The sequence below is a fragment of the Narcine bancroftii genome, chromosome 1, assembly GCF_036971445.1.
Source record: "Narcine bancroftii isolate sNarBan1 chromosome 1, sNarBan1.hap1, whole genome shotgun sequence".
In the NCBI taxonomy this organism is placed as follows: domain Eukaryota; kingdom Metazoa; phylum Chordata; class Chondrichthyes; order Torpediniformes; family Narcinidae; genus Narcine; species Narcine bancroftii.
The window spans coordinates 2,396,902-2,539,903 of record NC_091469.1 but is presented as its reverse complement, the minus strand read 5'-3'; the positions used below and the strand labels follow the sequence as shown (position 1 = coordinate 2,539,903).

The 143,002-nt window shown below is 41.2% G+C and overlaps 1 protein-coding gene and 1 non-coding gene across 11 annotated transcripts; both read left to right on the top strand.

Moving 5' to 3' along the window:
• The first annotated feature begins 40,268 nt into the window (after nucleotides 1-40,268).
• prrc2b (proline-rich coiled-coil 2B) lies at nucleotides 40,269-135,853 on the top strand. 10 transcript variants are annotated; one of them, XR_011351671.1, is made up of 35 exons: nucleotides 40,269-40,451; nucleotides 50,073-50,251; nucleotides 50,899-51,076; nucleotides 54,105-54,201; nucleotides 54,359-54,437; nucleotides 62,990-63,133; nucleotides 64,015-64,247; nucleotides 66,245-66,339; nucleotides 69,767-69,912; nucleotides 70,581-70,668; nucleotides 71,281-71,440; nucleotides 74,872-75,220; nucleotides 78,449-78,627; nucleotides 84,537-84,774; nucleotides 85,368-85,590; nucleotides 87,198-89,306; nucleotides 90,063-90,283; nucleotides 91,290-91,438; nucleotides 92,198-92,378; nucleotides 93,765-93,847; nucleotides 101,289-101,516; nucleotides 102,575-102,811; nucleotides 110,078-110,164; nucleotides 114,346-114,447; nucleotides 114,997-115,189; nucleotides 117,667-117,776; nucleotides 118,034-118,161; nucleotides 118,474-118,708; nucleotides 119,161-119,340; nucleotides 121,485-121,576; nucleotides 122,166-122,271; nucleotides 129,821-130,036; nucleotides 130,869-131,280; nucleotides 134,190-134,213; nucleotides 134,535-135,853. XR_011351671.1 is itself a non-coding variant. In XM_069918468.1 (33 exons), exons 2-33 carry the CDS (start codon nucleotides 50,134-50,136, stop codon nucleotides 131,064-131,066), a joined length of 7,158 nt encoding a protein of 2,385 aa, XP_069774569.1. In that variant the 5' UTR covers nucleotides 40,269-40,451; nucleotides 50,073-50,133; the 3' UTR covers nucleotides 131,067-135,853. The 10 variants fall into 10 exon arrangements, 7 of the variants coding, with proteins under 7 accessions (XP_069774569.1, XP_069774528.1, XP_069774579.1 ...); XR_011351667.1 differs by having other exon boundaries at nucleotides 134,190-135,853; XR_011351669.1 differs by having other exon boundaries at nucleotides 130,869-134,213.
• On the top strand, nucleotides 93,355-93,440 carry LOC138752166 (small nucleolar RNA SNORD62). Its single transcript, XR_011350421.1, has one exon. It is a non-coding gene; the product is annotated as a small nucleolar RNA SNORD62 (small nucleolar RNA).
• Nucleotides 135,854-143,002: the final 7,149 nt, after the last annotated feature.

The following is a 143,002-nucleotide window of genomic DNA, read 5'->3' as shown; positions in this document are numbered from 1 at the left end:
TCCACAAAGCAGATCCGTGGTCAGTTAAGTGCTTCTAAATATATCTTCACTACCACAAACATAAGCTGTTCTGAAACTCTACTGCCCTTAATCTGACCAAGCCTTGTGCTGCCACTCCTATTGTTGCACACCTATGTTCTCATTGGACCAGCAACATACTGTATTTGGATCTCATTCACCTACTCAAATCCCTCCAGCATTTGTTCTTCCCTGACCTCTAAACTTACTCAATCCTTTAAGATTTCTACATACCTTCAATTCTAGACCCACACCCCTGAACTTTCTATCTCCACCACTGGCTGCAAGTCTCAGCTGAGCTCTGGAATCAAGTTTTGGTGATCAAACATTAAAGATGCTATATAAAGGCAATGTCTTAAGCGAGAATATGTCAATATCGACAAATGAGGAGCAAGAAAATCCAGCTCCCATGCTGCAAAATTCTTCTTCAGATATGCCTTTCTGTGATCTGGGATGTGCAAGATGGGATGCTGTTCTCTTTATCAATCCTTCCTGGAGTGGCACAGTGTGTACAGTGCCTCACAGGAAAGATCTTGCTGGATTACAGATGTTTGCTGTGTTCTGAACAGCTCTGTGTTGTTACCTTGCCCACCTTCTGCCATTGCTTTAATCAGCAGAGCCTCCCCTCTATCCACTCCCGCTGTCTGAGCTCTTGGACCTTGGACTTCGGTTCAGTTCAGGTATTGGGTTCTTCCAGAGTGAGAGCATGCTTGTCTGTCACAACCCTCCAAGATCATAATGGAAGATGCAAGATTAAAAGACCGAGGTCTCTGTAGTTTCAGAATTTGAGAAAATGACAGCTATTCTTGTTATACGAACTTCATCAGACTGATAAATGACTTTTGGAAATATGTAGATGCAAAATTTTATTTCTGTTGGATTTGTGCCATGTTTACTTAACTTTACAAAGAGTAGAAATAGAAATCATTCATTGCTGAAGAAAGGGATCTGCAAAGGGGTGTCCTCTCCTCATCTGCAAATCTCTAGCTCTAATCTACTCCAGCTCACTCTCCTCAGATAATCAAAGAAAGGGTTTGTGTGCAGCACCGGGAGCTTCAACAAAGACTGGATGGGTGGCACTGTTGGTAAGGTTGGTAACTATCGGGATTGAAACACAAAAGTCTGAAGATGGTGAGATTTTAGTAAAAACAGAAAAATGCCAAAGGAACTCAGCAGGTCACGTAGCAATCATTGCAGGTAAAGATACATAATTAACATTTTGGGCCTGAGCCCTTCTTCAAGGTCTGTCCTTTTGCGCATGCCTTGAGGAAGGGCTCAGGCCTGAAACATTGGTCCTAGTGTAGATTTTAACTCCTACGGATGCTGCATGTTCCTCCAGCAATTTGGCATTTTTACAACTATCAGTGTTGGCCTGGACTTTCCTCCCAGAGTTAGAGAGACAGAGTAATAATTTAAAGGTAAAGATTCTATTATTGTCACATAATACTGCGTTTAGAATATAACATATATGAAATTCTGTAACTTTGTCTACCGTAAGGAAGACCGAGAGTCGCCACTTTGTTCAGTGCCCCTCACAGAAATGAGGACCCAGTTAGGAACAAACTTGTGAGCCCTGGTTTACAAGACTAGGGCTCTAACCACTGAACTATTGGAGCCTCTTTTAGACATCCATGCCAGCATGGTAACAAGCCCTTTCAGCTCACGATCCTGTGCTACCCAAATACCCAAATGAACCTACAGCCCCAGTATATTTTTTTAAGGGTGGGAGGAAACAGGGGCACCCATAGGAAATCCACACAGACATGGGGAGGATGTACAAACTCAGTACAGACAGCGTCAGATTCGAACCTGGTCGCTGGTGCTGCTAACCGCTACGCTAAACATGATCATTTCTGTTTGACTCAGGAATCATTTTTTTGGACACTTCTGATTGGCAACAAAAGATTGTTTTCTCTGTAAATGAGCATATCAGCTGACTAATGGCCGGAACATGAAGCCATATGACAAAATCTGTAACCAAAGTTGACGAATCATCTACATGGTAAGTGGTTGATTTCAATGCCTCAAAAAAGGCCCGGAGCAGGGTTAAGGCATTTTCCTATTGGGGTTGGCAATGTTTTCTCCAACACTGACAGAAGTTCAGGTAGGTGTGTTGGAAATGAGCTAGTAAAGTGAATACTTTTGTTCTCCTAAATCAATTTTACAAACAGCTCCAGCTTTTGTTTTCACCCTGGTTAATTCTGCCCTGAAGTTTAACCTTCACTAGTCTTCTTTCCTAAGTACCTATTTCCCAAAGTTTCTCCCTCCCTCAGACTTGGTTCATGTCTGAGTGTGGTGGTACACCACTGGCCTACTGCAGGGGACAACCTCTATACCTGCAGGAGTGTAGGGGAAAAGGACAACATCTGGCCGGCTGTCAATCAATCGGCCTGAATGGATCAAGCCCCACCCGGTCGGGTGTCACTCACCTGTGCCGGCCTCACTCAGAGTTGCTTCAGCCACAGCCAGCCTGGTTTTGTGGAAGTCTTCGTGGATTAAAGCCTGTTGTACAGCCTTTATCTTTGTGTGGGTCTGATTCTGGCTAAAAGTGTACCACAATTTAATCCACAAAATTTTCCCATGGCAGTTATGGAAAAACTCCTGTGCGCAGGGAGCCTCGAGGTCGACCCATGCCACCTGGAAGCACAGACACGCTTCGAGATCTGGCAGCACGCGGTCGAGGCTATCATCGAGGCACACGAGGGCAACATTCTGGACTTCGATCGGAAGAGGTTGGTCCTACTCTGGTCAAAGCTGGGTCCCCACGCATTCCAGGTAACCAAAGGCTGTTCCATGTACAATAGCACAATGGACACTCTCGAGAACCTGTACAAGCCCCCCATGAATGTGGTCTGTGCAAGGTACCTCCTCAACACGCAAGCCCAGCAACCCAGGGAGATGGCTGAGTCTTACCTGGGACACTTGCGAGAGTTGGCCCGACCATGTCTGGCTGAACCCGGGGTAGGTGTAGAGGAGGTCGAGAGGCTGATCCAGAATGCTTTCGTCCAAGGGCTACGCTCGAGGGCCATCCGGCAGAAGCTTCTGGAAGACAACATCTATGGCCTAACCAGGACTGTGGAAGTGGTCCAAACCCTGGAAGCCTTCGATTCCAGGTTCTCCCAGGCACCCTCGTGGCCCTCTCACACAGCAGCTGCAGCCTCAGGCTGAGCTGGTGAGGAGAACGTCGCTGCAGCAGGCGCCCAGCGCCCTTGTAAGTACTGTGGGTCCTGGTGTGGGTCAGATCGATGATCACGTCAAAACTGCCCAGCTAGGAGCCAGTATTGTTCCCGATGCAGCAAGAAAGGCCACTTTGCACCTCCCCACCTCCCCCGTGAAACCCCCCCAATGTGCGCATGCTAGGCGGCACCATTGTCCTCGCGATGACTTCCCCCTTCCCCGACTTCGACCGCGTCACATCCGGTCCTGCCAGCGACCGTCACAGCATGTGCCCCGAGCATCTGCACCAGCCCCCTCCCTCACCGGCGCCGCTCACTGAGAACTACAGCGACGTCACTTCCGGTTCATGGCGTGACGTCACTACTATCTGCGGCCGTGACCAGCAGGACCACGATGCTAACGTGGAAAAATTCCTCCAGACGGCCACGGAGCTGAACCTCACTTACAACAAGGAGAAGTGTGTGTTCAGCACCACCCGCCTCGCCATCCTGGGGTACATCGTGGCCCATGGAGTCGTCGGCCCAGATCCGGAAAGGATGCGCCCATTAATGGAGATACCCCTCCCCCCCCACGCTAATGGCCCTCCGCAGGTGCCTGGGCCTGTTCTCTTATTACTCGCAGTGGGTCCCTCGCTTCTTGGACAAGGTCCGCCCACTGGCCCAAGCCACAACATTTTCCCTCCAACCTGAGGTGCAGGCAGCCTTCACCCACATCAGGCAAGACATCATGGATGCCACGATGCAGGCTGTGGATGAGGACTCCCCCTTCCAGGTGAAGAGCGATGCTACCAAGGTGGACCTCGTTGCTACCCTCGACCGGGGGGGGGGGGGGGGGTGCCCCGCCACCTTCTTCTCTGGAACCATCCATGGCTCCGAGCTAGGACACTCCGCCATTGAAAAGGAGGTCCAGGCGTTTGTGGAAGTGGTCCACCACTGGCGCCACTACCTGGCCGGCAGGAGATTCACGCTCCTCACAGACCAGGGGGCTGTGGCGTTCATATTTAATACTACCCACAAGAGCAAGATCAAGAACGACAAGATCCTGCGCTGGAGAGAGTCAAGCTGGCAACCTACAGCTACGACATCAAGTACTGCCCCGGGAAGTTTAACGACTCCCCTGATGCCCTCTCTCGCACCTGCGCATCTATGCATGACGACAAGTTGCAGGCATTGCATGAGTCCCTCTGCCATCCAGGCATCACCGGTTGTACCATTTCGTTAAGTCCCGAAATCTGCCGTACACCATCAGGGATGTCAGGGACATGACCGAGGCCTGTCGGGTCTGTGCGGAATGTAAACCCCGCTTCTTCCACCACCCCCCCTTCCCCCCAGGCCCACGTTGTAAAGGCTACTCGGCCTTTTGAGCGTCTCGGCGTGGACTTCAAAGGGCTCCTGCCTTCCACGAACCGAAACATCTACTTCCTCACGGTAGTGGACGAGTACTCACACTTCCCTTTCGCCATTTCTTGTCCAGACACCTCCACGGCCACCGTCATCAGGGCCTTGGGGCAGATTTTCACCATGTTTGGCTACCTCATCTTCATCCACAGTGACTGGGGGTCTAGTTTCATGAGCAATGAGCTGCACCAGTACCTGACGGCGAGGGGCATTGCGACTAGTCAAATGACAAGCTATAACCCAAGAGGCAACGGGAAAGTGGAACGCAAGAATGGGATGGTCTGGAAGGCAGTCCTCCTGGATCTCAGGTCAAAAGGGTGGGCCGTTGAGTACTGGCAGGACGCCCTGCCCAAGGCGCTCCTTGCCATTCAGTCACTGCTGTGCATGGCTACCAACGAGACCCCTCACGAACGCCTGTTCTCATTCCCCAGGAGGTCGGTGACTGGAATGTCACTCCCAGCATGGCTCACGTCCCCAGGACCAGTGCTTCTGTGTAAGCATGTATGGGCACACAAGGCCAAAGCCCTGGTAGAGCAGGTTTTCCTCCTTCATGCAAACCATAATTACGCTTACATTAGGTTCGGCAGTGGCAGGGAGGATACCGTCTCAACCAGGGACCTGGCACCAGCAGGAGCACCCACCACCACGCCACCCTCCAACCCAGGATGATGCTGACCAGGCATACATCCCCATCCCCAGACAGCTATGGGACACACAGGGCCTCCTTGACCACCAGGGGCCCGCTTCAGCCTTAGGAGACGAATCCGCCCCCCCCACCCATCCAATATGACCTGCATACGTCGACCCCAGCCCCCCTGGCCACCCCTCCGTGCAGCACCACACCAGCTACACACACCCCTGCTGCCAGCCCACCACCCCCTCCCACACTTCCCCTCTGACCAGTGACCAGGAGCCAGTCACAGAGACCCTGATGGCCACCGAATCGTCTCAACCTGTAAATATTGTATGAACATAGTGGGTGCAATTCCTTGTTACTGTCCCCCCCCCCCCCCCCATCCTCCCCCCCGAGACAATTTTAAAGAAGGGGGTGAATATGGTGTTACACCACCAGCCTACTGCAGGGGGCAACCTCTGTATAGGACAGGACAACACCTGACCGGCTGTCAATCAGTCGGCCTGAATGGATCAAGCCCCAACTGGTCGGATGTCAATCACCCTCCGGGATATAAGCCTGCGTCGGCCTCCCGAGGCCTCACTCCGAGTTGCTGCAGCCACAGCCAGCCTGGCTCTGTGGAAGTCTTTGTGGATTAAAGCCTGTTGTACAGTCTTTATCTTTGTGTGTGTCTGATTCTGGCTAACAGTGCACCACACTGAGTCAGGTTCCACTCCAAACAATTGAACAGCTAGTTGACATCCCACTGGACCTGAGGGAATGAAGTGCTAACAGAGGAAGCACTTTTTGAATAAGAGTTTAAACCACAGCCCTGTTTATTTTCTCGGCTGTAAATAACCATTGTTTTGTAAAAGAGTGACTGGAGTCACTGAAGCACAATATCTGGTCCAACAGATTGCTGTCCTGATATTGGTCCCTGCTTCCTACACTTCAACAGTAGGCCATTTCATGTTGGGCCTCCATCTTGAGACCGGCTAAGGAACAGCAGCCCTAAAAGTCTGCTCCAATGTCCCATTTATATCCAGAGGTGCCTCGTAGCGCCCTCCGGTTCCGACGGAGGTGGGACGACTGGTGCCATAGTGCCACCCGTCATCAATACGTGGCAGAGCAATGGCCGTCTTCCCTACTCATAATCCCCTACGCAGCTGGAACCACTCTGTGCTTCCCAGAACAGTTCCAGCTGCGTGGGGGATTATGGGTAGGGAAGACGGCCATTGCTCTGTCGTGTTTTGAGCTGCAGAGAGCGGCCTCGAAGGCTAAAGAGGCCCGGTGCTGCCCCGATGATCTCCGCTGACATCTCCCACTGCCCAGACGGTCCCCGCGGACAGCTCCCACTACCACACCGGCCTTCACTGACAGTCCCCGCTGCCTCGATTTCCCCAAGGGCTCCCCGCCACCCCTGATTTGGAGGGAGGGGGTGAGTGGGGAGATAGGTCGCGGGCTGACAGCATCATCAACCCGCCCCAAACAGCCGCTTAGCGCGGCTGTACATTCAGATTGATCGGTGGAGGGCTGCGCTGCAGAGATTATCCCTCTTGGAGAGGGGTTGGAATATGCGGCTCGGAGATTGCCTCCTCACATTCAGAAAGGTAGGTGATTATGCATTTTGACAGAGTTTCTCTGCCTTTATATCTTAACTTTTGGGCTATCTGAAATGGCCTAGTGGCTCCACTTCAAATGTACTTTCATTTTTAAAATCACTGTGGGTGTCATTATGTTGTTAAGACAACAAAATATAAATTCTTCCTTTTTTTGAGATACCATGTTAGGCCTTGACTTCTCTCAGTGTAGAGGAAACAATAGATCGGAGATTTCTGACCCTCTTAGAAAATCAGAGGCCCCACAAAGACATTGAAACAAGATTAGATTTACTGGTGATGCCACCTCTTCCACCAGAACAAGGTTTTAATTCCAATGAATATTCCAATACCATTCTGCTAGATTGCCAAACCTTTGTTTTATCTGCACCAAGTCCTGTTTTGCCTGCTCCCTTGTACTTGTTGGCTTTGGCTCCTATTCTGACAAACAAAAAATTACATTCCAATTTCAAATCATTTCATGGCCTTGTGTTTCCTTTTTTCTAGAAACACCCATTGACGAACAACAATCCAAACTCATCCCTGATTCATTTTCAATTACTCCATCATTGGGTGTCTGTGCCTTTAACAAGCTTAAGCCTCAAATATCCTTCCTAAGCCTCTTGCCTCCAAAATTGTTCCTTGCAACCTGCAGCCTTGGCTAAGCTACTGCCTTAACTTTTCATAGCTAGCTCTCAACATTTGCTTAATAATGTTACATGAGGAAATTTTACTCGGTCAAATGTGATTGTAACTGTAAGCTGTTGTTCTTCCAGTAACTGATCTTCTTCCTTAAAATCTTTGGCTGAGAAAACCATAGAAAACCAAAATACTCTATAACTTTGAAGCAAATTTTAAGTGAAACTGGAATGTAAAGGGTCAAACTCTCATTTGGGAGTTTGCCGTAGAGACATGAAGTATGGCAGGACTGCAGTTTCCGGCCCAGTAGAATGCCAGCCGACTACTGTCTCAATAATGGCATATGGTATTTCTTTCCTACCCAACAGCTGTAGTTTCTACAGCTTTTGTTCAATTACGGATGGGTTTGTGGCAATCAGAAAAAACTCTAGAACTGTGATAAATAGGTCTCATGTACGTTCTGAATGATTCTGAAACAGAATTCAAACAGGGTGGCACGGTTAGTGTAGCGGTTAGCGCAATGCTACTACAGCGCCAGCGACCAAGGTTTGAATCCAGCGCTGTCTGTAAGGAATTTGTATGTTCTCCCTGAGTCCGCGTGGGTTTCCTCTGGGTGCTCTAGTTTCCTCCCACCTTTCAAAATGTATGAGGGTTGTAGGTTAACTGGGGGTCTTTGGGTTTGAGTTTGTGGGCTAGAAAGTCTTTTTACCATGCTGGATGTCTAAATTTAAAATTGAAATTTGACATTGTAGATGCAAGGAGAGGTGACTAAAGGCTGGTAGAGAGGTGGGTTTGATGGAGTGTATGAGAGGAAGGAAGAGAGCACTAAAGGAGCAGTGAGGTAAAGATGGAAGGATTCCACCTTTCATGGATGATATATGACTCAGGTTTGTGTCACATCCATTGAGGTTAAGATCAAGGCTATAATTGTTATTTCTTATCCATCACCATTGTTTGTGAAATGGGATACAGTTCATGCTCTGATTGTGAAGGGCTTCTTGGGCAGTAACTTTGCAACTGCACAATCTCCCATAGGTCTGCTTGTTAATCCAAATGAAGAAAATATTTCAAATATAACTGTAGAGGTAAAATCAATGGTGAGAAATTCCACTATTTAAATAGGCTACAATCTATTGGCAATAAAGTCTTTATTAATGCACACATTGACAAGTGGGAGGGAGGGAAACATTTAAAGTTTGGAGATAACAACATTAGAACATAAAAAAAACAGGAGAGCTAGAAGGCCACATCAATTCTATGCTGCCATTCATCAAAATCACATGGATTTTATGCCATTTTCCAGTACTATGCCCATATCGCCAATTTTCTTAATTCCCAAAAATCTCTCACTCTCTGATCTGAATGAAAGGAACTGAGCTTCCACATCATATGGGGTAGAGAATTCCATAGGTTTGCACTGTCTCAGTGAAGAAATTTCTCCTTAATTCGGTCTTAAATGATTCACTACTTATTTTCAAACAATGGCTTTGGAGTCCACAGTCAGACGAAACGTCCTCCCTGAAACCAGCCTATAAAGTTCTTTAAGAATTTTGTACATTCCACGTGCAGGTGAAAGATGGTGGGGAAAGGTTTACAAGTACCTTTCCAAAATATTGCAGCTTTAAGTTTTATAAAGTTACATTAATTGAAGAGCATGTGATTTGATCACTGTTACCTCACTGATTAACTTGCTCAGCTTCTGTCTGTGGTTCATTTTCTGGAATTGTTACCTCTGAGTCAAACATTTGTGAGTCAAATTTCCCACCTGGAGAGTTAATCACAAATCTAGACTGAAACTTCCAATGCTACACCAAGGCGAGTGCTACACAATCAAATGATGCTGCCTTTCCGATGTTACTTTAAGCTAAGGCCCTTTGTGCCTTCCCATAAAGAATGTTATTACAACCATTCCAACTAATAGCACAATAGAAACAGTTAATTTCACATTACCCTATGAATGGGAACTGACAGTGTACATTTTGGCTTTTATCTTTCTAATATTACAACAAAGACTAGATTTCTAGTTTGCTGACTGCAAAGGGTTCTGGGATATTCTGAGGTTGTGTAAAATGTGAGTCTTTTTAAGATGCGGATATTTATTTTCAGCACAAGATTTTTTTTTTCAAAACGCACATGCTGCCTTATAAATGTTTAATGGTGATGACTGCATGAATAGTTCGCAGCCAAAACCATCGTTCCCTTCTAACTGGTGAGAGATGTTGAGAAATCACTTTTTGCACGGACAGCTTTAGAGAGTGACTTGAATTGTAAACGTGATGAAAGGTCCACTTTAGCCATTTGTCTCCTTCCTACCAAGTTATTCATCAGAAAGGTTACTATTGTACATCTTTTTATTGAACAGAGCCAGCAAACTGAAACAATGCAACCTGTCTCTGGTGTCTCACTTTCATTGGGACTGATCTTCACATGAAGTGGAAAGGAAATGCAGATGCTGGAGATCTCCCATCATGATGACACCAGGACCTGGTTTGAAGAATTCCTGGCTGGTCTTCAGCTGCCAAAATACCTAGTGAGTGAGAATAGGGATATGGCAACTGGTAGGAATGTCTGTGGGAAGAAGGAAGGTTAGGGAGTTCTGGCTGTTGTGATCAGGTTCTGGATGACACATTAGAAGATGCTCTTACTCCTCTGGGCCCTTGAGCCATTCTGAGGTCCATTGTTATCTTTGCCAGCTGGTGATTCCTGCTGTGGATCTAGAAGTGTACAACTCATGTATTGTTCACTGTGGTAACTGCATTTATGTCCACACCAAACTGGTCAAGTGGAGGTCATCCAAGGCTAAATATATCACTGGAGCAGTTTTGAAGGGCTTTGTGGTCAATTTCAATGTAAACCAAGGTTTCTTTGACCACATCAAAGATTTCCTTAACCTAAAAAGTATAAAGGTGGCAAGTGCATGTCTGGTCTCTGACCAATGTACACATGGTTCCTGTTTGGATATCTTGTGACCAATCTTCCTTTGGCATTGGGTCCAAATTCTGGAAATCACTCCTGAACAGGATTTGTTTCTTCACCGTATGGATTGTGCTCCAGAAGAAGGTACAAGAGCATTCCACACTTGCAAGTAAAAAAGATTTGCAATTTATGTTCAGCACATCGTTAATTAATTCCGTGTCACTAAACAATAGATACAGAGAGCAGCATGGAGTTGCAACTCTTAGTAACCCTTTGATATCATGAAGGGGAAGCTTAAAGTGTCTATCAGTTTCAAGCCATGTGCCAAGTACTGAAGATGATTTGTGATGTCCTCATATAGTTATCATAACAAAAGACCCCAGAAATGAGGGAGCTCCTGCAAAACGCCAGATGCGGACTAATTTATCATTACAAATTAAAACCATTCATTAAGTTCACAGTGCTGCTTTCATCTCATGTCACAATTACTGACCATCTCAGCTCAGTGTGTAGCACTTTCAAAAGAAGCTAGCACCACGATGAGCCAAGTTTTTCCCTGACCATTCAAGTTCTGGCCATAGTGAAAAAAACCTCCTAATCTAGTATGTAACTTGGCTTTCTGTTTAAAGTTTGGGATCACCTTAAGAATGACAAGTATTAGCATTGCTAAGCCTATCAATTAATTTTTAACTACACTTCAGTTATCCAGAGGACCACTCCAACTGATAACCCTTACTTTACTTTGGCTTGGCTTCGCGGATGAAGATTTATGGAGGGGTAATGTCCACGTCAGCTGCAGGCTCGTTTATGGCTGACAAGTCCGATGTGGGACAGGCAGACACAGTTGCAGCGGTTGCAAGGGAAAATTGGTTGGTTGGAGTTGGGTGTTGGGTTTTTCCTCCTTTGTCTTTTGTCAGTGAGATGGGCTCTGTGGTCTTCTTCAAAGGAGGTTGCTGCCCGCCGAACTGTGAGGCGCCAAGATGCACGGTTGGAGGCGATATCAGCCCACTGGCGGTGGTCAATGTGGCAGGCACCAAGAGATTTCTTTAGGCAGTCCTTGTACCTCTTCTTTGGTGCACCTCTGTCTCGGTGGCCAGTGGAGAGCTCGCCATATAACACGATCTTGGGAAGGCGATGGTCCTCCATTCTGGAGACGTGACCTACCCAGCGCAGTTGGATCTTCAGCAGCGTGGATTCGATGCTGTCGGCCTCTGCCATCTCGAGTACTTTGATGTTGGAGATGAAGTTGCTCCAATGAATGTTGAGGATGGAGCGGAGACAACGCTGCTGGAAGTGTTCTAGGAGCCGTAGGTGATGCCGGAGAGGACCCATGATTCGGAGCCGAACAGGAGTGTGGGTATGACAACGGCTCTGTATACGCTAATCTTTGTGAGGTTTTTCAGTTGGTTGTTTTTCCAGACTCTTTTGTGTAGTCTTCCAAAGGCGCTATTTGCCTTGGCAAGTTTGTTGTCTATCTCGTTGTCGATCCTTGCCTCCGATGAAATGGTGCAGCCGAGATGGGTAAACTGGTTGACCGTTTTGAGTTTTGTGTGCCCGATGGAGATGTGGGGGGGCTGGTAGTCATGGTGGGGAGCTGGCTGATGGAAGACCTTTGTTTTCTTCAGGCTGACTTCCAGGCCAAACATTTTGGCAGTTTCCGCAAAACAGGACGTCAAGCGCTGAAGAGCTGGCTCTGAGTGGACAACTAAAGCGGCATCGTCTGCAAAGAGTAGTTCATGGACAAGTTGCTCTTGTGTCTTGGTGTGAGCTTGCAGGCGCCTCAGGTTGAAGAGACTGCCATCCGTGCGGTACCGGATGTAAACAACGTCTTCATTGTTGAGGTCTTTCCTGGCTTGTTTCAGCATCATGCTGAAGAAGATTGAAAAGAGGGTTGGTGCGAGAACGCAGCCTTGCTTCATGCCATTGTTAATGGAGAAGGGTTCAGAGAGCTCATTGCTGTATCTGACCCGACCTTGTTGGTTTTCGTGCAGTTGGATAACCATGTTGAGGAACTTTGGGGGGCATCCGAGGCGCTCTAGTATTTGCCAAAGCCCTTTCCTACTCACGGTTTTGAAGGCTTTGGTGAGGTCAACAAAGGTGATGTAGAGTCCTTTGTTTTGTTCTCTTCACTTTTCTTGGAGCTGTCTGAGGGCAAAGACCATGTCAGTAGTTCCTCTGTTTGCGCGAAAGCCGCACTGTGATTCTGGGAGAACATTTTCGGCGACACTAGGTATTATTCTATTTAGGATAATCCTAGCGAAGATTTTGTCTGCAATGGAGAGCAGCGTGATTCCCCTATAGTTTGAGCAGTCTGATTTCTCGCCTTTGTTTTTGTACAGGGTGATGATGATGGCATCACGAAGGTCCTGAGGCAGCTTTTCTTGGTCCCAGCAGAGCATGAAAAACTCCGATGTTCTCTGTTCTCACCTGCAGGCTTCATTGAAAAAGAAGGGGTGAATGTAGTGAACTGGGAATTCACTAACTCACTACTAGTGCAATGCTCCAAGGATGGGTTCCTCCCCAACTCCACCCCCTGCATATCCTGATATAAACCCTGGATCCCTGCCAAAACCCAGTCCAGTCCACAGACCATATGTGCCATTCTTATTGATTAAAAGCGTGTTGACTCTCTCTGGTCTTGAGTGCTCTCAGTTGTACTGCATGAGGTCACAGGGAGAATGTGTGAAATTCACACTGACAGCACTCAAGGTCAGAGTTGACCCCAACTCCCCGTAGCATCACGAACTGCTACGTTACAATGGAACCTATATTTATCAATGTCTCTATAAAGGTGTAACTTCACCAGCTGCAGGCATCCTTTTAGAGAGTTGTTCTCCAGATCATAAAATCTCAGTGGGTGGATTAAAAAAAAATCCTAATTTCTCTTAGGCTCTCTTTCCTGTAATTTGTGTCATCTTTTTTTAAATTTTTTTTATTTTTCACACTATAAACCATATTGACCAAGATACATACAGACATTTTTCTTCTTAAATATATAGTGTCATTTTCTCCCCCTTTTTCCCCCCTCTTTTCCCTCCCTCCCTCACCCCCTTCCCCATTTATTTGAAGTTTAATCTATAAGATACATTAAACCCGTTAAACAATGTTGTCACTTAATAAAAATAAACAAGAAATTTTACTGAGTCAGTTCTTTTCGTTATCTTCTCCTTCTGTCATTTTAGGTGGTGGAAGTCCATGGTAGGATTTCTCTATTCTATTTCATATATGGCTCCCATATTTATTCAAATATTGTAATGTTATTTCTTAAATTATATGTTATTTTTTCTAATGGAATACATTTATTCATTTCTATGTACCATTGTTGTATTCTCAAGTTGTCTTCTAATTTCCAGGTTGACATAATACATTTTTTTGCTACAGCTAGGGCTATCATAACAAATCTTTTTTGTGCTCCATCCAAATCGAGTACAAATTCTTTGTTTCTTATATTACTTAGGAGGAAGATCTCTGGGTTTTTTGGTATATTGCTTTTTGTGATTTTATTTAATATCTGGTTTAGATCTTCCCAAAATTTTTTCACTTTCTCACATGTCCAAATTGCATGAATTGTTGTTCCCGTTTCCTTTTTACAGCAAAAACATCTGTCTGATACTGTTGGGTCCCATTTATTTAACTTTTGAGATGTGATGAGCCTGTGTATCCAGTTATATTGTATCATGCGTAACCTCCTGTTTATTGTATTTCTCATAGTTCCAGAGCATAGCTTCTCCCATTCTTTATCTTTATGTTTAGATCTTGTTCCCATTTTTGTTTAGGTTTACCATTTGTTTCCTCGTTCTCCTTTTCTTGCAGATTGATGTACATGTTTGTTACAAATTTTTTAATTATCATTGTGTCAGTAATCACATTTTCAAAATATGATAAATGTTTTATAGAATTCTATTGGGAATCCATCCTCTCCTGGTGTTTTATTGTTCGATAGTTTTTTTAACATCTCCTGTAATTCTTCTATTTCAAATGGTTTTATTAATTTATTTTGCTCCTCTGTTTGTAATTTTGGTAGTTCAATTTTAGTTAGAAATTCATCTATTTTATCTTTTTTCTCTTCGTTTTCACTTTGATATAGTTGCTCGTAGAATTCCCTGAAGTTTTCATTGATCTCCGTTGGATTATATTTAATTTGTTTGTCCTTTTTCCTTAATGCCAATACCATTCTTTTAGTTTGTTCTGTCTTAAGCTGCCACGCTAGAATTTTGTGCGTTTTTTCTCCTAGCTCATAATATTTCTGTTTAGTCTTCATTATGTTCTTCTCTACCTTATATGTTTGTAGTGTTTCATATTTTATTTTTTATCTGCCAATTCTCTTCTTTTAGTTGTATCTTCCTTTATTGCTAATTCTTTTTCTATATTTGTTATTTCCCTTTCCAACTGTTCTGTTCCCCGATTGTAGTCCTTCTTCATCTTAGTTACATAACTTATTATTTGCCCTCTGATGAACGCTTTCATTGCATCCCATAGTATAAACTTATCTTTCACTGATTCTGTATTTATTTCAAAGTACATTTTAATTTGTCGTTCAATGAATTCTCTAAAATCCTGTCTTTTAAGTAACATGGAGTTTAATCTCCATCTATACATTCTTGGTGGGATGTCCTCTAGCTCTATTGCCAATAACAGGGGTGAGTGGTCCGATAATATGTTCCCTTGCATATCTGCTATCTTCAAAAAGATATCTTGCATAAATTTTTGATCTTCTTCATTAAGAGAATATACATTGAGTAAATTCCAAAATTCTGAATATATCTGACATTTTATCATTACATACCTCCCTGCTGGATCTATTATTTCCTCTTCTATTTTGATTGGTACATTTTTATTGATTAATATAGCTACTCCTCTGGCTTTTGAATTATATGATGCTGCTGTTACATGTCCTATCCAATCTCTCTTTAATTTCTTGTGTTCCACTTCAGTTAGATGTGTTTCTTGTATGAATGCTATATCAATTTTTTCTTTTTTCAGTGAATTTAACAGTTTCTTCCTTTTCATTTGGTTATGTATTGCATTAATATTTAAAGTCATATAGTTCAACATAGTCATTTCATACTTTGTTTATCTTTTCTTTCTGTTTCCTCACCACCACCTTCCCTTCTTATCCATTTCTGCTTTCTTTTTTTGAACACATTATAAGACAACATTTCTAAAACATAAAATATTTCCACTATTCTCATATCTAAAATTCTTTTAACCCCAATAGTCCCTCCCCTTTCTGAGTTGCCCTTTGTCCCTTGTCAGGCAACCTCTCCGTTTGGATTTGCGAATCCGCTCGCAAGCGTCAACTGATTTCGCAGTGACTGTTATTCTTCCCCACCCAGCCCCCCCCAGAAAAGATTTTAATCTTCATATATAACAAAGGTCACTCTCTTAATTCCCTCTTTACTTCCTTTCTTCCCTTTCTTTCCCTTCTTAGTTCTTACTTACTTTACTTACTTTGGCTTGGCTTCGCGGACGAAGATTTATGGAGGGGGTAAAAAGTCCACGTCAGCTGCAGGCTCGTTTGTGGCTGACCAGTCCGATGCGGGACAGGCAGACACGATTGCAGCGGTTGCAAGGGAAAATTGGTTGGTTGGGGTTGGGTGTTGGGTTTTTCCTCCTTTGCCTTTTGTCAGTGAGGTGGGCTCTGCGGTCTTCTTCAGCGGCTATGTCGATGTCAAGTCTGAGGAGTTCATGTGCAATGAGGGCAGACCGACGTTCAGGTCGATGGCTGTCAGTCTTGTCTAGCATGGTTCTGATGTTCCAGCATGCTAGCTTGAGTTTGTGAGCATCTTTTGAGGGGGAGGACGTGGAGGGGGAGGACGTGGAGGGGGAGGACGTGGAGGGGGAGGACGTGGAGGGGGAGGACGTGGAGGGGGAGGACGTGGAGGGGGAGGACGTGGAGGGGAGGACGTGGAGGGGGAGGACGTGGAGGGGGAGGACGTTGAGGGGGAGGACGTGGACCTGTCCTCGGGCCTGCGCAAAGGAGCTTTTAGGTGGAGTGCAGTGCGCGCAGTACTGGCCCCACCCTTTACACCCATGGTTCGTGTGCCGTGGCCAAGCAAGCTGGGACGTGGCAGCGAGGTCCTTGGGTCGTAGGTTTTATATCGGAGTGGCCTTCTCCTATGCAGGTTTCTTACCCAGGCTGGAGGGGTCTGCCTCCCCTCCTAGGTCGGTCCATACTGCCCGGACCGGGGCCGAGGCCGCCGCAGTTCACCCTGTGCCTGGACTGGGGCCGCCGCCTCCCACTCCCTGCCCGGACCGGGGCCTCCGTCTGCCTCACTCGACCGAGGCCGGGGCCGCCGTCTCCCCCTTGCTCCTGCCCGTATCGGGGCCGCCGCCGTCTACCCTTCGCCCGGACCGGGGCCGGGGCCGCTGCTGCTCTCCCTGTGCCCGGACTGGGGCCGCCGTCTCCCCCTTGCTCCTGCCCGTATCGGGGCCGCCGCCGTCTACCCTTCGCCCGGACCGGGGCCGGGGCCGCTGCTGTTCTCCCTGTGCCCGGACTGGGGCCGCCGTCTCCCCCTTGCTCCTGCCCGTATCGGGGCCGCCGCTGTTTACCCTTCGCCCGGACCGGGGCCGGGGCCGCCGCTGCTCTCCCTGAGCCCGGACTGGGGCCGCCGTCTCCCCCTTGCTCCTGCCCGTATCGGGGCCGCCGCCGTCTACCCTTCGCCCGGACCGGGGCCGGGGCCGCCGCTGCTCTCCCTGTGCCCGGACTGGGGCCGCCGTCTCCCCCTTGCTCCTGCCCGTATCGGGGCCGCCGCCGTCTCCTTATACTCGATTTTATTACATATAATATATATATATATATATAGTTTGTTGTCATTTTTGTTCTTGTTACATCTCTTTATCTCTCTGTCTGTTTTGTAGTTGTTCTGCAAATGTTCGTGTTTCTTCTGGATCCGAGAATAGTTTGCTTTGCTGCCCCGGAATAACTATTTTATGTACCGCTGGGTATTTTAACATAAATTTATAACCTTTTTTCCATAGGGTTGTTTTTGCTGCATTGATCTCCTTCCTCTTCTTCAGGAGTTCAAAACTTATATCTGGATAGAAAATATTTTCTGACCCTTGTATTCCAGTGGATTTTTGTCTTCTCTTATTTTTTTTCATTGCCTTCTCCAATATATTTTCTCTTGTTGTATATCTTAGGAATTTTACTAGAATGGATCTTGGTTTTTGTTGTGGTTGTGGTTTAGGGGCTAATGTTCAGTGTGCCCTTTCAATTTCCATTTCTTCCTGTAATTCTGGTCTTCCTAGGACCCTGGGGATCCATTCTTTTATAAATTCTTTCATATTTTTGCCTTCTTCATCTTCCTTAAGGCCCACTATCTTTATATTGTTTCTTCTATTATAAGTTTCCATTATATCTATCTTCTGAGCTAACAGCTCCTGTGTTTCTAACTTTTTTTATCAGATTCTTCTAATTTCTTTTTTAAGTCATCTACTTCCATTTCTATGGCTGTTTCTCGTTCTTCCACCTTGTCTACTCTTTTTCCTATATCTGTCATGATCATCTCTAATCTATTCACTTTTTCTTCAGTAGTTTTTATTCTTCTTTTTATTTCACTGAATTCTTGTGTCTGCCATTCTTTTACTGTTTCCATATATTCTTTAAAAAATATATATATCCATGTACTTGCCCTTCCCTTCATCTTCCATTTCTCTGTGTTCTCCCTCCTCTTCTTCTGAGTCCAGGATCTGTGTCCTTTACCTCTGTCTCTTCTGATTTTCTTGTTGGGTTGTTTATTTTAGTTAGTTGGGTATTTTTGTTCTTCTTATTTTTATTAAAAGTGTCTTGGTGTTGATCTTCTTCCTCTGGGTTGGTCATCTGTTGTTTCTTTGATTTCCTATTTTTATTCTCTTCCTTCTTGTTCTCATTATTTTCTATGTTTTCCTTTTGAGAGTCTTGCTGTTGTGTTGTAGTTGTCTGTTTCAGCTGTGGAGATTTACTCCTCAGCTGGTCCCCCCTCCCATCGGTGTTGTTTTTGTCTTGCGCGGTTGCGCACTTTTGTTTGGCTCCGTGAGCCATTTTTGTAGTCCTGAGTTCGGGGTTTCCACTGACTTCAGGGAGCAGGCTTCTCTCTCCATGGCGGGCCTCCTCGTGCCGGTAAGGTCATCACCTTCCTCCTCCGACTTCCTTCCTTCTTTTTTTCTTCCCGTTGTTTTTGGTTTTTCTTTCTTCACTGCCATTTTCTCCACACTTTCACCTTCACTTTGTTATGGTTTCTATGTTTGTGCCTTTGTTTTTTCTCTATCTTTTTTTACTTTTCTGGAGAGGGCTGGAGTTCCCCTACCGGCGACTACTCCATCACATGACTCCTCTAATTTGTGTCATCTTGATACTGACTTTTCTGCTGGTTCTAAATCCTACCTCTTTTCTGATGTTATCTCCATTATATTCTGCCTTAGTTTCTGTGTCTCAACACTTCTGACCTCTAGTATCCTTTCCATAAGTCTCCTCTGCAACCTCCCGGATGATACCAGGCTAGACAGACAGCACCAGGTAATGATTCATCATGACTTGCATAATTCACACACTTGTCCCTCTATGTATATATCATTTTGAGAGCAGTGTGCAGGACTAATTTTTTCCCTCTATTGGACCTGATCGGCAGTTTACTTACCAATTGGTCACCATTATCCCTATCCATGATAGGCCGAATTAATGCTATTAAGATGATGATCTTACCTAAATTTTTATATATATTCCAAGCTATACCTATTTTTGTTCCTAAATCTTTTTTTGATAAGGTCGATTCTAAATTGTCCTCGTATATCTGGCAAAACAAGAATCCTAGATTGGGGAAAAAATATTTACAGAAATCTAAACTAGAGGGAGGGTTGGCATTACCCAACTTTAGAAGTTATTACTGGGCAATTAATATTAGTTACTTAAGGTTTTGGTTGAATTATTCAGAATTATCTCTAAATCCCCATTGGGTAAATTTAGAAATTAAACCGATACAAAATTTTTCAATTAGCTCTATTTTGGGAGCTGCTCTCCCTTTTACTCTTACTAAATTATATAAACAAATTGATAATCCAATGGCTAAACATACACTACGTATATGGTTTCAATTCCGGAGATTTTTTGGCCTAAGTCATTTTATCTTGGAAACTCCTATTGTACTAAATTTCCTTTTTCATCCCTCTCTAATCGATCAAGCTTATTTACTCTGGAAAGTTAAAGGTATAACATGCTTTTCGGATTTATTCTTGGATAACTCTTTCATGTCATTTGAACAATTATCCATGAAATATGATTTACCTCGATCTCACTTCTTTCGATATTTGCAGATTAGGAGTTTCTTAGTTTCGACTTTACCCTCTTTTCCCAATTGGGAGACTACGACTGTTTTAGAGGATATACTATATTCAAAATTCCCTCCAAAAGGTGTGATATCTAAATTATATAATATAATTACAAAAATAAATTCTGGGACTTTTGAAAAGTTTAAAAATGATTGGGAAAGAGAACTCAACCTTCATATTTCTAATGAAAATTGGAATAAAATTCTGCGACTGGTAAACTCTTCTTCTCTATGTGCAAAACATTCACTAATACAGTTTAAAGTTGTGCATAGAGCTCATATGTCTAAAGATAAACTCCATCGCTTTTATTCTCATATCGATCCTATATGTGATAAATGTCAATTGGAAATAGCTTCCCTTACACATATGTTTTGGTCCTGTCCCTCTTTACAGAATTACTGGAAGGAAATTTTTTCCATTATATCTACTGTTTTGAATATTGATTTACAACCACATCCCATTACTGCAATTTTTGGATTACCTATGATAGATTTGACTTATTTATCTCTTCCTGCGGATCGTATGATTGCTTTTCTTACACTAATGGCTAGAAGATCTATACTATTAAATTGGAAAGAGGTAAATCCTCCCACTGTTTTCCAATGGTTTACCCAAACTATACTATGTTTAAATTTAGAGAAAATTAGAAACTCTGTCTATGAATCCCCTTCTAAGTTTGAGTTAACCTGGCGACCATTTATTCAATATTTTCATTTGTGGTGAGTTGATCTGGCTCTGTTTTCTTTCTATGATTATGTATGATAATTGGGCTGTAAGATGAGATCGGAGTGATCGGCGTGGTTTAGCTATATCTGTAGGTTTTTTTTTAAAGTTTTTTTTTAATTCAGATTTGTTTTTTCTTCTTTTTTGGGGTTTTTTTCTCTTTTTTCATATATTGTTATTAATTATATCCTTTTTTTTTAGAGATAGTTCACACCCTAAACTGATCAAAAAAAATTTTTTATGATATATTTTTATTCTGTAATATTATTGTTTAATATCTCTGTATTAATTCATTACTTACTATGTATTTTTTTATATCTCTTTGAACTGTATGTGTTTATAAATTATAATAATAATGAAAAGATTGAAAAAGAAAAGAAAGAGAGCGGTGTGCTAATTACTTATCTCGTCTCGAGAACTATCTCTCAGCAAAAGCAGAGAGCAATAACAAAGTTCCGTTGGCCTTCAGTGCACCAGCACAGCCATTGTTGTCTGAAGAAAGGCTGAAGGAAGATTTAAAAACACCCCAAAAAGCTGGAGGATCTCAGCTGGTCTTCCGGTGTCCATAAGAGACCTGAAGCCTTCTTCAAGGAATAAGCAGAATGAGCCAAAAGCAGGAAATCTGAGAATTCAAACAATGCTGGCTAGTTGGGGGGAGAGAGTCCAGAGCAACAAAAGGGGAGAGGTGAGAAGTTATCACGTCTGTATGAAAGGAGACAGGGAAAAAGGAGAGAGATAGAGCAGGGGGGAAGCCGGTGAGGGGGTGGGGGTGTGGTTTAATGAAAGCCAGAGAAGTCCATATTAATGTCATCCGGTTGGAAGATGCCCATTTGGAAGGTGAGGTGTTGTTCCTCCAATTTGCGGGTGGTCTCAGTCTGGCAGTGCATGAGACCATGGACAGACATGTCAGCAAGGGAATGGGTGGCCCCTGGGAGATCCACACTATTACAGAGGTCAGAGCCGAGCAGCTCATTTTGTCATTTTATTTCTTCCAACCCATTTTGCTTCCTCCCAGCTAACCTCCCTTGACTACATCCCACATGTTCTGATTTGCTCCTGCCCCAAAGGTAACCACGACACTCTTTCTGCTCCCTGTTCCGGCCTGTGCATGCGTGTTAACATTTCCCACCGATGCATCACCAGCAGTGACCAGCCCAATGCAAGACCCCCGCAACCACATGGATGCTAGAGCACCTCCCCACCCCCACATGTGTCTGTCCCACTCGTGGTGTTCTTTGGTACAGGTCATGGCATAGACAGCTGATTCTCTGACAGTGTCAGTCTTTTCGGCCATCATGAACTTTCTGGAGTGGACAGCGAACAGCATCATGTTGAATGAAGACGTGGGCAGCAGATCAGGTCAGCCGGCACATACACTGCTGTAGTTAGTTGACTTTCACGTTGGCATTTGTCTGATTAACTGCATGATCTGCCAAAGTCGATCAACATAATTGGCTGCGTCAAATGACCTAGTCACAGCAGCCAGTCCAAAAAATTCACCAGAGTGAAATGCAGAAGTCTACTGTGATTGTAGTAAAAACATACCAAAATGCTGGAGGAGCTCAGCTGGTCCTTCAGCATCCATGGAAACAAAGGTGCATTGCCTTCTTCAAGGAATATGCAGAAATTCACCAGGCAAAATCACGAGGCAGTGCCAGAGTGGTGCCATAGATTAATGGTTCTCAACCTTTTTCTCCTCTCACACACCACCTTAAGTAATCCCTTACAAACCAAAGAGCACCTATGGACAATGAATATTTTCCTCATAATAAAACATCTCATATTTGATGGCTCCATTCCTCATTTTATTGTCTGTTTGAAAATACATCCTTGGAATTTTTTCTAAATTAAAACCCATTTGACTGTGTCTGGTGGCTTGATTCTTGAATCTGTGTTGAGGTGGCTGAGAAGGTGTTTCCTGTTTCCTGAGTCTCACTCCTGCCCACTGGTGTTGCTTCCTCAATTTTCTGTACATTAACCAATCAACAGTCCACACCAGTATAGTACTATTAATAGAGACACATGTCAATAATGACCCCCTCCGAATGACTCTTTGTAGACAGTAATATACTTGCAGGTACATTTTGCCAATAATTACACTCATGCAGCATCCCCCTCCGAACATGAACTGTTCTGGGATCTCCTGAGCAGTATAGAGTACAGTCACTAAATGATGCATTCAAATCTTGAACACTTCTAAATTCAATAATATTTTAAGGGCCAAATCCCAATGTGCAGACTTTTCAACTTCTCTCAATCCATTAAATCTAAAAATTGTTCTCTCTTCTCAAGCAAAATGTATTAACTCAATGCACTCATTTTAATTTTACTTTGGATAACTAATTAACTAATCTGGATTAGTTAATTATATTGCAGCCCACAAATCAGCCAAACCCACTAAAGAGGGAACAGGGACAGTTGGTTACTAATGACATTGAAATGCCACCTACATAAAACTGAGTGAACTTGCTTTAACCACTTACACGATTACACTGGGCTGGGGTAAATTAAGAGTTAATGCTTCATAAATTGTAAATAGGTCTAATAAATTAAACTGATAGGGCTTTGCACTTAGAAATTAATTTATGGCAGCACAGTTAGTTGTAGGGGTTAGAGCAGTGCTGTTACAATGCCAGCAACCTGGGTTCAAATCTGGTGCTGTCTGTAAGGAAGTTCTCCCCACATCTGCGTGAGTTTCCACTGGGTGTTCTGGTTTCCTCCCACCCTTCAAAATGTACCAGGGTTGTAGGTTAATTGGGCGAATGGGCTCGTTGGCTAAAAGGGCCTGATACAATGCTGTATATTTAAATTTAAATTGGTACAATAGTGTAGTGTGGATTGTGGAAGGGGTCATGTGACCTCTGTCTAGAACCTGGTGGGAGAGTGGATTGTGAAGAGCAATATGGCCTTGCTGTTGAATCTGATAGGAATGTGGATTGAGGAGGGTTAAGTGATCTCTCTGGCTGGACCCTAATCAGAAGTCACATCACCTGCCAATCAAGAGTTAGATCTGCCTATCTGTAAGATTGATGCATAATTGCCACTGGCAGCAGATGTGTGATTGGTTCTTCAGGTGCCAATCAATGGTTAGATCTGCCCACAGATGAGGCTGACGGACAATTGGTCCTCACAGGTCATGTGGACAGGTCCTGCATTGAAAAAGCTGAGCATTCTGCCCTCTGTTTGTTTGCTGCTGCCTTCTGGCCATTGCTGAGCTGCAGGCAGCTCTAGAGGGCTCACTGTAATGAGCCTATTCTGGATCACGAGCCTTGGTCAATGCTAGAAACCAGTTTATATGTATATTCTTGTGAGCAATAATTAATTTACTGTTTATGAGTGTGCTGGGCCTGCTAGAGATGGAGAGAGTTGGTGGGTCCTGTGTGTTTAACCCACACATTCCCAATGGGAGTTGAGAATGTTTACCAGTGATTTCTTTGGCACCTGATGTGTAGTTATTTGTGTGTTGTTGCTGTGTACATGCTCATTATTTGTGACCATTGCTGAACTCCAGGCTGCGAGCTATAGGCAGCTCCAGAGGGCCAACTGCAATTGGCCTGATCCAGATCCCAAGCAGCAGTGACACTAGAGATTGGGTTCATGTGTATGTAGTTGTTTAATTATATAGCATACTATGCCTATGAGTGGTGGGTGCTGAAAAATTTAAACCCTCATTTTTCAGTATACCATGCCTGTGTGTTGTGTACATTAGTTTGTCAGTGTGTGCCTTTTTTGTGAATTCCTCTGTGTGTAAATAAAGACCACTGTTTGCTTATAACATGTGTCCAGCCTTGATTCTCTTTGAACCTGTTGAATCTATTCTGAACAAATTTGGCACTGTGAACAGGGTTCAAGGAAATTCTACTGGACTCGCGGTCATTATGTTTTTGCCCAATACTAAACCGGAGAGTGTGTTTTCTTCATTCACAGGATAGCTCATCTGCCAATACTGGAAATGGTGAAGGTGGGACTGAGTGGAGGTTGGACGAGTAGCTGATAAATACGTCGACAGAGCCAACAACTTGAAGGCTACTGAAGGACTCTCATGAACACTGATCCCTGCTGACTCTGTTTCAGTCACTGGTTCCACTGGTTTTAATATAACTGTATATATGATCGCCAGCCAATTCTGCCACACACCAGTAACAGCCACACATCTGGTGACCCTTGGTATTGTGAGTGGCTCAAGGAAGGGTCTTTCCCTGTGTACAATCTGGCCAATATGAAACTCTGACTCTCAGAATGAGTCTCCAAACTGTGAGCAGATCTTGGGAATGTTTGTGTTGATGGTAAAATCAGCACTGGTCCGACCAATTGGTGGGAGTGCAAGCAGGGACAGTATCAAGGCATGAGAGGGTCCACAGCCAACAGCTCAGCAAAGGTGAGAGCTCCCTGGGGGACTAAATTGTTCATCCTAGATCTGTGGTACCGGGCTGAACCCTGGTTGCCCATGGGTCGGTACGGCACCTTTTATCTAGGATGTGTGCCACCATATGCCTCATATAGCTGAAGGAGCGCCCAGACAAATGGCCACTGTGGTGGAGACACTGGCCAATTAGGTGGCTGTAGCACTTTGGTATAAGGAGGTCAGGATGGCCTTGGACTACCTGCTTGCAGACAGACAGTGCTGGTGCTGTTATCAGGAAGAATTGCTGTACTTACCTTTAGGGCCAGTTGGGGAATACCACTCGTTCACCACACATGAGAGTCAGTGAACAAATTAAATGAGCCAGGGACCAGTCCTTTGTACCCAATACCCCATGGGGAAGTTAGTGGACCTGGGGTGGTGGGGGAAGGGAGCAGGCCATCATGTATGGGATCTGTGTAGTGAAGATATGTCTATGGGGTACTAACCTGTGAATGGATTGGCATAGTGTGGATTGTGGAGGGTCATGTGACCTCTCCAGCTGGAGCCCAGTCATAAGTCACCTCACCTGCTTATCAAAGGCTGATGCATGATTGGCCCTAGCAGCTGATGTGTGATTAGTCCTCCAGGTGCCAATAGGAGAGGCTGACACACGATTGGTCCTACATTGAAAAAGCTGAGTACTTGAAGTCTCTACTCCCCCTTCTCTTTGTTTGCTGCTGCCATCTGACCATTGCTGAGCTCCAGGCAGCTCCAGAGGGCTGACTGTATTGGGCCCGTCCTGGATCCTGAGTAGTGGTGACACTGGAGATCAGGTTCATATGTATTGTGACAGAGTATATAGATATGTTTTGGGGAGAAAACACATCTTATTTGAAATACTGGCGCTTTGCTAATGCTAGACATTGGCTCCACAAGAGCTTTGGCGAGTGCTCAAGAGACTTCACTAATGGATTGTTGTTTACAAAAGGAACAGATGAATGATCTTGTTGGAGCTGCAGATTGTCTGGAAGAGAACTTGTTGTTCTAAGAGGGTCATGTGGTTTTGCAAGCAGAGAGTCAAACAGGCTTTTCTCAGTGAGGGGGAGAGAGACACACACACAGATCACTTCTACAGTGTTACAGCCAGCAGAAGCAGCTGGGACTGGAACAGGGCAAGCTTATGGAAAACCCCATGTGGAAACATTTCTGGTCAAAGCCCTTGTGGTTCATGCAAGAGGAGAGGACTGGCTGTCTAATGTTTCTCTTGGAAGAAGAGAAACAAAAAAGAACTCGTGGTGACCTGAAAGAAAGAGTTATAATCTAGAGAACCCTGAAGGGACAAGTTTTGTCAGCAAGACACTGAAGTGGCTGATGGAAGTACATCAGTTGTGGATGTCCTGGAACAACAAATCTCTCTCTGAAAACCAACAAGAACCTTCCTGAGTGGTAACCATTTACCTTTCAAGCACCAAAGCCTGGTTAACTTTATAAATGTTAAATTTTGTACACAGTATAAGAATTACCTGCAACCAGTGAACTTGGAGGAATGAGAAGCAAGATTGGAATGTGAACAAAAGAACTTTTCTGAACTTGCACATTACCTATACGTGCACTTAGAATTAGAAGGGCTCCAAAAAGATTGATTCTATTTTCATGTTTAAAGATAAATAAAAGCAACTTTTGTTTAAGTAACTATTTGCCTTGGTGAATATCTATTGCTACTGGGTTTATGGGTCCTCTGGGCTCATAACAGTATTGTACTCTACATGTATTACTGTGGGTGGTGGATGCTGAAGAAGTTAAAGCCTCGATTCTTGGTATACTGTGGATGTATGCTGTGTACGTTAGTCTGTCAGTGTATGCCCTTTTCATGAAATCCCTGTGTGTGAATGAAGTCCACTGCTTGTTTATAACACATGTCCAGCCTTGATTCTCTTTGAATTCATCAAACTTATTCTGAACACAACAAATAGACATAATAGCAGTCAAGGGTGATCCTCTCATCTATCCAGCCTGTTCTTGACAGACATGGCTCAGGTGAAGTTGTTTGGTTTTGTGAGGTAGCTCTCTGTAGGGATGCTATGAATTGTCATAATAAAAGGAAAATTAAAGCAACTCCCAATTGGCCATCCACCGCAAGCAATAAAGCTGGCATTGGCACAGCCTCTTTAACATGGATAAACATCCACAGCCCCTCACAGGAGTTGATTCAGGAAGAATATTAACACGTGAGGAGATAAACAATTTGTTGAGCAAACTGCTGTGCAATAGTGCAACTCACTTTGGAAATCAAGAATTGAAACCAGAAGAAAGAATGTGTTGAAATTATTACTGTTTCAACATTTAAAAATAAGTGTGTTTATATATTAAAAAAATGTTTTAACAACCTTTGGCCCTGAAGCACTTCCTAGTGCAGTATTGTGAGATGAAGCTATGTGCAAACCATGAAGTGCCAATAAACAGCAATGTGTCAATGACTGAAATATCTTTTGGCAGTAATGTAGGTTTAGACACCCAGGATAATGATTCTGCTCTTGGGATTATTTTCACTTCTATGCGATGTCCCTTTTTGAAAGGGACTAAACTGCTAATGCACAAGTAATGCACTGCAGTATTATCTGAGATTTTTAATCTCAAGATTACAGGTTAGGGGATGAATACAGAGATACCTAACAGCACGGGTTTTGATATAATGCAGTTATAATTTTAATAGAGTAATAACCAAAAACAAATTTTATCAAAATTGCATTACCAACAGTGGCACAAATATTTAACATGTCAGCAACAATGCTCGGCTGCGTTCGTTCAACTTCGGTATCCCTTAACTTGTTTTAGTATCGCTCTTGTCCTTGAGCTGTGGCTGCTCTGTAATATTTTAATCGTGTTGTATAAAACTGCACCCTTACAAACGATATGAGTGGAAGAAGGAAATGTGGTAACGGTGATACACGCAATAAATGTAAATGGCTAATATTGGAAAAGAAACTGGAAATTATTAAGCAACATAAAGATGGTGCAACATTGGCTAAAATAGCATGAGACAAAGGCATAAATGAATCATCTGTTCAAACTCTAATCAAGAATATGGAATGGCAACAGCATCTTGTATGACTAAAGTGATTGTTAAACACATAGAATTTTGCAATGGAAAATATGGAATGCCTTTTAATGATCTGTATTGAAGATTGCAACCAGAAAAGAATTCCACTAATGACTATTCAAGCTAAAGCAACAAGCCTCTATTAGACATTGAAAGAAAACAGAAAATGTGAAATGAAGGGGAAACTTTTTCAGCAAGGCGTGGTTAGCTTTACAATTTCCTGATGAAACTCACTGAAATGGATCAACAATGTTTATATGAAGATCAACTGCAAAATTAAAATGTTAATGAAGTGCCAATGAGAGAATTCACATTAGAGGAATTATGAAAGTTTATTGAAAAAATCAACAAAGCTTGCGATTACCTTGTGGATGTAGAACCAAACTAAAGAGAAGCATTAGAGTTTGACAAGAAGTGCAAAATGCTATTTGATGTTATAAAGATGAACATGATGCAAAAAAAAGACTAAAGATGTGCAAACTACATTAAACAAATATTTTCTGAAATAAACAATGTTCACTTACTGCCAGTAAAGATCTTTGTCATTTTTCAGTTTTATATATTCCTTTTAAATATTTTATGCACATTTGCATAAGATTTCTTTTTTAGGTAGAAGATTAAATAATTATAGGATTGGAACATATGTATAACATTAAAGTACATTGTAATAATGGTTTGAACAGTGCAGTTTTCCATAGCACTGAATATTTTTGGAACGTATTAACCGTGTTATACAAGGTATCCCTATATTGGCCAGAATACTAGGGAGCCCCTCCCTCTTTTTTTCCCAAGTTATTCCTTGGAATCTTTAGTATCCAGCTAAAAAAAAACAGACATTTCCTCACTGATTAATAATGAACTGCAACTGCCAAACTTCTTCAGTGATGCTCATAAGTTTCTGCTGGTTTGTTTACTCAAGTATCTGTAGTGGAACTGGAGCCCACAACCTTCTGATCAGAGATAGTTCTATTTTTTTTTTAAAAGTACAACTTATTCTGAAGAAGTAATGAGGGTGTGGATAATGAACAAGTTTACTGACAAAGTCTTTCCAACAATATTTCAATTAAATAACTCTTACAAAAAAAACACTCCAAAGGGTTGGGTTAAACATTCTTGAAGATTTTCCATCTCCAACAGCTTATCATTGGTGTCCTAACATGTCCATCATCATAACTTTTCCTCCCATGGCCAATTGGAAGGAAGATTGCTTCTGCATCACTAATGGATGATTCTTAAATGCATGGCCCTTCCTTTCTCCAGTCCCATTACTTTTATGACTAGTAAATATAAATCTTCAAAACCCTTTATTTTTATATTTTAATTTTGTGCTAATGACAGAATTTGTTATATTCCAGAAATACTTGTTTTTTTCTCCCACGCATTGCTTCAGAATAATCTTCGATCCCTGGTTTCCTGGAGGTTTGGCCACCTTGACAAGGGGCTGGGGAATGGATCATGGGCAGGAGCTCCTGACTGAGGCCCCCTCACTGAGGCTGGTTTCAAAGACTGGTGGACATCAAAAACAAGGTCTTGGGAAGAGAATTTCAGAATATTTTAGCAGAATGATTAGGATTGCATGACACTCCCATTCAGAGATGTAAGGTAGTTCCTGGGCCATAGAGAAGGGATGGAATGCTCCGGGCTTCAATATCCTGCTCCTGAGTATCATCAGTTTTTACTTTCCAGGGGCCTGTCACATCTCTCCTGCTTATTTCAGTGTTTGCAAAGCCTGATTGTAGTTTAAACCTGACTGATTTTATAAGAGGCTGAGAGGAAATATTAAACCAGTGGGAGGAAGGGAGTCTATGACAGCTGAAATTACATTCCAGGTGCCACCCTTGTACACCAGCCCAATTTATAATTTAACAGCCACAGGAATCAGCCTGAACAAGCTTTGGATTCATGCACATCAAGGAACCCCACTGTCCCCACGACGGAGCCATTGATGTGTCGTGAAACAATGGTTGACCTTCATCCTCCTGAAGACCACAAGTCTTCCTGCTGAATCTTCAGGGGTTCTTTTAGATTTTTTAAATGATACTCAAGGAAATTTATAAACTAGTAAGTCTGTGTACTGACAATAACCACATCAGCAGTACGAGTATAAGACAGCTTTACTAAACTAATATGTACACTAAGAGGTCTTGTCTCTCTGCAAGACAAACCTGGAAGGCTAGACTGTAGCTCTGGACTGCTTTATATACAAGGTCACCGGGTTGACCCCTGGTGACCTAGTGGTGTAATTACATATCACCACATTCACCCCCCCTTAAAAAATTGTTATTCCCCCCCCCTGCCCCGCCCCCCCGTCCTCCTTCCCTTGTTTGTAAGTTCATAAGTCCAAACTTTTTCGTGGCTTCCTTTGCCTTCTGGACCTCTTCGGTAGTGGTATAGAGGTGGGGAGTGCGGTCTGCCTTTCGGCCTTTCTTGGTGTAGGTGTGGGAGTGGAAAGTACTGGTTGGTCATGTGGGCTGGGGATCCTCTTGTATGGGATTAGGTCCTGCCATCAAGCCTAGGGTGGTGATATTGTGTGGGGCGGGCATACCCAGGGTCCTCTGGGGTGACTCGATGGACGACTGTTCTAGTGACTGCTGCTGCGCTCCTTGTTGATCCGTAGACATCTGTGTTTCCTCCACTTTGTTCACACATCTGGTCAGCGCGAGATCTCTGGTGGCCACCAAGTCTTCTCTTCCATCTGGGAATGTGACAAGGGCGTACTGAGGGTTCACTTGCCTCAACTCCACTTGATCCACCAGCGGGTCCGCTTTGTGGGGTCTGCAGTGCTTCCGGAGGAGAACAGGTCCTGGTGTCATCATCCATTTAGGCAGCACTGGGCTCGTCGTGGCTTTTCTTGTGAAAGAAAAGATATGTTCATGTGGGGTCATGTTAGTGGCAGTACACAACAAAAAAAGAATTGAGTGTAGGGCTTCTGGCAACACTTCTTGCCATCTAGTAACAGGCAGGTCTTTTGCTTTTAAAGTCCAGAGGACCATTTTCCAGATAGTGGCATTTTCTCTTTCGACTTATAACTTGTAGTGCGGCTGGTAGCAATCCCTCTCTCGTGCAGGTACTGCTGTACTTCTGCGCTCATGAATGCAGCACCCCTGTCTGTGTGTATGTAGTTCAGGTACCCAAATATGCTGAAGATGGGTTGGAGGCATTTTATAACAGTGGCTGCTGATACATCAGAACACAGAATTGCGAAGGGGAAATGGGAATATTCATCTATTATGTTTAGGAAATAAACATTTCTATTATTGGACGAGAGCGGGCCTTTAAAATCGAGGCTGAGGCGCTCAAAAGGTTTAGTAGCTTTTCTCAGAGTGGCTTTGTCTGGCCGGTAAAATTGTGGTTTGCATTCCGCACAGATGGGGCAGCTCTTGTACACTGACCTCACTTCCTCTACTGAAAATGGGATGTTTTGGGTTTTAATGAAGTCAAACAGCCCAGCTCATTTTGCAAGTTCTGCAACTGGGACGTGTGATTAAGGATGGCACAAATGCCTCTGGACAGCGCATCAGGGGCTCGTTGAGTCTCCCGGGGCGGTATAGAATATTGTAGTTAAATGTAGACAATTCTATCCGCCAGTGGAGGATTTTGTCATTCTTATTTCTCCCCTTGTTCTGGTTATCGAACATAAAAGGCACAGACCATTGGTCCGTGATGAGGGTGAAGTGTTTGCACACCAGAAAATGTCACCAGTGCCTTACTGCTTCCACAATGGCGAGGGCCTCCTTCTCTACTGCTGAGTGTCTTACTTCTGACCCCTGTAGGGTTCGCGAGAAAAAGGCCACTGGTCGTCCATCTTGGTTTAGGGTGGCTGCCCAGAGCCACGTCGGATGCATCCATTTCTACTTGAAACGGGATCAACTCATCTATGGACCACACGATAGCTTTAGCGATATGGTCCTAATGTCCCTGAATGCTCTGGTGGCTGCTGGGCACAGTGGGAAAACTGAGGCTTTTATAAGTGGGCGGGCCATGTCGGTGTAGTTGGGGACCCATTGGGTGTAGTAAGCGAACAGCCCCAAACACCTTTTTAGTGCTTTCAGCGTGTATGGCACTGGGAGGTCTAGGAGTGGGTGCATATGGGCTGGGTCTGGGCTGATTTCCCCGTTCTGCACTATGCAGCCCAGGATTGGCAACTTCCTGGCACTAAAGACGCATTTGTTCCTGTTGTATGTTAGGTTCCTTTCCTTGGCTGCCTGGAAGAAGCGTTTTAAATTTGTCATAATTCTCCCAAGTATGGCCACAAATTGTCACGTTGTCTAAGTAGGGGAACACTGCTTTCAGTTAGAACTCATCTACTATTCGGTCCATTTCTCTCTGAAACAGGGACACTCCATTGGTGACACCAAAGGGAAGTCGGAGAAATTGATACAGCCTGCTGTCTGCCTCAAATGCCGTGTAAATGTGATCGCTGTTTCTAATGGTCAGTTGGTGGTATGCTGCCTTCAGGTCTATGTTGGAGAGCACCTTATACTGCGCAATGTTGTTGACCATGTCTGCTATGCGTGGCAGGGGGTAGGCATCTAGTTGTGTAAATTTGTTGATTGGCTGTAATCCATTATCATGCACAGTTTTTCTCCTGACTTTACTACAACCACCTGGGCTCTCCAGGGCCTGGTGCTCTGCTCTATGATGCCCTCCTGTAGTAGCCTGTGGACCTCTGTCCTAATGAAGGCTCTATCCCTCGGGCTGTACCTCCTGCTCTTTGTGGCTATTGGTGTGCATTCTGGGGTCAGGTGTGTGAACAGCAGAGGGGGTTCTATGTTCAGGACAGACAGGCTGCAGTGTTGTTTCTTCGTAAGGCATAGTGGGGGGTGAGGCCCGTTGTGCACTATTGTAATGCTTTCTAACTGGCACTGAAAATATAACCCCAATAGTACTGGGGCACAGAGGTGAGGGAGTACTAGTAATTTGAACCCTTCGTATTTTGTGCCCTGGATTTCTAGAGTAACCCTGCAAAACTGTTTTACCTCAGCCGCAAGGCTGCTGGCTGCTAACAGGATCTGGTGCTCAGTCGGGCACGTAGGGAGGGCAAGGCAGTTGACTAACCCCTGGTCAATAAAACTTTCAGTGCTTCCACTATCTATTCAGCAATTTACCCTCACATCATTAATTTTGATGCACACAGTGGCGTCAGATAAATTGTGTGGACTCGCTTGATTCATGCATAGGGAAGCAAGTCTGGCATGTCCTTCATGTCCTTCCATCCGATAGTACTCTGTGTCATATTCATCTCCTGAAGACTGTGTCCTCTGCTTTGTAGCATTTGTCCAAGATGGCCAGCTGCACATGGCATTCTTCTTCTTCTGTTTGTCTGTGGAGAAAGAACTTTCCCGCCTCTCATGGCTATGGCCTTGGGGCTTCTGCAGACTTTAGCATAATGCCCACGTTTTCCACAGTTGGAACAGACACTTTCTCTGGCAAGGCAGAGGGCTCTCGGGGTGCTTTCTTCGTCCAAAGAAAAAGCACTTGGGACCCTCAAGGTGCTGCTGCTGTGAATTCCTGTGAGGCAGCGCACTTTTCTTTTCGTGGGGCTAGAGAGTCCAGCAGTGTGACGTTTGTCCAAGCCCCAGGGTCCTGTGAATACTCCTCCAATTCTTTCCTGATGCGTTCTAAAGCTTCTGCAATAGTCTCTGCCTCATCTAGCCCCACCATTCCTTTCTCCAGCAATCGATGTCTCGTCTCAGTGGACCGTATGCCCGCAACAATTCTGTCCCTAATAAGGTCCTCTGCATACTCCTGAGCTGATACTGCTTTAAAGCTGGAGCCTCTTGCCAGGTCTTTCAGAGAGAGTATAAAGTCTCTGGCAGACTCCCCTACTTGTTGTGACCTGGTCATGAGCCTGTACCGGGAGTGGAGTTCACTATGCCCCTTACTGTAATGCCTCTGTAAAATACTCATTGCCTCTTGGTAGGACCTGGCATCCTGTATAAGGGAGTAAGAGTGGTCTCCCAGCTGGGCTAACAGCAGCATTAATAGCTCCTTATCTGATGCCTCAGCACCCTCCATGTAATTCGGAAAGCATCTCTGCCAGCAGCCGAAGTGCATGACAGCTCCGGGACTTCTGGGTCGAGCTCCAGCCTGTCTCGTCACAACATATATCTAAGCTGCAGTCTCTGGTCCCTTAGGTGTAGCAAGGGTGGACCCTGGGGTACTGGGAACTGCTGGTAAAGCCTCTGTAGGGCTTGTATCTCCTGGAGGATTAACCTGGGTGCTTGGGGCTGTTGGCTGAGTCTCTGGCTTTGGGACATTTGCAGCGGGCTTAGGGGGGATCCCAGTGGTAGCGTCAGGTCTCCGTGCTATTGGGGAAACTGCTGCTAGGGGAGTGACTCTAGTCTGCTTTCCCTGGCTCTGGAGTGGTTGGGAATTCTGCACATAAGTGGTGATTGGGAGCACGACTTGTGGAGATCCTTCCACCCACACTTGTAGTGGCCCCTTTCTGATTGGACCTGGCTTTAGGGTCGGTGGTGCCTGTACCGGCGAACCCACGGGCAGGCAGGGCTCTTGGCCGTTTCTTACCTGTCCTATCGTACTTCTGTGGTCTTCCCTGCATTTCACCACGATTCCAGTACAGCAGTTCCTCGCTGTCTCTGTCCTTGGAAGTACGTGTGTGCTAGTCTCCCCCAGATTCCATTCCTCAGGAAGAGTCTCCAGGTGGTCGGGAATGCACATTGGAGCAGAAGCAGCTTCCATCCTAGTAGCTATCATATTAGTTTATTAAATTGCACAGACAATAACCACAACAGCAGTGCAAGTATAAGACAGCTTTAATAAACTAATATGTACACTAAGAGGTCTTGACTCTCTGCAAGACAAACCTGGAAGCTCTGGACTACTTAATATACTTTCACCGGGATGACCCCTGGTGACCTAGTGGTGTAATTACATATCACCACAGTCTGAAGATGTTATTTTTAAAAAATTATGAAAAACTAAAATTATTAAAAGACATCAAAATATTTACAAATAAATAAAAACATTTATTGAAGTAAAATATTTTGACAATACTTCTTGCCTCTCCCATTCACCAAGGTGAAAATACCAAATGAGGTCTCTGATGGTGAAGGTATCTGTCAGTGAGTTTGTCTTGCACATTCAGAAGACCCAAATAGAGCTGGGCCTTGGTGGTGTGGACACAGTGACTATCAGTGCTTCAGACAGGAACAACACCCACCACCAGCAAGATTCATCAAATTAAGCTATTAACAAAAATATACAGTGAAACCCCTGTTATCCAGAATTCAAGCAACCAGCAAAAACCTCAAAGAAAATAAATAGGTAAAAAAATGAGTCTAAAATTGGCATGCTTGCCATTAGTTCGCCAATCCATGAATCTGGAAAATTCACTTTATCCGCCATTTAGCAATTCCAATAGGTGCTGGAAACCAGGGGTTTTATAGTATTTGTTTGTGGATTTCATTTTCAAAGGGAAGGAATACAAGAGCAAGAAGTTATGTCAAAATCGTGCAAAAAGTGTGCAGTGTCAATTGTTCAGACAGATTGTTAGTGGTTTTGGAGTAGTTTTAAGGTTAGGTTGGTACAGTAAAAAGTTTAAGGGCTTTTTTTTAACAGCTATTAGGAAAAAAAAACCTGTTCTTGAACCTAGATGATCTGGACTTTGGCTTCTGTTCCTTCTGCCCTGATGCTAACCAGTCAGTTTACTTTCCCAGAAGTTCAATAGTATTCAATAATATGAATCGCTCCAAATTCCTTAGAGGCATTGGTGTGATTTCTTTATGGTTGCCTTGATGTGCTAACCACAGGAGAGTTCCTCCCACATGTGGATGCCTAGGAACTCTTTTCCATGTCAATGAAAATAGGTGCATGTTCCTTTAGCTTCCCCTTCCCAAAGTACTCAATCAGCTCATTGGTCTTGCTGACATTGAAAGCATATTGTTCTGGCACCACATAGCCAAATTCTCAATCTCCATTCTATGTTCTGAGCTATCATTATCGTTGTTTGGTTGGAATCATCATGTGGGCTGACATATTGTGAGAATCTTTGTTTTGTGTAGTATCCAGACAAGTCAACCTCTCCTTGTACATGACAGATAGTGCAAAATAAAACAGAAGTGCAGAGTGTATTGTTACAGAAGAATAGATCAGTTAAAGCAGAGTAAGGGCAGCTTCATTGTACTAATGAGAGGTCTCCTCAGGAGTCTGATAATAGCAGGCAAGAATCTATCCTTGTATTGGTGGTGTACATTTTCAAACATGTACCTTCTGCCTGACAGGAGGGGAGGGAAGCAAGTGTGACCAGGGTGAGATGGGGCTTTTAATACATTGGCTGCTTTCCCAAGACAGCAGGACGTCTGGATAGTCAGTGGAGAGGAGGATGGTTTGCCTGATGGCCTGAGCTGCGTTCACAACTGCACTATTTCTTATGGCCCTTGGATAGAGTAGTTCTAGTAACAACCTGTGATCCATCTGCACAGGATCTTTTCTGTGGTAGGAATCATTGTGGATATGGCAAATTTTCTTTTGCTTCTAAGTATGTAAAGGTGTTGGTGGCTTTCTTGGCCAATAAAAGACTAGCAAGAACAAATGTTGAATTCTTACCACTGGAAATAGGATCGTTTATAATGTGAAATGAGAGACAAGGAATTAAACTGATGCTTTCTGTCTGCCTTCATGGAAAATAATACAAAAAAACTCCCAGAAATATGGAAACATCAACAGTCCTGCAATTGAGAAAATTAAATAAATTAGTGTTCATAATGTCAAGTTTATTGTCATCTGAATGCATAAGTACAACCTGTTCTCCAGTCCTCAGTGCAAAACTCGCAGACACACAATCAGACATAACACACAAAGAGACAAACAGTACACAAGTATTCATATGTACAAATAAATATTGCTTCATGAATATGAAAGTCTCAGCTGGTTAGTGTGAGCAGTTCCTTTGGTCATTCGGCATTCTCACTGCCCGTTGGAAGAAGCTGTTCTTCAGTCTGGCATTGATAGTCCTGTATCTCCTTACCGATGGAAGTGGCTGAAAGATGCTGTGTGCAGGGTGGAAGTGGTCTTCAATGATTTTGCACACCCTCTTTAGACAACAATCCCAGAGGAGTGGGGGAAATTCTAGTGATCCTCTCTGCCAATCTAATGGTCCTGTAGATTGACCTCCAATCCATTTCTTTTCAGCAACCATACCACACTGATACAATCAGCCAGGATGCTCTTGATCAGGGGTCTCAAACTCAATTTACCCGGTGGCCGCTGGAGGTAGAGTCTGGGTGAGGCTGGGCCGCATCAGGTGTTCCACAAGAAAAGCTCTTACAAAAACATTCCAATGTATCAAATGTCTTTATTTTAATTTTTTAACACAAAATAAGATGAAAAAATAAATAAATTAACAATTCATAAGAAAAAAAATAAAATCAATCAGTAATAAATAAATAAAATGAAAATAATAATAATACAGCAGATATAGAAGACTGAAGAAACCACATATAGTTGTTGACTGGAGAAATGTAATTATTATTATTCAGATTCAAATGTCTGTATTAACAGTTCTTTAACCTTTAACTTTCTGAACATGAATGGAACACTGAACATAAACTGTTATGAACATGTCTTCTTCTGCCTACTTCTTACTGCTAGAGATCTGGCAGCGCTTCCTCTCGCATAGCCGAGCCACATTTGGCTTAAGGGAGGAGGCAGTTGAGACCCTCAGTAGGGCTTGAAGATGCTCATCAGTAAGTCTGGACCTGTACTTGGACTTATTGAAGTTCAAGGTAGAGAAGAGCTTTTCGCACAAGTATGTGCTCCCAAAAAGACACATGGTCCGCTTGAACATTCGGGAAAGCTCAGGGAAGCTGGGGGGCAATTCTCTCAAAAATTGCCCAAGCTTGTCTGCTTTTCCACTCACCTCCCTGAACTTGGTTTTGAGTTCAGAGTTGCACTGCAGGTCAATGAGCTCCATTTGAAGCACAGGAGGGGCATCTTGCACATCAAAGGAGAAGGGGTCCGCAAAAATTTGAAATGTGGCTCTGTTTCAGTGTTTAGCCGATGCGTCTTTTCCGCTTCTTTTTCTGTCCCGCTGAGCAACAACTTCCGGGTTCAGACTGGACGCCGAAGCGCGTGAAGCGGGAGCGGCCGCAGAAATTGTGCATGTGCCGCGTGCATATAATGACAAATAGAAAATGCACACAAATATGCTCATATTCGCAATAAGCCCAGCCGATGTCCCGCCCCCGAGAGCAATATACCCCACCGTGATTGGTAGGTTCGTTCAGCTCTGCACACAACACTGAAAAGTGCCAATCATATCAAACTCACGTGCGCACTAACATTAAACTTTCATATTAAGGCGGGGCCACAAACTATCGACCCGAGGGCCGCAGTTGGCCCGCGGGCCGCAAGCTTGAGACCCCTGCTCTTGATAGAGCTCCTGTAGAAGGTTGAGGTGATGGTGGCCGGTAGCCTTGCCCGCTTCAGTGTTCTCAAGAAGTGCAGTCTCTGTTGCACCTTCCTAACAAGTGAGGAAATGTTGAGTGTCCACGATAGGTCACTAGTTAAGTGAATTCCAAGGAACTTGGTGCTCTCCACTCTCTCTACTACAGTTATTGATGTGTAGTGGAGGGTGATCATTCTTCGTCCTCCTGAAGTCCACAATCATCTCCTTCATCTGGTCCACATTAAGACTCAGGTTGTTATTCTTGCACCAGTTCATGACATTTTCCACCTTTTTTCCCCTATGGAGAAGACAATGAACTTGAAACGAAGACTTGGAATCGTTATGTTACTGGGTTCTCCCTCCCCTCCATGGATGTGATCCGTCAGAATCATTGTCAGAAGACAGGTTGCAAAAATCATTGAGGACTCTTTCCATCTTGCACACGGCATCTTCCAGCTACTCAAGTCGGGAAGGAGATAAAGGAGTAACAGAGCCAGCGCCACCAGGCTGAGAAATAGTTTCTTCCCACAGGCAGTGAGAATGCTCGATGACTGAATGAACTGCTCACATTAACCTTCCAAAGCTCTACTATTTATTAACAATATTTATTTATTTTTATATAATGATATTCATATTGCATATATTTCTCTGTATGTATGTATGTTTGCACTGAGGACCAGAGAATTCTGTTTCCTCGGGTTTTACTTGTACAATCAGATGATAAAAACTCGTTTTCTGAGTGGCAGGCGGTGACCAGTGGGGTGCCACAGGGATCTGTACTGGGACCCCAGTTGTTCACAATTTACATTAATGATCTGGATGAGGGGATTGGATGTAATATCTCCAAATTTGCAGATGACACTAAGCTAGGAGGGGTTGTGTGCATGGAAGAGGGGGTCAGGAAGCTCCAGTATGATTTGGATAAATTGAGGGACTGGGCAGATACATGGCAAATGCACTACAATGTGGATAAATGTGAGGTTATCCACTTTGGTAATACAAACCGGAGGACAGATTACTATTTGAATGGCAATAGATTAAGAGATGGGGAAGTGCAGAGAGACCTAGGGGTACTTGTACACCAGTCTCTGAAGGCGAGCATGCAGGTACAGCAGGCGGTTAAAAAGGCAAATGGTATGTTGGCCTTCATATCAAGAGGGTTTGAGTATAGGAACAAGGATACCTTACTGCAGCTGTACAGGGCCTTGGTGAGACCCCACCTGGAGTATTGTGTGCAGTTTTGGTCACCTTATCTAAGGAAGGATGTTCTTGCAATGGAGGGAGTGCAGAGGCGATTCACCAGGCTGATACCTGGAATGGCAGGAATGACTTATGAGGAAAGATTGCGCAAATTGGGATTGTATTCGCTGGAGTTTAGAAGATTGAGAGGGGATCTCATAGAGACCTATAAAATTCCGGCAGGACTGGACAGAATGGATGCGGAAGGGATGTTTCCAATGGTGGGGGAGTCTAGAACCCGGGGCCATGGTTTGAGGATAACAGTCAAACCATTTAGGACTGAGATGAGGAGGAATTTCTTTACCCAGAGGGTGGTGAATCTGTGGAATTCATTGCCACAGAGGACAGTAGAGGCAGGTTCATTAGATATATTTCTTCAGTATAAGGGTATTAAAGGTTACGGAGAGAAGGCGGGGACAGGGTACTGAACTTTAAGATCAGCCATGATCTCGTTGAATGGCGGAGCAGGCTCGAATGACCTACTCCTGCTCCTATCTTCTATGTTTCTATTAGATTCAACGTGGATAAATGCTCTTGGGTGCAACGTTCTGTACAACCAGCAGGTGCCGCCATAGTGATGTTTACTTGACTGCATAGCTCCAGATACTGCCACGACGTTGATTCGTTCAGTGCAGTTCCCCGCGCTGCCGTCAGATGCCGCCCGGCGTCGTCCTCCGAGTGCAGTCCCCCTTGAACGCAGTTCTTCCAGCAATCCACCAGGCGTCGCCCCCAACCCCGTTCCCCCTAGATGCAGTTCCCCGAGTGTGCCGCCAGGTGCCGCCCCGACCCGGAGGCTCACTCTCTGGGCCCGGTTTACGAGGCCGGAGTCCGTTTCTTTTCAATCCTTTAGTTTAGGCCCTGGATTCTTCTCCATCTGCCTTCATCGGGCTCCCGCTCGGCACCGATTCCCGTGTGCTGTTGTGGGCGAGGTTGAGGAAGCACTGGCTGCGGGCCGAGATCGGTATTTCGGAGGTAAAGTGCCTTCTCTAGGTTCAGATCTCGAGGTTTTCTGCCGCTTTGTTCCCGGTGGCATCCGGTCGCCATTTTCTCCTCAATTCCCCGTCAGACGAAGCAGCGAGGATGGGGGAAAACCCAGAGGCGGAGCGGCGGCGAGGCTGCTTTGTTTCTCGGCCTCCGGTGTGTGGACCACCCCCGGGCGCGCAGGGCTGGTGTGAGCCGGGATGATCCGGCTGGCGGGGGTGGGGGGGTGGAGGAGGAGCAGCGTCGCGAACCCCGGGACCTCGTTTTGCGGTTCGGAGCTCGAGGGACGGTGACCTTTCACCCGAGGGGAGGGGGGGGGGTGGTTCGCCATCACCTGGGAGACGGGTTTCGCGCCCCTTCCGCTCCAAGCTCGTCGGGTCTGGCCGCCTGGAAGGGAGCGGTAACCATGGAGTGTAGAGTGAGGCCAGTGTGTTGTTTACACCGGGAACCTCTGGTTTCATAGGTTACCTTCACTGGGATGTGGGGGTTTATCCTCCTTACAGCAAACCAGGCTGGCCTCCTTTGGATTTACCATCGATCCGGGGAGAAGGTACCGACTGCACATTTTGGCAGGAGGCAATTTACTCACAACCCAGAATGCGTGGTGGGTCCATCTTTCATTTAACCATGACTTGAGGAATGGATTGCAAGAAACAACTCCAGTCAGTGTTAAGGCATTATTTCCCGGTGGGAGGCATCTGATTTATGCTCACTTGCAGAAATGCAATGTCCCTTGACCTTTGATGGGGTCATCCAGATGTACCCTGTGCTGGGCTGGCCTGAGATATTGGTATATGTACCCAGAAGCAGGAAAATCTGGTGGTGGGGCAATGCCCCATACACTAGGCCCACCATCGAGCGGGGTTGGTTGGTATGGTATACCATTAACCTGTAATGTGGTAACCTTGGTTAGAGGTCTTTGAAACACTTTGGACTAGAAGTGGAATGTATCTGAATTACTCTTCTGCCCATGGTGAGAATAGGGTGTCCAGGGACTGACATGGAGTACTTGAGAGTTGGCTGAGTATTTCCATTTTCCTCCACCCATGAGTATGCACCTCTGATCAAAGACCTGCTTCTGGCTTGGAGGGCATCTTCTGTAGTAATGACTTGAGATGGTCTTTGGTTGGAGATGGGATGGTCATCTGGTTTACAGTTAACTGAGTAGCATGTTTAGTTTACCTTTATTCTGCGATGACAAGGGAGACAACTGTTGCCCTAGTTGTTGGGAATTCAGCTTGCATATACAGTGGAAGGTGTCAATTTTACCTTAAACTTGGGGTGGTTGTCCGATTATCCTCGAACCTGAGGTCAAAACATATTTATGCTTGAACAGGGGAATCTGAAAGATACTTGGCATATACAAGCTCTGTTGCTCCCCCAGATCAAGGAGGATGGTGGACTTAGTGTAGTGTGCCCCTAGAAAAATGGGGGTACCAACACTTAACTCACCCTGATTTGCCCTTAATCTGATGCCGCATCCTTTGGTTCAACCTTGACTGAAGGAACATTATTTATTCACAACATGGAAGGAGTGGGGCATCTAGTTTGTTGTGTTCACCCTCTTTCTGAGTTGGGAGGTATCTTGTTTGTCTGTAATCATGGATTGGTGGTGGAGGGAGGGCTCTGGTTTGCCTCCTCTGTGAGATAATGTCTGAGGCAATCTTGTTTATTTTTGGCTCTGAAGGGAATGTCTTTATTTTTACCCAAGGAGCGGTGTGCTAAGTTTCCCTTTGCTCAAGAAAGCTAGCCTAATTTACTCTTAACCTGACACTGGGTGTGTTTGCTTTATTTTTGATGGCTGTTAGGGGAATATGGATGGATGGTACCCTCATCCTTTTGTGGGTGATGGTTGCCATTTTCTTCGAGAGGGATGCAAGATTTGTGAATTAAAAAAAAATGTTTTGTGTTGCCTTCCAGCAGTGTCTTATCTCATTCTCTTGATTATCTCATTATCTTGATTGGAATGGGAATAATATTTAGAAAGCAGAAATCAGTAGTTAACCCGATGTCTGTATTGGGAAATTGCTGGAATCAATTATTAAGGTACAGTTATAGCAGGGGATTAGAAGGTCATGATACTACTCAGTAAAACCAATTTCATTTTATTTAAAGTAAACTATGGTTGACAAATGTATTCCATTTCTTTGAGGGTGTATTTTGATGATGATCTTTGCATCAGCCTTGGCCATAGGAGTGGTACCAGAGGCAGATCATATAGCATCCATAAAAAGCAAAAGGCAGTCAATGTTTTGGGTCTGAGCCCTTTTTCAAAGTGGAAAATCAACAGACGCCCAAATAAAAAGGTGGGGATGGGGAAGGGAGGAACACAGACCACAGGTAAAAGATAAGAGGTGGCACCAGAGGATTGTGGATATTGTTCCCTTATTCAAGAATGGTTATAGTGACAGTCTTGAAAATTATAGACCAGTGGGTCTGGCATTGATGATGGGCAAACAATTCAGATTCAGGTTTATTGTCAGAGTACATACATGACATCTTTTCTCTGCAGGTGAAGCAGAATTACTACTTAATGGTAAACATAGAAAATAGGAGGAGGAGTAGGCCATTTGGCCCCTCAAGCCTACACCGCCATTCATTACGATCATGGCTGATCAGAACCCGGTTCCTGCTTTCTCCCCACACCCCCTAATCCCCTTCGCCACAAGGGCCAAATCTAACCTACACTTAAATATTGACAGGGAACCGGCCTCAACTACTTCCTGTGGCAAAGAATTCCACACATTTACCACCCTCTGAGAGAAGAAATTTTTCCTCATCTCAGTCCTAAAAAACTTACTATGGCCCCTGGTTCTGGTTTTTCCTAGCATTGGAAACAACCTTCCTGCATCTAGTCTGTCTAAACCCTTAAGAATTTTATATGTTTCTATAAGATTCCCCCCCCCCCCCCCCAATCTTCTAAATTCCAGAGAATACAAGCCTAGTCTATCCAACCTTTCTTCATATGTGAGTCTCTCCAATCCCCAGTATCAGTCTAGTGCAAGAAAAAACTGTACGCAGCATATACATGTGAACAAATAAAGATCTGTAAATAGATAATAAGTGTAAATGAACTGAATTAAAAAAACAATAGAGTGTACAAGTAAGAGTCGTTAAATGAGTCCCTGATTGAGTCTGATGGTGGAGGGGTAGCAGCTATTCCTGATACCTCTTTCCTTTTGACAGCAGCGAGAACAGAGCGTGTGCTAGCTGGTGTGGATACTTGAGATTGCTGCTGCTCTCTGACGGCAGCGTTTCCTGTAGATGTTTGGGGATAGAATATATAGCTTTTGGAGAAGCACAGTCTTATTAGGGATAGTCAGTGTAGCTTTGTGAGGGCAAGGTCATGTAGCATGGGCCTAATTGAGTTTTTCCTTTAGGTGACAAAGCACATTGAAGGTAGAGCACTGGATGTGATGTATATGGATTTTAGTAAGGCATTTGACAAGGTACCCCATGGCAGGCTCATTCAGCAAGTCATGAGGCATGGGATCCATGGAAACTTCACTCTGTGGATTTGTAATTGGCTTGCTCATGGGGTAGATAAAGGATGGTAGTAGATGGAATGTATTCTGCCTGGAGGTCAGAGACTAGTAGTGTTCTGCAGGGATCTCTTCTGGGACTCCTGTTTTTTGTGATTTTTATAAGTGACATAGATATGGATGAGGAAGTGGAGGAGTGGGTTAATAAGCTTGTAGGTGACACCAAGTTGGAAATGCCGTGGATAGTGAAGAAGTTTGTCATAGTGTTACTTAAATAGGGCTTAAAGAATTATCTCGGATCCTACCATGCATCACACAGGATCCTTGACCTTTTGCCATCTGGAAGGCGGGAAAGGAGCATCAAAATCTGAACTCCCAGGCTGGGAAATGGCTTCTTCGCTCAGGCTGCGAGATTGAAGTATGCCACGTTTTTGTTGACATTTCAGAAGGACACGGAATAAATTATTATCTTATGAGGAGAGGTGAATTATACACATTGGAATTTAGGAGAATGCGATGCATTCATATCATTGTACCAAGCAAGATTCTGAAGGTGCTTGATATGTTAAATGCTGAGAAAAATTTTCCCTCACAGCAGAACCTAGAACAAGAAGGCATTGTTTCAGAATGAGGGCTGACAATTTAAGACTAATGTTCTTTTTAAAGATTTATGATCTTTAGAATTCTCAGAGATCTCCAAGTTAGAATTAAATGTAGGTATTTGGAACAGTGATCTTGCTCTGGATCATAAACTATCCCCAAAGTGGCTGAAGCACAAAATGGGTTCTGGCATGGAGATGAGACTTGATGGGTGCTTATAATGCTTCTTATTTCTTCAAGATAATCTTTGCACTCAAACCAGTGTTGTGTTGGTCACAAGTCACCACTTACTTCTGAGGAGAATAGGCCCTTTCAAACTGCCGTGTAAAATGGCATTAACTGGGCAATTACATGGCAGTTAGAAAGGGTCTTACCTAGTCAACCCCGTCGAAATCCAACCGAGTCCCTAATCTACCTCTGAGGTAGTCAGGGATTATTAAAACGAAAATGACCGACCTGCTTATTTCAGTGATGTCGGCGTTTGCGTGTGTGCGTGACCGGGCAGCTAGCATCCAAACATCCGGCGGTACTTCCAGTGAGTGTGGGACGTGTCATTGTGGGGGTGTGATTCCCCCTTATATCGCCAGATTGGTGATTTAATGGGTAGATAACCCTGCAATTTAAAAGGTGTTTCCAGCACCTTTGCTCCAGTAATCACACCCAGGTCCCAGGAAGGCTACCTGGGTGCCGCAGTTTAAAAGAGGCTAGTGAGTTGAAGCTCCAGGGAGTTGAGCACAAACTCAAGTGCTCAGTTGCCTTCTAACAAAGAGCCTTCAACCTGAAACATTAGCTCTATTTCTCTTCTGACAGATGTGATCTGACTTAAGTATTTCTGGCTTTGTCTGTTTTTTTTTAGATTTTCAGTACATATAGTTTTTTGATTTTCAAGTGTGGTATTGTCAGGGCTGATGTCTTTTAGATGTAGAACTAAGAACTTGTATCTGTTCTGTTAAATATGTAGTTAAGAGCCCAAAGATAACAGTTTCCTCTAAAAAAATGGAACAGCAGGAATATTGTGCCTTTGGGCATTCAGTGAGGAGAAGCTGTCCTCACTGGGACTCAACACCCCTCTCTGTAATTAGATCTTGGACTTCCTATCAGAAAGACTGGGCCAATAGCAGAATATCAAGCACTGTCATACTGAGCACTGGTGCACCTAGGGCTGTGTGCTCAGCCCATTCCTGTTCATGCTATTGACCCACGACCGCATCGCCAGATCCAGCTCCAACAGTGTCATCAAGTTTGCAGATGTCACAGCGTTTGCAGCTGTCACAACAGTTGTTGGCCTCAAGTAATCATGTCGCATTTAGAGAAGAGATGGAAGATCTAGTGAAATGGTGCGAGAGTAACAGGATGAGTCTCAACTTGGACAAGACGAAGAAGGACCAGGAACAACCACCCTCCGCTACACATCAATAACTCTGTAGTAGGGAGAGTGGAGAGCACCAAGTTCCTTGGAGTTCACTTAACTAGTGACCTTTTGTGGACCCTCAACATCTCCTAACAGCGACTGCACTTCCTGTAGACTGAAGCAGGCAAGGCTACTGGCCACCATTACGTCAACCTTCTATAGGAGCTCTATCGAGGGTGTCCTGGCCAGTTGCAACACAGGGTGGTACAGTTGCTGCAGAAAAATGGGTCGGAGATCAATCCACAGGACCATAAAAGTGGCAGAGAGGATCGCTGGAGTCTCCCTCTCTCCCCGCCTCCCCCCCCCCCAAAAAAAACATGATCTACCAGAAAGAGGGCACGCAAAATCATTGAGGACTCTTCCACCCTGCACACAGTATCTTTCAGCTGCTCCCATCAAAAAAGAGATACAGGAGTATCAGAGCCAGCACCATCAGCCAGAGGAACAACTTCTTCCAAAGGGCAGTGAGAATGATGAACGACCAAAGGCACTGGACTGCTCACACTAACCATCCGAGACTCTCACGTGTACAAAAAAATACAGTATTTCTCTGATTATCTGAAATGGTCAGGACTGGATCTATTTCAGATGACTGAATTTTTCGGATAAATTGTCATTTTTTTAAAAAGCAGCCCAGTAGTTACAACAAAGAATGTTTTTAATTATCCATCATTTGCAATGGTAGTCAAATGTCTGGGGCTGATCTAATGAAAACAGATTTAGGGACTGCTCTCTTGAGAGTTGAGGGAAAATCTTGAAGTGCACATCATGAATGGTTAACCAGAAAATATAAATGTCATTTTGTATTTGGTTAGTTTGTCCTTTGTTTTCAACACTTAATCAGCAATCAGAATAATTGTTTAGATCTTGTTGACTTGGTTCATTCACACAAAAAAAATTTGATGTATTACTCCACAATTACTTAGCATTCACAGAACTGGCTTGAAACATTCAGGGTTGCAGCTTTATGGTATGTCCAGTAACCCAGTGAAGAGGCCTTGTCTCTTAACAGAAAGTTGTTTTATAACAGATTTAAATGTCTATTATAATTTGTGAAGGCAATTGCATGAAGCACTGCAAAATCCAGTGATTTGGTTTCTATATTATTTCTTTAATTCTGTTTATGCAGAATTGTGTACTGTTGCATGTATATCATGGTTTTTTTTTCAGACTGCTGATTTTTATTACAAATAAGTAAAATAAAGGACCCCCCCCCCCCCTCGTGAACCTCCCTCCTGACCCATCCACAGCACCCCTCCCACTCCAGGCCTTCACACCCCAGTCCTGGTCCTCAAAACGTCTCCCCCAACACCACACACACCCACATCATGGTTGATGGGAACATGGTATTTTAAATTCCAATCTTGTTTCTTATGTTAATGTCTGGTTTGATCCCTGTTGATCCAATGTTGATGAACATGGAACTCGTTGCTTCTCCTTCTCAGGAACCTTTATTGAGTTACCCCTTAAAATATACAGATTCCTTGATTTCTTTGCAGCATACTGTACAAAGACATCAGCTTGTTTGCAGACTTTTGCTGGGTCATAGCATGGTTGTTATGGCAGCAATAGGATAAACTAAAAAAATAATTCCAAAGTTTGGGGGATAGTTCTCTCCATTCTAGCCTCGAATAATCTGTATTGCTGTCTATATAAAATTAAATGCTGAGGAATTGAATTTGTGTCTCTGAAGTGCTTTGCTGCCATCATTTTGCTTCTCAGAGATGAGCATTGAAGAGATAACTGGCACAGCACAGGTCTTGATTGTACACTTCACTGCTTAGTACTTTTAACTTTTGGAACTGTATCAAAACTGTTTGGTTCACTAAAATCCTTGAATATTCCTCAATGATGGCTACTGTTCTGGAAAAATAGTTAAAGTAAGCCATTTTAAACGGTCTGATCTGGAACACGGGGATTAGAATTCAGGAAGTTTGAAGCCATCTGAATTTGCGCTAATCCTCTTGAGTAGCTCCAGACAGTTTCAGAGTTGTTAGTGGTGGAATCTCAAGATGTGTAAATATTGTAAATCTTCTTTGGCTTGGCTTCGCGGATGAAGATTTATGGAAGGGTATGTCCATGTCTGCTGCAGGCTCGTTGGTGACTGACAAGTCCAATACGGGACAGGCAGGCACGGTTGCAGGGGTTGCAAGGGAAAATTGGTTGGTTGGGGTTGGGTGTTGGGTTTTTCCTCCTTTGTCTTTTGTCAGTGAGGTGCACTCTGCGGTCTTCTTCAGAGGAGGTTGCTGCCCGCCGAACTGTGAGGCGCCAAGATGCACGGTTGGAGGCGAGATCAGCCCACTGGCGGTGGTCAATGGGGCAGGCACCAAGAGATTTCTTTAAACAGTCCTTAGACCTCTTCTTTGGTGCATTTCTGTCTCAGTGGCCAGTGGAGAGCTCGCCATATAACACAATCTTGGGAAGGCGATGATTCTCCATTCTGGAGACGTGACCCACCCAGCGCAGTTGGGTCTTCAGCAGCGTGGATTTGATTCTTGCAGACTCTGCCAGCTCGAGTACTTTGATGTTGGTGATGAAATCACTCCAATGAATGTTGAGGATGGAGCGGAGACAGCGCTGATGGAAACGTTCTAAGAGCCGTAGGTGATGCCAGTAGAGGACCCATGGTTGGGAGCCGAACAGGAGCGTGGGTATGACAATGGTTCTCTACACACTGATCTTTGTGTGTTTCTTCAGGTGGTTGTTTTTCCAGACTCTTTTGTGTAGTCTTCCAAAGGCGCTATTTGCCTTTGTGAGTCTATTGTCTATCTCATTGTCGATCCTTGCATCAGATGAAATGGTGCAGCCGAGGTAGGTAAACTGGTGGACCGTTTTGAGTTCTGTGTGTCCGATGGAGATGTGGGGGGGCTGGTAGTCATGATGGGGAGCTGGCTGATGGAGGACCTCAGTTTTCTTCAGGCTGACTTCCAGGCCAAACATTTTGGCAGTTTCCGCAAAACAGGATGTCGTGCACTGGAGAGCTGGCTCTGAATGGGCAACTAAAGCGGCATCGTCTGCAAAGAGTAGTTCACGAACAAGTTGCTCTTGTGTCTTGGTGTGAGCTTGCAGGTGCCTCAGATTGAAGAGACTGCCATCCGTGGGGTACCGGATGTAAACAGCGTCTTCATTGTTGAGGTCTTTCATGGCTTGTTTCAGCATCATGCTGAAGAAGATAGTAAAGAGGGTTGGTGCGAGGACGCAGCCTTGCTTCACGCCGTTGTCAATGGAGAATATTGTAAATAATGTGGGAATATTTGTAAAGAGTGACATTATTCAAATTATTCCTGTTGCTTTCCCTAACCTATTATAATTTTTACATAGAAATAAAGGAAAAATTTTTTTTTTTTAATTTCATACTTAATTTTGGAGTGGTCATTTACACAGCACTTTTCCACTGCCGTCCTGTGTTGGAGAGTGAACGTCATATTCATTAGCCCAGTTTCTTAAGGAATGGCTGAGGTCAATTTACGTTGCAGCCACTCCGTAAAAATGTGTCGGGGTCGTGGTTGAAAAATTACGGGATGGAATTTTGCAAATAAATTCTGCCAGGACATTTTTACACTGCCAGCGGAGCAGAAAATTTGCGCTAATTTTCTGCTTCTCAGCAGCTGTGTAGAAGTGCCTTATGATTACTTCCTGTGTAATGAATAGGGAAAGAGGTACAACTTTCTGAATTCCTATTGGAAATGTGGAGTTTGCATTCATTGGTTAATAATGTAATTCTCCATTATGTAGTTGCTCACTGTTTTGGAATAATGCAATGTTCTTTTATTTTTGCTGAGAGATATGCTCAAACTCGGTGGAAAATAGCCTTTCAATGCAGGAAAAGAAATCTGTAAGTGTGTCTGGGGAGTGTCCTTTTGGCTTTGAAGTGCAGTTTGTTGCAATATATTCAGGTCCATAAAAGGTAATAACTTTATCTATGGGCTTTGTACAATCAATATATCTTTTCTATTTGTGAAGCCCTTGGATTATTATTAGATATTGCTTAGATCCCTTTTAAAAGAGTAAAACATTTTTTCTGTGTGCATTTTAGGATTTTTTTGTTTGAAACTGAGCAAAGAGTGAATTTCTGAATGACCATTTTTTTTTCCCTCCCCTTCCCCTGCATCTCCTCAGTGAGCGGCACATTCTCAGCGGTGCTGAAAACAACCAGTGTACTCGATGACATTCCAGCGCAATGTCAGAGCGTTCGGGGCAAATTACCAAGGGGAAGGATGGAAAATCAAAGTACTCCTCCCTCAGTCTGTTTGATAAATACAAGGGAAAGTCATTAGAAATCCAGAAACATTCAGGAGGTAAGTGACAAGGAAGAAATGTTATTAGATTCCTTTTTTTGTGTGTTATTTTTGGGGAATACCTGATGTTCCTTGATTTTTATTTCTTGGCTACATGCCTACTGGTTCAAGGTTCTATTGAGAACTTTCATTCTTTAATGTTCAGTGTAACAGCGGCCATTGACAAGGATGGTTCTGTCATTGTTTGTCCTGTGTCTCTGTCCCTGAATTCGACAGTATCACTGTAACCAACATCAGATTTGGACTAATTGCACACTGGAGAGATTAGTAAAGAAGCAAGCCATTTCTGAGGCAAGGTGATACTGTTTCATGTTACTAAAGGTTTCTGATCTTTATACTTCCAACAATGGAGGTTCGCCATCTCTGTTTACCTTTGAGCTGACTTCTTCGTAAGTTATTTCAGAAAACAGCCCAAAAGGACCTGAGTAGGTAAAGATTGTAGGTTTTCCCTCTGAAAGAGTGAGTTTTTTGAATTTTTACAATAATTCGGTTTTTTTTTCAGATTTAAGTCAACATTTTTGACGCTATTGTAGTGTAATTGCTTGCTGAACCATACTTTGCCTGGTTAGGTTTTTTTTAAGCTTCTACCACTTTGTCTGCCATCCTGTGTTTTCCAGTCCATTCCTAAAGTCTGTCTTATTTTGCAGTTGTCCCTCGACATGGCTTGCAAAGTCTTGGTAAAGTGGCTGCTGCTAGGCGCATGCCGCCACCTGCAAATCTCCCCAGCTTGAAGGCTGAAAACAAAGGGAACGATCCAAACGTGACAATTGTACCAAAAGACGGAACAGGATGGGCAAGCAAACAGGAGCAGCCAGACCAAAAGAAGTAAGGTTGCTTCATTATTTCTTTTTAAAATATTTTTATTATATATTTTATTAAATATTTTTATTATTAATTGTTTTACAGTATAAACAATTGAACAGTACAATTATATAATGTGGTACAAGATTTGGAAAAAAAATTAAAACATTAATCAATATTCTCATAATAAGGAAATCCTGGGCACAATCATATCAATAAAATAAGATTTAACAACAAAAGTAGCCAAAAGAAGAAACCCAAGGTTGAAAGTTGACATGATGAATCAAGTGACACCAACTTGGAGAGGGACAACACGGCGCCAAAATTCCAGAACAACTTTAAATTTTAAGATAGTGGTAATAGTCCATAAATGGGTCCCATGTCATTTGAACCCCTTGATAGCTTTCTAATTTTTTTTCTAGAATTAAACAAGCCATATCTCTTAGCAATTGGTACAGTGTTATCTTTCTATTTAATCAAAATTGCACATCTGGCTAACAATGGAAAAGATAAAATTTGGCTTTGAATTGAAGTTAGTAATATGTCAACATCTTGAGGTGATCCAAAAAGAGCAATTAAAGGGCAAAGTTCCCATTTTCACAAGAATTACCGATAGTGGATAAGTCTCCGGGACCAGACGGGATCTTCCCCAGGACATTGAGAGAAGTGAAGGAGGAAATAGCAGAGGCTCTGGCGGTAATTTTTCAAATGTCATTAGATATGGGGATAGTGCCGGAGGATTGGCGCATTGCGCATGTGGTTCCATTATTTAAAAAGGGTTCAAGGAGGAAGCCTGGCAACTATCGGCCTGTAAATTTGACGTCTGTGGTAGGTAAATTAATGGAGAAAATTCTTAGAGATAGTACTTATAAACATCTGGATAGACAGGGTCTGATCAGGAGCACTCAACATGGATTTGTGGGAGGAAGGTCATGTTTGACCAATCTGATTGAATTTTTTGAAGAGGTGACTAGGAATGTGGATGAGGGTAGCGCAGTGGATGTTGTCTATATGGACTTCAGTAAGGCCTTCGATAAGGTACCACATGGAAGGTTAGTTAGGAAGGTGCAGTCTTTAGGTATAAATTTTGAGATAGTCAAATGGATTGAACATTGGCTGAAAGGGAGAGGCCAGAGAGTGGTAGTGGATAATTGTCTGTCAGGTTGGAGGCCGGTGACCAGTGGTGTGCCTCAAGGATCTGTATTGGGCCCATTGTTGTTCGTTATATACATTAATGATCTAGATGATGGGGTGGTGAATTGGATTAGTAAATATGCAGATGATACTAAGATAGGTGGAATAGTGGATAATGAAGAAGGTTTTCAAGGATTGCAGAGGGATTTGGGCTGCTTAGAAAAGTGGGCTGAAAAATGGCAGATGGAATTTAATGCTGATAAGTGTGAGGTGCTTCATTTTGGTAAGAAGAATCAGAATAGGACATATGTGGTAAATGGGAGAGCATTGAGGAATACAGAAGAGCAGAAAGATTTAGGAGTGACGGTACATCGTTCCCTGAAGGTAGAAACTCACGTGAATAGGGTGGTGAAGAAGGCTTTTAGTATGCTGGCCTTTATCAATCATTGCATGGAATATAGGAGTTGGGAGGTGATGTTGAGATTGTATAAGACGTTGGTGCGGCCTAATTTGGAGTTCTGTGTGCAGTTCTGGTCGCCTAATTATAGGAAGGATATAAACAGAGTGGAGAGAGTGCAGAGAAGGTTTACCAGAATGTTGCCTGGGTTTAAGCATCTGGAGTATGGGGAGAGATTGGACAGATTGGGTCTTTATTCTTTGGAGCGTAGAAGGTTGAGAGGGGATTTGATAGAAGTATTTAAGATTATGAAAGGGATAGACAGAATGGATGTGGATAGACTATTTCCGTTAAGAGGAGGAAAGTTTAAAACAAGAGGACATGAGTTAAGAATTAAGGGGCAGAGGTTTAGAGGTAACATGAGGGGGAACTTCTTTACTCAGAGAGTGGTAGCTGTGTGGAATGATCTTCCGGGAGAAATAGTGGCGGCGGAGTCAATTGTATTATTTAAGAAAAGGTTGGACAGGTATATGGATGAGAAGAAGATGGAGGGTTATGGGCATTGTGCAGGGAGGTGGGATTAGAAAGGGGTGTTTGGTTCGGTGCGGAGTAGAAGGGCCTAATGGCCTGTTTCCGTGCTGTAATTGTTATGTTATGTTATGTGTTTGGAAAATATCTTTCCAAAATTCTTCTAAGCCAGGACAGGTCCAGAACATATGAACTAAAGAAGCCTCACCTATTTTACATTTGTCACATAGAGGATTTATGTCTGAATAGAATCGAGATATTAATTTCATTTGGAGTTATTTATTTTAAAATAAGTCTATTTTAGAGCTTAGTATGGTTTTAGTCTGAAATGGAGAAGACTGTTAGTTCTTCCTTCCTCTGCCACTGGCATGAGTTGATATCCCTACAGGGGAGGCAGGCAACTTCCCCTTTGGAAGTAGTTTATTAATCTTAAAATACTAGGATTGAGGAGTGGGTGATCTACCCCTGAGCCAGCAACATTGTGTGTTAGAAATAATAGGCCTTGCTTCTCTTCTTCTTCAGCCACATCATTTCTTGGTCACTCATAATCTTTGTGCTGAGAAACTCCTTCAAGGAGCTTTTTATCCCCCTCTTAAATCTCTCTAATTTCTGTGGACATATTGGTAAATCCAGTGAGCAATTTCCTTGCCAGTGGAGGCAGATTTATCTCATGTGTGGGCAGCTGTTATCATCACTTGGCACATGCAAGGACCCTAAAGCTATCGGGCGTCTTATTTCTAGTAATGTCTTCAAATCCATGGAGCATCAGGGCGAAGTTACAAAGAAGTTTCCCCTTCTGGTGCATTTCGTATTTGGGTGCTCAAATGTTCACATTTCCTCTGACTTGCCCAATGATCAAATAGAATCCCATTGGTTCTCTATTAGAAGTATTTGAGAGAAAGATACTTCAGTTTCATTACATAAACTTCTAAAACATCCTGCTTTTCCCTTGTCTGATGAGGTTTCTGACATGGATTATGTTGTATTTTGTAGTACGAGTGTGTCAGCAACACAGCAGCCAGAATCACTGTCGCAGCCAGTTTCACAGACATCTGCTTTGAGTGTGGCAAAAACAGCTCCAATCCAGGAGGTAATCTCAATATTTGATAAATATTTATGGGATGAAGGGAGAGAAAACAATCAATGTTAATTTAAGTATGACATCCTGTTTTGATCAGTACAGTTTCTCTTGATGGTTGAAGTGTTGGTTGACCGAATGTAATATATATTTCCTTAATTAATAACAGACCATAAATTCAGCACAAGGTGGAGTAAAGTCATGGGCACAATTAAAAGCAAAGCCAGTAGGACCTGGACCAGGAGTTGGTGAGTTAATTGCTCTTTAAGATATTATGATACATTCAACCATTGAGAATCAAGATGATTCTGTTGCACAGATCCTAAAAAAAAGAAAACATTTGTTGCGAGTGGCTAATTGTCCTCAAGAAGGTGGTGTGACATTCCACAGTGTTGCTACGAAGGTCCAAGATTTTGACTTAGTGACATTGAAGAAATAGGGCCATATTTCTCAGTCAAAGGAATACAAGTTGGAAGGGAGACTGTGTAGGTGACGGTATTCCCTAGCAACTTCTGCTCTTGTCCTTTGTTGGCATTGGGGGTGCTGTCAAGATGCCTTGGCAAGTTTTTATACAAGAAGCAGATGTGCTAAATTTTGGAAAAGACCAAGTCATCTCCACCATTTAATAAGATCTTGGCTGATCTGATTACATTCTCAGCTCAACATTTTAGCAGTTTTAAAAAAAATATCTTACTGATTTTTTTTTTTGTTAAGCAATTTAATTACACTGGATGACAAATTTTTTCATAAGGTTTGCTTCCTGAAAAAAAAATTGGGGATTGTGATAGACAACTTCAAGCTGAACACAAAGATAATTCCAGATTTGGTGTATCACGTTAGAAGTTGGAAAAACAGTAAATTAACTTTTATTGAATTTAGCATGTTTAATAATGCTGAAATATTGTTAGTTCAACTGACCTAAAAATGTTTTGCTACTGATTTTCGTTTGTATTCAGCATCTGATGCCGCTTGTGTCAGTATCCAACAATAGTCAGCCAGCACTGATGGATTCCAGTTGCCCCGATATTTCTTTTCCATGGTCACAATGCCCTAGTGAAACCTTTCACCATGTATGCCACTGAGTGCACCAAGATTAATCAGGGAAGAAGTCCAAGTGGGAATGCAGAAAATGAATTTCCAATAACATTTGCACTTTTTTCTATGCTTGAAGTAGACTTAAAATATGATGGGAAATCATAAAAATAGGTTGTATCTAAAAATAAGATACACGATGGAAAGTTTTAAGGTGAATTTCATGATCAACAGCCCAAAAATCCATAAAATATGCCCAAAAATGTTCAGGAATAAAATCTTCGTTACCCAGTGTTATCATCCAAGTAGTGGATTGGTACTCACACATAGGATCTCTTCTTCTCTTTGGCTTGGCTTCGCGGACGAAGATTTATGGAGGGGGTAAAAAGTCCACGTCAGCTGCAGGCTCGTTTGTGGCTGACAAGTCCGATGCGGGACAGGCAGACACGGTTGCAGGGGAAAATTGGTTGGTTGGGGTTGGGTGTTGGGTTTTTCCTCCTTTGCCTTTTGTCAGTGAGGTGGGCTCTGCGGTCTTCTTCAAAGGAGGTTGCTGCCCGCCAAACTGTGAGGCGCCAAGATGCACGGTTTGAGGCGTTATCAGCCCACTGGCGGTGGTCAATGTGGCAGGCACCAAGAGATTTCTTTAGGCAGTCCTTGTACCTTTTCTTTGGTGCACCTCTGTCACGGTGGCCAGTGGAGAGCTCGCCATATAACACGATCTTGGGAAGGCGATGGTCCTCCATTCTGGAGACGTGACCCATCCAGCGCAGCTGGATCTTCAGCAGCGTGGACTCGATGCTGTCGACCTCTGCCATCTCGAGCACCTCGACGCTATGGATGAAAGCGCTCCAATGGATGTTGAGGATGGAGCGGAGACAACGCTGGTGGAAGCGTTCTAGGAGCCGTAGGTGGTGCCGGTAGAGGACCCATGATTCGGAGCCGAACAGGAGTGTGGGTATGACAACGGCTCTGTATACGCTAATCTTTGTGAGGTTTTTCAGTTGGTTGTTTTTCCAGACTCTTTTGTGTAGTCTTCCAAAGGCGCTATTTGCCTTGGCGAGTCTTGTCTATCTCATTGTCGATCCTTGCATCTGATGAAATGGTGCAGCCGAGATAGGTAAACTGGTTGACCGTTTTGAGTTTTGTGTGCCCGATGGAGATGTGGGGGGGCTGGTAGTCATGGTGGGGAGCTGGCTGATGGAGGACCTCAGTTTTCTTCAGGCTGACTTCCAGGCCAAACATTTTGGCAGTTTCCACAAAGCAGGACGTCAAGCGCTGAAGAGCTGGCTCTGAATGGGCAACTAAAGCGGCATCGTATGCAAAGAGTAGTTCACGGACAAGTTTCTCTTGTGTCTTGGTGTGAGCTTGCAGGCGCCTCAGATTGAAGAGACTGCCATCCGTGCGGTACCGGATGTAAACAGCGTCTTCATTGTTGGGGTCTTTCATGGCTTGGTTCAGCATCATGCTGAAGAAGATTGAAAAGAGGGTTGGTGCGAGAACACAGCCTTGCTTCACGCCATTGTTAATGGAGAAGGGTTCAGAGAGCTCATTGCTGTATCTGACCCGACCTTGTTGGTTTTCGTGCAGTTGGATAATCATGTTGAGGAACTTTGGGGGACATCCGATGCGCTCTAGTATTTGCCAAAGCCCTTTCCTGCTCACGGTGTTGAAGGCTTTGGTGAGGTCAACAAAGGTGATGTAGAGTCCTTTGTTTTGTTCTCTGCACTTTTCTTGGAGCTGTCTGAGGGCAAAGACCATGTCAGTAGTTCCTCTGTTTGCGCGAAAGCCGCACTGTGATTCTGGGAGAATATTCTCGGCAACACTAGGTATTATTCTATTTAGTAGAATCCTAGCGAAGATTTTGAAAAATACCTGATTTTCCTGCTAAAAATATTAGTGAATATTGCAATTGGGCAATATTCCAATTTTATTTTTTGGATGTTTTATTTTTATTTTCCAAGACTCACACAAATCCAAAACAATACAATCTTTCTCAACAATGATGTATTACATTCAGAGTCCATTTTCCCCCACCCCCACCCATTCCTCTCCCTTCCCTCCTATACCCTAATATCACAAGGGAAAAAACATTGAAATTAAACAAACATGAAGAACCAAAAGTCTAAAGAGCCACAGGCCCTTAAAAGAACCAAATATAAACCCAAAGTAACCTTAAGTAAAATGAAAAAAATGCGAAACAAGAGCACGTCATCTGCACCACGACCCATTTCATTTATCTCATTTATCTTCTATTTAGAAGGGGTGTAACTTGTATCTGCATACCTTCTTTCTTTGGCTTGGCTTCGCGGACGAAGATTTATGGAGGGGGTAAAAAGTCCACGTCAGCTGCAGGCTCGTTTGTGGCTGACCAGTCCGATGCGGGACAGGCAGACACGATTGCAGCGGTTGCAAGGGAAAATTGGTTGGTTGGGGTTGGGTGTTGGGTTTTTCCTCCTTTGCCTTTTGTCAGTGAGGTGGGCTCTGCGGTCTTCTTCAAAGGAGGCTGCTGCCCGCCAAACTGTGAGGCGCCAAGATGCACGGTTTGAGGCGTTATCAGCCCACTGGCGGTGGTCAATGTGGCAGGCACTAAGAGATTTCTTTAGGCAGTCCTTGTACCTTTTCTTTGGTGCACCTCTGTCACGGTGGCCAGTGGAGAGCTCGCCATATAATACGATCTTGGGAAGGCGATGGTCCTCCATTCTGGAGACGTGACCCATCCAGCGCAGCTGGATCTTCAGCAGCGTGGACTCGATGCTGTCGACCTCTGCCATCTCGAGTACCTCGACGTTAGGGGTGTGAGCGCTCCAATGGATGTTGAGGATGGAGCGGAGACAACGCTGGTGGAAGCGTTCTAGGAGCCGTAGGTGGTGCCGGTAGAGGACCCATGATTCGGAGCCGAACAGGAGTGTGGGTATGACAACGGCTCTGTATACGCTTATCTTTGTGAGGTTTTTCAGTTGGTTGTTTTTCCAGACACTTTTGTGTAGTCTTCCAAAGGCGCTATTTGCCTTGGCGAGTCTGTTGTCTATCTCATTGTCGATCCGTGCATCTGATGAAATGGTGCAGCCGAGATAGGTAAACTGGTTGACCGTTTTGAGTTTTGTGTGCCCGATGGAGATGTGGGGGGGCTGGTAGTCATGGTGGGGAGCTGGCTGATGGAGGACCTCAGTTTTCTTCAGGCTGACTTCCAGGCCAAACATTTTGGCAGTTTCCGCAAAGCAGGACGTCAAGCGCTGAAGAGCTGGCTCTGAATGGGCAACTAAAGCGGCATCATCTGCAAAGAGTAGTTCACGGACAAGTTTCTCTTGTGTCCTGGTGTGAGCTTGCAGGCGCCTCAGATTGAAGAGACTGCCATCCGTGCGGTACCGGATGTAAACAGCGTCTTCATTGTTGGGGTCTTTCATGGCTTGGTTCAGCATCATGCTGAAGAAGATTGAAAAGAGGGTTGGTGCGAGAACACAGCCTTGCTTCACGCCATTGTTAATGGAGAAGGGTTCAGAGAGCTCATTGCTGTATCTGACCCGACCTTGTTGGTTTTCGTGCAGTTGGATAATCATGTTGAGGAACTTTGGGGGACATCCGATGCGCTCTAGTATTTGCCAAAGCCCTTTCCTGCTCACGGTGTCGAAGGCTTTGGTGAGGTCAACAAAGGTGATGTAGAGTCCTTTGTTTTGTTCTCTGCACTTTTCTTGGAGCTGTCTGAGGGCAAAGACCATGTCAGTGGTTCCTCTGTTTGCGCGAAAGCCGCACTGTGATTCTGGGAGAATATTCTCGGCGACACTAGGTATTATTCTATTTAGTAGAATCCTAGCGAAGATTTTGCCTGCAATGGAGAGCAACGTGATTCCCCTGTAGTTTGAGCAGTCTGATTTCTCGCCTTTGTTTTTGTACAGGGTGATGATGGTGGCATCACGAAGATCCTGAGGCAGTTTACCTTGGTCCCAACAAAGCTTGAAAAACTCATGCAGTTTGGCATGCAGAGTTTTGCCGCCAGCCTTCCAGACTTCTGGGGGGATTCCATCCATACCTGCTGCTTTGCCACTTTTCAGTTGTTCGATTGCCTTATATGTCTCATCCAGGGTGGGAACCTCATCCAGCTCTAGCCTTAGGGGCTGTTGAGGGAGCTGGAGCAGGGCGGAATCTTGGACTGAGCGGTTGGTACTGAAAAGAGATTGGAAGTGTTCTGACCATCGGTTGAGGATGGAGATCTTGTCGCTGAGGAGGACTTTGCCGTCTGAGCTGCGCAGCGGGCTTTGGACTTGGGGTGAGGGGCCGTACACAGCCTTTAGAGCCTCGTAGAAACCCCTGAAGTCGCCAATGTCCGCGCTGAGCTGTGTTCGTTTGGCGAGGCTAGTCCACCACTCATTTTGGATCTCCCGGAGTTTGCGCTGAAGATGGCTGCATGCGCGACGTACCTATATGTGGCAGATAAAGCTGCCATACCCTAACCAATGTGTCATATTTCCTCCTTAAATTGTACGGTTTTTTTCTCCAAGGGAATACAACTCTGTATCGTTGTATTCCATCGTGTAACGTTTAGTTGAGAGTCGGACTTCTACGTGACCGCTATACACTTCTGTGGTCAGTGTTGTGTTGAGATTTGTTTGGGGTTCAGAAGGAAACGAGCCCAGACACAGGGAATGGATAACTAAAGGATTTATCACCAAAACAAACAGGCTGGCTACCCCAGCAACACAGTGGCAGATCAGGAGCAATTAACAGCACAAAGCAAAGTAATTAGCAATTTACAAGCAGTTGGAACCTAAAGCCAGCAGCAGAATGCAATCAGAAACATTTCCAGGAGAGAGGGGGGAGGGAAATGCAACTGGCTTGCAAACCTGGAACACCCCCTTAGGGAAAGAGGGGGGGGGGGAATTCTAACTATAGTGGGTACCTACACGCTTCCTGGTTAGCTTAAGGGGTTGCTAGACCCTTGTGACCGTATAACAAAGAGGAAGTGAAACTGAGGTGTTGCAGCTTTATAACCTGCCCTGCTCAGTAGGGGTTGTGAGCTACGAGGCTGGCCAATGGTAGTGTGTGCTCTGGCTGGTGGGGTCACATCTGATTGGCAGGTTGGAGAGGCTGGGCAGTGCCTCGATGTTGATGGACAGCTGGATGTGGCTTCAAACTTAACAGGAAATGGTTAATGTCTATCTAACAGTCAGCGTGAATAGAGGAACATATATTATGAATGTTAAATTGTTACTATCAAAGCCACACACCTTGCTATTTTCCCTGTGTTCATTCAGCTGGAGTGAATCACACTGAGGAATTCAAGTGGGGCAAGTTGGATCATCCCAAATGTCACGCCACCTTTTAAGAAGGGATGTAGGCAGAAGCTTGGAAATTATCGGCCAATTAGCTTGACGTGTGTAGTTGGAAAAATGCTTGAAGCTATTAAAGATGAAATAGTGAAACTTTTGGAACTTAAGGGTTCAATCAGGCAGACGCAGCATGGTTTTAGAAAGGGAAGATCTTGTTTGACAAACTTGTTAGGATTCTTTGAGGATATAATGGGTGTGGTGGTTAGAGGGGAACAGGTTGATGTTGTATATTTGGATTTCCAGAAAGCGTTTGATAAGGTGCCGCACAAGAGACTTCTCAGTAAGTTACAGGAAAGTGGAGTCCGGGGAAGTATATTGGCCTGGATTGAAAATTGGTTGTCTGACAGGAGGCAGAGAGTCGGGATAAATGGGAGTTTTTCAAGTTGGCAGAGAGTGGTAAGTGGGGTGCCGCAGGGGTCAGTGTTAGGCCCACAACTGTTCATCATTTACATTGATGACTTGGAGGAGGGGACAAAATGTGGTGTAGCCAAGTTTGCGGATGACACCAAATTGAGTGGAAGAGCAAATTGTAATGAGGATGTGGAGAGTCTGCAGAGGGATATAGTTAAGCTGGATGAGTGGGCAAAGGTCTGGCAGATGGAGTACAATGTTAGTAAATGTGAGGTTATCCACTTTGGCAAGAAAAATAAAAGAGCTGAATATTATTTAAAGGGTGAAAAACTACAGCATGCTGCTGTGCAGAGGGACTTGGGAGTGCTTGTGCATGAATTGCAAAAAGTTAGGTTGCAGGTGCAGCAGGTTATTAAGAAGGCAAATGGAATGTTGGCCTTCATCGCTAGAGGAATTGAATTCAGGAGTAGGGAGGTAATGTTGCAACTGTATAAGGTACTGGTGGGACCGCACCTGGAGTACTGTGTCCAGTTCTGGTCTCCATATTTGAGGAAGGATATACTGGCTTTGGAGACGGTCCAGAGGAGGTTTATTAGGTTGATCCCTGGGATGAAGGGGTTGACATGATGAAAGATTAAATCGTCCAGGATTGTATTCGCTCGAGTTCAGAAGAATGAGAGGAAATCTTATAGAAACATATAGGATTATGAAAGGTATGGATAGGATAGATGTAGGAAGGTTTTTTGAACTGGCCGGGGAAACTAAAATGAGAGGACACAGTGTCAAGATTCGGGGGAGTAGATTTAGGACAGAGATGAGGAAAAATAGTTTTTCCCAGAGAGTAGTGAATGTTTGGAATTCTCTAACCAAGGAAGTGGTTGAGGCTGCCTCATTAAACATATTTAAATTCGGTTAGATAAATTTTTACATGATAGAGGAATTAGGGGATATGGGGAGAAGGCAGGTAGGTGGAGTTAGGTCATAAATTAGATCAGCCATGTTAGTATTGAATGGCGGACCAGGCTCGATGGGCCATTTTTGGCCTACTCCTGTTCCTACTTACTATGTTTCTATGTTCCTAGAAGTACTGGCTGAAGTTAATTATAGATGCTTCAGCCCCACCCTTAAGACTCTTGGTACTCCAGCACTGTTGAGGATATGGATTTTTGTGGAGCCATTGTTCACCTTTGGTTTAATTTTATATCACCAAACGTAATTTGATGTGCAGAGCTATTCTGTGTTGGTTATGGGAGTATTATCTTTGCTTCTTTTGTTAGGTTTGCTACTCATGTATTTGTTTGCTGCAGATCTTACTGAACTTTTGAAATTATAGTAATGGTCAATTGAAAATAGTGACAGACCATGGTTTACAAATGATGGGAAAATTAAATTGTGTGGATTTTGATGTCTCATGGATTTGAGGAGCTGTTTTCAGAGTCCTATCTTGTTTAGCATACGACATGATGGCATTGTTTCAAGAGTGAAGGGGGGGACTTCACCTCCTCAGATTTACTTGGTGGATCTCCACATGCTGCCATGGTTTAAAGCATTAATGAAGATGAGTTCAAATTGGTCTTTCCCCTTGTTTTGTTGCTACTTCTGCAGGCTTAGTCTGGTAGCTGTGCACCTACTTGGCAATCCAGAAAGCATTAGTGCTATTCTTGGTGATGGATTTGTTGAACTATCTGATTACGTTTCACAAATTTCCAACTTAACTACACTTTTTTCCTGTCCTTTGATAAGTCTCATGTTAATCTGTCCCATGCTTGATTATAAACATTTACCTGCCTCCCCTTCCCCATGTGTAATAAATTTTTTAAATGCTGTCCATCACCCCATCTGATCTCTGCAACCACTTTAACTCATGTATTCTCTTTTGTCCTCCTTATATGCTACTGCAGCCTCTTGCTTCCTTGCCATTTCATAAAACTATTTTTTCTAGTTCTTGAACCATTTTTTCAATTGAATTGCAATTCATCACTAACAATATTCAGCAGAAACCTTACACAATGAAAAGCAGGCACTGGTTCTGAAAAGTGTAATAATCATGCCTATGGTCTGACTGAGAGTTACATTTTTGTTGTTTGATTTAGGCACAAAGGGATTAAACAAGCAGTTACCATTCTCTCACGAGGAGTTTCCAACACTGAAAGCAGCTGGAGACCAGGAAAAGGCTGGAAAAGAAAAGGACACCACCGATCAATCTTATGGGCCAGGACCAAGCCTCCGCCCACAAAGTAAGGCACACAATTAGGTGGAGGAACTAAAATTACTTGTGTGCAGATGTACTTGAAAAGCTTTGTGGTCTGAGTGGAGTGCATAAAAAAAGTGCTGAGTATAGGGATCTAGAATGAGGAAAGATGTTACTTTTAGTTTCTAAAATGCATGTGAATGTGTAGCCTCTGGGTTGAACTCAGGTACTTGGAACTGTGAGGCAGAAGCTGTCCAAATGACGGGGTACTAATTTTACTGACTTAAAACAGAGTTAGGGCAGGATTTTAATTTTAAGTTGTGAATCTGGTGCTGATTTTGATGCTTTAAAATTTTGGAACTCTAAAATAAATAGAATCTGAAACCTTGAAGATTTGCCTGCTCCACTGAAGATTATCAAATATACATAATACAAAATAGATGTATTTTTTATATTGTCTGAAATAAATTTAACTCTGTTTTTATTTCCTCTTTGATTTGTATCGTTTAATTTTCTACAGATCTTCTGTATTTCTTCCCAGAACAGACAAATATGAACGCCTCAGTAGAAAATTAGGATCAGCTGTTTTAAACCTGAATGATAGTGACTAATGCTGGATACATTTCCACTAACGTGCAACATGAAATTACTTCCCATCATGTGCAAAATGTAGCTAAACTGATGAGAAATGTTCATGGTTTATTTTTTGTTCATTCAAAATTATAGATGGAGAAATCTATGATTAGACATTTAAAATTTGTCAAGTCAGATTGTTCAATCTAATGACTTTGCCAATTCGTTTTAAAGTGCTTGGTTTGTCCTAAAACCTCAACATTGTATTATAACTTGATTGCCATTGTGTTATGGAATTGTTTATTTTATCGTCTACATTTTAAAATTGCAGTATTGTCATGTTTTCTTTTGTAGATGTAGCCATTTGGAGGGAAGGTGGTGGTCGAAACCTAAACCCCATAGCACCATCAAATACATCACCACCAGAGGAATCGAAAAGCTCAGGCCAAGATGATCCAGTAAATGTACCAGTGTCATCAAATGAGCCAAAGGAACCTTCCCTTCGACCTGCTACTCCTCTTCGGAGAGGATCGCAGTCTGGGGCTCACCAGTTCCCATCTACCTATCGTGATATGCTGCCTACATTTGTAAGTTGATTTCACATCTTCTAAATTGCCAGTAATGAACAACTTGTTAATATATGTAAGATTGCAGTGGAGCTGGGGAAAAAAGAATCAGAAACTTAGTATGTTGTCTTAGGCTACAAGTAACTTCTGATAGTGTAATTGAATAGTAATTACATACAAAACTTGTTTAATTTTTTAAAACAAATTCATAACCAAATAAAAGTAAAGTTTGTGCACTATATTTATATAATCTGTAGAAATTATAATGTTTTAAAAAAAAAACAAGAAAGGCCCAGCTGGCCCAATGCACTTGTCACTCAGCATCACAGGCAGACCTTTTGGATTCCATTTCTACAGCAATGTAATTTCCTGGGATGGGTAAATAAGACAGAAATACTCTGGTTAAATAAAGCAAATGCAGGACAGCCAGCCAAACAAGATCAATATGTTGAATTGCAAAGACAAGCATGGGGTGACTTGGTAGAACAGCAAGTAGTTTGCTGCCTCAACTGTTAGGTCTGCTTTGTTCATGAATGAGTGAGACAAACACCAGGCTGAGTCGAAATCAGGGTTCTTTGTTCTTTATTACCGGATTGTAACACTTGCGACTAACAAAGTTAGCCGGAGAATGCATTCTGCCGTTATCAGCAAAATGGTGATTTTTTATACCCTTGGATACATGCTTAGAACATCATCATATCATTACTTGTCCAATGACTAAAACTGTTGCTATCCTTTCCCTGCTAGCTTCCTGCCTCTCAATCCATCAATGTCTCTCTTAAACTGTTGCTATCCTTTCCCTGCTAGCTTCCTGCCTCTCAATCCATCAATGTCTCTCTTATCTTGTAAGTACAAGGATGCATTCTGTTACTCCTTAGTACTGGGTGACTCCTTCTCCGGTCCCATCTCATGATGTTTTACCTAACAAGAGTACAAGGACACCTCCCCTTCTTGTTACTGCCCTGTACAGGGTAACTCCCTACACATTCCCATCTCATGATGTTTTACCTTACACAACCCAAAAAACAACTTCAGAAATCATTTATGTGTCAGTGGGGTTTCTGATGGGATGGTACTTTGTTGATTTCTGCTCTCAGAGTGTAGAAATTCATACTCTGGCTACTTTAATATTGAAGTCAAATGTGGTTGTCACAAATTTTCAATCCAAGAAGAATCACTGTTGGAAGCAAATCAGTTTGGTTGTATTGTGCTATGTTTTATGTTCTGCGCTGTGGAATTTTATTGTTTTAATTAACATTGTTCAGCTTCCTGAATTTATTCTCTGACATTCAAAAGTAGAAGAGAGCTGAAATCTCTTCTACTTTTACAAAGCAGATATTAGTTGTTTGTATCTGCTTTGTTTGTTTTACTATTAAAAGCATGTACAAATAAGCAAAAGAGAGGGAACTGAGGCTAAAAATCAAAATTGTGCTGTCTTCAAATTCTGTGAGAATAGAAAGAAAAATTTCCTTGTGTCATACTGTTAACTTTGTTAACATGCATTGATTTTGCGTGCTGTAATGCTGTCACTTGTAGATATGAATCTCATCTGCATTTCAGTATATCAAAAATGTGAAAAAATAACTCAGAAAAACACAATGCAATCCACAGTGCGACTGAGTGCATGGTATTGACCTTTTTTTATTATTACAATTGTTTTGTCATGGCACCACTTTAATGAAGTACTAGACTGGTAGGATTTTGGTAATGCAAAATAGTTTTGTGAAAATTTGAAGTTGGTTGTTCTGGAACCTCAGAACAATTCTCCTGCAATACATTTGTCTATATGTCTTTCCATGTGGTAGGTCTGGTGTTAGGTAGTGTTGGTTCTTTGAGGAGTTGGGGAGGAGGTGGTATTGCTTACAGGATGGCTGGATGTTGTGGCCATCTTTGGGGAGATGGCTAAAGAACTTTGTTTTATAGAGTTATGGTGATAAGAACTTTTTATTCTAAGTGGTGCTTTCTTTTATTAATCACCTGTTTGCCAGTATCTAAATTGTATATTTTCTCCCCCACAGATGTGCCCACCACAGTTGCAACCTCAGCCTACCACAGGGATCGTTGGTCCACAGGGATCTTTACAGTATCCATTTCAGCAACCTGAGCCAATTAAGTAAGAAAATGTTCAACTTCTGCACTTTTTTTTATTATACATTAATTGTGAAATGTAGTTCTAAACAATTTCAAACTCCAGAAAAATCAGATAATTTAAACCATATAAATGTTATTTATGCAAAATATATTGTATTACATTTGTGCTGTCGTCTCTTAATTTGTGTACTGGAAAATATTGCATTGGGTGAAAGTTGGTATATCAATCAAAGCCTTTTCATTTTTTGTGAACCCAAGAATTTGTCAAAAACACCCAGATACCAAACTGCATCAGAAGACATTGAACGTAGAACAATACAGCAGAGTAAAGGCCTTTCGGCCCTCAATGTTGTGCTGATCCATTTATAAAGAAAATAAAAGTACTAAGCCCTCCCTACCCCATAACCCTCTATTTTTCTTTCATCCATGTGTCTATCTACGAGTTTCTTAAATGCCCTCAACATTTCAGCCTCCATCACCATCCCCAGCAAGGCATTCCAGGCACCCACAAGTCTCTGTGTATATTTTTAAAAACTTAACCCTGATGTCTCCCCTAAACTTCACTCCCTTAACTTTGTATATATGTCCTCTGGTGTTTGCTGAACCTGCCCTGGGAAATAGGTGCTGACTGTCCACTCTATCAATGCCTCTATAATCTTGTCAGAATCAGGATTTATTGTCATAAACAAGTCATGAAATTTGGCGTTTCGTGGCAGCATCATAGAGCAAACATAACCACTTTCAGGTGGCCACAATACCCGACTGTAAAGCAGCCTATTGTACTCCTATGCGGCTGTCGGGTGGCCACCTGAAAGTGGAGAACCCAGCCAGGAGGTTTACCTACCTGACCCTTCTCCTGTAGATATAATATCCTGCTCCAAGAATCACCCATTGCAACTGCTAGCAGCTTTCAGGTACCTAGCAGCGGGCAGGCTGTTGACAGTCAGCTGGAGACTCGCTGACAGCCCCACTGCCAAAACCTACCCTCCCCACTGCCTGACAGTCCCTCGGCGTAGGACTACGGAGCTGGGGCAGCAGATGGGGAACTACAGGGCTGGGGCGGCCGACAGGGAACTACGGGGCATACGCACGCACACAAAATTCCGCTAAATTTAAAAGGTGAGAGCTTTCGATGTCAGGATTCTCGGGGACGGCCGCCCCAACCCCGTACTCCCCCGCCCCAGCCCTGCAGTCCCGCGCCAGGGGGCTTCGGGCAGCGGGGAGGGGGCTCTCAGGCAGCAGGGAGACGAGCTGTCAGACTGCTGCCCCTTCTCAGACTCAGGAGCCAGCGTTTGCTCTGTGGCCCCTCTCCCTGCTTCAGACCTTTCAGATGGCAGAACACCTCCTTCAGTGCTGCCACCTGAACGTCTCTTCCCAGACACTTGCAGCCTGACCGGAGCTGCATTCTCCAGGTGACTGCACCTGCAAGTGGCTATAGATATTATAACCATTATTACAGGTACACATTTCTTTATCCGGACATCTAAAATCTGGAAAACTCCAAAATCCGGCAAGTGGGGAGAGAGACGGCAGCTTCAGTCGGGCGGGCGAGGGGGAGAGAACGGCAGCAACAGTCGGGCGGGCGAGGGGGAGAGAACGGCAGTGCCAGTTGGGCGGGGGGGGAGACTGGCTGCGCAAGTTGGGTGGGGGGGAGACTGGTGCGCGAGTTGGGCGGTGGGGAGACTGGCTGCGCGAGTTGGGCGGGGGGGGAGACTGGCTGCGCGAGTTGGGCGGGGGGAGACTGGCTGCGCGAGTTGGGCAGGGGGGGGAGACCGGCAGCGCAAGTCGGGTGGGCAGGGGGGGAGACCAGCAGCACAAGTCGGGAGGGCGAGGGGGAGAGACCGGCAGCGCTAGTTTAATCTGGCTTTCCAAAATCCAGAAAAATCCGAAGTTTGGGACACAGTCCCCCAAGGGTTCCGGATAAAGGATTGTGTACCTGTACTATATAAAATAAAATAATAATAACAATAATAGGGCACAAGAAGTATGGCAGTGTCTTGGTTCATCGATTATTCAGGGATTTGATGGCAGCAGGGAAGAAGCTGTATGTGCCGCTGAGGGCTCGTCTTTAGACTCCTGTACCTTTTCCCTAGAGTAAAAATTAAGTATAGGAGTCAGTAAAGAAAAAGATGATAACAGTGGAATCATATAAGGGAGGAGGTTAGCTAAAATGAGAAAAATCAATGTTCATGCAGGTAGGTTTAATGCTGTTCAAGATGAATATGATGCGTTGTTCTACAAGTTTGCGTTTGATCTCACCGACAATGGATGAGGCCAACGACAGACATGTTATAGGAATGGTTGGGTGTTGAAATATTTGGCTACAAGAAGCTCATTTATTCTGCTATCAGATAGTAAATCTGATATCAGATTCAATAAATCTGAATCTGAAAATCTAGACATTTGGCTAAGAGGTCACCAATCAGAAAATGCAACTCCAGGTACACCGTATGCAGTAGATTAGGTTGGACAATCTTTCTCACCTGAAAAATATATTTGTGGCTCTCTATGGAGGTGAGGGAGATGATGTAGGGTCAAGATTTGCACTTTCTGTGGTTACACTGAGATAGGGTGGGTGGGAGGGGAGAGCACACTTGGGTGTCTTGGAGAACTTATCCCTGTGAAAAGCAAATAGGTGTAGATATGAGATGTGGCTGGTAGTGGCATTCCGTTGAATATAGCAGAAGTTTTGGATGCAGAGGCTGATAGATAGTGAGGACTAGAGGGAGTTTAAGGAAAAGAAAGACCAGATGCTGGAAAACTGGAGCAATACTCAATATGCTGAAGGAACTCGGTGGGTTAAGCAGCATCCATGGAAAACAACAGATAGTCAATGCTTTGAACTGTAACCCTTCCTCAGGAATACCAAGAAAGGAGCAGGTGAAAAATGGGAAGGGTATGAGCACAACCTGCCAGATGATTTCAGGTGGGAGAGGGAAGAAATGGAGAGAAAAAAGCAAAAAAAGTCTGAAACACTGACTATCTACTGCTTTCCATGGATGCTGCCTTACCCGCTAAGTTCCTCCAGCATTTTTGGCATTGCAACAGAGGGGCTGTAAGCTCTGCATAAGGGAAGGTGAGGGAAGGGTTGAAGTTTGAAAAATAGAGCTACAGATGCATGCTTTAACAGTGACAAAAGGAGGATTCCGTGTTTATTAAAGAAAAGATATTTCAGACGTCCAGGAGTTTAAAGGATCATTGTGGGAACAGGTGCAGCAGAGAATTTGTTTCTCTGTTTTTCTTAATGTTGATCATTTCAGTGAGGTGCTGATTTGTTTGGATACTGGAGCAATACTCAATATGCTGGAGGAACTCAGTGGGTTAGGGCAGCACCTGAGGTTCCTGAGAGCCTGCTCTCCTTATATTGCAGACTTTTGATTCTTGTCTCTAAGAAGCATGAGCAAAGCTATGAAACTGGTCCACTTTTTAACTCTTGTGGTTATCTGCAGATATCCTCGTGGAGTTTCTCGTTCTGTTCGCCCGGTTAGGCCTGCCCGACGACAAGGTGAGGCTGCTGATCGACCGGCCATCATAAATCCAGATGACTTGAAAGAACTGGATCAGCTGGACATTGAAACTGAAGATGGATGGGCAGGTGGGAATGAAGTACCTTAAGATTATTTCAAAGATGCAATGAAATGTTATTTGAGAGGAATGCTATCCATTTTGTTCATGACGAAAATTATTGACAAAGTAGGTAACAGCTGATGAGTCGTACTTGTTTTATTAGTCAATGTTTTGGTTTACTTGTAAAAACGAAATCGCGGGTTTCAAAATATAGAGCCATAGAATGGCTATGTTCTTTAGACCTGGAGGAGGAGTTCTTAATGGCTAATTTGCAACTTGAAATCTGTAATTGAGTTGTTGGACCTGTCTGAACTGGTCTGCAGTGCCTGGTTATCCTATATTGTGCTTCGTATACATTATTCACTTTTCCTTAGTGTAGCACGAGAAGCAGTACAGGTGGCACTTCTCCCCGTTACGGGAGGGTTGCATGCTTAGAAAACAGCCCGTGTCACTTTTTTTTCTATAATGCAAAACTGTACCACAGCGCTGAGTCAAAAGGCGTTTTCTTCTCACTAATTCAATGAAAGTAAACTCTATTTGGCATCTCAAAATTTTGAGGAGTAATTCTGTATCACACAATACTTAAAATAGATTGGAATGTTTTGGCAAGCCCCTCTTTGGTGTTTTATGCATGGATATCCAATTCTTATGATGTGGGATTCTGATAATACCCAATCTTTTTTTAATTTTCATCAGGTAAACACGAGGAAGTGGATTATTCCGAAAAGCTTAAATTCAGTGACGACGACGATGATGAGATATCTAGAGAGAGAAAAGAAAAACGGTACGAACACCTGCAATCGTGATTGCAGCCAGGAACCTTGATGGTTTTGATGCACTTTGCAGCTGGGAATATGAATGTTCTTGGGTCTCAGCTGGTCTAGATTTTAAAAGAAAGAACGAGTTTTGTGGTTACCTTCATCACTCCGAGACAGCCCAAAGCGTTTAATATCCAATGTACCCACACCCCCTCCATCTACCACTAACCCCATCTCTCCCACGATCCATAAGGTAAAATCTTGATGTTGTTCCCTTTTCAAGTTGCATGAAATCCAATTTCATCTCCAAAACTCCCCCTTGTGCCTTCCATTTTTTCATTCCAAGGCTGTAAGGATTGCTTCCCTCGGTTCTAATTTTATCTTCTTAATTGGGATTTCAAACCCTCCCCCACAATGCTAAGTTAGCCCAGTATCTTGTCACCAAGTATGTCCTTCTGCACGTCATCTTTAGCTTTGCAATTGTTTCCTATTGTGCCTTCACACATTTAAATTGTTTTCTTCAGGTATGTGTATTAATGGTGATTAAGGTTATGTTGTTGCAACTGGGTCGTTATACTTGAACTGTGTTATTATACAATAAGTCTTAGACTAACATGCATATACTTTTTATTATCTAGGGAAAGGGATATGAAAATGGTGCGCCAACGTTCTTTAAATGCTAAGCTTGAAACAAAGGTGGAATCCTCCATATGTGGTGAATCCATTTGGGGTAATGCATTACCTTCCAACCTACAAGATGCTGAGCCACGTTGGAGCTTAAATTCTTCTGAGATGAGGGTATTTTCAGTTAACTAATAATTTTTATTTGTTCATACACACTGAATTTCCAGCTATCATGGCCAGTTTTCTAATTCCTCCAACATCTCCATTTGTGCTCTGATTATTACTATAGCAATTTTATACAAAATGATACTAATTTGTAGATGATAAAGAATTTGGAGCCAGTGATCAGAGGGTAATAATTAGGCTTCCTCAGGTGTATTCTCCGCTAAGAATGCGCCTGAAGAAGAGGAAGCGGCCCTTTGAATTGTCGTTCAGGTGGCAGTGCTAAAAGCGCACTCCGGCTCCTGTCGCTTCGGGTTGTCAGGTTTGGGATGGCTGGCTGTCAGAGTTGGGATCAGTAGCTGATCCTGCTACCCTGCTCTCTCCCAACAGCCCGATATCAGTCCCCACACTGTGGGGCGGAGGGCGCGGGCTGTAGCAGCGGTCGGGGCGCGGGCTGTAGTAGCAGCGGTCATCCCCTTAGCAGCCGCTTTCAGGTGGCTGTGGGGACCACTGTGCTGCAGCGATTATCCCTATCAGAGGAGGGTTAAAAGGTTTGCCTCGAAGGCACCTCCTGCCGATTCAAGTGGCCTTCTGGCAGCCAGCCATCCCAAATCTGACAGCCACATATTGCCATGCAAGCGGGAAATTTTGGCCACCTGAAAGTGCCTATAGACTACATGGAGATAAAGACAGGCTAGTTGAATGATCAGATGGGTTCCAGGTTAAATTTAATGCTGAGAATTGCAGGCTATTACATTTTGATAAGAAGTTTGAGAAAAGACGATAAAAAATTCTAAAAGTAATGGCATTACAAGAGTGTGGCATTTTGCATGCAGAATTAGCTAAAAAATGTTTGGGAGTGTTGGGAAAGAGGTTAAAATTACAAATCGTTCCCAGGCTTTCTGAATAAATGCTAAGTGTACAAGTGAAAAGTGCATTGAGGTCATGTTTAATCTTTGCAAAATACTGGTTTGGTTTTATCAGAAGTGCAATGTCTAGTGAAGGTGGCTGTAGTCAGAGTACAGAAGAGATCTTACTAAAATGATTCCAGGGATGAAGTACTTTAGTTACATGAACGGGCCGAAGTAGCTGGAATAGTTGTCCTTGAAATAGAGAAAGTTATGGATAGATCTATTTTTAAAATTACAAGGATATAGACAGTAAAGAATGAGAATTGTTCTCATTGGCAGAAAAACCAGGAGCCAGAGGACCTGAAGTGAGGACAATTTGACAGAAAAAAAACTATGGAGCAGAAAAATATTCTATCTAGTGAATGTTTAGGGTCTGAAGAAATTCCTGCTTGTCCATCTGAAACTATGACCCCAAGCTCCTCAAGGAAAAACATTCCCAGAATCAATCTTGTTAAAGATACTAACAGAAGAATCAATTTGAAAGTACCCCTTATTCTAAAGTTGCTTATATTTTCCCTGAGAAAGTGTGATTCTTTGAAACATTTACTCAAAAGCAATGGGATCAAAGTCTTTGAATGTTTTCAAGGCAGATAGTGATAAAATAAGTAGAGAGGTGAATAGTTACAGTGGCTAGATATGAATGGGACTTTGAGGGGTGTTACAGTTAATTTAGCCATGTTTGTGTTAAATGGCAGAGCAAGACTTAGAGCCACGTGGCTTTTTCCTGCTCCTTATTCATATAAGGCAGTCTTTAATCCCTGGAATTAAATCAGTGAAACTTCCATGAATAGATATCAATGCAAGCATATGGTTGACCAGGTTTCACCATTGTCCTTCACAGTTGTAGAAAGACTTCCCTACTGCTATACCCCATCCCTTTGTAACCATTAGAAAAACACATTTACTTTGTTACAGTTTTTTGGGGGGCTGCTTTGGGATGTGCTGTTGAAAGCCAAGTTTTGAATTATCATAAAAAAGAATTGGAATGCAGAAAAGTAATTTTTTTTTAAACTTTATTTAAGATTTTATGACATGAATAACATATAGAATTACATTAAAAAAAATTAAGAACAGAATAATAAAATTACAATACAGTATCAATAATCTAAATAAACTATACCCTCCCCAATAATTATTACACATTAATAACCCAACTCAAATTAGTCCAACCCCCCCCTTTCCCCCCCAAAATAAAGAGTGAAGAATTAATAAAGTTAATAATATATGTGAGAAAAAAACCCACTTACAAAAAAAAACATAACCGATTAAAATACTAACAAAAAGAAGTAATTAATACTAAGATATCAGACTTTAAAAACATATTTAAATCAAACTTAAATGCATATATTTAACAAACAGAGTTAAGATGAAACATATATTTAACTCAAACTTAATATAAAAAGTTAAAGTTAGTAACATTGTCTATCAAAAATTCTTAAACAATAATCAATTCTTTAAAAAGAATTGTAGCATGAGAAAAAAAAGATGAAAAAAAAACTTTCTCTATAGAGATAAACCTTCACCAAATATCAACTAACTTCACATCTATCATCATATTAGTCACATAAACCACGATCTTAAAACAAAATTCAAACCTCATTAAACATTGTACAATTCAATTTTAGTACTCTTCCACCATTTTTCCCTTTTACTCTTGAATAATTATCCAATAAAAGCTCCAATACCACATTTAAATATCCCCAATCATGACGCTAAAATTCAGATATCCAAATAATAAAAACACATCTACGACGAAATCTATATCTTCAACAAATGGAGCATAAACCACAAACAAAATTCAAGCCTCATTAAGAATTGTACAATTCAATTTATAACTTTCACCATTATTCCCTTCGTTCTATAACTAAAATAGCAAAATAATATCCACCAGAATTACCACTCCTTTCACCTTAAAGTTAAAGAAAAAATATTAAAAAAAACTTATCCATCCCATTCACATTTAAATTTCAAATATTCCTTATCTACTGAATAAACTTTACAAAAAAAAACCACATCAATTTTTAGTTTTTTAAACAATCAAATACTTTCTTATGCTTTTTTTTATAAACACAAAAAAAAACCCTTCACTCTTTAATCTAATAATACAAAAAAAACCGGGTAGGAGGTTAAAAATACCCCCTCCCGTCTAAACTGCGCAATGCGGTAACTCCCAAAAAAAAATGGGTGTGAGATAACTCACACTTAGCAGATGACTTTCAGGAAATAGTGCCCATCCAGTTCTCTCCCCCAACTCTCACTTCATCTTAAACTAACATCATCATTATTTAATATTCCTTTTTTTTTAAAAAAACATTAGAAAAAAAAAGAACAACTCTTCTTTTAATCAGCTCCAACTGCCGAGTCACCATTACAACCATTCCTTCCTGGAGCACGGCTCTTTTCTTCCATCTCTTGTCTCCTTAGAGATTGCGGCGGACTAAGTAATATTTGACGAGATTATTGTGCTTTAGATGTTATAAAGCTTCAATTTGTCCAGGACTGAAGTTTAATCTTTTCTGTTTCTCTCTTCAGGCTGGCGTATTTCAAAAACTGACAGGAGCTAATAGGTGGACAGACTCTCATGTTGAGAAGGATGAAGTGTGGCGGCAGAGGCCAAATTCTGGCACCAATGAACGTTCAGAGGCATTGGAGCGAGTCAGGAGGAGGCGTGAAGAAGAGGAGCGGCGAGCTCAAGAAGAGAGACTAGCTGCCTGTGCTGAGAAGCTAAAGAAACTCGATCAAAAACGTGGAGTGATAGAGAACGCTGTTAAATTTGACCTACAGAAAAAAGATGACATCGATATTAAGGAGAGCAAGGACTCTGTACCTCTGTCAACACAGCTGAAGGCCTACACAGAGATCAAGCAGAATTTTCCAAAAGGTGCAGTCAATAATTAACGAACTTGATTTAAAATAATTTTAGTTGAATTTGCACTAAAACCAAAACATGGAATGATTGCATACATTGAATCATTATCATTGAATCTCACATTGTGGTTTTGTTCTTTACTTGGAACAAACATTTTAAAGGTAAAGGTTCCATTATTGTCAAGTAATACTACCTTTAGAATGTAACATACATGAAATTTTTAAACTTTTGTCTACTGTAAGAGAGACAGAGAATTGCCACTTTGTCCAACGCCCTTCAGAGAAACCTCCAGTACCTGGTGTTCCTAGGCAGTCTTCCCCCTCCCCCACAAAGTACTGACCAGTCCTGTGCCTGCTGATTTTCCAAGATCAGACAATCCCAGGCACTTTCGGGCTATTAGGGGGTGTAGTGATTTTTAAGATAATTAAGTTGGGTAATTGTTAAAAATATGAGTTTAAATTCAATAGGAGTGTATTATTTACCACAATTCAAGTTGATAAGAACTAATTAAAAACAAAATAGTTTAGAGTAAAGTTTGCACTTCCATGAAAAAAAATCTCATTAATTCAAATCAACTTCATTGTGCAGTGTTCAAAAGAATGTCAAAATTTTCAATGACAGGTTGATTATCCTATGCAAGACATATCAGTAAAACCTCCCGTGTTATCATCCAGGTATAAAGCATCCAAACTAGAAACCAAGAAGTAAAGAAGGGTGGCTCCAGAGTGTATCAAATCAGTTGGGTAAAATTGAGCAGATAATTTCAGAGAAGACTCCATGGCGTATTCAAACTTTGCCATTGGCAGCAAAATGGAGGAATGAAGAAATTGAAGAATTTAAAAAAAATCAAATCATCAGCAAGAAACTTAACATTAAAACGAGCTGTTGCAGCAAGGGATCTTGAAGGAGGGTCCTTTGAAGAGTTTAAGTGGGGACAGGGGCAGTAATGATCTATGCATTATGTTGAAGACCAGCTGTTGCAGCAAGGGATCTTGAAGGAGGGTCCTTTGAAGAGTTTAAGCGGGGACAGGGGCAGTAATGATCTATGCATTATGTTGAAGACCTGCTGTTGCAGCAAGGGATCTTGAAGGAGGGTCCTTTGAAGAGTTTTAAGCGGGGGCAGGGGCAGTAATGATCTATGCATTATGTTGAAGACTAGCTGTTGCAGCAAGAGATCTTGAAGGAGGGTCCTTTGAAGAGTTTAAGCGGGGGCAGGGGCAGTAATGATCGATGCATTATGTTGAAGACCAGCTGTTGCAGCAAGGGATCCTGAGGGAGGGTCCTTTGAAGAGTTTTAAGCGGGGGCAGGGGCAGTAATGATCGATGCATTATGTTGAAGACCAGCTGTTGCAGCAAGGGATCCTGAGGGAGGGTCCTTTGAAGAGTTTTAAGCGGGGGCAGGGGCAGTAATGATCGATGCATTATGTTGAAGACCAGCTGTTGCAGCAAGGGATCCTGAGGGAGGGTCCTTTGAAGAGTTTTAAGCGGGGGCAGGGGCAGTAATGATCGATGCATTATGTTGAAGACCAGCTGTTGCAGCAAGGGATCCTGAGGGAGGGTCCTTTGAAGAGTTTTAAGCGGGGGCAGGGGCAGTAATGATCGATGCATTATGTTGAAGACCAGCTGTTGCAGCAAGGGATCCTGAGGGAGGGTCCTTTGAAGAGTTTTAAGCGGGGGCAGGGGCAGTAATGATCGATGCATTATGTTGAAGACCAGCTGTTGCAGCAAGGGATCCTGAGGGAGGGTCCTTTGAAGAGTTTTAAGCGGGGGCAGGGGCAGTAATGATCGATGCATTATGTTGAAGACCAGCTGTTGCAGCAAGGGATCCTGAGGGAGGGTCCTTTGAAGAGTTTTAAGCGGGGGCAGGAGCAGTAATGATCGATGCATTATGTTGAAGACCAGCTGTTGCAGCAAGGGATCCTGAGGGAGGGTCCTTTGAAGAGTTTTAAGCGGGGGCAGGGGCAGTAATGATCGATGCATTATGTTTCAGACCAGCTGTTGCAGCAAGGGATCCTGAGGGAGGGTCCTTTGAAGAGTTTTAAGCGGGGGCAGGGGCAGTAATGATCGATGCATTATGTTTCAGACCAGCTGTTGCAGCAAGGGATCCTGAGGGAGGGTCCTTTGAAGAGTTTTAAGCGGGGGCAGGGGCAGTAATGATCGATGCATTATGTTTCAGACCAGCTGTTGCAGCAAGGGATCCTGAGGGAGGGTCCTTTGAAGAGTTTTAAACGGGGGCAGGGGCAGTAATGATCGATGCATTATGTTGAAGACCAGCTGTTGCAGCAAGGGATCCTGAGGGAGGGTCCTTTGAAGAGTTTTAAGCGGGAGCAGGGGCAGTAATGATCGATGCATTATGTTTCAGACCAGCTGTTGCAGCAAGGGATCCTGAGGGAGGGTCCTTTGAAGAGTTTTAAGCGGGGGCAGGGGAAGTAATGATCGATGCATTATGTTTCAGACCAGCTGTTGCAGCAAGGGATCCTGAGGGAGGATCCTTTGAAGAGTTTTAAGCGGGGGCAGGGGCAGTAATGATCGATGCATTATGTTGAAGACCAGCTGTTGCAGCAAGGGATCCTGAGGGAGGGTCCTTTGAAGAGTTTTAAGCGGGGGCAGGGGCAGTAATGATCGATGCATTATGTTGAAGACCAGCTGTTGCAGCAAGGGATCCTGAGGGAGGGTCCTTTGAAGAGTTTTAAGCGGGAGCAGGGGCAGTAATGATCGATGCATTATGTTTCAGACCAGCTGTTGCAGCAAGGGATCCTGAGGGAGGGTCCTTTGAAGAGTTTTAAGCGGGGGCAGGGGAAGTAATGATTGATGCATTATGTTTCAGACCAGCTGTTGCAGCAAGGGATCCTGAGGGAGGATCCTTTGATTAGTTTTAAGCGGGGGCAGGGGCAGTAATGATCGATGCATTATGTTGAAGACCAGCTGTTGCAGCAAGGGATCCTGAGGGAGGGTCCTTTGAAGAGTTTTAAGCGGGGGCAGGGGCAATAATGATCTATGCATTATCTTTAAGAATTAAAGAGGCAGTGGAGTTAAACGATGTACATTTTACATAAATGGCGTTGTCCTGATAGACTCATGGTTATGGGAAAGGAAAGTTGGGGGTTTGTACAGGAAATCCAAAAACTGTTGTAATTTGAAGAATTTTTTAAAAATTGTGCTAGTTTTATAGTAACCACATTTCTATTTGGGATGTTGAATCTTTTAAATAACGCTTGATTTTTCTGGGATGAATTTCAGAAAAACGTGAGCAGTCTGTGGAATTCCCCATTGAGGACAAGGTGAGAAAAGAGATCCCTGCAGCCACTGTTGAAATTGATGACGAGAACAACTTGCAGGGAAATGAGCCCACAGTGCCAATTCAGAGCTATGGCAAGTTTCACAAATCTCTACCACCTAGGTTCCAACGACAACAACAGGTACCTATTGTAGCGTGAATAATAACTCTCATGACTGGAGGGAAAATAAATGTTTTCATTTGCTTATAACTAAATGTAGGGTTTCACAGTAGTCTTCAGAAGGGTTCTGGGTTTGTATGTGTGCAGATGGGGGTGGAGCCAGGAGGCAGGGCCAGCCATCAGAACAACACTCTACCAGTGAATCCCAGTTCATTGCATTCACCCCTTCCTGTAGAATGAAGACAGAGAGCATGGGTTCAGAAAAAAATACTGTTATTTACAGATTTAAGTGGTCCGGAGATCCTGGTGGAGCCCCTTGGGGGAGGGGGGCCTTGGGCCCCTTGGGACTCTGGTCCCCTTGTGAGGGAGGAGAGGCGGACTGGGTCTCTGGCTCAAAGGTGGAGGGGGGAATGCACTTTCCTCCTGAACCGGATCCCCGGGGGTGGCAAAAATGAGCTCTTTGGCTCACAGGTTACCTGAGGAAACGGACCCTCTGTTCCGGCAGGTGCCAGGTCCCTGATGGAGATGGTGTCCTCCCTGCCATCCGGGTACTCACATAGGCATACGTGGGATTGGCTTGGAGCAGTTTCACCCTTTCCACCAGGGCGTCGGTCTTCCGTCTCCTAGACTGCTTCCTGAGGACTGGAGTGCTGAGCCAGACTGGGAGTGTAGTTCCCAATGCCAACCTTCTTTCGAAAGTGAATAGGAGCTCGTTAGGAATCGCGTTGGTCACGGTATATATCCGTGACCGGATGGAATGGAGGGCCATGGGGAGAACTTCCTGCCAGCATGAGTCTGGAAGGCCTTTTGATGTCCAGGCCAGTTTGACAGTCTTCCAGACCGTGGCATTCTCCTTTTCAACCTGCCCATTCCCCCGGGGCGTTGTAATGCCCCTTGCCAGCAGGAACTGACATAGTTCATCATTCATAAAGGATGAGTTCCAGTCGCTATGAATATAGCTGGGATACCCGAACAGGGAATCTAGGACCTTCATGACTGACGAAGTGGTCGTGTCTGGGCATGGAATGGTGAATGGGAAGCAGGAGTACTCATCAATGATAGAGGAAGAAGGTGATCTCGTTCATGGAGGGGAGAGGTCCCTTAAAATCGACACTGAGCCATTCGAAGGGCCTGGATGACTTGATCATGTGCACCTTTGCGTGGCCCGTACAGACCTGGCAAGAGCTGGTCATTTTCCTGATGTCTTCCATGAAGTAGGGCAGATTGCACGCCTTGACAAAATGAGCCACACGGGTGACCCCTGGATGGCAGTCTCATTGTGCATCAACTGCAGTTGACACAGCTTCCTCTGGATAAGGCATCTGGAGAGTCATTAAGAGTTCCTGGCCGATAGGCAATGTCCTAATTATAGGTGGAGAGCTCGATCCTCCACCTAGCAATCTTAACATTCTTGATTTTGCCCCTCTTGACATTATTAAACATGAATGCGACTGAGCACTGGGCAGTGAGGAGCATAACTCTTCTACCAGCCAGGTAGTGTCTCCAGAGCCTTGAGGCTTCTATAATGGCTTGAGCCTTCTTTTCCACCAATGGGTTCCGGAGCTCGTGGCTTTGTAATGTCCATGGAAAAAAATGCAACCAGCCTGCCCGCCTGGTTGAAGGTAGCAGCCAAGGCTACGTCTGAAGCATCGCTTTCCACTTGGAATGGCACACTCTCATCCACCGCGTGCATGGTGGCTTTTGCAATGTGATTCTGGAGGTAGTTAAAAGCAGATTGGGTTTTAGCCGAGAGGGGGGATATTAGTGGCTTTTAAGAGAGGGCGAACCTTATCAGTGTATTGAGGGATCCACTGGGCGAAATATGAGGAAAAACCCCAGGCATCTCCTCAAAGCCTTTGTGGTCCTGGGAATGGGGAGCTCTAACAGGGCACATCCTGTCGGGATCGGGGCCAGTGATGCTATTCTCTACCATGTAGCCAAGGATAGCCAGACGTGTAGTCCTGAACACACACTTTTCAGAGTTATAAGTGAGGTTCAGAGCTTTCACCGCGCGGTGAAAACTCTGGAGGTTGGCGTCATGGTCTTCCAAGGTGTGGCCACAGATGGTGACATTATTGAAGTAGGGGAGGTAGCCTTCAACCCATACTCATCCACTATTCTGTCCATCTGCCTCTGGAAGATAGAAACCGTGTTAGTGATACCGAAAGGGACACTCTGGAATTGATAGAGACGACTGTTAGCCTGAAACACCATATATGGATGGTCCTTGAAACGGATTGGCAGTTGGTGATGAGCAACTTTCAGGTCAATGGTCGAATAGACTCGATACTGCGCAATATCATTCACCATGTCCGAAATTCAAGGGAGGTGTATGCGTCCAGGAGTGTGCACCAATTAATAGTTTGGCTATAGTCAATTACTAGTCTGGACTTGTTTTCCCCTTTTACCACCACCACTTGCACTCTCTACGGGCTGGTGCTAGGTTTGATGTGATACCTTCATCAAGCAGATATTTTTGTGTCTCAAACTTTATAAAATCTCGGTCTGCTGTACTGTACATCCTGCTCTTGGTAGCAATGGGTTTGCAGTCTGAGGACAGATTCAGGAAGAGAAGGGGGTGGGGTTGATAATTCAATGTGGAGAAGCTGCATGTGGGTTCTGAACCATTATGGGGGGAGGGGACCAGAATACTCCAAGGTCATGCTTTTAAGGTGACATAGGAAGTCCAGACCCAACAACACCGGAGCGCACAATTCATCAAGTATATACAAGTGAAATTTACAGAATTCTCCCCCCCACCCCCCCAAACAACAGAGGTACTATACAATGTTGTTGAACACCCGTAGAATGCAAATGAGACACAAGAAATATGCAATAATTGGAAAGATACGCATTTAGTGGAATGTCTGTTTACCATCACAGTCAATATGGAATTGCTGAGCTAGTGAGGGCTGTCCTGATCTAGGACCATCGAAGCTAGGTCCCCGGAAACTCCATTCTCCTCACTTGAGTGGCCCCCACTGACCTGGGTTACCCTGCGTGGGTACTAGGGTTCCTCCTCCGATGATAATGGCAACAAGTTTGAATTTGAGTCACGGCAAGATGGCCGCCGAGCCTTCTCGCGCTGTTTCCTCACTGACACCCTCCATTGACGCAGTAAGTTGGTTCAGGTAAATTCGGAACAGGCGGTTTGGGGCTGGAATTGGATCTAGGAGTGGTGCAGGCTATGGACTTCACCGGGCTTCCCTTCATGCTACAAGCCCTCGCCTAATGCCCTTTCTTGCCACAGCTGTAATACACTGAGTCTTTTGCCGGGCAACGAGATCGGGGATGCTGGCTCTTGCCGCAGAAAAAGCATTCCCTAGCTTGGGAAAGTGCAGCCATAAGGGCAGGGGCAGCTGGAGCAGCCAGTCCTTGGAAGGGCTCACCTGGGTGAGCGAGCTCGCTGACTTCAAGTTTGTCATTCTCGAGCTTGGCCTGTTCCAGCGATTTGGTCAACTCGACATGGTCCTTCTTTCCCAACTTGACAAGTCACTGCTTCATGTACCTCGAGTGGACCCCTGTGGCTAGAGTGTCCCAGATTTGTTCTTACTCACGATCATGGCCTGTAGCCACTTCATACCTGAACTTCTTGACAAACGTCCATAGATCCAGCAGGTAGTCATCGATGGTCTCTCCTGGCCACTGGTGACGTAGAGTGAGTCGGTGCCTCGCTAGGACATTGTTCTGCGACTTCAGGTACCTAGCCTTTAACGCCTCAATAGCAGTGTCATATGCAGTGCAGTCCCTGATGGCTCTACACCCTTTCGTTCCTACCCTCAAAATGAGTGCGGACCTCCTGAGTTCAACAGTGTGGAAGACATCTCTGATCACGTTCAGGTAGGCCTAGAAGCAGTCTAGCCGATATGTGAACTCCTCAGCCACGTCAGGGGACAGAGGGTCTATCAGTAGCATACCTGGCTTGAGTAACGCTTCCATCGTTAGGCAATAAGCTAAAAAAAATAGTAGCGTGAATAAAAGCTCTCATGACTGGAGGGAGAACAAATGCTTTTATTAGCTTATAATGAAGAGTAGGGTTTCACAGTAGTCTTCAGAAGGGTTCTGGGTTTAGGCGGGAAACCAGGGTTATATGTGAGCAGATGGGGGTGTAGCCAACCATCAGCACAGCACCCTACCAGTGAATTTCAGTTCACTGTACCTATATTTAAAAAAATGGACCAACTACTTAATTCTTGCTGCTACAAGTTCAGGATGGGAATGTGATTGGAAATAAGCTGCTTTATCTCCTTAAGTCTGCTCAGCCTTCATGGCTAATCTGTGACCTACATCCCTCAATACCACTATTTTAATTTTTTTTTGGCAGAAGTCTTTCAGTCTCAGAATTTTAAAGTAATAACAAACATCAAGAATTATGGAGGGAGACTGATAAAATTATTTTGACAGAATCATCTGTGATATTAACCATGAGAGTAGCTCAAGGGGCTAAAAGGCCAATTCCAATTTCACTGTAACAATTGTCCTGAAATCATTTTTCCTCAGGAAAGAGACAAAAAATTTTCCCCCATATGAGCGTTTCTCAATTTCCATTCCTGGCTCAAACTTTGAATACAGCAAAGGGATGGGCCTTTCCGTCAACCATGTCTGTGCTGACCAATCTCTTTTTACTGCAAATATATTCCTCTATTCCCTGTCAGTCTTTTAAACATCACTATTGTATCTTCTTCTGCCTCCCCTGCCATCACGATCCAGGCACCCATTAATTACTCTCTTTTTAAATAAAAGCTTGTCTCCCAAATCTCCTTTAAACTTTCCCCCCCTCTCTCTCTCTCTCTTTTTTAATTTTTTTTTAAATTGAACTTTCCCTCTCCCCTCTCTCATTGTAAACATATCCCCTCTAGTAGGTGACATTTCCACCCTGTGAAAATGACTCTGCTATCTACCTTATCTATCTAAACCTCTTATAATTTTATGGTTGACATAATCCAGAGAAATTTGACATTTCCTATTTTCCCATTTAAAGAAATGGTTTGATTTTTCAAAAGGATTATTATGAATGCAATTTTTGTGGTATTCATAAATAACTATAGATAGTGATAGTATATATGCTCGCTAGATATTAAAGCAGAAGGTAGTAGGTTCTTGATTAATAAGGACATTAAAGGTGGGGGAAAAGGCAGAAGAATAGGGTTGAGAGGAAAAATAGATCAGCCATGATTCGTGAATCATGAATGGTGGAGCAGAGTTTGCTGGACTGAATGGCCTATATCTCATGATCTTACAATATTAGTTGACATGAGAGAATTATACAAAGTTTATGCATAACAATGTAATGCAAGCAGCTAGAAGAAACACGTTTCTGACATGGAAACATTTTAGGCATTGTAACACTCCCTTCATCTGTCAGGTTTCTCCTCTACATTTATCCAACTAATCCTGCACCTTCTCTGAAAACCTCTGCATCTTTCCTGTAGTGTGGTGACCAGGACTGTATCTACTCCAAATGTGCCCTAATGCAGTTGTATACAATTGCAGTATGAATTCCTGACTTGCACTCAATGCCTCAACTAGTGAAAGTAACTTTCGGGGAGTCATGGACTTTTAACAGTGCTCTCTGGGGTCCTGACATTTACTACATAGGTCAAGTTTCTTTCCCAGTATTTCCAATAAGTAGAATAAAATGATTGTCCTATAATGAGAGTTGAAAAAAGTCGGATCTCTCCAAGGTGTAGAAGACCAAGAACCAAGTGCTAGTAAACAGGATTAGTATAGTTTAGGTACTTTGGTTGGGAAGAACAAAGTGGGCTGAAAGGTCTTTTTTGTGCTATATAATTGAATTTAGGAGCCATTACAAAGATAAAATTTGATGTGCAAACTCGAAAGGATATCCCAGTAAACTGAAAAGTTAAATTTCTGATATTTGTATATTCTTGTATTTCTGATATTCTCCTTTCTTTCTTATGTTTAACTAGGAACAACTGTTAAAGATGCAACAAAGACAGCAACAACAGCAGGGATCTTTAATTCCACCACCAGTTGCATCTCCACATTCTCACACACAGAGACATGTCTACCCATCTCCAGTTGGCCCACCCCCTCCACACATGCTTGGCTATGACCCTCGTTGGATGATGATGCCTTCATATATGGATCCTCGACTGACCCCAGGGAGGGCACCAATTGACTTTTACCCATCTGGTCTTCCGGCTGGTAAGTTTTGGGATCATTTCAGTTTTGAGCTATTTTTTTCCCAGTGAAGGAAATTGATCTCTGCACTTCCCTGCCAAAACTTTTTTTTAAATCATTTGCCTAGTATATATGTCCTTGATTAGTTATTGCTGATATAGCTTTGACTATAAATTATCTTTTAGTTAGTTATCATTTTATGCAACTTTTGTTAGTGCAATGTGACTAGCATTATAGAATTTGAAGTCTTTGTTGATTGCCAACTTGATCAGAATTTTATGTAGAGGACAGGATGTAAATCTTGTCAACAATTTTTCCTTTGCTCACCACATCATTCTGGACTACCTATGAACTACAATCAAGATAAATGGAAAGCTTCTGTCCAATCTCTAGTCTATAATTAGAAGTGACTGCTTATTGGTTTCTTCCTTTTAGCTACTGATATTTTTATATGATGGGAATACATCAAGCCTTAAAACAATTCTGGAACTTTTTAAATAAATAGTTAATTATGTATCTGAAACCTGTGTTATTTATGTTCACTAGTTAAATCAGAGAGTGTAGATAATTTTCAACTAATTTTAGTTGATTGGGTATTCCATTTTTTTTATTTATAGGAATGATGAAGCCTGTGATGCGCTCTGATCATTCAGACAATGTTCCTTCAGGTTCTGAGCAGCAAGAAAGGTCCCCAATACTGTTACACGAGAAAAGAACTCCACCTGCAGAACCACAATTCAGTTGGAGTCAAGAGGACTATTCAACTGCTCAAAACAGAGCATTTATGTTGAAGTCTCAGAGATCGCAGGAGGATGGTGTTGCAGAAGAGAGAAGTGCTAGGTGAGTGTTCTTGCTGAACTGTAACCAGTCAGTCCTCTTTAAGATTGGATATATTATATGGGGTAGAAAAAAATGGTAATTTTTAGGTTTTCTTTGCATATAAACATAAATCGTATAAATGTTTCATAGGTACTTGAGAATAAAATAGAATATTAACAAATCTTATAGAATAGTACAAATCGTATAGTAACCTATGTTGCATTAAAAAGAAGTAAGAGGGGGAAATTAAACTACTATTCTTTTTATCTAACCCCACCCTACAGAGGCTATTGGCTTAACATAGACAGACCATTACTGACATAAAAATATTAAGATGACCAATGGGGGTCATAAACCAAAAAGATAGTTAATCTTACAAATTTTGAAAATAATTGAGAAAAGAACCCCATAAAGATTAATTTCAGTTGTGGAGCATCTAATTTTTTCCAAAGTCGTACGTACCATCATATCAGATAACCATTGAATTTGAGTGGGAGGGACAGCATCTTTATGGCTCTTCTGGTGAAGAGGGAAGCGAGGGCAACCACGTGGGTTTGTGATGCATTCATTATCAAACCTGTCGGCCCACTTATTCCAAAAAGAGCAAGAAAAGGATTTGGAGTCAAATTAATATTAAGAACTAAAGATAAGGTATGTAATACCCCTTTCCCAAAAATTGGAAAGAAGAACATAACCAAAACGTATGATACATTGATCATATTTTGAAGAGTAATTAGAATAAAATTTAGTCAATTGAACTTTGGAATAATGGGCCCAGTGAATGTCTAGTACAAAAAGAGGATGAATGCACTTACTTCAAAATAGAATTCCATGTAGTTTCAGAAAATAGCTGTTGAAACCCCTGTTCTCATAATTTTTAAATTCTGTGTAGAGAACTATCCCTTGAATTTTGAAGTAATTCATCAAGGCCAGATATCTCCCCTTTATAATTTGGTTAAAAATTATAAATCATCCCTATCATATTAAGTTTCAGGTCAAGTAACTTTTGAAACTAAGATTAAATTGGATACAAATCTATTTGCTTTTTATCCTTCATGTAGACTTAAAAGGGGAGGTGTGTAGATCAGTTCAATTGGATAGATTTGATCTGCTTAAAAATATAACCTTCACATTTGTCATTCCAGTTGTGATGAGTTAAATATCACAATTGTATTTCTTCTATCATTACTTATGCTTAACCTATTTGCAGGTAGTTAGGGACATGGCCTGGTTCAATTTTGGTTGGAATAGGAAATGTCATATACTGTACTTTGGAAACTGTAGTTTCCACCAGTTAATGAAGCAACTGTAAGATGTTGCAGTAGGGAATACAAAGAAGTGATTAGTCTGGAGAAACAGTTGCATAATTTTTGTCTGAATAACACTTCTAACCCTTACATTCAAGGAAAGGAATCAGAAGAAATCATGCACTGATGTACCAGCTAAAGGGACCAATTGACTTGATAAGCTCACGTGGAAAAGTTGGTCAGCATGGACAAGTTGGCCTAACTCTATGACTGGATTCCTGTGATACATCAGTTATATTTTTGAAATGGGGACAATTGAGATTATTTTGTTTGATTCAAAATTTATTTAACTGCCCAGAAATCTTTTTTTTTTAATTTTAGGAATGAAAGACTTCCCACTCCACCTGTGAGAGCTGATCTAATTTCCCAGCAGACCATGAAGATACAGAGAGATCCTTTTGAGGAACAAATTGAACAGTATAGGGTTGCTCCATCAGATAAATTGCTGAATATAGTTAATTTAGAATCACAGACTGAACTAATGAAAGATCAAAGATCTGAAGTGGCTCCAAGTGTGTCAGCAGTGCTTGGAAGGGATGTTCTCTTTCAACATCCAACAAATTCTCAATTACTTCATAAAGATCTCTTCTCACCAGAATCTGAGCAGGTATCTTCCAGAGACAGCACTGAGGCATCAAGGCCTGCTGAAAACATTGACGAGATTGTGTCTCACAACTGGGAGCATCCAAGCCCCAAGGTCGATGAACATGAAGATACCAGAGAGGAGAAAGGTTTCAGGGTGGAAATATGGCAGACTGATAGTTTGTCAAAGATGGAGTCTAAACCTGCATCCCAATGGGAGCCACTCAAAGGAAACCAGGTTGATTGTCGTGAGACTGTAGGGAAAGTGACAGGCAGAAGATCAGGACCAATTAAAAAACCAGTCCTTAAAGACCTTAAGACTGAAAAGAATGAAGAGACTGAGAAAATAAAACTGGAATTTGTTCAGAAAAATAATCAGAATAAAGCTGAACAGATAAAGACTGAGGGTAAGGCTATGAAGACTAATGGTGGTATGGTACCTTCATCACAAACTCCCATTCCATGCTTGAACATCAGACATAAAGAATTGACTGTGTCACCAGTGCCTCCAGCTAAATTTGATTGGGAAATGGAGAAACCACAAAAGAAAGAGACTAAAGCATGGGAGGCAAGACCTATGAATAAAGATAGCATTGATTTTCCCCCACCACAGCGGGGAAACTGGATTGAAGATGATGATCAACAAAATTTCAGCAATCGAGGGCGAGGAAGGGGTCGAAGTCGAGATTTCTCTGGCAGAGTTGGAGAGATCAGAAACTCTTATAACAACTTCAGCAGAGGAAATCGGCAGAATCCTAATGAATACAGTAATTCATTGGAAGATAGCCAAAAGAACTCCAACCGACGTCGAAATGCCAGTGAGACTCGCAGTGAGGGGTCTGAATATGAAGATATACCAAAGCGACGGCGACACAGGGGAACTGGAACTGGCAACGATTGCACAATTGAGCTGGCATTTTCTGACAGAGAGGGGAAGAGTATCTTTAAAGACCCTTTGAGGAGATCCAAGAGGATATCTGATGGCCCTGTAATTGGTGAAATGGAAGATGAAAGGGGCCCAGCAAAAATGTTTGAGAGGACATTACCTCCTCGGTTGAGTAACTCTGGGAGAGGGCGTAACTTTGCACTTCGTGGAATGCCCTCAAGGCAAAATAGAACAGGTACGTTTAAGCTCAATGGTGCCTATCAACTAAATGGAGATGTTTCAACTTCCTTGATGTTGCCCAAAAGACAAACTCCCAAGGACTCCACAAAAGTGCTTAATAGGGCTTTGGAAGTAGCACTAGAAAATCCTGGTGAGGAAAGTGGAGTTGCAGACAAAATCTCATTTTCAGGATTCTCAACCACAGAAGACCAACCATCCAAAAGAGAACGATCAATGGATATGCCACCAAGGAGAAGAAGGCCCCCGCGACAAGACAAACCTCCACGATTCAGGCGACTCAAACAAGAAAGAGATGCAGCCACTGAAATGAACAATAATGCTTCTGTTCCTGTAGACAATTATATATCTAGCATGACCACAAAAACAGATGATCAGGAAATGGCCTCCTTTGTAGCTGGAAATAAATCACCAGATCTATCCAATCAAAATTCCTCAGATCAAGCAAATGAAGAATGGGAAACTGCTTCTGAAAGTAGTGACTTTACTGAGAGACGAGATAGAGAGAACAGGGCATCCCAGAATAATTTGCCTCCTGAAGTAGATGTGGCAGACACTGGACTTGGGCAGAGAAAAGAATTAGCTAAGCGTAGTTTCTCCAGTCAACGGCCAATTGATAGGCAAAACCGCAGGGCAAATCCAGGCTTTGGAGGAAAATCTCCGAAGACTAATGGAACCAGTCCTAGAAATGAAAAGGCATCTGGGCAAGCATCAAGAAGCAAAAGGTAAATTAATTTAAAATATGAGAGGGATTGTTGAAACAGTTCTTCAAGACTCTGGCTGCTTGGTAACATCTAGTCCAAAAGGCTGTGATTAAAAAGTCATTGTTTCAGTTCATCTTTCCCAAAGGTTCTCTGAATATTTGAATACATTGCTAGTATATACAAATGACTTAAGAGTGACGTAATATGCTGTACTTCAAAATCTATTTGATATCTCTCTTCAAACGTTGAAGTGCAAATAGCAAAGGAAGTTACTGTTCAAAGAAAGAAATGACTGCTTTATGTGTTGAATTTACTATTTTTCAAAAAGGCACAATTTACGTGGTGGTCTTGAAATTTTTTCTGCTGTTTTTGCACTTCAAAGACCAGAAGTTCTAAAATGTGGCTTAATTCGCTCCCATCTCTGCTGAATAGCATGGGTGTGGTGTTATTTTTTTTAAAAAGTCCCTTTTCTAGCTTTTATTTCTTTAGCTACCACTACGTGAGACCTAGTATTAAACTGCGACCTTGTGCCATTATTCACTAAGAAATTAGGTAATACATTCAGTGTGATACTTGATATCTCCCCATCCTACTTTAGCCTTGAGTCCCAATCTGAAAGATTGACCTGTTAAATTGCTCCAGCTTTGTTCATTCAATATTCCAGCTTCTGAGGTTTTTGCTTCTCTGGTCTAAGAGTTGATTTTAGACTGCATATTTGTGCTAAAAGAATGGGCATTTTGTGCTGAAGCTTCATCAACCTTTTCACTCCTTAAATAGGTATGTAGAAGAACAATTGTGTGATCAGATAGCAGTAAATGGAGGGAATGTCAACACAGTGTATTGTGTAGAGCGTGTGGTTCCCAATGACCCAACAGCTGTACAAAATGCTGTGAAGGAGGCATCAAATAAAAAAAAGGAAAAGGATATAAAACCTGGTATGAAAAAGCCAAAAGAGAAGACTGATGCTCTGGCCCAGTTTGATTTAAATAATTATGCAAGTAAGTGCAAATGTATTTGTTTAGCATTAAACTTGATAATAAGATGCAAACTAGCATTGTACTTTGGATTGTAGTACAGATTTAAGCACATCATCAAAGTTTGTTCCCACTTATACAATGTTCCTGTTGATTCACTGTCTAATTTAAATACAGTAAAAACCCTTGGTAGATACCAGATAAGTGAATTTTCCGGTTGATTCAGATTGCATGTTGTGTGATTGGCAAATTAACGGTGAGGCACACCAATTTTAAACTTCCGTATTTTTTATCTGTTGATTTTCCGTGATTTTTTTGCTAGTTGCTTGAATTACAGATAACAGGTTTTACTGTATATCTTAATTTTATGTTTCCTACATGCATTTGCACATAATGAGTGAGAGAAAATTTTCATTTGCATGTCCAAAGTACTACTCAGCTAATTTGAAGAGATGCTTTTTCATTGTAAGAAATCCCACAGTTACCGCACAGCACAGATAACTAGATCATTAGTTTTAGTTGTATTAATTGAGGAATAAATATTACATTGGACATCTCTGCTGTTCTCTGGAATGGGCACCATCTTATTTGATGGGTGGTTCTTCGAACTGATGTCAGTTTGGGTTGTGTCCTCAACTCTCTTGAGTGGAGCCATGGAACATTATAGCATGGGAGCAGACCCTTCGGCCCACCACGTCTGACTGACCATGATGTCAATCGATCTCATCACATCTGTCTGTACCCCTCTGTTTCCAATCTGTTCATATGTCTGTCCAAACGTCTCAAATGTTGCTATTGTGTCTACTTTTACCATCTCCCCAGCAGCATGTTCCAGACACCTACAACTCTTCATATAAAATACTTTAATATAGACATAGCTGGCAAAAAAAAATCTGACTGCACCAAACACTTCTCATACACTGTAAAGAAAACTTGTGAGCTTCTGCTATTTGTGAGGAAACTTCTATGTTCTTTTTATTCATTTGTGCTTCAATTAATCAGTGATGGTTTTCTATTGGGTTTTTTTAAGGTGTTGTCATTATTGATGATCACCCAGCTGTAGCTGTGGAAGAGCAACAGTCTGTGTCAACTGTAAATGATGGTTTTACTGAAGTAATCTCAAAAAAGCACCGTCGTTTACTTGAAGAAGAGCGCAGGAAGAAAGAGCAAACGTTGCAGGTAAATGGTCCAGCTTCTATGCAATAAGCAATTATAATAAGCTAAGAAGTATTCCATTACCACATATTATGTTTTACAAAGTTACTTTAAATTAATTTAATCTTTCGATTCCATATGGCATCACATCATTCATTTTTTTTTGGAGAATTTTAAATCTTTCCTTTTCATTCATTGTATTTGTTAACATTTACATTTTATGGTATTTAATGTCATAAAACAATAGCTTTGATAGCAAGGTACAAAGTAGAATATTATTAAGCAAATAAGTATTGATCAAATGAAAAAAAATTAAGAAGTTTCTGGAAGGAGAAGAACTGAGGTAGTTAATTTCTGTAATAAGTCCGGAGTTGCTGAATGCAGGAGTGGGTTAAAGAAAATCAGGGAACCTCAAGAGGCCAGAAAATCAGTCTTTGAGGAATGTTGGCACAGATTTGGAAGGTATGCCAAGTCTGAAGGAATTTGTGTACAATTTTGAGAATTTTAAATTTGAGTTGTTGGACTTAAGGGCAAAGTAAGTATAATGGTGATGAGAGAAGTGTTCAGGTTCAGATATTTCACGGGTCATTATAGTTGAAGGTTATTTTACATAAAGTTGTTAGTAGGAACCAGAAGGAAGTGTACTGTAATACTTTTCACTTGATCATGGAACCTGACAGTTTTTTTTGAGGGGTAAAGTTTATTATTGTTTAATTTTGAAGTGAAATTTGGAGGTGATGGGATATGAATTTGTTTAATTTTTTACTTTTTGTAAAAAAAAAGGCACCTGGGAAAAATCGCAATGAGAAGAGCTGGACATCTTCATCCAAAATTCCTCCTCGTTTTGTTAAAAAACAACAGATTTCCAGTATAATAACTGAACAGACAGAAGAAAGCACCTTCTCTAAAGTGCAGGCCACATCCAACAGTTTAGGAACAGAGATATGGGAGAACTCTAGTGCACGTAAGTAGAATTCTGCCTGGGTACAGAACTTATTCAATGAGTTGAAGGTAACCATAATGAAGCTTTATAAAACACTGGCTAAGTCGCAGCTGAGATACCACATCCAGTCTAAGCTGCACATATTAGGAAGAATGAAGAAAAGAAGGCAACGATTCCTAGGATGAGGGGCAATAGTAATGTGGATAGATTAAAGCAACTGTGTTTATTCTCCTTGAAACAAAGGAGATTGTAAATTAACTAGATGAGATAGAAACTGAAGAAATTAAAAACGAGGGAACATAGAATGAAGGTGATTGGTAAAAGACTCATGTGACTTGTTGGGGGGAGGCAGGAAGGTTTTTTCCATTGTGAATGATTAGCTCTAGAATATATTGCCATGGATATTAGTAATGTTCAAAAGGGAGCTGGATAAGTATGTGAAAGAAAAACTTGCAGGCCTGTGGAGAAAGGACAGCGGAAATGACTTACTGGATTGTTCTTGCAGTGGTACTTTACAGATTTAATGAGCTGAATGGCCTCATTCCATTTTGTGACATTTCTGTGAAACAACAATTACCATTGGATTGTTAAAAAGTTGACAACCAAGTTCTGTGGATGTTAAAAATATGAAGTTATACCAGGAAAGTGTATATGGCAGATCAAAAAATGTCAACTTTTTAGAACAATTACTTTACAACTTTTTCTCGATCAAATGAAAAATCATGGACATGAACTGATAATACATTTCACACCTCACCTGAGATCATTTGATCTGGTTGTACCAGCACTAAAGTGCTCTATTTTATAGGGTGGGAACTGAATTGTAATTTGTTAATCCATAACAGTCTGAAAGCCAGAGTATCAAATTTAAAAAGCAGATTTTTTTCCCAATTAACATGGAAAAGATGATGCATAGGGGAAACTTTGTGAAGGCAGTGGTGTTCAGATAAACAGTTGTGTACTCTATATCATGCAAAGCCTGTCTTGCCAGTGAAGGTGTAAATGATGTTCCAATGGATCCTTCTGACCCTTCCTTTAATGTACTCATGGAAGTGGATATGAGGAGAAAGACATACTGATACACCAACAAAAGAGAGCAATTGATAATCCAGAAGAGCATGTATAAAAATGTTGTATGTTATTTGTAAAATACAATGAGAATGCCCATACATTCATGATTGAATATTTAAAAATGCACATCATCTGACCAGGCACTAATTTAATTATAGTAGCAACTGACAGTTCAAATCCAGTAATTTCATTCTCTTTTTACATGTATTACAGCATTTAATCAACAAAAGTTTATACAATTAATGATCTGGGTTTGCCATTAAGGAACACTAGTTGCATCCTCCATAATTGTATCAAGTAGGCTTATTCTGGAGATGCTTATTTGTTTTTTTGCAGCCCTTCCTGTTCAGCCTACCAATACTGAAAATTGGGTGAAACCTTTGAATTCTTATACAGGGTCCGAAACTACTTGCACTGAAGTGAGTATATTCATAAAGTACATGAATATTTATTACTAAAGTAAGACCAGATCTACTGAAATATTTGGAAATACTTTGCAAACTAGCATTGAGTTTTGCATTGTTCTAGACAAGAGAGATGCAATTAGTGGCCTTGCAGCATTTTTGCCCTTGAGTCTATTCTGCTTTATAGTAAGATTACAGTTGATCTTTGACCTGTTTTCTTTGCCTCATATCCCTTAATATCTTTGTAGAGTTACTTTCCAAATTTGCTGGATGAAATTTTTGAAAAAGGCATATATCAGAAATATTAAATAAAAACATAAACTGCTACAAATAATTAATCTTTCAGGTTGAGGGCATTTTATCAGAATTGGAGAAAAGAGATGGCAAGTTGGTGAGCACAGTTTGCAAAATGCAAACAGAGGTGAAGATGAGTTAGTTTAGTGAATGGACTGACCAGATCTGATACAAACATAGAAGTCAAATTGTAGAATTTGGTATCAAGTTCTGAAGGCTGCAATGGAGCATTGGTTTGCAGTTGCAAGCCTCAATTTCCTGTTTACTCCTACTTTAATTCTCCAGCCAATATCAGAATGGGCCAATCCCATTTGTGATATTGGGTCAGTTTTTCTCTCTGCTGGGCATATCCTGCAGAGTTGTATTCTGCAACTTTGATGGTCTTTGCTTGTGTTCTTATTCTGTAACTCATTAGTACATCAACCAAATGACTATAGGGTGGCAATCTCGACTTATCACGTATATTCCCCTTATCCTTTCCACCCTCCTGACACCTTCTCTACATCATAAAATTACCTATAATCTCTTTTCCAGTTGTGATGAAAGTCTGAAACATAAACTTTTTTGCTTTCCAGAAATCTGCTGAATATTTCGAGCTTTTTCTGTTTTCTCTTTTAAATTGTTGTATATCATGTGCAATATTCAATATGTGCATCATGTGGTGGAGGGAAACAGAGTTGATCACCTGCAGTTCAAAGACTTTTTTTTGCAATACTTTAAGTATTAAGTGCTTACAGCAGAAATTTAAGAACAGTTATATTTGGTACACAAAATGTGGTGTTTTTTTAGTTTTAACTACAGTAAAACCTCGTTAGAACATGGTAGTTGGGGTCCAAGATTTTTTTTTTTTTTTTTTTTTTTTTAATTTTTTATTTTTCACACCATAAATCACAATAGCCATGATATACACTTTTTCTTTTCCACACATTTACAGTGACTTTTTCTCCCTCCCCCCTCCCTCCTCCCAAGCCACCCCCCCATCCCTCCCCCCTCTCATCCATTTTAGTTATACAATCTAGGTTGCATTAATTCAGTTAGACAATGTTGTCATTCAACAAAAATACACCAGAAATTCTACTGAGTCCATTTTTTTCTTCTCTTCTCCTTCCATCAACTTAGGTAATGTTTGTTCCCGGTAGGTTTTCGCTATTGTATTTAATGTAAGGCTCCCATACTTGTTCGAATATTTCAATATTATTTCTTAAACTATATGTTATTTTTTCTAATGGAATACATTTATTCATTTCTATATACCATTGTTGTATTTTCAAATTATCTTCCAATTTCCAGGTTGACATAATACATTTTTTTGCTACAGCTAGGGCTATCTTAACAAATCTTTTTTGTGCATCCTCCAAGTCAATTCCAAATTCTTTATTTTTTATGTTACTTAGGAGAAAGATCTCTGGATTCTTTGGTATATTGTTTTCTGTTATTTTATTTAATATCTGATTGAGATCATCCCAAAATTTTTCTACTCTCTCACATGTCCAGATTGCATGAATTGTTGTTCCCCTTTCTTTTTTACATCGAAAACATCTATCAGATACTGTTGGGTCCCATTTATTTAACTTTTGCGGTGTAATGTATAGTCTGTGTAACCAATTATATTGTATCATACGCAGCCTCGTATTTATTGTATTTCTCATCGTTCCAGAGCATAACTTCTCCCATGTTTCCTTTTTTATCTTTATATTTAAATCTTGTTCCCATTTTTGTTTAGTTTTACCATTTGTTTCCTCATTTTCCTTTTCTTGCAGTTTAATATACATATTTTTTATAAATCTTTTGATTAACATTGTATCTGTAATCACATATTCAAGGTTACTTCCCTCTGGTAAACTCAAGTTGCTTCCTAATTTATCTTTCAAGTAGGATCTCAGTTGGTAATATGCCAGCGCTGTATCTCCCGTTATATTGTACTTATCTCTCATTTGTTCAAAGGATAAGAATCTACTTCCTGAAAAACAATTTTCTATTCTTTTAATCCCTTTTTTTTCCCATTTTCTAAAGGCAAGGTTGTCTATTGTAAAAGGGAGTAGCTTATTTTGCGTCAATATTAGTTTTGGTATTTGGTAATTTATTTTATTTCTTTCTACATGTATCTTCTTCCATATATTGAGGAGATGGTGTAATACTGGAGAAGTTCTATGTTGTACCAATTTTTCGTCCCATTTATATAATATGTGTTCAGGTATCTTTTCCCCTATTTTATCTAATTCTAGTCTCGTCCAGTCTGGTTTTTCCCTTGTTTGATAAAAATCTGATAGGTACCTTAATTGTGCGGCTCTATAATAATTTTTGAAGTTTGGCAATTGTAAGCCTCCTTGTTTATACCATTCTGTTAATTTGTCTAGTGCTATCCTCGGTTTCCCCCCTCTCCATAAAAATCTCCTTATTATTTTCTTTAACTCTTTGAAGAATTTTTCTGTCAGTTGTATTGGCAATGCCTGAAATAAGTATAGTATCCTTGGAAAAATGTTCATTTTAATACAGTTTATCCTTCCTATCAGTGTTAGTGGTAGCTCTTTCCAATGCTCTAAATCGTCCTGTAGTTTTTTCATTAGTGGATTGTAATTGAGTTTATATAATTGGCCTAGATTTTTGTTTATTTGCACACCTAGGTATCTTATTGCCTGCGTTTGCCATCTGAATGGGGATTCCTCCTTAAATTTTGAGAAATCCGCGTTATTCATAGGCATTGCTTCACTTTTATTTACGTTTATCTTGTATCCCGACACTTCTCCATATTCCTTCAATTTCTTATATAGTTCTTTTATTGATAGTTCTGGTTCTGTTAAGTACACTATCACATCATCCGCAAACAGACTGATTTTATATTCCCTGTCTTTTATTTTTATTCCTTTTATATTATTATCTCTTCTTATCGATTCTGCTAGTGGTTCTATAGCTAGCGCAAACAATAATGGTGATAGTGGGCATCCCTGCCGCGTTGACCTGCTTAAGTTAAATTGTTTTGATACATGTCCATTTACTGTCACTTTCGCTAACGGTCCCTTATATAATGCTTTAATCCAATTAATATACTTCTCCGGTAAACTGAATTTTTGCAATACTTTGAACAAGTAATTCCATTCTACTCTGTCGAAGGCCTTCTCTGCGTCTAAAGCAACTGCTACTGCCGGTGCTTTATTTCCTTCTACTGCATGAATTAAGTTAATAAATTTACAAATATTGTCTGTTGTGCGTCTTTTTTTGATAAATCCAGTTTGGTCTAAATTTACCATTTTCGGTACCTGTTCTGCTAATCTGTTCTCTAATAGTTTAGCTATTATCTTATAATCTGTGTTTAGCAAAGATATTGGTCTATATGACGCTGGTGAGAGTGGATCTTTCCCTTGTTTTAGTATCACTGTAATTATTGCTGTTTTACATGAATCTGGTAAGTTTTGTGTCTCATCAATCTGGTTGATTACATCCAGGAGGGGCGGTATTATTAGGTCTTTAAATGTTTTGTAGAATTCTATTGGGAGTCCATCCTCTCCTGGTGTCTTATTATTTGGTAAATTTTTTATTATCTCTTGTATTTCTACTGTTCCAAATGGTTCTGTTAATTTATTTTGTTCCTCTATTTGTAGTTTTGGTAGTTCAATTTTAGTCAAAAATTCATCTATTTTCCCTTCTTTCCCTTCGTTTTCGGTTCGGTATAATTGTTCATAGAATTCTCTGAAGTTTTCCTTAATTTCTTTTGGATTATATGTAATTTGTTTGTCTTTTTTCCTTGTTGCCAATACCGTTTTCTTAGTTTGCTCTGTCTTAAGCTGCCATGCTAGGATTTTGTGTGTTTTTTCCCCTAGTTCATAATATTTCTGTTTTGTCTTCATTATATTCTTCTCCACCTTATATGTTTGTAATGTTTCATATTTTATTTTTTTATCCGCCAATTCTCTTCTTTTGGTTGTATCTTCCTTTATTGCTAATTTTTTTTCTATGTTTATTATTTCCCTTTCCAACTGCTCTGTTTCCTGATTATAGTCCTTCTTCATCTTGGTTGCATAACTTATTATTTGCCCTCTAATGAATGCTTTCATTGCGTCCCATAGTATAAACTTATCTTCCACTGATTCCGTATTTACTTCAAAGTACATTTTTAATTGTTTTTCAATAAATTCTCTAAAATCCTGTCTTTTAAGTAGCATGGGGTTTAATCTCCATCTATACATTCTTGGAGGGATGTCTTCTAGCTCTATTGCCAATAACAGGGGTGAGTGGTCCGATAATAGTCTAGCTTTATATTCCGTTTTCCTAACTCTCCCTTGTATGTGGGCTGATAACAGGAATAGGTCTATCCTTGAGTATGTTTTATGTCTAGTCGAGTAGTATGAGTATTCCTTTTCTTTTGGGTTTTGTTTCCTCCATATGTCCACAAGTTTCATTTCTTGCATTGATTTAATTATAAATTTGGTTACTTTGTTCTTCCTGTTAATTTTTTTCCCCGTTTTATCCATATTTGGATCCAAATTCAGATTGAAATCCCCTCCTATTAGTATGTTCCCTTGCGTATTAGCTACCTTCAAAAAGATATCTTGCATAAACTTTTGATCTTCTTCGTTAGGTGAATATATATTAAGTAGATTCCAAAGCTCTGAATATATCTGACATTTTATCATAACATATCTCCCTGCTGGATCTATTATTTCCTCTTCTATTTTAAATGGCACATTTTTGCTAATTAATATAGCCACTCCTCTTGCTTTTGAATTATACGATGCTGCTGTTACATGTCCTACCCAATCTCTCTTTAATTTCTTGTGCTCCAATTCAGTTAAATGTGTTTCTTGGACAAATGCTATATCTATTTTTTCCTTTTTCAGTAAATTTAGTAGTTTCTTCCTTTTAATTTGGTTATGTATTCCATTAATATTTAGCGTCATATAGTTCAGCGTAGCCATTTTATATTTTGTTTATCTTCTCTTTCCGTTTTTCCATCATTACCTTTCCTCCTTTTCCATTTCTGTTTTCTTATTTTCAACTCTTTACCAGACAACATTCCTACAACATCCAACATTTTCCTTATTCTCCTATTTCTATCTTCTTTATCCCCAATCTCCCCTTCCCCTCCTGAGTTGCCCTTTATCCCTTGTCGGACAACCACATCTCCCCTCTCCATTTGGATTTGCGAATCCACTCGCAAGCGTCAACTGATTTTGCAGTGACCGCTCTTTTCCCCCCACCCAGCCCCCCCCAGAAAAGATTTCGTTTTTTATATGTCACAAAGGTCACTCTTTTAGTTCCCTCCTTATTCTCTCTATTCCATTGCCTTCCCTTATTAATTCTTGTCTATACTTTCTATGTTTTCCTCTAATTACAGATACTTTCACATATGCCCGTTGTCTCTATTCACTCTTATACCTCTTTACCCGCATACATATCAATCGTGGTCATTTTTACCCTCCTTACCCGTCTTCATCCCTCAGTCTATTTTTGTCTTTACCCACATACATATCAATCGTGATAATTTTTGCTCTCATTACCCGTCTTCATCCCTCAGTCTATTTTTGTAATTGTTCTGCAAATTTTCGTGCTTCTTCTGGATCCGAGAATAGTCTGTTTTGTTGTCCTGGAATAAATATTTTCAATACCGCAGGATGCTTCAGTGTAAATTTATATCCTTTCTTCCATAAAATCGCTTTTGCTGCATTGAACTCTTTTCTCTTCTTTAGGAGTTCAAAGCTTATATCTGGATAAATGAAGATTTTTTGCCCTTTATACTCCAGTGGTTTGTTGCCCTCTCTTACTTTTTCCATTGTCTTCTCCAGCACCTTTTCTCTTGTAGTATATCTTAGGAATTTTACTACAATAGATCTTGGTTTTTGTTGTGGTTGTGGTTTAGGGGCCAATGCTCTATGTGCCCTTTCTATTTCCATTTCTTGCTGTAGTTCTGGACATCCTAGGGCCTTAGGGATCCATTCTTTTATAAACTCCCTCATATTCTTGCCTTCTACATCTTCCTTAAGGCCCACTATCTTTATGTTATTTCTTCTGTTATAATTTTCCATTATATCTATTTTTTGGGCTAGTAATTCTTGTGTCTCTTTAGTTTTTTTATTAGATTCCTCCAATTTCTTTTTTAAGTCTTCTACCTCCATTTCTGCTGCTATTGCCCGTTCTTCCATCTTGTCCATTTTTTTCCCCATTTCTGTTAAGGTCATATCCATTTTATTTATTTTCTTTTCTGTGTTGTTTATTCTTCTTCTTAAATCATTGAATTCCTGTGTTTGCCATTCTTTAAATGACTCCATGTATCCTCTAACAAGAGCAAGTACCTCCTTTACCTTGCCTATCTTTTCTTCTTCTATTTCCCTGTACTCTTCCTCTTCCTCTTCTTCTTCCTCTAGGTTGACCATCTGTTGTTTCTTTGCTGCCCTTTCCTCCTCTTCTTTCTTGTTTCCATTGTCTTCTGTGGTGTCTTCTTGCTGCAGGTGTTCTGCAGCTGTCGTTGCCGGCTGTGGAGATCGACTCCCCAGCTGGTCCCCCCTCCCGTCGGTGTGTTTTTTTGTATGCGCGAGGAGTCGCGCATGCGCGGTTGCGCACTTTTACTCGGCTCTGTGAGCCATTGTTGTAGTTCTCTTTCTACCGACCTGAGGTAGTGGGGTCTTCTCTCCACAGCGGGCCTCTTCGGACAGGTAAGGCCTTCACCTTTTTCCTCCGTTGTCTTCTCTTCCTCTCTTCTTTCCGTTGATTTTGATTTTTCTCCTTTTGTCTCCATCTTCTTTCCACCTTTATATTCACTTTTCTTTAACTTGTATTTCTGTGCCTTTGTATTTTCTCTCGTTTTTCCCGACTTTTCTGGAGAGGGCTGGAGTTCACCGTCCGGCCACTACTCCATCACGTGACTCCTCTGGGGTCCAAGATTTCATACCGCGTTACAGCCGGGTCGCGGAACAGATGCATATATGTCAGAGAGCCCACAGATAATCAAACCCAAATATTACCAGTTTTTGAAGTTTCTGCTATCTATAACTAACAATTTCAATGAAAGAAAGCAAGAGCATTCTTTTAATATTGGTATTTTGAATTTTAATTAATGAATTGCGTTCTAACGAGGTTTCACTGTATTTTGGTACGTTCTAACGAGGTTTCACTGTATTTTGGTACGTTCTAACGAGGTTTCACTGTATTTTGGTATTACTTCTCATAGAGTTTCAAGGCGAGTCAACCTGACAGTGGAGTTGAACTCAGTGCTGATTCCCAAGGTTCATCTGCAACATCGTCACAGCGAAGTTCACCTTATGGTGCGCTTAAGCCAGAGGGAGGAGCAATGACCGAAGTCAATGGAGTCAGCACAGATACATCAATTGATAAGTCAAATGGGAAAACAGATGATCCCAAGGAACCACGGCAAAAGTCAGAAAGACCAGAGAACAAGGTAGCACCGTTTTTCAAATAAATTACTTTAATAGTAGAACTCAAATAAGTTGGCATGTTGATTATCTGAGTTCACATGTTTGGAGACAAAATGTGTATGAATCACCCCAAAAATAAAGTGTACATCATACAAATATCAAATGCACACAATGGCACTAAAAGAAAGCTTTTGTCAAAATAAGTCCAGGAAGAGAGAACACAAAGTTGAGGATTGTGTGTAAGAATAAAAGAAATTTGAAAATAATGAAAGGGTGAATTTGAGTTCATTTGGGAAATCACAACTTCCAACCCGAAAACAATGGTAAGGATTTGGAAAAAAAATCAGTGAACTGACCTGATTTACTTTTTGCAATACAACTCCGATTATCCAAAATCAGATTCTACAAAATCCTCGGTTATCCAAAATTTTTTGAAAATTTCAAATAAACGAGGACATCCAAAACAAATCAGAAATCCTTATTTATCCGAGATTTTTTTGGAGCCGAACTGACCAGAGATCTTGGGCTCCCGGCGCCAGTAGCAGGGGACCTCAGGCTTCTAGAATGAGCGGGGCCTTGGTGGAGAAGTGTCAGTGATCGGCGTGGCGAGCATTTTTTGGTGAGAATTAAACATTTTAATACTTAAAAGCCTTACCATGTTGCTTGTTTAAACACTGTTACAAGTGATTTGCTGTTGCTATTGGGCTGTTTTTTTAAAAGTCACCAGTTCTCCGGAAAACAGAGTTTATCCAAAATAGGCCCGGTCTCGACCATTTTGGATAATCGGAATTGTACTGTATATGAGAATATTTTGGGAAGCTAATATCTTGAGGGGGATTGCTTGATTGAGGTTTATTGGGTGCAGTGAGGCTGAAGGAGCACAGAGATATTGTGATGATCTTTCTGGATTTAATATCATATATTTGATGTGCAATGTTTTTTTTTTGCTGCAATGATTGATGTCCCCTTCAAGATTATATGATGTAATTTCCTGATTGTTGAAGTGTTATGTATGGTATAAAAACAATGCTTCCCAGCACACAGAACAGAAAAATGATTTTGTTTGGTGTTTTATGTTAAGGTTTCAGAGCCAGCTGAAGGACAGAACAAAGATCACAAGCCTGGACCAATAGGAAATGAACGATCCTTGAAAAACAAGAAGGCTAAGGAATGTCTAGAACCAGAGGGAGCAGAGAGAACTGATGGCATTAGTTCGCAAACTGCAGCTGATAACAGACAAAATGCTAAAACAGCGCTGGATTTGCATGTCGAATCTGTCATTCCAGTTCCACCAATAGAGTTTGGAGTGAGTCCAAAGGTAAGAGTGAAATTGAGCAAGTGATAGGGGCTTAAAACTGTGAGTGGTTGTTGTGTAACTCTGGAGTGTGCAATTTTTTTGCTCGCATTGTGTGTTCACTGAAATCACAGTGCAAATGTTGCAAATACTTAGTGACACCTCATTAATATGTTTAGGTAATCTTTATTATACATTGCAGATTTGGAGAGGAAGAGAGGTTGAAAACAAGCGGCATGGTTAGCATTGCGGTTAGTGCAACACTGTTGCAGCGCCAGCAATTGGGACTGGGGTTTGAATTCCACACTGTGTGAAAGGAGTTTGTACGTCCTCCTTGTGTCTGTGTGGGTTTTCCCGGGGGGTTGTAGGTTAATTGGGCAGCATGGGCTCAAGGGCTGAAATAACCTGTTACAATGCTGAATGTCTAAATTTAAAAATTTTATTTAAAAGACTGGTATATCCCCTATATAGAATATACATTAGATAATAGGATTATTTTTACTTGTGTTTATTATCCTCAAGTGTCTTCTCCAATTCATCTGCCTTTTCTCTCCTTTTTTGCATATTGTCTTCTAAAACTAATCCAGCATTAACTATTCCCAGACATATTTCCCTGTTTCTCTATTTAAATTGTTAGTCACTATTTTGTGTTTATGGCCTCTGGTTTATCATTTTCTCATATTTGAAACTTTGTCTCCCCTCTTGCCGTATCATTTTGTGGTTTAAATAACCTGGTATGGGGAGACCAATACGTCTGAGTGTAAAGCCCTGCAAAAGGTAGTGGACATGCCCCAGGATATCACAGGCAAACCCCTTCCCACCATCGAGAACCTCTTCGGGGAATTAATTCACCTGGTCCTTTGAAAGTGCGTTATAATTGAAAGTGAATCTGCAAGAAAAGAACTCCAGGTCATTGAGTCGTGATGTCTTTAAGCATCATGGTTGGCCATACTTTTAGGACATCTACTTCATTACCTTAGTGGAGCAAACATCGATCAATTTAATGAGGGGACCTTAGGAGAGAGAATTCAGATATCATTATTCACAATGCTACTCTGTCGTCAGAAACTATTTGATGGAGAGGAATCACGTGATGGAGAAGTGGCCGGTAGGAAAATACCAGCCCTCTCCAAAAAAAAGGAAAAAAGTGAAAAAAAATCAATGCCCCAGACATACAAATCACAACAAATAAAAAATAAAGGTGTGGAGAAAATGGCACCTAAGAAAGAAAAGCCAAAAACAACGGAAAGAAAAGAAGAAAGACAGATGCCAGAAGAGAAAGGTGAAGGCCTAACCTGTACGAAAAAGCAGGGATCCGCCGTGGAAAGAGGAACCCACTCCCTGAGGTCAGTGGAGACCCCGCAGGGTCGCGACCCATCAAACGCAGGACTGTAAAGATGGCTCACGGAGCCAAACAGAGGTGCACAACTGCGCATGCGTGAGGAATTGCACGTGCGCAATGTGCATGACCAAGACAACACTGACGGGAGGGGGGACCAGCTGTGGAGTGTAACTCCACAGCACGAGCAGCTGAGAGAGACCCGACAGCAGAGCTCCCAGCTGAGAGACACAACAGATAACCAACCCTGAAGAAGAGGACCAACAACAAGACACCATGGGGAAAAAAAACCCAACAAACTGAAACAAGCAGCTCAACAAGAAAGTCAGAAGAGACACAGATACAAGGAAGAGAAATAGAAACACAAACCCAAGAGCAGACACAGAAGAAGAAGGAGGAGAACAACAAGCTCTGCACAGAGGAATAGGAGGTAAAATGAATGGACAGTACATAGATTAAAAAAAAATGTCAAGAACATATGAAAGCATTAAGAGAATGGCTGACACTAGAATTTAGTGAAATAAAAAGAAAAATGAAAAGTACAGAAGAAAAAGTGAGTAGAATAGAGCTGGTCATAACAGATGTAGGGAAAAGATTAGAAAATGTGGAAGAACGTGTAATGGCGGTAGAAATGGAAGTGAACGACTTAAAAAGAAAATTGGGATAAAAAGGTTACAGAAACACAGGAGTTGTTAGCTCAGAAGATGGATATAATGGAAAACTATAGTAGGAGATAGTGGGCCTTAAGGAAGTTGAAGAAGGCAAAGATATGAAAGAATTTATTAAAGAATGGATCCCAAAGGTCCTGGGAATGCCAGAAATGCAAGAAGGAATGGAAATAGAAAGGGCACACAGAGCATTAGCCCCGAAACCACAGTCACAACAAATACCAAGATCCGTTTTAGTAAAATTCCTGAGATACTCGACAAGAGAAAATAAATTGGAGAAGGCAATGAATAAAATTATAGAAGACAAAAAACCACTGGAATACAAAGGTCAAAAAGTTTTTTCCTCCCCAGACATAAGCTTTGAGCTCCTGAAGAAGAGGAAGGAGTTTAACGCAGCAAAATCGGTCCTATGGAAGAAAGGCTATAAATTTATGTTAAGATATCCAGCGGTGCTTAAAATAATTGTTCCGGAGCAGCAAAACAGACTGTTCTCGGATCCAGAGAAAGCACAAGAATTTGCAGAATGCCTGCAAGACATAAAGAGACATGAAGAGATCTAACAAGAACAAAGAATGACGACAAACTACATATAAAGAAGAAAAAATAATGTATAAGTAAGAACTAAAGAAGCAAAGAAAAGGGAAGAAAGGAAGTAAGGGGGAAAAAGAAGAGGGTGAGCTTTGTTATATGTGAAGATAAAAGTCTTCTGGAGGGGGTTGGGTGGGAGAGAATAACAATCATTGCGAAATCAGTTGACTCTTGCGAGCGGGTTCGCAATCCAAATGGAGAGGGGAGTTGTGGTTGCCCGGCAAGGGACAAGGGACAACTCAGAGAGGGGGGGGACATTTGGGGTTAAGGGAATTTTAGACGTGGGAATAGTGGAAATATTTTATGTTTTAGAAGTGCTGTCATACAGTGCATTCAAAAAAAGAAAACTGAGAAAGTTGAAAGGTGGTGGTGAGGAAGCGGAAATGAGAGGTAAACAAAGTATGAAATGGCCATGTTGAACTATATGACTATAAATATTAACGGAATACATAGCCAAATCAAAAGGAAGAGGCTATTAAATGTACTGAAAAAAGAAAAAAATAGATATAGCATTCATGCAGGAAACACATCTAATTGAAGTGGAACACAAGAAATTAAGGAGAGAGTGGGTAGGGCATGTAAGCAGCATCATATAACTCAAAAGCCAGAGGAGTAGCTATATTAATCAATAAAAATGTACCAATCAAAATAGAGGAGGAAATAATAGGTCCAGCAGGGAGGTATGTAATGATAAAGTGTCAGATATATTCAGAATTTTGGAATTTGCTCAATGTATATGCACCTAATGAAGAGGATCAAAAGTTTATGCAAGATATCTTTTTGAAGATTGTAGATACGCAGGGGAATATACTGATAGGAGGGGACTTAAACCCTAATTTGGATTCAAAGATGGATAAAACTGGACAAAAGGCTAGCAGAAAGAACAAAGTAGCCAAATTTATGGTTAAATCGATGCAGGAAATGCAACTTATGGAAGAGACAACACCCAAAGAAGAAGGAATACTCATATTATTCGAGTAGACATAAAACATACTCAAGGATTGACCTGTTCCTGTTGTCAGCCCATATCCAAGGGAGAGTTAGGAAAATGGAATACAAAGCTAGATTGCTATCTGATCATTCACCCCTGTGATTAGGAATAGAACTAGAGGACATCCCACCAAGAACGTATAGATGGAGATTAAATTCCATGGTACTTAAAAGTCAGGATTTTAGAGAATTCATTAAGCGCCAAATTAAAATGTACTTTGAAATAAATACAGAATCAGTGAAAGATACATTTATATTATGGGATGCAATGAAAGTGTTCATCAGAGGGCAGATAATAAGTTATGTAACTAAGATGAAGAAGGACTACAATCGGGAAATAGAACAGCTGGAAAGGGAAATAGTAAGTACAGAAAAAGAATTAGCAACAAGGGAAGATACAACAAAAAGAAGAGAATTGGCGGACAAAAAAATAAAATGCGAAACACTACAAACTTTTATAAGGTGGAGAAGAACATAATGAAGGCAAAGCAGAAGTATTATGAGGTAGGAGAAAAAACTCAAAATACAAGCTTGGCAGCTTAAAACAGAACAAACTAAAAGAATGGTATTGGCATAAAGGAAAAAGGACAAGCAAATTACATATAACCCAACAGAGATCAATGAAAACTTCAAGGAATTCTACAAGCAATTATATCAAACTGAGAACAAAGGGAAAGAAGACAAAATAGATGAGTTTCTAGCTAAAATCGAACCTCTGAAATTGCAAGAAGAGGAGCAAAACAAATTGATAAAACCATTTGAAATAGAGGAAATACAGGATATATTAAAAAAGCTACCGAACAATAAAACGCCGGGAGAGGATGGGCTACCAATAGAATTCTATAAAACATTTAAAGACTTATTAATCCTCCTCTCCTGGAAGTAATGAACCAGATGGAAGAAACACAAAACATGCCAGATTCATGTAAAACAGCAATAATTACAGTAATGCCAAAGACAGGGAAAGATCGACTAACACCAGCATTGTATAGACCAATATCTCTACTTAACTCAGATTATATAATAGCTAAACTATTAGCAAACAGATTGGCCGACTGTGTACCAAAAATAGTAAAACTAGATCAAACTGGATTTATTAAGAAAAGACGAACAATGGACAATATCTGTAAGTTCATTAACTTAATCCATGCAATACAAGGAAATATGACAGCAACAGTGGCTGTTGCTTTAGACGCAGAGAAAGCCTTTGACAGGGTAGAATGGAATTATTTATTCAAAGTACTACAGAGGTTCAACCTACCAGAGAAATATATTAATTGGATTAAAGCATTATATAAGGGACCATTGGCGAAGGTGACAGTAAATGGATATATATCAAACCAATTTAAATTAAGAAGGTCAACTAGGCAGAGATGTCCACTATCTCCCTCATTGTTCGCGTTAGCTATAGAACCCTTGGCAGAACTGATAAAAACAGAAAATAAAATAAAAGGGATAAAAATAAAAGAGAAGGAATATAAAATCAATCTATTTGCAGATGATGTCATAGTATACTTAACAGAACTAGAATTATCAAAAGAATTACATAAGAAATTGAAGGAATAAGGAGAAGTATCGGGGTACAAGATCAACGCAAATAAAAGTGAAGCGATGCCAATGAATAATGTGGATTTCACAAAGTTTAAGAAAGAATCACCATTTAAATAGCAAACACAAGCAATCCGATACCTAGGTATTCAACTAGATAATAATCTAGGCCATCTTTACAAATTAAATTATCAGCCATTAATGAAGAAATTACAAGATGACTTAGAACATTGGAAAGATTTACCACTAACACTGATAGGAAGGGTAAATTGCATTAAAATTAAGATCTTCCCAAGGATACAATACCCATTTCAATCGTTACCAATTCCCTTAACAGAGAAATTCTTCAATGAGCTAAAGAAAATAATAAGGAAATTCTTATGGAAAGGGGGGAAACCGAGGATAGCACTAGATAAATTAACAGAATGGTACAAACAAGGGGGCTTACAGCTACCAAACTTTAAAAATTATTATAGAGCAGCACAACTAAGATATCTATCAGATTTTTATCAAACAAGGGAAAATCCAGATTGAACCAGATTAGAGCTAGATAAAATAGGGGAGATGGTACCAGAACATATACTATATAAGTGGGATGAAAATCTGGTGCAACATGGGAGTTCACCAGTACTACACCATCTGCTCAACATTTGGAAGAAGATTCACGTAGAAAGGAAAAAAACAAATTACCAACTATCAAAATTATTATTGACGCAAAATCAACTAATCCCTTTCACGATAGATAACCTTTCCTTTAAAGAATGGGAGAGAAAAGGGATCAAAAGAATAGAAAATTGTTTTTTGGGAAATAATTTATTATCTTTTGAACAAATGAAGTACAAATATGCTATAACTCACGGTACAATGTTTGCATACCACCAACTGAAAACCTACTTGAAGGACAAATTGGGAAGCAGGCTGAGGTTACCAGAAGGAAGCAGCTTTGAATATGTGATTACAGACACAATGATAATTAAAAGATTTATAACAAACATGTACATCAAACTGCAAGAGAAAGAAAACGATGAAATAAGCTGTAAACCCAAACAAAAGTGCGATCAAGATCTAAACATAAAGATAAAAAATGAAAAATGGTAAAAGCTATGCTCAAGAACTATGAGAACTACAATAAACATGAGGTTACGCATGATACAATATAATTGGTTACACAGGCTATACACCACGCCCCAAAAGTTAAATAAATGGGACCCAACAGTATCAGATAGATGTTTTCACTGTAAGAAGGAAACGGGAACAACAATACATGCAATTTGGGCATGTGAGAAAGTGGAAAAGTTTTGGGAAGATCTAAACCAGGTATTAAATAAAATCACAAAAAGCAACATTCCAAAAAATCCAGAGATCTTTCTTCTAAATAATATAAGAAGTAAAGAACTCAGCCTCGATTTGGATGAAGCACAAAAAAGATTTATTATGATAGCCTTCGCTGTAGCAAAAAAATGTATAATGTCAACCTGGAAATCAGAAGAGAGCCTGAGAGTACAGCAATGGTACATAGAAATGAATAAATGTATTCCATTGAAAAAAAAAACAATTTAAAAAATATAGTCACATTATTTGAACAAATTTCTTGTTTATTTTCATTGTGTGATAACATTGTTTAATGGGTTTAATGTATTGTATATGTTGAACTTTTAGTGGGTGGGGAGGGGGTGGGAAGGAGGGGGGGGAAGGGGAGAAAATGACTATATTAATATGGCTCATAGGGTGAAAAATAAAAAAAATTAAAAAAAAATTATTTGATGAACTGGGATTGACAAAAATAGATAAATGAAGAGAATTTGTAGGGAGAAATTAAATTAATGCATAATATTAAATTTTTTCTGTGTTCTAAGAAATTTGGTCGGTGATTACAAAGTGTATTTTTCTTGGTCTACCTTGTAGTCTTTTGCTACTGTAAAATTGATATAGAATTTACAGGAGAATAAAAAAGAAATTGATATTCTTGTAGACAATATATTGGGTCATTCCCACTTTATTGTGGTTGTTGTGTTTAGTTAACCTTGTAATTTTGAAAGCCAGTGTCAGTATTGTATTCAATGTGTAATGTTCTTCTATTTGACCTGCTAATCTCTGGCCATTTATAGTTGTGTGGCTTGTGTTCTCCTAAGCTGAGTAAATTGTTTGTTGTTGTAGGATTCTGATTTTAATTTGCCACAGAATTCGGTGCCGAATCCTGTTTCCAACTCGATCACTAAACTGCAGGATGTATTGGTGAATAATGTGAGTACACTGAAGGTGTTGTTACATTAAATTGTCAACTCACTATGGATCGGAAAAAGGAAATCCATTTGTTGTTTTAATTTTGATTTAAATATATAAAAAGCAAATGTTTCCTCATGTGCCTTCGATATCATTTTGTACCTAAAAGCTCCAGTTTTCAGAAATTACAAATGATTTTTTAAAATGCTGATGCAATCATTGCATGAGATAAAAGAAGGAACATCACAATACTTCATAGGATTGCAAACCATATGTGGTACAGGTACAGACAATTTAGCCCAATGTCTGTTCAGGTATCTAAGCTCCACTTGGCCTTTCCTCATATCTCTTTATTTCACTCTCCTTCGTGTGACCTTGTATATGAATTAGGACCAGGAGTATGTCACAAAGCCCTCAAGCCTGCTGCACCCTTTGTTAAAATCACGGTTGGACTCACTTTGACCTCAATTCCATGTTTTTCTTGCCTACCAAAGCTTGTCAAGAATTTATCTACCTCTGCCTTCTACACTGATTAGGGTCTGGAGGCAAGGCCATCCTGGATCCAATTATACAGTGGGATATTGAGGCCCAGATCTTGGAGTTTGCTGATCATTTTTTAGGGAATGATTTGTTGAATGAACTGTATTGATAAAGCATACTGGTGTATGCATCTTTGCTGTTCAGGTGTTCCAGGGTTTTGTGCAGAGCCAGTGAGATGGTATCTGTTGTAGGCCAGTTGCTGCAGTAGGCAAATTGTCACTGCTCAGACAGGAGCTGATATAGTTCATCACCAGCCTTTCAAAATACTTATTCACTGTGGATGTGATTCAAACTGGTAAGTAATCATTTAAGCAGATTACCACACTTCTTGTGCATCCGTACGATTGAGTCCTGTTTGAAATAGCTGGGTACCACACCCTGTCAGAGTGAGATATCCATTAATACATTTGACAGTTGGTCAGCACAGGTTTTTAACCACTCAGCCAGGTACTCCAGACCAGATACTTTCCTTAGATTCACTATATTGAAGGCAGCCCGCATATTATCGTTGGATACTGACAGTTGAGGATCGTTATGGGTCATGGGGATACATAGTAATTCCTCGTTCTGGTGATCAAATAATCGTAAAAGGCATTGAGTTCATCTGGGAGTGTACCGAATTTGGTTTTGTAGCAGGTTATGTCATTTGGGCCTTGCTACAGCTGTTGGATATTGCTCGTTTTTTCTATTCTCATCCAGAACCTCCACTTCACGTGGCAGATTGCTTTCTGTAGGTTGTACCTGCTCCTTGTATACTGTTCTGGATCTCTGGACTTAAATGTTTGTGATCTGGTACTCAGCGGGTTCCAGATTTTATTATTCATTGTTTTCCCCAACCTGGATGAACAATTTGGTGGGGGCAGACTCATCCACAGGTGTCTTGATAAAGTCTTGTAACGACCCTGGTGTAATCGTTCAGATCTTCAGCTGAGTTTTTTAACACTGCCCAATCCACTGACTCAACCCCAGGGGGTTGAAAATCCTTTATGATGTTGGCTGCCTTCTTGAGACAGCATCTCACATTGATGTCTTCAATGGATAGGAGGTCAGTGCCTGAGATGTTCTTGGCTAGGTTTGCTACTTTCTGCAGCTGTTTAGGTTTCTGGGCATTCGAGTTTCCAAACCAGGCAGTAATGCGACCAATCTATATTCTTTCCACAGTACACTTGTTAGACTTAAATTGAGTAGTTAACGACATGGTGAATCTCCTCAGGCTTCTGAGAAATGTGAAGCATTGGTGTGCTTTCTTCACGGCTGCCTTGATGTGCTAGTTCCAGGAGAGTCCAGTATATGGATACCTAGGGACTCGGAAGATACTCGCCAATGGAGACAGATGTCCTGTCCCCCCAGCCTCCCCTTCCTAAAATCTAAAATAAGCTTCTTGGTTGGGCAATCAGCTTCTTGATGTCTTATATCCTGACTCATTATTACCTATTATTTCGGCCAACAATGGCAGCAAATTCATAAATTGTGTTGGACCTGAAATTGCCCATACAATTATGGGTATAGACTATAGATTATGGCACATGGACTGAGCACATAGCTTTAAAATGCCCTGTCAGCATGGAGGTGGGTGATGTTGCCAATCTGCCTTGATTGGCTTCTGTCAATGCAGAAATTGAGGATCCATTTGCAAAGTGAAGAACAGAGTTCCTGGTCTGAGTTTGATTATTAGTTTTGCTGGAGTGATTTATTTTAAAACATTGAGCTATATGACATGATTTTTGTTATACATCGAGCTATATGGTGTGATATATGTTAAACATCAAGCTATTGTCAATGCCCATTTATTCAAATGCAGAGTAGAGGTCCAGTGAGATGGCATCCACTGTTATCTTGTGATGGTTGTTGAATTAAACTGGGTGAAGTTCCTTCCTGAGAGTGGAATGGATATGTTCCATGACCAACCACTCAAAGCACTTCAAACATTGGGCACAAGGGCCACAGGCTGTAGTCATTGAGGCAAGTTACCTTGCTCTTCTTGGGCAGGTGTATGATGGAACAGATGGGGATCTCCTTCTATGGCAGCGATAGGTTGAAATGTCTTAAAAAAAACTCCAGCCAGTAGGTCACAGTAGTTTTAATGGCATGGCCAAGTACTCCATCTGGACCAGATGTTTCCAATGCATTAACGTTCTTCCATAAATATGGAGGCCATTCCTGCACATAGTAGTTCAGATGTCATTTCAATGATATCCTGTATTACTTGTATATAAGCTTCCAATTTTTGTATGTAGCCGCCCAAGCAATAACATTGTCAGATTTCAAAATTACCGGCTGTACTTACATAGTGACCTTTTGCAAATTATGCATTAGGAACCCAGATCCTTCTGAATGTAGTGGGACATTTCACTAAGTATATTAACTGCTAGCTTCAACTAAGGCCTGTGATAGGAAGTTTCAATTTCTCACCATTCTTTGAGGAAGCCGTTTTCTTTTATTTGACAGCTCGAGTTATTGTCTTTTCAGTCATCCCTCGAGCATCATTTCGCAAGACAAAGATGGTCAATCTCTTCATTTCTTCCTCTTGATTTCTTCCTCTTGAGTATACACTTGCCATTAGAACCAGAGAACAATATAGCACAGAAACAAGCTCTTCAGCCCTTTTATTCTACCTAGTCCCACTGACCTGCACCCCGACCATAGCCCTCCGTACGCCTCCTAACCATGTACCTGTCCAAATTCTTCTTAAATTTTAAAATTGAGTCTGCATTTACCACTTCCACTGCCAGCTCGTTCCACATTCCCACCACTCTGTGTGAAGATGTTCCTCCTGATGCTTCCCCTAAACTTTTCCTCTTTCACCATTAACCCATGTCTTCTGGTTTATATCTCACCTATCCTCAGAGGAAAAAGCCCACCTGTATTTACCCTGTCTATATCCCTCATAATTTTAAATAACTATCAAATCTCCCCTCATTTTTCTATGCTCCAGGGAATGAAGCCTGTTTAACCTTTCCCTGTAACTCAGTTCCTGAAGTCCGGGCAACATCCCAGTCAATCTCTGCACTCTTTCAATCTTGGCCTCTTCTCGCTAAAGCCTCCTCTTGAGCCAAAGCTTCAAAGTCACATTCCTACCCTGATCCACTCAGACACTGGCTGCTCTGCTTGTGCTTCCTTTCTTTTTTATTGGCTGGAGCTAATTGGGCAATGGAGAGATCAAAAAGAACACTTACCGATCTCACTATCTACTTAACTGCTTAGAACCTGCTCGCCCCACCTCTCACTTGCAGCTTGTTACCACAGTCCCTAGTCAAGATCGTTCTGGTACAGGTACATAATCCTTTATCCAGAACCCTTGGGAGACAGTGTGTTCCAAATTTGGATTTTTCCAGAATTCAGAAAGCCAGATTTAAGCCCACCTAAATTGTGCTACCGTATCCAACCCCTCCCCCTTCCAGCCGTGCTGCCTGTCTCTCGCCCGCCCGACTCGCGATACCGTCTCTCTCCCTACTTGCCGGATTTTGAAGCTTTCCGGATTTTAGATGTCTGGATAAATGATTGTGTACCTATACTTCAGCCTTGTTCCTTATTGTGTAAATTATTATACAACCTTTAAGTTGTCTAAGATTTCTCTGTTAACTACTCACGTAACTCAGGCTACGATAATGATGCAAAGGTCGATTGAAGTCTTTATTTAGTACTAGGCTCTTGCTTTACAGGTGACACTAAGCCAGTCAATTCCTATTCTGCGAAGAGAGCATCTCCAACAGAGTCCCAACCTCACTCCTGTTTCTCTACCAAGCACAGACCTTTCATTAAAGGTAGGTTGAAATGCACAGTTGCTCAATGTAATATCCGTACTTCAACTTTCAAAATTATTCAGTGCAGAAAGATGATCATAAATTACCAGTGCTAACCTTTAAAAATTCTGTTTCATTTGGTTAATCTTGGGAAAATTTAGGAAACAGTGTTATTTTTTTAATGGAGTTTTATTCAGATTTTCAAAGAAGTTGTGATGAATTGTGTTAATTTAATCAAAGTTTGTGTTGGAAATTGCTGTTCTGGCTATTTTTAACTTGTTTCTATGGCCCTTTAATAAAATGTGTTGGTTGAAAAATAAAATGGTAGATCTTTGAGGGTTAATCTTTCTGGATTAATGTTTCTTTTTGTGATTTTTAAATGAAACTTCAACTTGTTCTTGCCTAATGAACTACTTTCAGCGACACTTGTTTTCTGAAACTGTACATTTGTGACTAATATCTTGCAAATGAGCATCTGGATTATCATGGTATTTGGAAGAAGGTGCCTTTGTGCTTTAGGGTTCTCGGTAACTATTTCTGAATTTTGCACTATTTTCTATATTTGAATAGATGGAATCTGCCCGCAAAGCCTGGGAAAATTCTCCCAATGTTGCTGAGCAGAGTTCGCCTGGTAGCAGTAGTGCCAGTACACAAACTCCATGTAATACTGGCCCACCGAGTGGAGTAGGGTACAGCTCCATTGGATGTTCTTCTGTGCCACCTATGCCTATGGTGTCAGTTGCACCTTCCGTATCTCTGCCAGGTACGTGATTTTTCTGTGCTTATTAGTGTCTGCCTTTTGCTTACCTCAAAGGGAAGTTTGACTCCTGATTTTAGTGTTTAAATGATCAAATGTTATTAGAATTATAGGTATAAATTTTTCTGTGCTTTCTTGTTAACATATTTTATGATAATCTGATAGTGTAGCGGCTTGGGCCAACACAGGAAATGGCCGTCGAATAAGGCGACCAGCAAAGCATCATGCGGGCTAAAATGCCAGTTTCCATAGGCTGCCAGCAGAGTGATGAAACTGGCCAATCAATGCCGGTGGATCGCAGGGGGCTCAATAGAGGCCCGGGGATCCAAGGTAGCCAATTGGCAGACGGCCTGTTCAAGCCACATCCTGGTGGTGATGCAGCCTTAGGGCTATAACCTAGCTGTAGCCATGGCGACCTCATTACAATAGAATACTTAATAAAACTGTTTCAAAAGTAGAAGACTTGGATTCCCATCAACTCAAGATTGCATCTCAGTGACTAATTCCTGTTGTTTAAGTAATCGGAGTAAATGTTATCCTCAGATTGAAGAGACTGCCATCCGTGCGGTACCGGATGTAAACAGCGTCTTCATTGTTGGGGTCTTTCATGGCTTGGTTCAGCATCATGCTGAGGCGCCTGCAAGCTCACACCAAGACACAAGAGAAACTTGTCCGTGAACTACTCTTTGCAGATGATGCCGCTTTAGTTGCCCATTCAGAGCCAGCTCTTCAGCGCTTGACGTCCTGCTTTGCGGAAACTGCCAAAATGTTTGGCCTGGAAGTCAGCCTGAGGAAAACTGAGGTCCTCCATCAGCCAGCTCCCCACCATGACTACCAGCCCCCCCACATCTCCATCGGGCACACAAAACTCAAAACGGTCAACCAGTTTACCTATCTCGGCTGCACCATTTCATCAGATGCAAGGATCGACAATGAGATAGACAACAGACTCGCCAAGGCAAATAGCGCCTTTGGAAGACTACACAAAAGAGTCTGGAAAAACAACCAACTGAAAAACCTCATAAAGATAAGCGTATACAGAGCCGTTGTCATACCCACACTCCTGTTCGGCTCCGAATCATGGGTCCTCTACCGGCACCACCTACGGCTCCTAGAACGCTTCCACCAGCGTTGTCTCCGCTCCATCCTCAACATCCATTGGAGCGCTCACACCCCTAACGTCGAGGTACTCGAGATGGCTGAGGTCGACAGCATCGAGTCCACGCTGCTGAAGATCCAGCTGCGCTGGATGGGTCACGTCTCCAGAATGGAGGACCATCGCCTTCGCAAGATCGTATTATATGGCGAGCTCTCCACTGGCCACCGTGACAGAGGTGCACCAAAGAAAAGGTACAAGGACTGCCTAAAGAAATCTCTTGGTGCCTGCCACATTGACCACCGCCAGTGGGCTGATAACGCCTCAAACCGTGCATCTTGGCGCCTCACAGTTTGGCGGGCAGCAGCCTCCTTTGAAGAAGACCGCAGAGCCCACCTCACTGACAAAAGGCAAAGGAGGAAAAACCCAACACCCAACCCCAACCAACCAATTTTCCCTTGCAACCGCTGCAATCGTGTCTGCCTGTCCCGCATCGGACTGGTCAGCCACAAACGAGCCTGCAGCTGACGTGGACTTTTTACCCCCTCCATAAATCTTCGTCCGCGAAGCCAAGCCAAAGAAGAAAATGTTATAGATTAAGAATCTACATTAAAAGAAACAATATATGCTTGTTCATTAAAACTACACTAAATATATAAAAATATATATTCACAGTTATTGCCATTTTTTTGGTGGATGTCTCGGATTTCCCAGGATTCTATCTATAAAATATTTAAACTGGGTAATGGGTTACTTTATAACTGAAAGTAAACTACAGGAAGTCACTGGGTTATGAGCGAGATCCATTCCTACATCTGTTTTTGTCAAATTTGTAGATAAGTCAGAACAAGTATATACATACGGTTCTTGTTTAGCGTCAATTAGTCAAATGTTTGTCTTAGGATTTTTTTAAAAATTAAATAATTCTTGAAACAGTTTAGATAGGAAAAAGATCATGATGAAAAGTTAACACTTACTCTCATTCCTTCGAAGTCTTGCATATTGGAAGGGGCATTCTTTAGGTAACATTATGTACATGTGCAATTTGGGGGCACAATTTGCTCATAAATACAAGTTGTCCTTAAGTCGGATGTTTGTAACCCGGGGATTCCCTGTAAAACTAAGTATGAAGATTAATTTGCTTTACAGATTGACATGGTTTGTTTTGAAGAATGCTTTTCTATATTAGTTGTGTAACTAGGTCAAATCCATTTTTTCTGTTGTAAATTTTGATGTCTGATAATTATGGGGAGTGGATATTTCATCATTTTCTCACATTGAAGTAATGGATCATTTTAAGATTGTAACTTTTTGTTTTGTTTTCTTTACTTTGTTCTCTGAATATTGAACCTGCAAGTCAGAGAAATATTTTAATGTCATTTTTCAGGGAGCCATATTTCTCCTTTGTACATGGATGGTCATGTTTTTGCCAGTCAAACTAGACTCCTTCCTCAATCAATTCCACAACAGCAAGGTTTTCAGGCTGGGCTTTCTCAGGTAATGGTAGAGTTTTCATTCATATTTTTATATGGAAGTCCCAGTATCTGTATTTGCAACTTGAGGTCTGAAATCTTTGGAATTAAAGTATGTGCCAGTGCCTATTGCCTTCTGATATGATGTTATTATTCAAGGGCAGTGGTTTGAATATTTCCTGTTAAAATACTGTGAAATTTAACCTCTTCAGGAATTGTAGGGCATGGAAAGACAAAGATGAAACATTGTCTGTTGTAACACGATTGTGTTTCTTATTTTAGGCTGCAGCAGCACATCAGATTCCAATGCCTGTGCATACATCCTTACAGGCACAGCCACCTCTTGGATTGAGGAATGGACTGCCTGTCTCCCAGTCCCAGGACATGTTTGGTTCAATGCAGCCATTTAGGTACCAGTCATACAATTTTAAGCTAATGTTGAAACATTCCAGCATGTTTATAGCTTCTCAATAAATTTGCTGGGACCACAGGAAGTAAGCAAAGTTGCATTTAATTTCATGAGCATGGATTGAAAGTAGCTCATTTTTAAATGCTTACCAAGCATTAATGTTGAATTGCAGTGGTTCTTTTCACCTTGTGATAAGTGAGATATCATGAAAATATTAATTCCTGTCATTTATTTTGTGTGTGTGTGGAGAGAGAGAGAGAGAGAGAGAGAGAGAAAAAAAATACAATTAAATGGAAGTTGATCTTTCTCACAGGTCACAAGTGTACATGCATGCCGGCCTCTCTCAGCCATCTACAATGGTCTTATCTGGGGCTCCTCTGAAAACTCCATATACAGCTTTCCCTGCAGTTCCAGCATCTGACATGGTAAAACCACAGCCAGGGTCTCATTATCAAACAATTGGAGGAAATCAGACCCTCATGTATGAAAGCCAACTCAATCAACCTGGACTCACCACTTCACAGATCATGGACTCTCAGTTGATACAGGTTTAAGGACTTACTGCAATCTTGTTCAGAAAAATTAATGAAATTTTATTTCATTTGTAACCTGTTACCATCAAAAATTTTAATCTGAAGTAGTTACTTGTAATCTTTGTTTTGAACTTAATGTTTGTACTTCTTGAAGAATCTTACCATGTAACATTAATTTAAAATATATTCTTATAATATATTTTTATTTAATTAATTGGGTTATTAATTCAAATTATACATAAGCTGTGTTCTTTTAATCTGTGGAAGCATGGATTTTACCTTAGAGGATATGCAATTAATTTTAATTCAGCTCATTTAAATATGTAATTGTTTTATGTTTCCCTTGGAACATTTTTAATCATGCAAGTGGTATATTTCTGTTGTGCGTGCAAAATACTGAATATAATACATTGGTCTAATTTGATTTAAATAATAAATGATCTCTATTTTAATTCCTGTTTTTGTAGGTGACCATGTCCATGCCAGGATCTCAATTGTCTCTGCCCAGATTTGGGTCAGGCCAGCAACAACTCATTGCACTGACTCAGTCCATCCAGCTTCCTCAAGCACAGAGCTTGAGTGTTGGCGGGACCAGAAGACTTCTGCCCCCCGGATCACAACCTCCAATTATACCTACGGGCAGAGAGGTCAGAACAATTGCTTTAATTCAGCACAAGTAGAGATTTTAAAATGTGGCAAAGCTAAAAGAAGGCATTTAAGCCAGCTGCTCTGTGTTGATAGTTAACAAATTCAAGAGCAACACCTTTGACCATGCATCTATTTTATTCCTAAATATATATAACTCCAGTTTCTTTTTTTCTGTTCAACCATAGATCCACAAGTTTTGCTAACAGAAAAGGTATTAAAAGGTTAGAGACTGGTGAATGTTTGTAACATCGATTAAAGGAGAGAAAAATACACAGGGAAAACTATTGAAAGATACAAGTTTATCAGAAACTGATCTGTAGAGTGTGTTTGATAAATCTGTTGAATTGTACAGGAAAATATATCGGAGGATCTGTTGTATTTATAGTCTGTTTAAAAATTGAATTGCAAAGTACCCTATTACAAAGTAAATGAGATTCTGGCCAGTGATCATAAAGATCAGATTGTGGTGTGGGTGGAGGGGGTTGCTTTCCAGTAAAATCGGATAGTGCGGTTCTCATTTTTACACCTTCAAGTTGAATGTGGTTATAGGTGGAAATTGACCATCAAAAGATTTTTTATCTGCTCTACAATGTTTTGGCACATCTTGCAGTGTTGAAGGCACACTATAATTGCGAGTTGTTCTTTCATTTCCAATGAACTTAGTTAACCCATAATTATGATGCTGTTGAAACTGTAGCAGAACTGACAACCATTATCTTATCATGGAATGAAAGCATGTCTGTGGTTCTTGGGTCCAATTTGAAATCAGCTTGGTGTACCATATTTTCACTCATATAACGTGCATACACATATAGCACGCAGAAAATAAATTGTGTAAAAGATATTTTCGTATAATGCATACATGCATAAACTGCGTGGGTCTAAATTTTGACTAACAAAATAAATTTGCATTTAAATGGAACATTGAGACAAAACACAAAAGTATTTGCCACAGTTAATTTCCCGCAATTAACACCCAATCAACGTCCCCCTGAGGTTTCATTCATCCATTATATAGATTATATCCTGCGACACATGAACAAGCTTTGGAGAGGAATCAATTAAATAGATCGAAGATAAGCTTCAGAGTTAAATAGGATTTTAATTCAAATGTTGTCTCAAATCAGAGACATTTGATAGGTTAATCTCCTCCCTCAGGGACGGGTCTGGGCATTTGACATTGACCAGAAAGTCCTGTTTATAGGAATACCATGGCATTCAGTACAAAGAGATATTCTCAAGATCAAAATTTTCCATGCCTGCTATAAATTGTGTCCATTCTTTCATTGCCGCTATTACATGCTTATGCTCGCTATAACATTCCCACGCTCACTATAAATTGCCTCTTTCCCTAGGCTGCTATAAATTGTGCGCCTGTTCTTTCAACATTTAAAAATATTCTTGTATAGCGCGTTCATGCATATAACGTGGGTGGGGGGGGGGGGGGTGCCTGCTTTGCAAAATATGGTTTTATGCGTAAAAATACTGTACTAACAAAATACCCCCAGTCTATCCAGCTGAGTGGGCGGACAGTACTTCCCATGTCCACTCTTCACTTGACACGCACTTCCCTCAGCATTGCCTGGAGAAACTCCAAAGATCCAGCTGTGATTCTGGACTATTTGTCGTCTACAAGATCATCCAGAGTCAGGTTGAAAACTTACAAATAAAGGATAAGATAAACTTTGCACTCTTTTTTTGTGGATGGGATTCATTTCCATATTTAGTGGTTGAGGCAGGAATGAAGACTGCATTTCTTGGAATTGAACATGTTAGAAAAAAGTTGAATGAAGAGATATGGGAACAGAGCAGGTCAAAGTAAATAGGATCATTAGCTGGCATTGTAAATACTAGTACTACTTGCATTGATGTACATGTTTCATTATCTGATTTAATGTAAATCAGAAATAAATGAATTTCAGAAGAGATTAAAACAAATTTAAGGAAAATTATTGTAGGTTACAGAAAAAAGTGAAGTGCATGAGTGGAGATTTTCAGTGTCATTCTAGTCCTTGTATGTGATAAGCATGAAAGTACTGTATGTTTGCAAATTGCTAAAATTACAAAACATTTATGGAAAAGTACTGTTATGAATATAAGTTAGCATCATGTGAAAATCTTTTGAAATTGCTCTTGTTTTCAGATTCCCCAAATGGACCTAAAAGCATTTCAGTTTGCAGACAATAAACAGATTTCCTCTGGAATCTCTGGAGGACCTGTACCAAACCTCTTCAGGTAGTAGAAAAATATGTAGGGAAATATTTGTATTTTTTAAGAACAGTGAAAATATGTCTAATGGTAAATTATGAGTTGCACAATTTGTGTGAGGATCTAATGTTTAAAACGATGATGCTTCAGCACCTTCTATAACAAATCTGAAGTCAGATTTTTAAAAATGTTTTAACATATAGTTCCTATATTGTTCTTAACTTCATATTAATTTGATCTAAGCAAATGGGAAACTTGAAAGCAAAAAAGCATACTTGTTCATTATGACATGGATTGAAGATATTTCATATCAGATTTGTTTAGATTTTGGCAGCACAAATTCATGCCAGGATTATTTGGATGCTGACACTCAAATAAAGCAGAAGTACAGATAGACCCCAAGAGTTTAGCATCAAACCTAGTGTTTGTGAGGGAATATTTCACATACAGACATAGAATTGGCCAATGATTAGACAATGAAGCTTGATCAGAGGATGAATTGGATTAATAATTTCACAAACCATTACACTGTTTATTTTCATTTAAAAATTAGATTCATGGCTGGCATCTATTGTGCATTATGCTTCAATGTATACCTGTTAACTGTACTTTTTAGACCCAGTTGTTCAAGCCCAAGTGGTAAAACGTCTGGACCTGGACCAGCTGCTAACACAATGGGCTTAAATATTCCAGGAGCTATACAAGGCCACTATGCCCAGCAGGTTTGTGATTCTACCTATGGATACTTATTTGACATGAGTGTAAAAATATAAAACTTATAACAAAAGAATGAACACGGTCCATTGAATAAAAATATATGGTGTAGAGATACAAGTAACATATTTTAGAAAAGTATAAGATATTTTAGTCAAATCCCCTTGGTGCTTAGAAACTTCAGTGGATGTGAGCCTGTCTTCATAAGACAACCAGCCCATTTCAGGTATTTGTCCAGTAAACCTCCTTTAAATTTCTTCCTACATGATAACATCTTAAGTAACAAGACCAATACTGCACAATTGTTGAGGTGGGGGGGGGGGGGGTGGTGATGGTGTAGGTTGGAAATGTGGAAATACTCTCCTGGCAGAATTAATTAAAACCTGAATAGTAAATTAACGTGTATATTCTGTCCGGGGTGAAGGCAGACTTTTTGTCTTCTTCCGCAGCCACGTGCCACTTTGTGGCAAAGGCCATTTCCTTTACAATAGTACTGGTTTTTTTTAAATCAGTACTTTTTTTGGCATTTTGTTTTCTTTCAAAGGTTTTTTTTTCCCTTGTCTTTTTCTTTCTTTCTCTTGGAGATGTCAATTATGTTTGAAAATTTGTAAGGAGTGGGGACCCACCGGGATGGGTGGCAAGAGTTGTTTAGTTTCGAGATTTGAGATATGACTTAATAATGCATTAAATTTTATAACTATTAAAATGAATGGGCTTAATAACCCAATTGAGAGGAAAAAAAATTGGCTTCTATTAAGAAATTGAGGGTTGATTTTTTTTTACAAGAGACATTTAACTGAAAAAGAACATCATAAACCACACATGTCAAACTCAGGCCCCCGGGCCAAATTTAGCCCGTGATATAATTATATTTGACCCGCAAGATCATATCAAATATGTATTAGAGCTGGCCTGCTGGCTGCCGCGCCAGTATAGCGCATGCACAACTAATACTACAAATCCCAGAATGCTTTGCAAATGCGTTGGCGCCGGCCTGTCAGCCCGCTAATCGCCCCCACCTCCTCTCTTTACTTTCATTAGCATCTGCGACCTGTCGCCCAACTCACATGTAATAAACCTCTTACGAAAAATGTCCAAACGAAAGACAGAAAACAGGAACTTTCAAGACAGGTGGGAGGCAAACTCTGACCCCAGAGTTTGATGAAATTGCATCTAAGAAGAGATGCCAAGTATCTGGTTTAGACCCAGGTGCGTCAGAGTAAATTACAGTGTAGCAAGCTAAGCTTGGATTAATATTTTCTTTGGTTAACTTTGGACTGTTCATAATTGAAAGATTGGATTTTCATTGAAGCAAGTTGTTATTTTTTTGACTTGTTGGCTTGTGAAAAAAAATACATTTAAAAGGAGCTTAAAGGCAAAAGAGAAATATTATTTATTGAATATTTTATTTCTCATTTGTTAATGCTTCTTCTGGAAAGAGTTTAACCAAAACTATTATTAAACATTTATTTTAATAAGAAAGTTTAACATTACATATGTTGAAAGAAGAGAAAACATGCAAATGTTGTTGAAAAATTTTCAATAAATATTTAGTTTGGCCCACGACTTAGTCCAAGTTTTTAATTTTGGCCCTCTGTGAATTTGAGTTTGACACCCCTGTCATAAACTAAAAAGAGAGTTGATAGGTCAAGTGATAGCTTCTTCGTTTAATTCTAAAACAAGAGGAGTTGCTATTTTGATTAATAAGAAATTATTCAAGATACAATCTATAGTTACAGATTCTGTGTGGAGATTTGTTTTAGCACACTGCCAAATTTATTCAGAGATCTGGACACTTATGAATATTTATGCACCTAATATTGATGATGAAAAATTTATTCAAGATTTTTTGTTAGACCTTGTTGAAACAGATGAAAATGTGTTAATTGGTGGAGATTTTAATTGTTTAGATCCAATATTAGATAAGTCACAAAAATCAGTTACTAGAACTAAAACAGCTAAAAGAATTCTGGCTTTGATGAAGGATTTGAATTTGGTGGATATTTGGCAAAGATTTGATTCTTAATGAAGAATAGATATGTCAGCTTAGTTACACGTGCAGAATATAAGGCTAGGATTTTATCAGACCATTCACCTCTTTTGATTTTGCGTACAATTTATGAAAAGGAAAAATCGTTTTATAGATGGACATTTAATTTCTCATTGTTAAGAAAAAATAAGAAGGCAAATTCAGGAATATTTGGATATTTTAATTCGGTGCATTAAGAGGTCAAATAATAAGTTATTCAGTTAAAATTAAAAAAAGACTATCTTAAATAATTGGATAAACAGGAAAAAGAAAGAATTTAGAAAAAGATTTGCAGAGGAATATAGCTGAAGAAAAAAGATATACCACTTGCATTTTCTTATATATAATTCATTATTAATTGAATGTATTGTGGCTTTAAATTTTAAAATAAAATATTCAAAAAAATATTTAATAAAGAAGAAATAATATTATAACTCAATTCAAGCAGAACAGAAAAATTAATTGAGAAAACAAGACAGAAGTATTATGAATTAGGGGAATGGACACAAGGTTTTGGCTTGGCAATTGAAGGTAAAACAAACTTCAAGGACTATTAATGCTATTTAAAAGAATTTTTTTAAATATTACATAGACTTCAAGAAATAAATGATTCCTTTAAAGATTTTTATTCTAATTTATATACATCTCTGTCCAATAATGAAGATGTTATGATTCATAATTTTCTATCTGAAATTAATCTTTAAATTGCCAAGATCAGAAAGACTTAGATGCCCCATTTACAGTTAAAGAAATTATGCATGCTCGTAATTCTTTACAAAATGGTAAGTCTCCATGGGAGGATGGTTTTCCGCCAGAATTTTATAAGAAATTTAAAGATTTGATAATACCTTCCTTTATGGAGGTCTTGAAAAAGGCAATGGGACCCCATTCTTTACAGTAATCTTTTTCAAACGCAATTATAATTGTTATCCTTAAGAAAGATAGAGATTTATTAAAAACTGAATCTTACAGACCAATATCATTATTAAATGTTATTATAAAATTATAGCTAGTTTTAGCAAATAGATTGGCTAAATACCTACCAGATTTCATTCATATGGATTAATCTGGTTTTGATAAAAAGCGACATTCTGCAGATAATATTGCTAAATTAATTCGTTTAATACATGTGTCTCAAAAGAAGTCGGAATTGGCATTGGTGTTAGCTTTGGATGCCAAGAAGGCTTTTGATGGATTAGAATGGAATTATGTATTTAAGGTGTTAGAAAAATTTGTCTATGGATCAACATTTGTTAAATGGGTCAAAATTTTATTAAAAAAAACTCTTCTGCCAAGGTTGTAACTAATAAGAAATTTTCTTTAGCTTTTCCATTGAATAGCTCAACTAGACAAGGATGCCCTTTATCTCAGCTCTATTTGTTTTAGCAATTGAACCTTTAGCAGAATTAATAAGACAAGACACTAATATTAAGGGAATAAAAGTTAGTAGAAATTAATATAAGATTTATATATATAACACACACACACACACATACATAGCACAGAAATAGGCAAGTTTGGCCCACAAGTCCGTGCAGGACATCTTCTCCCACCTAATCCTACTAACCTGCATTTGGCCCATAACCCTCCACACCTCTCCCGTTCATGTACCTATCCAAGCTTTCCTTGAATATTAACATCGATCTTGCTTCTACCACCACTGCCAGAAGTTCATTCCATACCCCCATCACCCTCTGCATGAAGAAATTCCTCCTTGTGTTTCCCTTAAACCTTTCCCCTTTTACTCTCAAACCATGCCCTATTATTTGAATCTCCCCACTCTCAGTGGAAAAAGCCTATCCATATTGACTCTATCTGTCCCCCTTATAATTTTGAATACCTCTATCAAGTCACCCCTTGACCAGGGAATAAAGTCCCAGCCTGCTCAACCTTTCCCTGTAACTCAAACCCTGAAACCCAATAACATTCTTGTAAACCTCCTTTGCTCTCTCTTTATACTGTTTGTATCCTTCCTGTAATTTGGCAACCAAAACTGCTCACAATATTCCAAATTTGGCCTCACCAATGTCTTATACAATTTCAACATAACATCCCAACTTCTGTATTCTATATTCTGATTTATGAAAGCCAACATACTAAGTGCCTTCCTCACCACCCTATCCACATGTGATTCAACTTTCAGAGAATTATGTACCATGACTCCTAAATCCCTTTGGTCCACTGCATTCCTCAATTGTCTTACCATTTAAAGTGTATGTCCTATTTTGATTAGTCCTACCAAAATATAGCACCTCACATTTATCAGTATTAAACTCCATCTCCCATCTTTCAGCCCATTCTTCTAACTGTCCTATATCACCCTGTAAGCTTTTATAATCTTCCTCACTGTCCACAACACCACCAACCTTTGTATCATCTGCAAATTTACTAATCCAATTTGCTACCCTATCATCTAGATCATTAATATATATAACAAACAGCAGTGGACACAGTATCAATCCCTGAGGCACTCCACTCGTCACCGGCCTCCAATTTGACAAACAATTTTCCACCACTACTCTCTGGCATCTCCCATCCAACCATTGTTGAATCCATTTCACTACTTCATCATTAATACCTAATGCTTCCACCTTTCTTACTAACCTCTTATGGGGAATCTTATCAAAAGCCTTAGTAAAGTCCAAATAGAAAACTTCCACACCCTTCCTCATCAACCTTTTTAGTAACCTCCAAACACTCTTAAGATTTGTTAGACATGATCAAAACCATGCTGACTACTCCAAATCAATCCCTGTCTTTCCAAATAGTTGTATGTACCATCTCTAAGAACAGTTTCCACTGACGTCAGACTTACAGGCCTATAATTACCAGGTTTACTTTTGGATCCTTTTTTTGAACAGGAGAACAGCATGAGCCACCTTCCAGTCCTCCAGCAATCCCCTGTGGCCAGTGAAATTTTAAATATTTTTGTCAACTCCCCCACTATTCTACTAATTGTTCGCTAACCTCCCTCAGGGTCCTAAGGAATATTTTGTCAGGACCTGGAGATTTATCCACCTTGATCTTTTTCAATATAGTCAAAACTGCTTCCTCATTAATTCTTATATTATTCATGAGCTCCCTACCATATTTCTTCACTTCATCTGGCTCAATATTCTTTTCCTTAGTGAATAATGAAGAAAAAAATATTTAAAAATTTCACCCATCTCCTCTGGCTTCTCATGGAACTTACCCCCCTCAACTTAAAGGGGTCCAATTTTATCCCTCGCTTTTTTTTTGACATTTAATGTACCTTTAGAAACCCCTTTGGAGTTATTTTTACTTTTCCTGCTAAAGCAGCTTCATATTTCCTTTTAGCCTTTCTAATTACTTCCTTAATTTTTTTTTTACACACTCCTTATATTCCTCAGGTAGTTCATTGATTCCCTGCTGTTTATACCTGTTGTACCTCCATACCTCTGATTTCCTTCATATCAAAAATCTATCAATTTGTGTCTGAACTAAGTTCCCAATATCTTTTGAAAACCAAAGCTCCCTACAGTTTCTAACCTTTCCTTTAATCCTCAAGGGGACACATCAACTCTGCGCTCTCAGAACTTCTCCTTTGAATATCCTTCATTTATCTGCTACATTCTTCCCTGAAAATATTATCCCAATCCACACCCTCCAAATCTTTTCTCATCCCCTTGAAATTTGCTTTCTTCCAATCAGGAATCTCAACCTTTGGCCCACCTCTATTTTCTGTTACTATCCTAACACAAACCTCTCTCATCTGACCTATCTCATTCCCTAATAGGAGATCCAATACTGCCCCCTCTCAAGTCGGTTCTTCTACGTATTGATTAAGAAAACTTTCCTGAACACACTTAACAAACTCTACCCCATCCAGGTCTCTTACTGTATGGGTGTCCAAGTTGATATTCATAAAGTAGAAATCTCCCACAACTACTACTTTGCGTTTATTACACATATATGCAATCTCCTTACAAATTTGCTCTCTTAATTCCCTCAGCCTATTTGGTGGTCTATAATACACACCCATTAATGTATATTCATGCCTCTGCCATTCCTCAATGTAGCCTCACTGGATGATCCCTCCAAACCATCCTGCCACAGCAATGCTATAATGTTCTCTCTAATAAGCAATGCAACCCCTCCACCTTTTATCCCCCCGTTCTATCATGGCTAAAACAACGGAATCCTGGATTATTTAACTGCCAAACATGCCCTTGCTGCAACCAAGTTTCACTGATGGCCACAATATCGTATTTCCATGTAGCCATCCATGCCTTAAGCTCATCCTCCTTATTTACATTTTAGATAATGGAATTAAGTATTTAGGGATTAAAATTGAAAAATATTTGAATAATTTATATAAATTGAACTATTTATCATTATTTAATAAAATTAAGGATGATTTAAATAGATGGAATGACTTACTTATAACCTTAATGGTTAGAGTGAATTGTATTAAAATGAATATTTTTCCAAGGATTCAATACCTTTTTCAGTCTATTCCTTGAGATATATCTCAAAAATTCTTTAAGGATTTGAATTCAATTATTATGAAGTTTTTATGGAAAGGAAAGATGGCTAGAGTTGGTTTAGAAAAATTAACCTGAATGGAGGTTATTTTGTTGTTATGTTTAATTTTAATTTTGATAGAAACTTGTCCAAAGCTGGATTTGGAAAATGAAAATCAATCCTAAACTATCAAAGTGACTGGAGTAGGCATATTGAAGTTTAAATGAAATATGACATTTTGCCACAGTTTACAACTAAGAAACTGAAGCAGGAGTAGGCTTTGGTTCTGGGTCACCATTCACTCGGGATGTAGCTGATCTAATTCAATAGAAGAGCTCCCTTGCAATAACTCCATACCTCTGATTTCCTTCATATCAAAAATCTATCAATTTGTGTCTTGAATATATTTGGAACTGAAAACTCCATTGCTCATGGATAGAAAATTACAAATATGGTTTGAAATCTTCCATCAAGATCCTGATAAGCCAAATCCATACTTCGATACTGTGAAACATGCTAAATCAGAGAAAATAAAAAATCTGCATCCAGCCTTTTAAATTTTAAATTTAGACACACAGCACAATAACAGGCCATTTAGTCCCATGAGTTCGTGCCTTCCAATTTACACCCAAATAACCTTCACTTATGTTTCAAACATTGGTGGAAACAGGAGCCCCTGGGAAAAAAACATGCAGACATGGAGAAAATGTACAAACTCTTTAAAGACAGCGTGGGATTCGAATCCCAATCGCTGGTGCTGTAAAGGCAACCGTGCTGCCCAAAACTCCTTAAGGATTCATTTCAACAAGATTACCTCGCATTCTTCCAAATTCTAGAGAATTTAGGATCTGTCTGCATAATAGTTCTTCTCATGGCAAATGAGACAAGCATACGTTCCAGGAATCAATCACGGTCATATATTTTAACTTTAAAAATACAGAAATATATTTAATAAATTAAATGTTATATCTAATGTGAATATGGATCACTCAAAGGCATTTAATTTTATTTTGTTTCCCCCATCTCTTGTTCAATTTACTCAGATGCCTCCACCACAGGGCAACATGATCATGCACATGAGACCTCCCAGCGTAGGAACGTATCCGACTCCAATTCAACGTCCTGTAATGCAAATGAACAAAGGGCCCATTGCACCTCCAGTCACAGTACGCCCGCCTCGAATGCACAGCTCCAGTCGAGAGAATTCAGTGCCAACAATTCGAACTTGCAACTCTGAAAGAGTAGAAGAAGATATCAAGGTGGGCAAATAAAGACTTTCTGTTTCTTATCTCATCTCCACTTTCTCCCTCTTTTGGATGTATATTTATTTCAGTTTGCATTGTACTCCAGACAAGTGAATGCATTTTACAATGGTCATTGCTGAAGTCAGCAATTTGGATGGTGGTGGATGCATATTTTATCACCATAGATAAGTTAGAACTGCAATGTACAACATGTTCCTCGCTGATTGGGAAAGCTGACCTAAAGCTCTTTACTGAGCTTCATAGTAGGAAATTAGTGTGGGTGGCACAATAAGAATATAAAATACAAATAGGATTCTGCCATTTAGCCCTATGCCTACTCTGCCTTTCAGAAAGAACATGACTGATATTTAACAATCTATTGATCTATGTCTTGATTACTGTCCTCCACTTGGATAGTGAATTACAAATATTCACCATACCTAAATGAAGAAATGGCTTTATCTCTCTCTTGAATATCCAACCTCTTATTTTCTATCTCATTTATTTAGCCCTGACAAGGCTTTGCTCTTACAAAAAGGCTTCCATCCCAGGCACCAATTTGATTAACATTTACTGCAAATCTATAAAATCCTTGAAAAATTGCTCTTTTGAGGCTGCAGTATAAAATAGCTGTAGCTGCAGTTAAGTAGAAATTAGCTACTTTCGTTGAAAATTAATTATTCCGTACACTCATCAAAAAGATATGTATATCTTTGTGTGAATTATTAGATGATGGTTAGTGTGATTCTAAAGATAAAAATACTGTATCAAAGTCATATTAGTGTCAATCCTATTGTGAACAGTATGCTTCATAATGACATTTCTGAGTCTTAATTTATTTTTATAGGCTAAACAGCGGGCTGAGGTGCTACAGTTGACCCAAAAGTTCTTTGAACAGCATCAGCAGGGGAAGCTTGCTAACCTGACCCAGAAGGTAGAACCAGCCACTTCTAATGCAGACCATGGAGAAGAAAACTCGACCCTAAATGTATCAAACATACAAGACCCAGCCAGCGAGGCTGTAACACAGGAAAGAGCTCTTTGAACTGGACCAGTTGAGCACCATGGCAGTAGAGCAGAAGATGGGGAAGCATAAGGATCCCCTACATTTTAGAAAAAAAAAGACTATATCTAAATGTATATAAAAATCAGAAAGGACCCGGGATTTCTGGAATGCTAAGACTTCATTTTATAAAAAAAGCTGTTTCATTTGCTGCTTAGTCTTGAAAAGCAGAGAGAAAAACTGATACCAGTGCAAGGTAATATGAACTTGAGGTTTTTGTATTTCTCATTCGAGAATAATTATAAATTTAGTATCCACAGTTGAATACAGGATATGTACCCAACTTGGCCAAGAGGGTATCAATTTGTAACAGGATGGCTGCAAAGAAGAATTGCACTGAGTGGTGTTGACGTGCTAGTTTCTTTTCTTGTACAGTATATTGCCCCTGACACCACAGCATTTCAGCTAACTTCTTGTCATTGGTTCTTTTGTGAATGGTTGACAAAGGTCAGAAATTGGGAATATATGAATTATTTCTGTGTCATCCACGCAGAAAGACAGTACACTGTCACTTGATATTACATTCATATTTATTTTGGTCATGTTCTATTGAAAAATCAGGTTGACCTTGACGTAGTGCTTTTCAACTTGTGATTTTCAGACTGACTGAAAGGTGCAATTTCTGCAGAAATCATTTGGAATACATCAAATTTTCTGTTAGTTCAAGACTACAGCACAATATTAAATAATTTTATGTTACACTCACAGCAGAATTTTACTTGGAGGAACAATAGTTGAATTCAATCTTGTTTGTTGGTTGATGCCTTATTTCATTTCATGGTGTTTGTTTATGCAATAAGTGTCACAGTTAAGGATACATGATTGAAATCCTATTCAACACACAAAAAAAATGAATAGTACATTTTTTCCTTCAAGATTAAAGTAGCGGTCTGTTTATTTCTTGCAACTGGAGCTAGCTGGCAACTTTGAAAAGATAAGTAATTTTGTTTCTAGAGTTTCACTTCTTGCAGCATATTTGTCCATTATAATTAGGAGTGGGGTATGAGCTTGTGCTGTATTTAGAGTATGGCTAATTGAATCATTTGAATTCGATATTGGTACACACATCTATCTCACTGCCAGAAATATAAATAGTTCTTATCCAATGCTATAGTTCCTGTAAGTGCTAAAAGTTGAGGAGACAAATTGTTGATTCTGCAAGTAAAAATTCTTTACCTTTTTTGTCCAATAAAGGGAATAGGTACTCATTTGTTAAAAATAGTACCATACTTTTAAGTCATGAACTGTATTGTGCATGTGGATCAATATAACAAATGAATGTGCATATATATTCATGCACATTGCAATAACTAAGCGACTTTGGCATCAGCGTTGATGGACTATGTAGATAGTCCTGTGAGCTGAACTAACCTTGCCTTTGGTAATTAGATTACGGCACTCCAATGTACATGGTTAGTACATCATAAATTTTGGTCTCTAATGAACTGAATTCCCTTGACAATGTGTGCATTTTGAAACTAAGGATTACAGTTTTAGAGTGGTCATTCTAGTAAATAATCTCTGGTGACATTTGCTCTCCTTTGTCTTGATCAAATGTGTCAGGAAGGATTGAATTCATATTTGCAACATCAATAATGTTGGTTCAAATTGGTATGTTTGGCACCATCGCAGGGTTTGAGTTAGCATTGTAGCTATGTGATAATACTGAACATGATGCATGTGGCACATTCCAACTGATCTTTGTTTGCTAGGGTCACTACATTAACATTCTTATTGCCAATGAACTTGTCTGGACAACTACTATGAGTACATATGTTTATGTAATTAATTCAAACTAGTATCTTTGAAAGATTAATTGTCAAGCAAAAGATCCCCAAGTTATTGTGCCCCTCACAATGGAAGATGGGTGTTATTGAGCCCCAATGTATCTTTTCCACACTTACATAGTAGATCACTAAACTGAATTGAGCTTTTCAATCCAGGTTGGCTTGAGCATAACTGTGGGTGTAACAAAGAATGCCATATACATTAATATTTCTCATGTTTTAGTATAATTTTTTATGTATGATTATGATTTTCAAATTTTGGAGGGAAAACAACAAGAATTAATTAGGAATCTCACTAAAAATCATCCTGTGAGGGATTTCAGTTTCATTTTAAAGTAGAGGGCGAGTTTAAAATAATCCATCTTGATATTTTTATTGTGTAACCTTGGCAACGTATAACACTGTGTGAATTGATAAGGAATCCAACTCTGTAGATTAATGTTTTACAAAGTTCTGGCAGTCAAGATCATATAAGTTTCTGCAGATGATGGATTTAGAATTTTCTATTTGTATGTAATTTATTGGAGAATTGGGGGGAATCAGGTAAGAGACAATAATCATGTGATTGGGAAAATCTGAAAGGAGATTGTGGTATAGTTTTAAAGACTTAATTCTTACCACAGACAATTTTGTTCTTGAGTTAGAGAGGAGTGGAAAAGAATCTCTTGAGTTGTCTCATTTTTGTAAAACTCAAATTTAGTGTCAAGTGCATGTCTATTAATGCAATTATTAGTTTTAAATCAAAATTATTTTGACCAATTTCCCAATGTTTATTTTCCTTGATAACCACATGCTTAAGTGTGGTGGAGTAATCAGTACCTATGACAAAGTTACAAGAGGTACCTGGTTTTTTTCAATAGCTCTTCCATTTATCTTGTTAGAAAAGTAACTCCCTATTTGATAATCTTGCATAATCCGTTTTTTAAAAATGTCAATATTTGAAAGAGAATTTGTTAATGGGTGGAAGGGCAGTCGGTTGGCAATTATTAAAGAGCCTAAGCTATTCACACAACCTCTTGGAACATAATGTTCTATAAATTGCTGGTCAGGGATTTGTACAGCATTATGATTCTTTGTAAGGTACCTGCACTTTAAGAAATTCAAGTACACAACCTAAGAAGTAGAATTGTCCTCTTGTGTACTTTCAGAGAGTACACAAAGTTCAAGTTTTGATGAGACAAAGAGGATATACTAATGGATGGTTTGTTGGTAAGGTATTCTGAAATGCTAAAGAACTCTGGTAAAGCTCATTTATTCATCTATTCAGATGTGCTTATAATCTGAGTGCACTATTTGTTTTTTTTTCCTTCCCACTAAGAACTGAAGCAGCATGTGGACCAAGGTGAGTTTCAAAGGAGTTTGGTGGTGGGCAGATCTGAAACCTAAACCCTATTGCCTGACTGGTTTTCTATTGTCCGTCACTGGTATTTTAATCCATTTCCCCCAAAAAATTGTGGTGTTCCACGGTTTTAAGGATTATGCATGGGCTTATTTTCTTGAACGCTGTAGGGATGTGCAACATTGCTGAAGACCTGGCCCCTGAGCTTCTGCAGCTGTAATCTAAATGGCCACCTGGTGGATGATTCTCTTTCCTATCAGTCTCATTGACTCATGTTTCTGTCTGACAATATTATAGGCAAGAAGCTTAAAGTCTGCTTCTCAGTTTTATTTTTGCAGGAATATTTGCCACAATTCAACATGGCAGACAGATTCAACAATGAAGAATGGGTTCCTTTATATATAAAATATGATTCCCTCTTTAACGTGCAACAATTTTGCTATAAAAATAGATAAACCTGTAATGCATTTCTCCAAACGCTCATGTAATCAGTGAAGCAGTCACACTGGTGAGTTCTTCCTCTGAATCAGTGGTCCTGAACACTACATTATTTAATATGTACTGATGTGTTGAAACATACTAACATTGGGTATGTTTCTCTGTGATCAATTATTTATATATTGTCTTGACAACTCTGTGTAATGGTGGGGCCAAAAGACCCGTGCACGTTTTCAGAAATTTGTTGGTTTTTAAATAATCCATTTTCAAATGTTTGCTTGAGTTACTTGTTCTCAAGCATCTGACTTAAATATTGTACAGCATTAGGAGGTGATTTACATGTTTTTAATGTAGTTTTGAGTGTATAATGTACAGTGGCTCATTTAACAAGAGGCAGTGATTCTGTAGTTTTGAAATTCAAGAAAAATCTATCCAGGAATATTTTCAGAGTCCATTTGTTAAGATTTATGAAAGAAATTCCTTCAAGTTGCCTGAATTTTATTGTTGAATTCTCCTTTGCGATGCACATGTGCAGATTGATTTTATTGATGCAGGTTCACTTTCAGCTTCGTCATTGTTTGCCCCTGTTATGGAACTGATTGTTTTATTTTTCAGTTCATGAAGTTTATATTTTTGGTCAAAATTTGTGTCAGCTTGGGAGGGAGAAATGTACTAAAGTTGATGCCTTTTATGTTTGTAACTAATAAAATTAATAACAAAATGTTGTGGGAAGGGGATCAGACATTTTTTTTACACCATGTATTTTCAAGTGTATTTTTTGAGTAAATTTATCTTAGTAAACCACACAATCAATATCTTTTTTATATTTTTTTAATCAATGTTAGACTTCTATTCCAAGAAGTTAGAAAGTCTGAAAGAGTTACTTTCAACACATTTATCATTATATTTTTTTGTTTATAACCAGAAACGTGCATACTTGTCTTTTGGCCTTATCTATTGTGTTTTTGTGTAGATTTGATATTTGAAAGGGCAGATAGTGGATATGTTGTGTACACTGAGGAGTTATTTATTAATGAGGCTGAACTGGTTGGGTGGGTGCTAGCCTCTGGTTTACAGTTCAGTACCTATTGTTTGTCCTTTCAAATATGTGATTTGTAATAGCTCTTTCCATATGAAAGGATCTGGTTTATTTAAATAAAGCAGCTGATGCTTTTTTCACTTGACCAAATAAAGTGTTAACTTTTTTTCCTTTTGGTGTGTTTAATTAAAATGATAATGACTATCAGGTAGTCTTTAAAAGCAGAATGTTCATTTAGTCTACTGGGTCTACACCACTCATTAAGCAATCACTAATGCTAATTCAACATGTTTCCTTTAGCTCCCTCTAGATTCTACTAACATACGCATTCTGGGTAATTTAGTGGCCAACTGATCCACCAACTGAGATCTTGGTAAAAATTGGAACATCCAGGGGAAACTCAAATGTCAGAGAGTACATACAAACTGGACACAGGCAGTGCCCAAGGTCAGCTTTGAACCCTGTACTGATTGAAAGCGGTGAGCAACTTCAGAACTTTGGGTAGCTGTTGAAAATCTTCATGGGGATGGCTGGAGTAGCATATTTCTCAAAATCTGCAACAATATCTCTACCATTTGCATGCAAGACAAGTTGTAATGGACAAATAATGGCATGAAGACTTTTCCACTGTCTTTAATAATGAACCCAACATCCCAGGCTACTCCAATGGTTTAGTGAGAAGAGATCAGAGTTGCTTTGGGAGATTTACTTAAGTTCACTTTGGGAAGGAATTTGAGAATTTAGCACATTTGATAGTTCAACAACTTAAGTTTAATCTAGGTAAATCTAAACCCAATTTTTAAATTTATTTCAATGATTAAAAGCTTTAAAGATGCATGTAGTTTGGACAAGAGAAACTTGTCCGTGAACTACTCTTTGCAGACGATGCCGCTTTAGTTGCCCATTCAGAGCCAGCTCTTCAGCGCTTGACGTCCTGCTTTGCGGAAACTGCCAAAATGTTTGGCCTGGAAGTCAGCCTGAAGAAAACTGAGGTCCTCCATCAGCCAGCTCCCCACCATGACTACCAGCCCCCCCACATCTCCATCGGGCACACAAAACTCAAAACGGTCAACCAGTTTACCTATCTCGGCTGCACCATTTCATCAGATGCAAGGATCAACAATGAGATAGACAACAGACTCGCCAAGGCAAATAGCGCCTTTGGAAGACTACACAAAAGAGTCTGGAAAAACAACCAACTGAAAAACCTCACAAAGATAAGCGTATACAGAGCCGTTGTCATACCCACACTCCTGTTCGGCTCCGAATCATGGGTCCTCTACCGGCACCACCTACGGCTCCTAGAACGCTTCCACCAGCGTTGTCTCCGCTCCATCCTCAACATCCATTGGAGCGCTTACATCCCTAACGTCGAAGTACTCGAGATGGCAGAGGTCGACAGCATCGAGTCCACGCTGCTGAAGATCCAGCTGCGCTGGATGGGTCACGTCTCCAGAATGGAGGACCATCGCCTTCCCAAGATCGTGTTATATGGCGAGCTCTCCACTGGCCACCGTGACAGAGGTGCACCAAAGAAAAGGTACAAGGACTGCCTAAAGAAATCTCTTGGTGCCTGCCACATTGACCACCGCCAGTGGGCTGATAACGCCTCAAACCGTGCATCTTGGCGCCTCACAGTTTGGCGGGCAGCAACCTCCTTTGAAGAAGACCGCAGAGCCCACCTCACTGACAAAAGGCAAAGGAGGAAAAACCCAACACCCAACCCCAACCAACCAATTTTCCCCTGCAACCGCTGCAATCGTGTCTGCCTGTCCCGCATCGGACTTGTCAGCCACAAACGAGCCTGCAGCTGACGTGGACTTTTTACCCCCTCCATAAATCTTCGTCCGCGAAGCCAAGCCAAAGAGTTTGGAATAATAAAATGCAAGTTCCTTTCATTCCATTTTGTCTTGCATTCTTTTCATCTTGCCTTACAATATCCCATTGAGTTGATACCAAAGTTTCATGAATATCAAAATCGTTCTGAAGCTCAATGGTGTGTCATATTTATGACTGATATGTATGTGTATTTGTATATTTTAATGATGCCTTCATACCTTGGGCAGTATCCACTTTTTAAAAACTAGGCTTTCTTAGCTGTCTGGTATTTCTTGCCATTTTGAGTTTCATATTTTCTTGGAGGTTTTTGTTTGCATAAACGTGCTTTTATTTTCTTCACTCCCTTTCCACTGAGCCATGACACAAGTGCAATAGTTCCTCAGAATACGAACAACCTGAATTATGAAAATCAATTCTCTGCAAATTCTCACAAATATTTCAATGTAATTTTCAAGCTAGTAATAATGTTTCATGGTATTCGTTAATGACTGAATATATTCCATTAATTATGTAGCGTGAGGGTGATTATTCAATGAAATAACTATTGCAAATGTCTGAAGATGCATTTTAAAAATACGAATAGCTATAGAATTTGGATGTTTTCAGCTTTCAGACTATTGTCAGGAATAGAACTCTTAAATAATCTGGCGATTCCCTATACTACATTTCCTGATTACCACAGCTTATAAACAAATAAAGAATACACTCACTTATTTCTTTTAACACACCATGAAGTAGACTTTCTTTATTAATCACTAGACACAGTATTGCATTCTTCAACTTCCCCCAAACACCACCCAGCCAAAATTCTCTGACCATCTCATTGGCTCACCGCCACTCTGGGGATCCTGATGCTCTCGCTTCTGCATTTGAGATCATTCACCCTGATACTTAAAACACCTGTACATGCACACTATACTCCCGCACCTCGCTTATGCCATCAGCGGTGACCTGATCAAGGTAAGTGTGTGACCACAACACCCTCTTGGTGTCTTTTTACAGTTTTATATAATTTGCATTGGGGCAAAATGGCCTGTTACTGTGCTGTATGTCTAAATTTTTTTAATAAATTAGGAGTGGCTAGAAAATATGGATTATGTACTACTACATTCAGGAGATACAAGACAAGTATTGTGAACAATTGGAATTTGCTACAAAATCTTCACTCACATTATCTTCATAGTTCTAAATAAAAATCTTCCAAGTTCATTGTATATTTCTCCCAGGTAAAAAATATGGATCTGCTGGATTGTGAAAACCAATTTGGTTTGATCATGCTGTTTTATTTACTTCCTGAATGCCTTACCTAATTTTTTAAATACCCTGGCCAATAAGCATTCCTTAATCAATACAATTTCTGGTGCTTCTCAGATACAAATTGGCAGCTGCAACCCCTAACCTTAAACTTTAGGAGAACTTCATTGGCTGTGAACCTTAAAATAGAAAATGCTTGAACTAGCACATTAAGTAACAATCTGAGAGAGCTATACCATGTTATATGATGAAATTTTATTGACGGAAACATTTTTCTGTCAGTGAACAGTACAGATTTGGTTTTTATTCCAGATTTCCAGCAGCTCTAGTATTTTGCTTTATAGACATTCGAAGTTGAAGAGTATTGTAACACAACAATAGGAGGAATAGGAAATCCACTTCTACCAGACCTCAAACATCACTTTCTGGCTCAGAAGTAAAACACAGAAGTCTGCAGGCCCATGACACTTTCATCAAGGTATGGAAAAATTTCAGCAGGTATCTGAAGAAACGGGTAGGGGCAGGAGCACAATCTCAAAGGCTGGAGGTAAAAGGTGAATAAGAAGGGAGGACACTACAGCAAGCAAGGGAAGGAGGGATGGTTCTGAATAGAGAGGGAAGGGTGGAAAGCTAAGGGAGGAGAATAGGTTAGCAGAAACTGATGTCAATGCCATCTGGTTGGAGAGAGCCCAGTCAGTAAATCTTAGTGTTCCTCCAATTTATGGGTGGTTTTGGTGGGATAGTACATGACGCCATAGACAGAAATGTGTATGGGAGTGGGATATAGAACAGAAGTGGTTTGCCACTGGGAGACCCCATCACTGATGCAGACAGAGCGAAGGTCCTCAGCAAAGCTATAGCCCAGTTTCTGATGAGGAGAAGGCCACTAAGGGAGGGCTGGATGCAGTAGATCACTCTCATGGATATACGTGAATTGTTGCTTCACTTGAAAAAGCCTGTTTGAGGCCCTGAATTGTGGTGAGGGAGGAGGTTTGGCACAAGTGCATTAACATAGACTTTTCTGGTTTTTGCTAACCTCTCCATTCTCCTTCCCTTCCCTTTCCCCTTGTCTTCTTTCCCTCAGCTCTCCACCCCTTCCTTCTCTGTTCACAGAGCCATCCCGTCTCCTCCCCCTAATTTTGTTTGGACTCCTGTCAATATTTTTCCTACCTTGAAGGGATCCAGCCCAAAATGTTGGTTATGTATCTTTATTATATAAAGTACACTGTTTGACCTGCTGACTTTCTCCAGCATTGTACTATTACATCACTTTCTGGCTCTATCCCCACTCATTGATACCCAGAAATCCCTTACTCTCCAATGTTTAACAGTCACTGAGCTCTCTGGGCTGCAGAATTCCAAACATTTTTCACTCTTAAGAAATTTCTTCATTCAAACACTAAAATAGACTGCCTCTTTATTTTTTAACTCCTCAGCCAGGGGTCAGTTCTCCCTGCAACTACCCAAATTCTTCTTTTTTTTTCTTCTTTGGCTTGGCTTCGCGGATGAAGATTTATGGAGGGGGTAAAAAGTCCACGTCAGCTGCAGGCTCGTTTGTGGCTGACAAGTCCGATGCGGGACAGGCAGACACGATTGCAGCGGTTGCAGGGGAAAATTGGTTGGTTGGGGTTGGGTGTTGGGTTTTTCCTCCTTTGCCTTTTGTCAGTGAGGTGGGCTCTGCGGTCTTCTTCAAAGGAGGTTGCTGCCCGCCAAACTGTGAGGCGCCAAGATGCACGGTTTGAGGCGTTATCAGCCCACTGGCGGTGGTCAATGTGGCAGGCACCAAGAGATTTCTTTAGGCAGTCCTTGTACCTTTTCTTTGGTGCACCTCTGTCACGGTGGCCAGTGGAGAGCTCGCCATATAACACGATCTTGGGAAGGCGATGGTCCTCCATTCTGGAGACGTGACCCATCCAGCGCAGCTGAATCTTCAGCAGCGTGGACTCGATGCTGTCGACCTCTGCCATCTCGAGTACTTCGACGTTAGGGATGTAAGCGCTCCAATGGATGTTGAGGATGGAGCGGAGACAACGCTGGTGGAAGCGTTCTAGGAGCCGTAGGTGGTGCCGGTAGAGGACCCATGATTCGGAGCCGAACAGGAGTGTGGGTATGACAACGGCTCTGTATACGCTTATCTTTGTGAGGTTTTTCAGTTGGTTGTTTTTCCAGACTCTTTTGTGTAGTCTTCCAAAGGCGCTATTTGCCTTGGCGAGTCTGTTGTCTATCTCATTGTCGATCCTTGCATCTGATGAAATGGTGCAGCCGAGATAGGTAAACTGGTTGACCGTTTTGAGTTTTGTGTGCCCGATGGAGATGTGGGGGGGCTGGTAGTCATGGTGGGGAGCTGGCTGATGGAGGACCTCAGTTTTCTTCAGGCTGACTTCCAGGCCAAACATTTTGGCAGTTTCCGCAAAGCAGGACGTCAAGCGCTGAAGAGCTGGCTCTGAATGGGCAACTAAAGCGGCATCGTCTGCAAAGAGTAGTTCACGGACAAGTTTTTCTTGTGTCTTGGTGTGAGCTTGCAGGCGCCTCAGATTGAAGAGACTGCCATCCGTGCGGTACCGGATGTAAACAGCGTCTTCATTGTTGGGGTCTTTCATGGCTTGGTTCAGCATCATGCTGAAGAAGATTGAAAAGAGGGTTGGTGCGAGAACACAGCCTTGCTTCACGCCATTGTTAATGGAGAAGGGTTCAGAGAGCTCATTGCTGTATCTGACCCGACCTTGTTGGTTTTCGTGCAGTTGGATAATCATGTTGAGGAACTTTGGGGGACATCCGATGCGCTCTAGTATTTGCCAAAGCCCTTTCCTGCTCACGGTGTCGAAGGCTTTGGTGAGGTCAACAAAGGTGATGTAGAGTCCTTTGTTTTGTTCTCTGCACTTTTCTTGGAGCTGTCTGAGGGCAAAGACCATGTCAGTAGTTCCTCTGTTTGCGCGAAAGCCGCACTGTGATTCTGGGAGAATATTCTCGGCGACACTAGGAATTATTCTATTTAGTAGAATCCTAGCGAAGATTTTGCCTGCAATGGAGAGCAACGTGATTCCCGTGTAGTTTGAGCAGTCTGATTTCTCGCCTTTGTTTTTGTACAGGGTGATGATGGTGGCATCACGAAGATCCTGAGGCAGTTTACCTTGGTCCCAACAAAGCTTGAAAAACTCATGCAGTTTGGCATGCAGAGTTTTGCCGCCAGCCTTCCAGACTTCTGGGGGGATTCCATCCATACCTGCTGCTTTGCCACTTTTCAGTTGTTCGATTGCCTTATATGTCTCATCCAGGGTGGGAACCTCATCCAGCTCTAGCCTTAGGGGCTGTTGAGGGAGCTGGAGCAGGGCGGAATCTTGGACTGAGCGGTTGGCACTGAAAATTATAGAACAGAGAACAGCACCAGAACAGGCCCATTGGCTGACTTTGTGCCAACTATTATGTCATCTGCCTGCAGATGACCCATATCCCTCTATTCCCTGCACATTTAAGGGCCTGTCTAAACATCACTCTTGCATGTTCCTACCTCCGAACCAGGCAGCATAATCCAGATATCTAACACTTTAAAAAATGATAAACAGCCCAGTTAAATGCCCCCTCCCCCCACTTTAATACGATTTCCACTCTGAGGAAAACATGATATGCCTCTCTCAATTTTACAAACTTATATCAGGACTGCTTTCAGTCTCTAAAAACACATCAAAATGCTGGAGGAACTCAGCTGGTCTTTCAGCATCCACTGGAGACAGATATATTGCTGATGTTTTCAGGCCTAAACCATTCTTCAAATAATAAGCAAAAATTACAAAATCTCAGAATAGAGACAGTGCTGGCTGGGGAAGGAGTCCAGACCAACAAAAGATGTTAATTGGATACGATGAAGGGAGAAGTGAGAATTGATTTTGTCTGTGTGGTGCTCAGTTAGGAGATGAGTGTTGTTCCTTCAAATGGCAGGTGGTCTCAGTTTGCAGTGCATGAGACCATAGACAGACATGTCAGCATTGGAATGGGATGGGGAATTGAAATGGGTGGAGTTGTGTTGGGAAGAATATCAGGTTTGGTGGGTTTACAGACAGATGAGTCTGGACACAAGTGTAATAACCACATGTAACTTTAATTAACACATGGGAGACAAACGGGGGGTGGGGAGAGAGAAAGTTAAGTGGTACTCAGTTACTATTTCACTTAAGCAATGATATGGACATTCACCTCTGACCTAAGTTGGATTCCGACAATAGTG

What these genes read in the sequence shown, in the direction of transcription:
- prrc2b (XM_069918427.1), top strand. Translation starts at nt 50,134, where the DNA reads ATGTCAGAGCGTTCGGGGCAAATTACCAAGGGGAAGGATGGAAAATCA. An exon ending in ACCAAGCCTCCGCCCACAAA is followed by an intron (nt 63,134 to 64,014) that starts GTAAGGCACACA and finishes TTTCTTTTGTAG; the next exon opens with ATGTAGCCATTTGGAGGGAA. An exon ending in CAAGCAGAATTTTCCAAAAG is followed by an intron (nt 75,221 to 78,448) that starts GTGCAGTCAATA and finishes GATGAATTTCAG; the next exon opens with AAAAACGTGAGCAGTCTGTG.